The 144,179-nt window shown below is 45.4% G+C and overlaps 1 protein-coding gene across 5 annotated transcripts; it reads left to right on the top strand.

Annotated features, from left to right (window-relative positions):
• The first annotated feature begins 33,106 nt into the window (after positions 1-33,106).
• Positions 33,107-136,044, top strand: FAM120C (family with sequence similarity 120 member C). Of its 5 annotated transcripts, none has more exons than XM_077478888.1 (16): positions 33,107-33,985; positions 50,435-50,681; positions 56,932-57,014; positions 73,272-73,400; positions 73,611-73,713; positions 92,980-93,062; positions 95,104-95,384; positions 100,191-100,470; positions 100,885-101,056; positions 104,516-104,765; positions 104,855-104,969; positions 105,083-105,292; positions 120,250-120,451; positions 120,540-120,678; positions 125,651-125,711; positions 128,697-136,044. In XM_077478888.1, exons 1-16 carry the CDS (start codon positions 33,473-33,475, stop codon positions 128,919-128,921), a joined length of 3,093 nt encoding a protein of 1,030 aa, XP_077335014.1. In that variant the 5' UTR covers positions 33,107-33,472; the 3' UTR covers positions 128,922-136,044. The 5 variants fall into 5 exon arrangements, with proteins under 5 accessions (XP_077335014.1, XP_077335015.1, XP_077335017.1 ...); XM_077478889.1 differs by having other exon boundaries at positions 33,108-33,985; positions 125,651-125,699; XM_077478891.1 differs by lacking the exon at positions 33,107-33,985 and adding an exon at positions 34,194-34,293.
• The last annotated feature ends 8,135 nt before the right edge of the window (positions 136,045-144,179 follow it).

The raw sequence follows: 144,179 nt of genomic DNA, 5'->3' as shown, positions 1-144,179 counted from the left end.
ATGGTCGGTTTATTTTAACAGTGAGACAGAATAACAACAAAAATAACCTGGAAAACTAATTTTTAAAAAATTGATTTGCATTTTAATGGGTGAAATAAGTATTTGATCCCCTTTCAATCTGCAAGATTTCTGGCTCCCAGGTGTCTAGTATATGGGTAACGAGCTGAGATTAGGAGCACTCTCTTAAAGGGAGTGCTCCTAATCTCAGCTTGTTACCTGTATAAAAGACACCTATCCACAGAATCAATCAGATTCCAATCTCTCCCCCATGGCCAAGACCAAAGAGCTGGTCAAGGATGTCGGGGGAAAAGATTGTAGACCTACACAAGGCTGGCATGGGCTATAAGACCATCGCCAGGCAGCTTGGTGAAAGGGTGACAACAGTTGGTGCGATTATTTGCAAATGGAAGAAATACAAAATAACTGTCAATCTCCCTCGGTGTGGGGCTCCATGCAAGATCTTGTTGAGTTTTAATGATCATGAGAACGGTGAAAAATCAGCCCAGAACTACACGGGAGAATCTTGTCAATGGTCTCAAGGCAGCTGGGACCATAGTCACCAAGAAAACAATTGGTAACGCACTACTCTGGGAAGGACTGAAAATCCTGCAGCGCCCGCAAGGTGCCCTGCTCAAGAAAGCACATTTACAGGACTGTCTGAAGTTTGCTAATGAACATCTGAATGATTCAGAGGAGAACTAGGTGAAGTTGTTGTGGTCAGATGAGACCAAAATTGAGCTCTTTGGCATCAACTTACCTCACCCTGTTTGGAGGAAGAGGAATGCTGCCTATGACCCCAAGAACACCATCCCTACCGTCAAACACGGAGGTGGAAAATGCTCACATAGCATAAAACCTTTTGAAATTTATTTAAAAAACCGCAGGTATACACTCACATTATCTGGTTTTATGCTATGCGAGCATTTTTCTTTTTTATATATGAAATGGCATATTGCTACCTGATACCCCACTGCTGAGAGTGGGTGATCGCATCCCTGCCATCTTGTCCGACAATTCGTTGATTAACCATTGTGCTTCTGGGTCCCATTTAATAGGGACCTGAAGTGCTGGTAAGCGGCCAGAGATTATATTGGTGGCGGTACTGGCTATACTTCACAGCACTTTTCCGAATGGAGGTGGAAACATGCTTTTGGGGTGTTTTTCTGCTAAAGGTACAAGCTAACTTTGTGGCATTGAGGGGCCAATGGATGGTATTGTAAAATCTTGGATAAAACCTTTTTAAATTTATTTTAAAAAACGCAGGTATACACTCACATTATCTGGTTTTATGCTATGCGAGCATTTACTTTTTTTTTATATATGAAATGGCATATTGCTACCTGATACCCCACATCTGAAACCTTCTTCCCTCAGCCAGAACACTGAAGATGGGAAGAAGCACGTTAAGGTCCTGGAGTGGCGTAGCCAGTCTCCAGACCTTAATCCCATAGAAAATATGTGGAGGGAGCTCAAGGTTCAAGTTACCAAACTTCAGCCTCAAAATTTTAGTGAGTGGGACAAAATCCCTCCTGAGATGTGTACAAATTTGGTGGCAAACTACAAGAAATGATGATGACTTATAAGTCGAAACGCATCAGTGGGATATGCTGAGACCACTGTCTTCTTTTATACAAGCGCTTGATTTTACTGCTAAATACGTGAGTGTATTTCCTTTGCTTTTCATGTATTAAAATTTCCATACGGTGTTACGCTATATGCCTTCCTCTTTCTTTTAATGGTGGGGATGACTGCCTATATCTACTGAGTCCATCCATACCTTACACCTGTTCAGAGGTCCATCTGGAGGTCATATATGGATAGAGCATCTAATCCCCTTGGTATTTTATACCACAAAGCTTGATTTACTCACTAGGTGTACACCCTGGTAAGTAGCTTCTGGTGTCTTTGGTGGTGGATCTACTATCAACTGTTATTACATCATACATATTTGAAGTTAAAGACTGTCACTATATCATATCCACATGTGGTTGAGGATTATCATCACACATGACTGAAGTTTGTCACGGACTTTTTTTGGACATCAAGTTCCTCTATTTATAGACATTACAAGTCATAATAGAGGACTGCTTGTAATATTTTTGAGCACATCATTTATACGATTCATGTTTTTTGTGCTTATATCATTTGTTATGGTTTATATGATCCCATAAGCGCTGCACATTTCACCCAACTACAAGAAATATCGGACCTGCGATTGCCAACAAGGGTTTTGCCACCAAACACTAATGTTTTGCTCCTTGTTCTGGTATGAGCGAGCACTCATGCACAGCTTGGTGGTGATTTAACCACGGCTCAACCACTTTTTTTTTTTGTGTGTGTGAATAAGACAGACAGAAAACAGAGGATTTCTATGTGTCTCTGCAGTCAGCGTCAGCAGCCATAATGGTGAGGAAGTGATAGAGGTCTGAGGGTTGTTCACTGTGCTTACAGAAAGATGTGGTTTATAAAAGTGTTTATGTACGAATGATTTTTAATATGCTTTAAACAAGAAAAACTTTGTGCTTGTACTGTAACCAAAGGGAGATTATGTCAACACCTCAGCTAACTCATGAGAGAAAAATGAGCCCCATGTGTGAGTTCTTCTGTGTTCCTTCCCACTTTGGTTGGTAAAACACGCTCAACTGCGTTTTTTTTTCCCCCTCTCCAAATCAAGCTAAATGATGTTTTATGGAGCCAAGAATGCAGAGAGATAACAATGGTTTTCTATGTGTCTTTACATTGGCGGCCCTATTGGCGTGGGAGAGCCTATATCATTTCTGTGGGTCGGTCATTATAAATGTTCATATATCATTATTTATTTTTTATATAATAGTGTTTTGGGGTGATTTAAACAACAAACTTTATTTGTGCTTAAACAGTACTCGAGAGGGTGCTTATCCCAACACCTCAGCCACCTTCTGAGGTAAAAAAAAAAAAAAAAGCGCATGCTGAGTGTCCTGCCAAAAGCGCCAACCTGTCAAAGTCCGACCATCTCACACAAAGACCAAAGGAGATACATGGACAGTTAAGCAAAATTATACAGAGTTTTATCATATGCGATTCAAAGCAATGAACATGATGAACTGGGAAGATATATAATGTATGGAACAATGTATTTGTATAACTATGTTCATACTCGCATACATATCCACACATTGTTCTGTACGTTATCTTGCCAGTTTAGGGGTTGTGAGTCTTCCCGCGCAATCAATAGACCAACTGCTCTCACCACCGCAGCGTGCCTGCGCTTGCTGCAAATCCCACACTAAAGGAATGCCATCAAATACTCCAACTGCTGCCTTTTTTCTTCACTCTCCCTCTATCCGTTTGCTTCATGTGTGAAAAAGACGATCAGAAGATCAGACAGGGGATATCGGTCTTCCCACGCAGGTGCTCTGCTGCGATTTCAGTAGGAAATACTCTGGGCCTCCATCCCTTCTAATCTATCCCATGTATCCATGTAGGGGGAGCACACAGTGGGCTGAAGTGCTGATAATAGCGTTCACAGGAGGGCCCTTACACAGGACACATGGCAGGCAGGGCGATGAGGTTGGCACACTCGGGGTGATCAAGTTCCTGTTCTTAGGGCAGGTGTGGTCCTGGTCTCCAGTGAAGATGGGTTCCCTAGGTGAGATGTAGTCCCCATTGCCAAGGGAGATGGCAGAATTCCTGTCCCCAGGAGAGATGGGTGTGCCTGTCCCCAGGGGAGATGTAGTCCCCATTGCCAAGGGAGATGGGTGTGCCTGTCCCCAGGGGAGATAGGGTCTTGAGATGGGGGGTTCCCTGCCTCCAGGGAAAATGAGGGGGTCCCTGTCCCCAGAAGAGATGGGGGGGTCCCTGTCCTCAGGAGAGAAGGGGTCCCAGTCCCTAGGGGAGATGGTGTGGGATGGTCTCACTCACAATGACCAAATCTGCAGGTCCCTCATTCATGGTCGCCTGGGCTCCCTCCAGCAACAGCACAGATGGGCGATCGGCATATCCCCAGGGAGCACAGCTACGGCTTGACATGCTCTGTCTACAGGACACACTTAAAAATAACAGAGTGACAGAGATCAGAATAGACAGAGCTGTTCTTATATTAGCTACTAAACTGTAGGTCGTTGTCATAGATTGCAAGCTCTTGTCTCCATAGCTACCATTCATAGAAACTTCTGTGCAACAAGAATAGTGGCGTCTTTAGAGTTCAGTTATGTGGCGTGTTGTCATTAAGGCTGGGCTCACGCTAGCTGCAGCCACGGGTTACAGCAGGGGCTCCGATGCATCCCTGTTCTCCATTTCAGGGGCGAATTGGGTCCGAATTTTTGCCCGAATTCAAACCTGTAATGGAGCCAAAGATGGACAGGACCCTTCTGCAAACTGGATCGCTGCTGACACGGAGCTCCATTGAGAGCCGGCCACAGTCTCCTGTCATGCAAATTGGATGGGGAGAAACCCCCACATCCAATTCATATTAGTGTGAACCCAGCCTCAGAACTATGTTTGCAAGCTCGTTTCAGGTCAGCGATTTCTTCCTCTGCACTACAACCTCTCATGTCAATGGCATACTTTTTCTGGTCTGATGATGGCTGAAGCAGAAAGGGCAACTAACTTCTGTTCAGTAAAAGTGTCTTATTTGAGTGAACCCCCTCCCCCTCTCCTCCTACCTTCCTATATGGGACGCTGCACAGATTGCTGAATAGTGTTGGGACAGTTGACACTAGAATGCATTGCTGTAAAAGGGCTTTCAGGGCAAGCTTTCTGCACAAGTGAATGTGCTGCCCTTGAGAGATGCATGAGGAACCATTCATTTGTAATGGCACCCAAAACGCATCAATTGCAGCCACCAACGCTGCATGGTAACCGCAGTAGCATCCGGTTTGGTGCAGCACAATTTGAGGAAGTTGTGCTTGCGCTACTTTTTGCGGTTTCCCATGCATTCTTTCAAAACGGAAATGCATGTATTCCATTGTGAACCATTGCATTGTTGTAGTGCCACATTGTGCATTTTAGACACACTTTTCGTTCTGAGGTTTTTTTGTTTTGTTTTTTTGGGAGGAGGAGGCTGGATTTAAGTCCTCCTGATCCATTCCAGATAGATTTCTGCATGCACATTTTAGATGCTTTTCCAGATGCATTCCATATGATTTTTTTTCTCACTGTACTGGGGCACAGTACCTACAGTAGCCAATCCATATTTTATTTATCACAGTCAGATCAATGAAATATGCTTTATGTTATTATTGTTAAAGTTGTTGTCGTTAATATTTATCTTTTTGTAACTTAATTCTGCATAAAACATTTAACAATCATTTCATGATATAATTAGCGAGGGGCGTGTTTAGGGGCGGGGCAACTATTGACAAGTAACTCTTAAAGCGGATTCCACTCAAAAGTGGAAGCACCGCTTATCTGACTCCTCTCCCCCTCCAGTGTCTACATTTGGCACCTTTCAGGGGGAAGCAGGTACCTGTTATCGACAGGTACCCCCTCCCACTTCCAGTCTAGTTTGCTGTGGGCCCCTCCTCCTTCCCCTCCCACTGGGCCATTCAGAAAGCGCAGCAGGGAACTGGCTGTGAAGCCTTGAGGCTTCACTGGCGGTTTTCCTTAGGAGCAATGGCAGTAGCAGCACCCGAAATATCAAGTACATCCTAACACTGGTGTTCAGGGCATCTTAAAATGTTGGTATTCAGTAGGGAGTGTCCCCTTTAAAGGTGGTGGTTGGCCCTCAATAACTGAAAAGGTAGTGGGCAATACTCCTTACAATATTGGTGTTTGGCAGTCAGTGCCTTCTACAGCATTTATGATCAGTGGCCCCCTGCAGTATGGTGGTCAGTATTCTCTGCAGCATAGGTGATAAATGCCCCCTGCAAACATTGCTGTTCAGTGGTAATGGCCTCCTCCATCATTCATGCATGGCCAATGGTTGCTTAGAAAGACAAATCATTGGTGCTCATTGATAATTACATGAGAGCCTCCGAGTGCAGAAACTATGTGGGTGTCAGAAACCATGAAATCAGGCCGAAACAGAAGTACAGTTAAATCACACTTGTTTAACCACTTAATAACCGCCCTATAGCCGAATGACGGCTTTAGGGCGGTTTCTTAACTGTGGGAGGCCGTCATAAGACGTCCTCCCAGAATTCCCCTGGGGCGCGCACTCGAGAGCATCCGTGACCGCCGGGTCCACAGGACCACGTGATCGCTCCGTCAAATGACGCCGGTTCCTCCCTCCCCCTCTCTGTACCGATCGGAACAGCGGAGGGGGAGGAGATCGGTGTCAGCAGCGATGTGGGCTGCATCTGCAGTGCCCACATCGCTGCTCACCGAAAATTAACCCCTCAATTCCCTGCAAAAACTCTGCAATACCCTGCCATTACTCTGCATTACCCTGCATTACTCTGCATTACTCTGCATTACTCTGCATTACTCTGCATTACTCTGCATTACTCTGCATTACCCTGCATTACCCTGCATTACTCTGCAATACTCTGCAATACCCTGCCATTACTCTGCAATACCCTGCAACGCTCTGCAATGCTCTGCAACACCCTGCAACACTCTGCAATACCCTGCAACACTCTGCAATACCCTGCAACACTCTGCAATGCTCTGCAACACCCGCCAATACCGTGCAACACTCTGCAATGCTCTGCAACACCCTCCAATATCCTGCAATGCTCTGCAACGCTCTGCAACACCCGCCAATGCTCTGCAACACCCGCCAATACCGTGCAACACTCTGCAATGCTCTGCAACACCCTCCAATATCCTGCAATGCTCTGCAACGCAATACTCTGCAACGCCATACTCTGAGATACCCAGCCATACTCTGATATACCCAGCCATACCCAGCCATAGTCGGTGATACCCTGCAATACCCAGCCATAGACACCCCCCCCCCCCCTCCCGCCGCCCTCCGGTGCTTCTACCGACTCGCCAATACTATCAAATCCAGAATCTTTTTTTTTTTTTTTTCAGGCTTCCCAGCTTAGAGGTGAGATGCGGGGTCTTATTGACCCCACATCTCACTGTAAAGAGGACCTGTCATGCCATATTCCTATTACAAGGGATGTTTACATTCCTTGTAATAGGAATAAAAGTGATCAAAAAATTTATTTTTGGGGAAAAAAATGTCAAACTAAAATAAATAAAGTAAAATGAACAATAAAAATGTTTCTTTTTTTTTTAAAGCGCCCCTGTCCCCATGTGCTCGCATGCAGAAGCGAACGCATACGTAAGTCCCGCCCACATATGAAAACGGTGTTCAAACCACACATGTGAGGCATCGCTGCGTACGTTGGAGCGAGAGCAATAATTCTAGCCCTAGACCTCCTCTGTAACTCAAAACATATAACCAGTAAAAAAAAAAATTTAATCGTCGCCTATGGGGATTTTTAAGTAGCGACGTTTGGCGCCATTCCACGAGCCTGTGCAATTTTGAAGAGTGACATGTTAGGTATCGATTTACTCGGTGTAACTTCATCTTTCACATTATGCAAAAATTGGGCTAACTTTACTGTGTTTTTTTTTTTTTTTTTTAAGCACAAAACATTTTTTTTTCCAAAAAAAAGCATTCGAAAAATTGCTGCAATGACCACCATTGTATTCTCCAGGGTGTTTGCTAAAAAAACATATATAATGTTTTGGGATTCGATGTAATTTTCTAGCAAATAAATGATGATTTTTACATGTAGGAGAGAAATGTCAGAATTGTCCTGGGTGCTCCAGAACGCCTGATGGCGCTCCCTGCATGTTGGGCCTCTGTATGTGGCCGCACTGTGTAAAAGTCTCACACATGTGGTATCGCCGTACACGGAAGTAATAGCAGAATGTGTTTTGGGGTGTAATTTGTGGTATGCATATGCTGTGTGAGAAATAAACTGATAATATGACAATTTTGTGAAAAAAAAAAAAAAAAAGTAAAAAAAATCTTGATTTTGCAAAGAATTGTGGGTAAAAAATGACAACTTCAAAAAACTCATCATGCCTCTTACTAAATACCTTGGAATGTCTTCTTTCCAAAAAGGGGTCATTTGGGGGGTATTTGTACTTTTCTGGCATGTTAGGGTCTCAAGAATTGAAATAGGCCGTCAGTACTTCAGGTGTGATCAATTTTCAGATATTGGCACCATAGCTTGTGGACTCTATAACTTTCACAAAGACCAAATAATATCCACCAATTTGTACTTATTTTTACCAAAGATATGTAGTGGTATAAATTTTGGCCAAAATTTATGAAGAAAAAATTACTAATCTGCTAAATTTTATAACAGAAATGAAGAAAAATTCATTTTTTTACAGAATTTTCTGTATTTTTTCTTTTATAGCACAAAAAATTTAAAACCCAGCGGTGATTAAATACCACCAAAAGAAAGCTCCATTTGTGTGAAAAAAAGGACAAAAATTTCATATAGGTCCAGTGTTGCATGACTGAGTAATTGTCATTCAAAATGTGAGAGCACCGAAAGCTGAAAATTGGTCTGGTTATTAAGGGTGTTTAAGTGCCCAGTGGTCAAGTGGTTAATAATAAAAGTAAAAAGAACAAACGTCAAAATATAGCCAAAGTTTGGTAACCAAAACAGATAGTCAGCCAAGCCAGAAGTCAGAGATCAATGTAGTGGAACAGCAAGCAGGATCAGGAGCCAGAAGGAATGTCGGCAAAGCAAGTCTTGAACAGGATTGCAGGACATAGTTTCTGTGATGTGACCAAGGCAAAGGCAGAGCTCCTCTGGACTGGGACGGCTTAAGTAGGCAGAACTGATGAGCAGGATATCATCAACAGGTGAGTAACTGTGGAGAGATAGGAGCTGGCAATTAGCCGACAGCTGAGCGGCCAGCTCAGAGCAGGAAGGGCTGAGCCCAGCTCTGACAGTGGGTAGCATTGGGAAGAATATCACGCCACCTGGTGCTACCTGCGCATCTCTTTTGAATGTTCTGTGTTCATGGGACTAAATGACTCTCACTTTTTTTTTCCCCATGATGACTCTTTAAAGATTGTTTATAAACCAATCTGCAAAATACATTGTAATAAAGACACAGAATTATTCTAGGCAAAGAAAGGTGTTGCTAGACCCGGCACCAGGCAGTAAAGTTGGATCACGTGCCCCATGGGCCATGGTCTAGCAACATCTATGCAGTGTAGAGCTAGGGTTCTTAATATATTTTATAATTACAGACCTACAACAGACTTACCAAAATCTCCCCATACCACCTCTGCTAGACTGTCAAAATCATCTCCTTCAGTTTTATTAGGAACCTGTATGACTTTTAACCACTTCCGCTTTGCCCGCCGTCATTATACGTCGCTAATTTGAGGTTATGGCGGCAGCTAGCTGCCATAACCCCGGCAATTTGTGGGAGGGGCCCACGATAAAAGCCCCCACTCGGCTCCATAGCATTGGAGGTCGGGAGCAACTGCAAACTTCGCTTCCCTCCAACACTCTTAACCACTAGCCGGCCAGCGCACAACGATGTATGATGGCACAGCTGGACAAATGGGCATACAGCTATGTCTCCTTTTAAATCCTTTTTTTTTTTTTTTATTGAACAATTTTGACATACAGCACATATACATTTGGCACAACACCAAACTGAACCAAACTGAAAATTGATGGCACTACCTCGTCCACTAGCCCCAGGAGACACACCTCAATAGTCAAAGGTACCGGAGCTTGCAGCACCTCTGTTATACAGGAAGTGACCCCAGACCAGAATTGTTGGATCTGGGGACAGCTCCAGAACACATGATGTGTGTCCGCCGAAGCGGCCGAGCATCGCCAGAACTCTGAAGAAACAGATGTGTATATTGAGGCCAGTCTGGCTGGGGTATAGTATATCTTATGTAAAAATTTAAACTGAATAAGTCTATCCCTTGCTGCCACTAGATGCTGAAAAGGTTTTTCCCACATACAGTCCCAATCCTCACCCTGTATTCCAGGCACCTCTGTTTCCCATTGTTCTCTACATTTAATTAGTGCCTTGGGGCTAGTTTTGAACAAATCTTTATATGTCACTGATAAAGCCTTTGATAATTCCTCTGTCATTAGTGTGTCCTCTAGCCTAGAGGGGAATGATTCAACTTTCACCTCCTTGAATTGCGCCTGAAAGGCGTGCCTTAGTTGCAAGTATTGGGAGTTTGGGAGGTCATGTCTGGCCTTAAGGTCATTAAACATCAAAAGTTCACCATCCCGTGTAATATCTTTAAGTAGCTTAACTCCTTTGCTCACCCATCCCATTATGTCCTCCATGGTGTAAAAATGCTTCAACTTCGGGTTTATCCACAGGGGGGATGATGGGGAAATTCCCCGAAAACTAGGACAGGCCAATTTCACTGCCTCTTCCCATGCTCTAATAGTAGCTTTCATAGAGTTAGTGAGAGGGAGCTCACTCCTTGAGCCTCTGTGGATGGCTAAACAAAGGGATTCATAGGAACCCAAGTGAGCCGCTTCCAGAATTGTGGCCAAGTCTCCCGCATCTGAAACCAACCATCTGTTCAGAAAGACCATTTGTCCTGCCAAATAGTATTTGCGCCAATCCGGGAGAGCCAACCCTCCCTGTCCCCACGGCTCCTGCAGTACTTTCAGGCCTATTCTTGGCATTTTAGGGGCCCACAAAAATGAGCTGGTGATCCCATCCAGTTTCTTGAAAAAAGACCTTAGTATCCACACCGGAGCATTCCTCAAGAAATATAAGATAACCTGGAGAATTTTTATTTTTACAAGTTTAATCCTGCCTATCAGGGACAATGGGAGTTTTTTGCCATATCTGCGCCTTCTGTTTGAAGAAGGTTAAGAGTGGTTCCAAGTTCAGGGACATGAAATCCAGAACATTTGCCGTTACTTTGATTCCAAGATAGGTAATCTGGGAAACCCATTTCAATGGCAAATTTGGATTCGCTTTAGCTCTGGCTTCCGAATTCAAAGGCAAAATGGAGGACTTGGACCAATTGACCTTAAGACCTGAGTATATAGTAAAGGTGTTCATTATATCAAGGGCCACCACCAGTGAATCTTCCGGGTCTCGTAGAAATATTAAGAGATCATCCGCATACAGTGCCAATCCCTCATCTATATTGCCTACCCTGATTGCTTTAACCCTTGTCGATGCTCTCAACGCCACCACTAACGGCTCCATCACCAGTGCAAATAAGAAGGGCGATAGAGGACACCCCTGACGTGTACCTCAGCTCACTGAAAAATATTCAGATGTATGTGTACTCGTGCGGATAGCCGTCCGTGGCATACTATATAAGAGGGATATCAATTGCGAAAGCACAGGCCGAACCCCATGCGTTCTAAGACTGCCTGCATGAAATGCCAGTCAACTGAATCGAAAGCTTTCTCAATGTCGATTGAGACAATGATTCTAGAAAATGAGTCTAGGTTAGGTAGTTCCAGGTGGGTGAACAGTCTCCTCAAATTAGTGTCAGTTGACTTGCCTGGCATGAATCCCGTCTGGTCTACATCCACCAGAGATGAGACTACTGCTGCCAGCCTCGTTGCCAGGACCCTAGTTAAAATTTTAAGGTCCATGTTGAGCAAGGCAATGGGTCGGTAGGAGGAATATTCTACAGGGTCCTTACCAGGTTTAAGTAATAAAATCATGTAGGCATCTAACATAGAGTCCGGTAACTTTTTCTGTTGTAAACAGTATTCTAGCAGCGTCGTAAGTCTTGGGGCCAGCTGTTCAGCATAGGTCTTATAGAAGTCTGCTGGGCACCCGTCCGGCCCAGGTGCCTTATTGGGTGGGAATGCAAAAATCACCACCGTCACCTCCTTGTTCGTGATTTTGGCATCTAGTGCTAGTCTATCTTCATCAGATAACCTAGGAAGGGTCAGACCATCCACCATGTCTCCCAAGGCCACCACATCATATTGTCTACCGGGGCATACAGCGTGGAAAAGTATTTCTGAAATTCAGCTAAAATGTCTGTCGGGTCTTTAACCACTTGCCGGCCGTCAAAAGACGGCCAGGCGGCGCACCTATTGTGGCAGGAGGGCGTCATATGACGTCCTCCCATTTAAACAGGGAATCCCTGTTCCTTCGGTGGCGGCGTGTCACAGAGACACCACTCGCCACTGGGGGGGGGGGGTTTAACAGCCATTGGGTATGGCTGTTTACCACGTGATCGGCCGTGATGAAGTCACGGCCGATCACAGATGGTTACACCCCCACTGTGCACGACGGTGGCGGCGTGTTCCTGGGAACACTACTCGTCACTGGCGCTGGTAAGCAGCCATTGGCCGGCTGTTTACCCATGTGATTGGCTGTGATCGTTTCACAGCCGTTCACTAAATGTAAACAAACCGCGGTAATGAGATGTTACCGTGTTCTCCTCCTCACACACCGATCGTGTGTGAGGAGGACATTGCGGTAACATATCGTTACCGCTTACAGTGTACACCAATCACACTGATTCCCCCCCACCAATAAAGAGGACCTGTCACCACCCATCATAGTACCTGTCACTCACAGTCCATCAGAGTACCTGTCACAGCCCATCAAAGTACCCAAGTACCTGTCACAGCCCATCAAAGCACCCGAGTACCTGTCACAGCCCATCAAAGTACCCGAGTACCTGTCACAGCCCATCAGAGTACCCGAGTACCTGTCACAGTCCATCAAAGTACCCGAGTACCTGTCACAGTCCATCTGAGTACCTGTCACAGTTCATCAGAGTACCAGTGTACCTGTCACAGTCTATCAGAGTACCAGCGTACCTGTCGCAGCCCATCAGAGTACCCGAGTACCTGTCGCAGCCCATCAGAGTACCCGAGTACCTGTCGCAGCCCATCAGAGTACCCGAGTACCTGTCCCAGCCCATCAGAGTACCCAAGTACCTGTCTCAATCCATCCTGAGTACCTGAATACCTGTCACAGTTTACCCGAGTACCTGTCACAGTTCATCTGAGCACCCGAGTACCTGTCACAGTCCATATGAGTACCTGAGTGCCTATCACCGCCCTTCAGAGTACCCAAATACCAGTCAACAGGTCATCAGAGTACCTGTCACCAGGCCATCAGAGTACCTATCTGCAGCCCATCAGAGTACCCAAGTACCTATTTGCAGCCCATGCCTCATAGAATATACGTTGGAGTTTTTGCTTTCCAAAATGGGGTCATTTTGGGGGTAATTCCATTGTCCTGGTGCTCCAGGACCTTCAAAAGTGTGATAGGAGGGAATGAAATGAGATATGTCATTTATGCTCCTAGAATGCCTGAAGGTACTAGTTCAATGTTCGGCCTCTCTATGTGACCAGGCTGTGTAAAAGTCCTACACATGTGGTATTGCCATACTCGGGAAAAGTAGCAGAATGTGTTTTGGGGTGTAATTTTTGCTATATACATACTATGTGTTAGAAATATCTTATAAATTGACAACTTTGTGTAAAAAAAAAAAAAAATGCGTTCATTTTTTTCCACATTTTCCAAAAACTTCTGGAAAAAAACGAACTGTTCAAAACACTCATTATGCCTCACAGATTATACGTTGGGGGTGTTTGCTTTCCAAAATGGGGTCATTTTATGGGCAATTCCCCTGTCCTGATACTCCAGGGCCTTCAAAAGTGTAATAGGTGGCTGTGAAATGAGATGTCATTTTTGCTCATAGAACGTCGGAAGGTACTACTTCAATGTTGGTGTTCTGTATGTGGCCAGGCTGTGTAAAAGTCTCACACATGTGGTATCGCCATACTCTGGAAGAGTAGCAGAATGTATTTTGGAGTGTAATTTGTTGTATGCATATGCTGTGTGTGAGAAATAACCTGATAATATGACAACTTTGTAAAAAAAAATAAAAAAAAATAATCTTCATTTTGCAAAGAATTGTGGGGAAAAAATTACAACTTAAAAAAACTCACCATGCTACTTACTTAATACCTTGGAATGTCTACTTTCTAAAAAGGGGTCATTTGGGGGGTATCTGTACTTTCCTGACTTGTTAGTGTCTCAAGAAATGAGATACACCTGATATACTGAAGATACTGAAGATATGTAAGATAAGATATGTAGCAGTACAAATTTTGGCCCAAATTTATGAAGAAAAATTACTAATTAGCAAAATTTTATGACAGAAACAAAGAAAAGGCATTTTTTTCAAAAAATGTAAGTTTTTTTTTTCATTTATACCACCCCTACCCATCGGGTGGAGCAAAGAGACCTGAAGGGGGCTATGATCAGAGAGGCCCCCCGCCCAGGTACTCCACACCCTATACATAAGACAACATGGTCGGATTGCCAAATGCCAGGTCGATTCTGGCTGATGAGTGATGCCACTGAGATAAGTGCGGATAAAAAATTTGTGTCGGATTTTTCGATCTCCATATCTCGGTTAAATCAGCCATTGTGGCCCAGGACAGCAAGTCCACTGATCCCCCCCCCACCCCCCCAGGTTGGAGGAGTCCTTGGCCTCCAATGTGGCATTGAAATCGCCCATTAACAGAAGCGGGAGGTGTACATGCGGTGCCAGCTTCACCAGTAAATCATATAGTAATTGGATGGAAAAGGGAGGCGGGACATATACATTAACCAGAAGCATTTTACAATTGCATAAATCCAGAATCAGTGCCACATAACGTCCCCCTGGATCAGAGACCACCTGTTGGATCGTGCATGAAATCGCCCTACTAATTAATATTGAAACCCCCCCTAGCAAAGGTGGAATATGTGGCATGAAACGCCCTTTGTATCCATGATCTGCGTAAAGCTAAAATTCTACTACCATCCAGGTGGGTCTCCTGCAGGAAGATGATATGCGGCTTTGCAATTTTTAGATATTGAAACATCACAGCCCGTTTAAATTTGCCATTTAACCCTCTCACGTTCCAGGACATCAACTTAATTTTGTTAGCCATAATCCTGCAAAAAATGTATATATATGGTGCAATGTAGGTTTATGGTTAAACCAAAACCCTCTATGAATACATTCTCCACTAAGTGAATAGCAGCCTTCACTAGATGGGGAACGGGAACTGAGTAATAACTTTCCCCCTTAAAGATGTAACGAACACATACCCCCCCCTGCTGTTATACCAGAGCTAACTGGCAAAAAAACAAAAAAAGTTTAAAAAAACTCAAAAACTATCATTGTCCGGTATGCAGCTTATACTCTCAAACTTCTAAAACAATCAAAAAATTGTTGCTAGAAGATCTCCCTACATAGAATAGTCCGACAAGACTGTGTATATTGTTCTTGAAGTTTCCAGGGAGCTCCACTTAGTCAATTCAAATGGAGCATGCAGCAAACGGAAAATTGTATACTCACCTTCCGTAATTTTCCTTTCCTGTTGCATCTCATGGCAGCATACACCTATGGGGGCAGGGGGGGGGTGGCTCCGCCTCCGCAACCTGATAGGACTGCGTGACTATTAAATCTTGAGAGGGCCCCTGCCTCAGTATTCTCAGTATATAGATACCTCACCTCAGACAGGTGGGCATCTGTATGCTGCCATGAGATGCAACAGGAAAGGAAAATTACGGAAGGTGAGTATACAATTTTCAGTTTTCCTGTCGCATCATTGCAGCATACACCTATGGGGAATAACTCACAAAACTGGGTGAGTATGAGCAGAAAGAAGTTTATTTACAAGGAATCGAGGAATTGGACTGAATAATTGCTCTCCCGAATTCCACCGTGGACAGCCTAGCGGAGTCCACTTTGTAGTGAGATATAAAAGTGCTTTTTGAAGACCATGTGGCTGCTTTGCAGATGGTTTCTGAAGAGACCTTGCAGTAGGCCGTCCAGGAAGTCGCCATCGCCCTTGTAGAATGCGCCCTTAAGCCCTCAGTTACTTGAGGTTGGTTAGGGCGAGTAAGCTCTCTTTATGACTTTTACCAGCCATGCTGCGATAGTGAGAGAAGTTGCTGCCTGTCCTCTTCTAGAGCCGTGAGGGATAACTAGGAGATTTTCCGCTTCCCTGAGGTTACTGGTTCTTGAGAGGTAGGCCAGAATATTGGATTTGACATCAAGTGGATGTGGGTTCCCCTGTTCTGTGGAAAGATTGGGAAGGCATATTTCCTGATTAAAATGAAAGTAGGATGCCACTTTCGGGATGAAGCGATCCGAAAGGTTTCAGAACTACCTTGTCTGGGTAGATGGTTAGGTATGGTTCTTTTGCCATTAGTGCATGCATTTCCGAGACCCATTAGGCTGATGTAATCGCTATCAGGAAGGTGATTTTGAGGGTTAGATCCATACGAGAAGCTCCCTCAATTGGAAAGAATGGTTCACGGGATAGGAAATCCAGCACTACCGAAAGATCCCAAGTTGGAAAGGAGGGTTTTCTGGGAGGTCTTAATTTTAGACAGGCCTTCTGGAACTGAGAAATAAGAGGCTCCTGTGCCCACTTCACACCTGTTATAGCTGATAGAGCTGATACATGCACTTTCAGGGTATTTGACCCAAGACCTTTGTCGAGACCTAGCTGCAGGAACTCCAGGATCTGAGCAACTGTTCGGGATGAAGGGTCCCAGGCTTGTTGTGCGATTGAGAGGAACATGTCCCAGACTTTCTTGTAGGTGTTATTGGTGGTAGCCCTTCTGGCTTGAAGAAGAGTGTTTATCACTTTCTGGGAGCAGCCGTGAGCTATGAACCTAGCCCTTTTAGTATCCAGGCTGTCAGGTGTAATTTTTCCGGGTATGGATGGAGGAGTTGTCCCTGAGAAAGTAGATCCGCTGTCATGGGAAGCGCCAATGGTTCTGCTGTATTCAACTGAAGCGGGGTTGTAAACCATGGCCTCCTCAGCCAAAAGGGCAGGACTGCTATTACTGTAGACCTTGAGTTCTTGAGTCTGAGTAGAAGCCTCGGTATGATTGGTGTTGGTGGAAAAACATAGCCTAGGCGGAAGTTCTAGTTGTGTTGCAAACAGTCCATGTCTTCTGCCGAAGGAAAGGGAATTCTCGCCAGGTACCTCTGACACTTGACACTTGACACTGAACGTGTTGTTCGGTGTCGCTGCCAGATCAATATCTGGAACCCCCCAAGTTTTTGTTATCAGGGAAAAAGCTTGGTGGCTTAAGGCCCACTCGTGGTTGGATACGAATTCTCGGCTCAAGATGTCGGCTATTTGTTTCTGGACACCTGGAACATATGTTGCCCTCAGACTGGCTAGATTCAGCTGTGCCCATTCGAAGACTGGTCGGACTTCTTACAAAATGGAGCGGCTCCTGGTGCCTCCTTGCCTGTTGATATAGGCCACTGCCACTCGATTGTCCATTCTCAGTAGAACTTCCTTCCCTCCCAGGAAGGGGCTGAAAGCTAGTAGTGCTTTGAATGCCGCTCTCATCTCTAATATGTTGGAAACCTCATTGTGTGTTTTGAATGGCCAATGACCTTGGACTGCGTGGTGACAGTAGTGTGCTCCCCATCCCTCCATGCTGGCATCCGAGGTGATTACTTCTTGAGAAAGAAGGACTATGCGTTTGCACCTCTTTAGATTGTGTGATCTGGTCCACCACCAGAGTGTTTGCTTCACCTCCTTCCGAATCACTATTGGCTGGGTCATTGACACACCATTCCATTGTTTTAGAAAGAATGTTTGAAGAGGCCTGGTGTTCCATTGGACCCATTGGACCATCGGAATAGTTGCTGAGAATGACCCTTGAATACTGAGACATTCCCTGGTGGGAATTGTGATGGCCGTGAGCAGTCTCTTTGCTTTCTGGTTCAGGATGGGAATTTTCTCTTCCAGGAGTTCTACCGTGTTTGGGGTGGGTGTCCAGTTCTGTGCCCAAAAAGATCATTCTCTGCGTGGGACTTAGGCTGCTCTTCCCCCAGTTTATCAGCCACCTGAATTTCTGTAGGGTGGAGATTAGGATTGCTCGATGTAGTAGGAGGGAGTCTCGGCTGTCTGCAAGCAGAAGGATGTCATCTAGATAGTGGTGAACTCTTAGGCCTTGTTCCCTTAATAGGGCTATCACTGGGAGTAAGACTTTTGTAAATGTTCTCGGAGCGGTGGAGATTCCGAACGGGAGACTTTGAAAATGGAACTGTTGATGGCCTATTACAAAGTGGAGACATTTCTGAAATGAGGTGTGAATGGGAAAATGCAAGTATGCGTCTTGTAAATCAATGGAGAGCATCCAATCTCCTATGTTGATGGCCTGGAGAATTGTCTGCAGGCTCCCCATTTTGAATGCTTCTACTTGGATTAGGTGATTGAGTCTTTTTAAGTCCATGACAGGATGTAGGTCCCCTGTTTTTTTTCTTTACCAGGAATAGAGGGGAATAGAATCCTTTCCCTCTTGTGGTAGTGGAACTTTCATTATGGCTTGTTTCTGGATGAGACTTTGAACATATTCGTTCAGTAGCAACCTCTTTTCTATAGATGCCGGTTATTTTGTTACACGGAAATGGTCCATTGGTTGCTTTCGGAAACCTCCATTTGTGGCCGAATTGGACAGTCGCCACTGCCCATGGATCCTTTATTGCCTCCGCCCATACCTGCTTGAACCACCTGAGCCTGGCTCCTACTACAGCTGGTTGGGCAGGCGCACCTTCAAAAAGACTTTGATCCCCTGTGGTAGGGGTCTTAGCTTTCTGGAGCTTGAGGAAGGATGATTGAGGGTTCTTCCAGTTCCTCCTATACTCTCTGCCAGGTCTATAGGATCTTGCCTCCCTATATTTGTCTGGAAGGTTTCGCCTGGAGGCTGGCAGCCTTAGCTGTTTAGACCTTCTTTCCGAAGGGATAAGACCCGGTTTTCCACCGGTAACTTTTGAAATGGCAGAGTCTAGTTTTTCTCAGAAGAGATTCACCCCTTCAAAGGGAATCTTATACCAATTTGACTTCGAGGATGGATCTGCTGACCAGGGCTTCAGCCAAAGTTCCCTTCTGGCTATTACGGAGCTCAGCATTGCCCTTGATGTAGATTTTATTATGTCTACAGAGGCTTCTGCGACAAAATCGCCTGCGAGAGACAGTTCCTGGAGGGCTGGGATTACTTTCTCTTGCTCCACTCCTCCTGATACCAATGTCTCGGCATTGGAGGACCAGTTGGAAATAGCCCTACCGAGAGCTGCTAGTGCCACAGCTGGCCTACATGCACCCCCTGCCAATAGGTAGGATCTTTTAAGATCTAAGTCGATTTTTCTATCCAGCACATCTTTAAATGTAACTGCATCTTCAATTGGGAGTGTCACGTGTCTGGCAAGACGCATCAGAGAAGAGTCCACCACTGGCGGAGTCACCAATGAGGTGATGTTAGGCTCTTTCAGGGGGTAAAGCTTTGCTAACCTGTTAGACTGATCTTCTTTTCCGGTTTTTGCCATTCCTCTTTAATTAGAGCCTCAAGCTCATCAATAAATGGGAAGGTCTCTGGATCTTTTTTGAGGTTTGGAAAATATTTCCTCACTTTTTGAGGAGTTTCTTTTTCCTCCACCCAATCGATCCCTTCCTCCACTGATTTAATGAAGGGTTCGATCAGTGGGAAGTCGAAGCCAGTAGATGTGTCTATGTCATCGTTATCCGACAGAGGATCCGACACCTTTGATGAGGAAGGAGCAGCAGATGAGGTACCTTGCAAAGGTCTGCTAGTTTCTGGCCCTGCGATTTGGAGGGGTGATTCTTTGGCTGGATTGCTAGGTTCTAATTCCCTGTCTTTGGTTGCTTCATTGAAGCATGAACGACAGGCCAGCCTATCTGAAAGTGCTATTGCGCCACAAATCCAGCATGAATTCCCAGATGGACGGAGGCTCTGAGCACGAGAAGAATGCCTGTGCGTAGGGGATCTCCTGTGGTAGGAGTGGCCATGTCGAGTGTAGGATCTTGATCGACTCCTCCTGTGACCTCCACTCTCCCTGCACCTTGAACGGCTTCTGCCATGGTCTCGGTTTTGTCTGTGACTTGAGCAGCTCCTTCTTGAGCGTCTTGAGTGCGATGATCTGGATGACCTGATAGGGCTGTGCAATTTAGACAATGTTAGTGACAGGCTCTTTTTTTCCTCTTCGTACTTACCAAGTCGACCCCTCTTACCTATTAGGCTGGCGATGGTCTGCTGAGGCAGTGGCCTCCATGAGGAGTGATTCCTAAAAACGAACGGAAGTCAATGTGCAAAAAGGCAGGTAGGGAGATATGCAGAGTTGCAAGGGAAGAATACCCAAGAAACTAAGAAAAACTGACCTTATAGCTCTGAGGGAAACAAGGAAGAAGATGTAGCAATAAACGATCGAAAAAGTCTGAAAATGTTCTTATTTGAAATGCAGCAGCAGCCACAGTACACAGTGGAAAGTGCTATTTTTTAATTCACTGCCGCCCGCCGCCTGCAGCGCCGACGTAATCTTGCGCATTCACAGAAGTGCCCCGCGACGTCCGGCGCCATCTTGGAAGCTGGCAAACAGATGGAGAGGCAAGGTACTGGCCGCCCACGCATGCGCTGAAGTGCCTGAACGTTCGGCGCCCGGAGAGAGAGGAGAGAGGAACTACAGAGCTCAGCAAGTGGAAAGAACACAGATCCTTGGAAAAAAAACACAGATTAGAGGCCGCTGCATGATAAATCTATTTAAGATTTGTAAAATAAGAATGATACCCCTGAGACCATCAGAGTGGGGATTCCTCCGTCAAGCTCATTTAGAGGCTGTACAGGTAGGACTTCCACCCAGGAGAGGCTTGAACCTGGCTGGGGCGATAGCGGTAAGGGGTGATGTCCGGTCTTGTCAGGTGAGGAAAAAAAGGAGAATACTGAGGCAGGGGCCTTCTCAAGATTTAATAGTCACACGGTCCTATCAGGTTGCGGAGGTGGAGCCACCCCCCCATAGGTGTATGCTGCCATGATACGACAGGAAATATGCTTTGGGCCATAGAATTGTAAACACCTGTGTATAAGGCATATTGAATACTTTGACACCACCTAGTGGCGTAAGGTTGTAGCAGCCAAACATCTGTCTAATGTCGAAAAAAGAAAAGGTGACATAGATGCCAGCATTTCTGAAGCAGCAATCTACCGCAACTCAGGTCTGGCTTGTTACAGAGCAGTATCCAGCACTCTTCCCACATCGAGCCAATCAAAATGTAGGTATCTATCATAGTAAGGCACAACCGGTGCAACTGAAAAAACATTTGACTAAAATTTGCTAATTTCTCATGGATTCCTGTCCAGCCAGTCGCATGCGTCTTGTGGGTCAAAAAATTTCACTGTACCTTGGTGTTGAATATGCAGTTTTCTGGGGTTCAGCATACTATATTGGATGTTTTTCTCCCACAGTTTCCTCCGAACCTCAGTAAACAATCTCCGTTTGCGCTGTGTTTCAGCCGAGAAGTCAGGGAACAGCATCACTTTAGTGGTTCATATTTGAGCTCTTGGCTTTTCCTGGAGGCAGCCAGGATCATGTCTCGGTCCCTGAAATTTAGGAAATGTACCAGAAAAGGCCTGGGGTAGTCACCCGGGGGACACCTCCCCGTGGGAACCCTGTGTGCTCGCTCTACCACATATGTAGATGGCTGATCACCCAATGTCAGCAGCTGCTTAAAGAAATTTTCAGCAAAGGTGGTTGTGTGGGACCCTTCTACGCCCTCCGGAAGGCCCACCACCCGCACATTATTTCTCCTGTGTCTATCCTCCGCGTCGTCAGCGCGGCTTTGCAGTGATTTTACTATTGCGTGCAACTCGGATAGCTGATTGCCCTGTGTATGGGAAACATCCTCCACTTCTTATATTCTCTCTTCTGCCACAGTGAGCCGACCCCTGATCTTGTCTAAATCATGCCTGATTAAAGTACATTCGGTTGTCAAATGATCTATGCTCACCATTACTGCGGCCTTACTTGCAGCGATTGCTTCCAAGTTCGGGCGAGTGATCAAATCCTGTGCATCAGCCGGGACAGAAGAAGCTGGCCTGGCTCCACAGACATCCGCCTCGTGTGAGACGGTCTCACGAGCGTCTCTTGCTGCTGCAGCTATGCTCTGTGTTTGCTGTGTAGGCCTCAAGGAGGAAGGAGGGGAAGGCAAGATAGTGGCGGCCGTGTCTGGGCCTCGTAATGAACGGGTCTGCTGTCTCCGTGGAGTCTGATGACCGGCTTTCAAGGCCCCCTTTCTCATGACCGGGTGTTACCCTGCTCAGACCAGTGCCGCTGCACCCAAAATTCCAATTTTAAAGCTCCACAGAACGGATGATAAGCCGGAGTACAGCGGAGCTCCCTAGACACACGTCTAGTCTCCTCTACATCCGGACACGCCCCTCCTTTTAAATCCTTGCATTGTAGGTGCACGCCTACTGCGTAATCTGTGACAGTGCCCGCGTACTTTGTCCACCGGGGGGCGCGATCATGTCACGGATCGGAAGAACCATTTCCCCGTTCTGCCTAGTGACAGGACAGAGATCACTGCTTTCTGTCATCGGGAGCAGTGATCGCTGTCATGTCAGTTTTAGCCCATCCCCCCCCACAGTTAGAATCACTCCCTAGGACACACTTAACCCCCTTCACCGCCCCCTAGTGTTTAACCCCTTCCCTGCCAGTGTCATTTACACAGTAATCCGTGCATTTTTATAGTACTGATCGCTGTATGACAATGGTCCCAAAATGGTGTCAAAAGTGTCAGATCTATCCACCATAATGTTGCAGTCAAAATAAAAATTGCAGATCACTGCCATTACAAAAATAATAATAAAAATGCCATAAATCTATCCCGTATTTTGTAGACGCTATAAATTTTGCACAAACCAATCAATATATGCTTATTGCGATTTATTTTTATTTATTTTTTATGTAGAAGAATACATAAAGGCCTAAACTGAGAAAGAAATTTGTTTCTTTTATATATTTCTGGGGGATATTTATTATAGCAAAAAGTAAATATTGCTTTTTTTCAAAATTGTCGCTCTTTTGTCCAATCGTGTGTATGGGTCTTAAGAGATACTGGATTGAAGGCGCTACTTGGCTTAATTGGAGGCCGCTTTGGGTGGTGAGCGAATAGTGTGACTGGTGGAAGTAGTGCTGGGACAAGGCCATTTGGTGCCCAGAGCGAAGATGGCAAACTGCCCCCCCCCCCCCCCCCCAATTTTTAATACAGAATCAATGTCGTTTCAAAACAAGAATATATCGGTAGATTTTATAAAAATCTACCGATATATAGATCCAGTGAAAATTTAGTATTTAATATATTACTTGACACAAGACAAGGAATAAAAATGTTAAAAAAAAGGTTTATTTAAAAAATTACATGACAAAAAAAAATAAAACATCAAAGAAGTGAGTACCTATGGGCCGGAGTCCCGACTGTAGCAGTAGCACACTGTCGGCTGTTTCCTTCCAGAATCCAGCTAGTCAGGCGGGCGGCAGCAGCTCCTCGTTCCTCTAGGTCATAGTGCGCCTAGTCACAGCTCCCTGCGCTCCTCTGAGTCCTCCCACCTCACCTCGGGCCGTGAGTGACGTCACGCCGCTGGCAGGGACTACAAGACTCCTCCATAGGGGGGAGTAACACAACACTTGAAGCCAGCGGAGGGAAGGGAGGATGCAGGAGCAGCGGAGCGCACTCGGCAGGGCACACACAATCTGTCAGTGCCGCTGGGCGCTGACATAGTGACTGTCTGTGAGGGCGGCGGCCGTGGCAGAACTTTACCTGCAGCCTGCGCCCCCCCCTCCTATAACAAATGGTACCGCCCAGGGCACGTGCCCCTTCCGCCCCTGCCTTTTACCAGCCCTGGACGGAGGGTCTACTGGGTGTCAAGTCACTCATTTACTAGTATTCACCGCTGGATTGCATGAGGATAGCAATTTATTCACAGAAAGATATCACTGAATATATGGACTTTTTCTTGACACTTTCTTTTTCCTTTTGTCCACTAGAGGTCACTGGTTACACGCATTGGAGGTTATTTACTAAAGGCAAATCCACTTTGCACTGCAAGTGCACTTGAAATTGCACTGAAAGTAAAGTCTCTGTAGATCCGAGGGGGATATGCAAGGAAAATAAAAAACAGCAGTTTAGCTTACACATGATAAAATCAACAGAGCTTTCACTCATTTTAGATCTACCCCTTAGATTTAGAACAACTTCACTTTCAAGTGCACTTGCAGTGCAATTGTAATGCAACGTGGATTTGCCTTTCGTAAATAACCCCCTTTGTATTTGTGGTGTTTGTAATACCACTAGGTGCTATATTCAACACTCCCACTAGGGGCATTATTATTTATGATTATATGTTCATATTATTGAAGTAAGTTAAAGCGGAGCGAATTAAAGTCAGCAGCTACAAATACTGCAGCTGCTGACTTTTAATAATAGGACACTTACCTGTCCCAGGGTCAAGCGATGCAGGGGATCAAAGCCCCACTCATCTCCCCCTCTGCATTGTAACTGTGGGCGTCGGGCTGTGGCTTCACAGCCGGGCACCCACTGAGCATGCGCGAGCCGCGCCACAACTGGCCGCGCAATCATCTGGGATCTGTGACATGTCCCAGATTGCCTAGAGGGAGGGGGGAGGGGTGATCTTCCTTCTGGCGCCGAGGAGGGTGTGCCAGAAGGAAGTGGGAGCTGGGACCCTCTGTAAAGAGTGTATCTGCTCCCCCTCAAAAAATTACATGCCAAATGTGGCATGTCAGGGGGTTACCTTCTCTTAAAGCGGAAGTTCCATTTTTGGGTGGAACTCCACTTTTATCAAATTTAAAAGAGGTAGCGCTTCACCTTTTTTTTATTTTTATTTTTTTTTGCTTTGTTCATACTTTCCGTCTCTGTGATCCGGGGCTCTGGCTAGGTATTTGTCTTTTTTTTTTTTTGGTTGAATAATGATTTGATTTGGTATATTTTCTGTCTTTTTGGATGCATAGAATGCACTTTTTGGTTTTTTTTTTTCTATTGCTAGATGGCATGTTTAAATTTTTTTTTGTTAATACACACTAAAAAAAATTATGTACAATACCTGGCTATGTGTTTTACTTCAAATAACAGGTTGGGAGTAGGCAGTTTAAAAAATACAATGTAAAATTGACAAGGGACACCAACATAGTTGTATCTTTGATCTTATAAACTATGGAATAATGGTGCTTTGGTAACTTGCACAAATTAAGAAAAAAAAAAGCATAATAATATTATTCTTGATATCACTAGAATAAAAAAAAGCCTTTGATAATTTGTTTGCAATAACACCATCAGTATCACCAGCAAAGCGGCTTCATTATCATCCCATTAAAGAAGAAGAAGGAGGGTAAGTGCTGAAAAATGGTCTGGAGATGGCCTGACCCACATCCCAGTTAATGGTAGATGCGGAAAGGGTGCCTCAGCAGGACTTTAAAGGGGCAGGACAAATATTTAGTAGGCAATATCTTACTTTAAAACAAATATTTTTATTTTACTACAAGTAAAATCAAAGGGGTAGTTATATGGGCAAACTAGGAGCCCAAATGGTAGAAGGAATATAAATGAATGTGTGGATACAGAAAGCAAAAAACAGGATGCAAAATACAATAAACACAAAGAGCACAATACAGGTGAAAATTCCTATTCCTGGTCTTAGGGTCTGATTGACAATACCGAGATAATACATGTTTAATACATGCCAGGCCTTTGTCGTGTGGAATCGAGCTGTACAGGGCCTCGACATCTATAGCCACTAGTACAGACTCGGGGGGCACCCGTAATCCATCGAGATTTTGAAGTAGATGTGGGGTATCTCTAATATGACTGGGGAGTTTAGCTACATGTGGTCGTAGATATCCATCGATAAATTTGCTTAATTTTTCCATCAGAGAACCATTGCCTGAAATAATCGGTCTACCAGTGGGTTGTGTCATACTTTTGTGCAGTTTTGGTAGGGCATAGAAGGTGGGGGTGCGTGGGTATTGAGTTCTGATGTAGTCCCATTCTGCTTTATTTAGAATATTGGTACTGTATGCGTTGTCAATCAAGGCATAGAAATCACGTATGAAGCGTTCAGTATGTGAAGCTGAGATTTTACGATACCATTCTGGATTGTTTAGAATAGCTGTGCACATATTCACATAAAAGTCATTGTCCATGACTACAATATTACCTCCCTTGTCTGAGGGTTTAATGGTAATGGTGGGATGGTCCTTCAAGGACGCGAGAGCTTCTCTCCACTGGTAGACCGATTATTTCGGGCAATGGTTCTCTGACGAAAAATTAAGCAAATTTATCGATGGATATCTACGACCACATGTAGCTAAACTCCCCAGTCATATTAGAGATACCCCACATCTACTTCAAAATCTCGATGGATTACGGGTGCCCCCCGAGTCTGTACTAGTGGCTATAGATGTCGAGGCCCTGTACAGCTCGATTCCACACGACAAAGGCCTGGCATGTATTAAACATGTATTATCTCGGTATTGTCAATCAGACCCTAAGACCAGGAATAGGAATTTTCACCTGTATTGTGCTCTTTGTGTTTATTGTATTTTGCATCCTGTTTTTTGCTTTCTGTATCCACACATTCATTTATATTCCTTCTACCATTTGGGCTCCTAGTTTGCCCATATAACTACCCCTTTGATTTTACTTGTAGTAAAATAAAAATATTTGTTTTAAAGTAAGATATTGCATACTAAATATTTGTCCTGCCATTAAAGAAGAAGAGAATGTGCGCTGCATTTCGAGATTTCATAATTTGCCGCGTCAAGAATGTTAATTCTCCATTTCGAACGCTAGTTTACAAGACCGACCGCTTTCCGGCTCGTCCTTGCTTCCGAGCATGCGTGTTTGTATTTTGGGCTTTTGTCCGTCAGACTTGTGTACACACAATCGGAAAACCTGACAACAGACATTTGTCCGTGGAAAATTTTAAAACCTGCCATCCAACATTTGTCAACGAAAAATCCGGCAACAATTGTCCGATGGAGCGTACACTCGGTCGGATTTTCCGCTAACAGCCTGATATCACATTTGCCGTCGGAAAGTCTGATCGTGTGTATGAGCCTATACAGAAAACCAAAGGACAGATGGTCCCCGGCTATCTCTATGACTCTCTGAAGCCCAGGCGTGACGTTATGACATCACGTCCGGGCCGCCAGTAGTAAACAAAGCTCTGGTAGAAAGCATCAGATCATTAATTTTTTATCTGATTTCCTGCCTGGAGGAGAGATGTGGGGTTCTTATTGACCCCACATCTCTCCATATAGCGAACCTGTCACACACCATTCCTATTACAAGGGATGTTTACGTTACGGACGAAAAAAAATAAAAAAATGGAAAGTGTAAAAATAAAATTTAAATAAAAAATAAAAAAATTAAAGCGCCCCTGTCCCTGCATGCAAAAGAAAATGCATACGCATGTCGTGCCTCGCATATGTAGACTACGTTCAAACCAAACGTGAGGTATCACCACGATCATTAGAATGAGAGCAATAATTCTAGCCCTAGACCTCCTCTTTAACTCTAAACATGTAAAATAAAAATTAAGAGTTACCTATTTTTAAGTAGCGAAGTTTGGTGCCATTCCATGAGTGTTCGCAATTTTAAAGTGCAACGTGTGAGGTATCTATTTACAACTCGCAGCGTGGGAAGACTGAACTGGCAAGATAATGTGCAAAACAATGTGTGGCTATGTATGCGAGTGTGAACATAGTTCTGCCAATAGAAATAATGTTACGTATATTATATCTTCCCAGTTCATCTTGATCAATGCTTTGAATCTCGTATGATAAATCTATGTTTAACCACTTCCGAACGGCCGCATGCCGATATACATCCTAACTTTGAAGATAAATAGTGTTGTTATGGCAGGAGCTAGCTGCCATAACCCTGTTCTCCTCTTCTGTGGGCGGTCCGGCTTCCGATAATAGTGGGGTCACTTATTGGTGGGGTAAGAGGGGGGGCCCCTCCCACCGCTCTCCGGTGCCCTCCGCGCCTTACCGGAGCCGTCGGCAGTGGTTTAAGTGATTGGGTCCTTTTCCTTGCTGGGTATGGAGATGAGTCTCCGTCTCCATACCATTTTTTATTTTAAATTACATTTTTTTTTGTTATTGCATTTTATTGTAAATATGAGATCTGGGGTCTTTTTGACCCCAGATCTCATATTTAAGAGGTCCTGTCATGCTTTTTTTCTATTACATTGTAATAGAAATAAAAGTGACTTTTTTTTTTTAAAACAGTGTAAAAATAAAAAATAAAAGCTAAAATAAATAAGAAAAAAAAATTGCTCTTTCATTCATTGACGGACACAGCTCCTTTAATTCTTGACCTTAGGGTTACCACGCCACTTCAGGAGAGGACTAGGCAAAACATGTAACACAAGTAAAAACAGCAAGACTGCACAGTACCGCCCAGGTGGTGGTCCCTCTGGCTATAACCCCTCACCCTGCTTCTTGCAGCTCAGCTCAGTTTTTTTTCTGCCAAGTACAGTCAGCCCAGGGCCTTCAGTCGTGGGAAGAATCCCAACTGCCAATCAATGTGCTGGAGCTTTGGGAGATCAGGCTTTGTCTCTCCACATGGTCAATGAGGCTACAAGGGCGTCCGATCAGGATCCAGTCGGACAACGCCAAGCCGGTGGCATATGTCAACCATCAAGAAGGAACTAAGGAGCTCAGCTTCAGCACGGGAGGTCGCTCACATCCTCCAGTGGGCAGAGCAACATGTGCCGGCCCTGACTGCCATATACATCCCGTGCATAGAAAACTGGAAGGCGGACTATCTAAGTCGTCAGATGCTGGACCCAGGGGAATGGTCGTTACATCCGGAGGTATTCAGGCTCCTTTGCCTAAGATGGGGCACACAAGATGTGGACCTCTTGGCCTAATCGGAAGGTGCAGAGGTTTGTGTCCAGGACAAGAGACCCCAGGGCGGATGCGTCAGACACGGTGGCATTACTGGCTGCTTTATGCCTTCCCCCCCACTCAAACTTCTACCACGTCTGTTACACAGAGTGGAGGCTGAGAGAAATCCAATCGTTTTGATTTCCCCAGATTGGCCTCGTCCTTGGTATGCCGACCTAGTATGACTGGTGGTGGATGTTCCTTGACGGCTACCGCTGCGAGAGAACCTTCTATCGCAAGGTCTGATACTTCATCCTGCTTTACCGTTGCTGGTTTTAACGGCATGGCTGTTGAAAACCAGATGCTAAAGGGCCGAGGTCTGTCAGACTTGGTAATTTTCACTATGCTGAGGGCAAGGAATTTGTCTTCTCTGAAGATTTACCATCGTACATGGAAGGCTTACATCTCCATGTGTGAGGAGATGGGTTGGCGTCCGCGCACTTATTCAGTTTCCAGGATCCTGCTGTTTTTGCAGCGAGGAGTGGATCAGAAACTTGCCTTAAGCACCATCAAGGGACAGATATCAGTCTTGGCTGTCTTTTTCCAATGCCCCTTGGCGACTCACTCACTGGTGAGTACGTTTTGTGCAAGGGGTTCGACACGTAGTCCCTCCAGTTCGACCACTGATACCTCTGTGGGATCTGAATCTGGCGCTATAGGTGCTTCAGAAACCACCATTTGAGAACATCAGGGAGATTACCATGTTGACTCTCTCTCAGAAAGTGGTCTTTCTAGTTGCTATTACATCTGCCAGGAGGGTTTCTGAGTTGGCGGCCTTGTAATGCAAGTCTCCCTACCTGGTTCTCCACAAGGATAAGGCAGTACTTCGTCCGCAGGCTTCTATCCTTCAAAAGGTGGTTTCGGCACTCCATCTAAATGAGGACATCGCGTTACCATCCCTATGTCCTAAGCTGACACACCCAAAAGAGGTTGCCTTACATTCCCTGGACGTGGTCTGGGCTTTACAGGTGTACCTTGTCTACTACGGCTCCCTTCTGGAAGTCAGACTCTGTCTGTCTCTGTGTCTTGTCCGAAAAAAGGTCTGGCAGTCTCGTCGTCCACCATTTCTCGTTGGATCAGATAGATCCAGGTTCAGCCCTGTGCCTTAAAGGGGCGGGTGCCCCTTTTGCTTTAACGGCTCATTCCACCAGAGCAATTGGAACCTCCGGGGCTTTGCGACATCAAGCATCTGTTTCCCAGGTGTGTAAGGCGGCAACTTGGTCGTCCGTTCACACTTTCACTAAATTCTACAAAGTTGACATAAGCACATCTTCGGATGCTTGCTTTGGCCGCAAGGTTTTGCAGGCGACTGTGTAAGGTTGCAATTTACACTTTAAGTTACAAGTTTGTTGTAAACGCATCTTTTGATGCATAAGTTGGCCGCTGGTTTTGATGGCGACTCCTCTGTTGAGGTGTTCCCTTTGTTGTGGGTGAAGTTATGTTTTGCTGTTCCCACCCCTCTATTTATTGACACTGCTTGGGGACGTCCCTAAGCTTAAGAATTAAAAGTTCTGTGTCTGTCAATGAACTTCAGAGAAAAGGATTTTACGGCGAATACAAAAATCCCATTATTTATTTATTTTTTTAAACGTGCCCCATCCTGCCAAGCTCACGTGCAGAAGTGAACGCATATGAAAACTGTGTTCAAACCACACATGTAAGGTATCTCCGCGATCCGAGCGAGCACAATAATTCTAGCCCTAGACCTCCTCTGTAACTCAAAACATGCACCCTGTAGAATTGTTTACATGTCGTCTATGGAGATTTTTAAGGGCAAAAGTTTGTCGCCATTCCACGAGCAGGCGCAACTTTGAAGCGTGACATGTTGGGTATAATTTTACTCGGCGTAACGTTATCATTCACAATATGAAAAAAAAAAATGTGGCTAACTTTACTAGTGTCTTATTTTTTAATTCAAAAAATTGATTTTTTTTCCCCCCAAAAGTGCGCTTGTACGACCGCTGCGCAAATACGGTGTGACAGAAAATATTGCAACGACCACCATTTTATTCTCGAGGGCAGTGATGGCGAACCTTGGCATCCCAAATATTTTGGAACTACAATTCCCATGATGCTTCACTGCTCTGTAGAGTACACGTGCATCATGGAAAATGTAGTTCCAAAACATCAGGGGTGCCAGGATTCACCATCACTGCTCCTACGGTGTTAGAGGGTAAAAAAAATAAAATAAAATAAAATAAAATGTATAATGTTTAGATGTTCTAAGTAAAATACTTTTTTTAACTTGTAAACAACAAACCTCATGTTAATGGCCAATCACAGCAGCCATTTAGCACTCGATCACAGTGTCCAATGAGAGATGAGCTCATACCCTGTTTCCCTGAAAATAAGACCTAGCGTGATTGTCGGTAATGGCTGCAATATAAGCCCTACCCCCCAAATAAGCCCTACCCTGAAAATAAGACCTACAAGGACTTTAACTAGGGCTTATTTGGGGGGTAGGGCTTATATTGCAGCCATCACCGACAATCACGCTAGGTCTTATTTTCGGGGGGAAACAGGGTATGTAAACATATGAGCTCATCTCTCAGCCCCGGCTCTCCCTCCTCACACAGAGACAGCTTGTGAGGTGGGAGAGCTTCCATGCTGCAGCTTGAGTAAAAAAAGGGAAAATAAAGTGCCTACAGCACATGTCAGTGCCACGTATTAGTGCTACCTCAGTGCCACGTATTAGTGCTACCTCAGTGCCACGTGTCATTGTTCTGGTACTCCAGGGCCTTCAAAAGAGTAATAGGTAGACAAGAAGATAGATGTGTAATTTATGCTCCTAGAATACCTGAAGGTACTCCCTACATGTTGGGCCTCTATGTGGCCAGGCTCTGAAAAAGTCACACACATGGTATCGTAATACTCAGGAACAGTAGCAGATTGTGTTTTGGGGTGTCTTTTGTGGTATACACATGCCATGTGAGAGAAATAACCTATTACAATGACATTTTTGGGAAATAAAATAATAATCTTCATTTTGCAAAGAATTGTGGGAAAAAATGACATCAAAATCCTCACCATGCCTCTTACTAAATACCTTTGGATGTCTACTTTCCAAAAAGGGGTGATTTGGGGGTATTTGTACTTTCCTGGCTTCTTCGGGTTGCAAAAAAATGAGATAGGCCACCAGTACATCAGGTGTGATCAATTTTTTTTTTTTAGGATTTGCACCTCTACTTGTAAACTCTCTAACTTTCAAAGGACCAAATAATATCCACTAATTTGGGTTATTTTATTTATTTTTACCAAAGATATATAGAAGTTTAAATTGTAGCCAAAATTCATGAAAAAAAATAATTAGCAAAATTTGATCAAGGAAACTGAGAAAAATGGGTTTTTAATTTTTTATAAATTTTCATTTTCTTTTTCCATTTATAGCGCAAAAAATAAAACCCAGGAGGTGATCAAATACCACCCAAAGAAAGCTCTATTTGTATGAAAAAAAAAAAAAAAAAAAAAAAAAAAAGGACAAAACAATAATTTGGGTACAGTATTGCATGACTGAGTAATTGTGTTTCAAAGGGTGAGAGCGCCATAAGCTGAAAACTGGTCTTGTCACGAGGGGCGGCGGAGTGGGGGGTGGTTTAAGAGCCCAGTTGTCAAGTGGTTGAAAATCCCACACCTTATACAGTTTTTTTTTTTTTAATCTAACACCCTAGTGAATAAATAAAAAGGTGCTTAAGTGGTTAACAGTCCGGGTATCGCCTTTGGTTTATGTGTGAGAGACGAGGGCGGGTGTGTCAGTGTTACCGCGCATGCGCAGTGCAGCCATAACACTTGGATAATTTGATGGAATGATTTTTGTGCGAAGACCGCGCATGCGTGGCAGCAAGTAAGTAGTGGGCGGCTTTTACGCCACAAGCCGACGTGCAGAAGTAAGGCCAGTGTTCTGGCATATAGCGTCCGGCCATAGGATACTGTCCGCCCCGTACTGCGCAGGCACAGTACAGAGCAGAAGGAGCTCTGGAAAATCTCAGAAGATAAACGGCGCCTGCGCCATGAGTCGAGGTGGTAGCCCCACCATCCAAGTGCGCTCGGCTCTTTTATTCTAACTCTATGTCCATTTGGATGGTGGGGCTAGAACCTGGACTCAAGGCGCAGGCGCCGTTCATCTTCGGAATCTGTGTGCTGTGTACTGCACAGTACACCGCGGACACTATCCGATGGGGACACAATGTGATAAGACACCGGATCGTGCCCGCGCAATACAAGCGGTTGGAGTTTTCGACAGGTGGGAGATTATGACAGAAAACCTGTGACGAGTTCTCCCGCGCTCCCGTCAGCCATCATTCCCACAATGCCTCACGCCCGCCTCATTCCACACCGCCGCTGAAGTGGCCCTCTTTCGGGCGTTGGAGGGGGCGGGAGGGACGGAGCGCCCAGTCTATAGTTAATAATAATAATAATAATACTAAGTAGAATGGCGGTGTATGTCCGGCTGGGTGACGGCGCTCGCCTGGCTGTGGGAGGGCGGCTCAGGGCACGCCGGGAGTTGTAGTTCTCGGGCCTTGGCAGGGCCGTGTCCGCGGACGGGGGCTGGGACTCCATTTCCCGGGATGCACCGCGCCTCTCAGGGGCGTAGTAAGCCGAGCCGTGCTGAAGAAGAAGAAGGCGATTAAGATGGCGCTTGGTGGCGCGCAGGGACCGTCCCCCAGCAGCCAGGCTCTGTGAGGGAGGAAGCCGCCCGCCGTGTACCGCCAGCTCCGTCCGCTACCGAGCGCCCCCACCCATTCCGGGAACAGCCCCGGGCTCGGTTCCGCCGCTCCCCTCCCTCCCCCCGGACACACAATGGGGGTGCAGGGATTCCAGGAGTTCCTGGAGAAGCGCTGTCCGGGGGCCGTGGTGCCCGTAGACTTACTGAAGTTGGCCCGCACGGTGGCCCGACAACAACACCGGGCCGGTTATCCCCCTCCGCCCCCCACACAGCCCCCCGCCCCGGGGGCGCCCCCTCCCTGCCGGGTCCTGGTGGACGCCGACTCGGCCCTACAACGTCTGTACGGCGGATACCAGACCGACTGGGTGTGCGGGGGCCAATGGAACGCCATGCTGGGCTACCTGGCGGCCTTGTCCCAGGCCTGTCTATACCAGGGAGGCCTGGAGCTTGTGGCCATCTTCAACGGGACTCTGGCCAAGGAGAGACTCCCCGAGTGGGCGAGAAGGGCGCAGGGCGAGCGCCAGACGGCTCAGCTCATTGTCAGCCACATCGGCAACAAGGGAACCCCGCCCCCGCGGGCCTGGTTCTTACCACCCGCCTGCCTGGCACACTGCATCCGCCTGGCCATGATCCGCTTCAGAGTCAAGGTAACCGGGGACAACTACCTGTCTATACCCCCCCAATCTACTTACCTACACTCCTCCCCCATCTACTACATCCCACCCCCGCGGGCCTGGTTCTTACCACCCGCCTGCCTGGCACACTGCATCTGTCTGTCCACGATCTGCTTCAGAGTCAAGGTAACCGGGACACCTACCTGTTTGTACCCCTCCCGCCACCTACCCACTACACTCCTAAACCCACCTACTGCACCCCGCCCCCACGGACCTGGTTCTTGCCACCCGCCTGCCTGGCACACTGCACCTGCCTGGCCATGATCCGCTTCAGAGTCAAGGTAACTGGGGACACCTACCTGTTCAAACCCCCTCCCATCTACTCACTTGCACCCCTAACCTACATCACCCCGCCCCCGCGGGCCTGGTTCTTACCACCCACCTACCTGGCACACTGCATCCGCCTGGCCATGATCTACTTCAGAGTCAAGGTAACCGGGGACACCTGTCTGTCTGTACCCCCTCCCCCCATCTACTCACCTACACCCCCCCACCTACTACACTCCTCCCCCACCTACTACACCCCACGGGCCTGGCACACTGCATCCGCCTGGCCATGATCCGCTTCAGAGACAAGGTAACCGGGCACGCCTACCTGCCTATACCCCTCCCACCTACTACCTACCCACTACACCCCACCCACCTACTACACCCCGCCCCATCTACTACATCCCACCCCGCGGGCCTGGTTCTTACCACCTGCCTGGCACACTGCATCTGCCTGTCCATGATCTGCTTCAGAGTCAAGGTAACCGGGGACGCCTACCTGTCTATACCACTCCCCCCACCTACTACACCCGCTCCAACTACACCCCACCCTGTGGGCCTGGTTCTTACCGCCTGCCTGGCACACTGCATCCACCTGGCCATGATCCGCTTCAGAGTCAAGGAATCCAGGGACACCTACCTGTCTGTACCCCTCCCGCCACCTACCCACTACACTTCTAAACCCACCTACTACACCCCGCGGACCTGGTTCTTGCCACCCGCCTGGCACACTGCATCCACCTGGCCATGATCCGCTTCAGAGTCAAGGTAACCGGGGACACCTACCTGTCTATACCACCCCAATCTACTCACCTACACTCCACCTACTACACCCTGCCCCCATCTACTACATCCCACCCCCGCGGGCCTGGTTCTTACCGCCTGCCTGGCACACTGCATCTGCCTGTCCATGATCTGCTTCAGAGTCAAGGTAACCGGGTACACCTACCTGTCTATATACCCCCCACCTACATCACCCCACCCCCGCGGGCCTGGTTCTTACCAGCCGCCTGGCCATGATCTGCTTCAGAGTCAAGGTAACCGGGGACACCTACCTGTCTGTACCCCCTCCCCCCCATCTACTCACCTACACCCCCCACCCACCTACTACACTCCTCCCCCACCTACTACACCCCGCGGGCCTGGCACACTGCATTCGCCTGGCCATGATCCGCTTCAGAGTCAAGGTAACCGGGCACGCCTACCTGCCTATACCCCTCCCACCTACTACCTACCCACTACACCCCACCCACCTACTACACCCCGCCCCCATCTACCTACTACACCCCTCCTTAGGGTTGGCCACCTCATCCCTTTACACCCAAACGCATATGAATTACATGGGTTCTGAAGCTAATTTAATGCAGATAAGGCACCAAGTGAGTTTAATTACCACCTTAATCAGCCACATAACCTGTGTAATTTAATACGTGTTCTGGATTAAAGGGATGATGTGGCAACTCTACCACTCCCCTATCTACTACACTCCTCCCCTATCTACTACTTACCTACTACACCCTGCCCCCATCTTCTACCTGCCTACTACACCCCACCCCCGCAGGCCTGGTTCTTACCATCCGCCTTGCCATGATCCAGTTTAGAGTCAAGGTAACTGGGGACACCTACCTATCTACATATAACTCCTCCCCATCTACTACACCAGCCCATTTACTACACCCCACCTTCTACCTGCCTACTACACCCCGCCCTCGCAGGCCTGGTTCTTACCATCCGCCTGGCCATGATCTGCTTCAAAGTCAAGGTAACCGGGGACACCTATCTATACCCCCCCCCCCCCCCCAATCCATCTACCTGCCTACACCCCTCCCCATCTGCTTGGCTATGTTCTGGTTCAGACTCAAAGTAACTGGGCATCTCCTGATCTACCTAAACCTCTCCCTGCTCCAAATTGTGTACCTACCTACACCCCCCCCCCCCCCCCCCCCCCCTCCCCTATTCACTTGGCCATGATTTGTTTCAGAATCAAAGTAACCATGACCATCTACTAACACCCTGGACTGTGTACCTACCTACTTCACCCCTCCCCCATGCACTTGGCCATAATCTGGCTTAGAGTCAAGGTAATTGGGACCACCCCTCCCCCCACCTGCCTGGCCATGTTCTAGTTCAGAGTCAACGTACCAGGGGACACCTACTTACACTCCTCCCCCTGGGACAGTTTACCCACCCCCTCCGCCATCATGATCCAGTTCAGGGTCAAGGTTATAGTGCAGCTATCTACACCCCTCCCTTGGGACAGTGTACCTACCTGCTACACCTCCTCCCTCATACCCTGCTACCTACTGTGTACTTACCTTCCACCCTTCCCTCACACACCTACCTACACTACTTCCCTATCCTTCTGGCCATTTCATAGTCAAGGTAACCGGGGCCATGTACATACCACGTACCTTCATATCACCGTTCCCCCATATCCAACTACCCGCCTCCTCTATCCATCTGGCCATGATCCAGTTGATAGTCAAGGTAACCAGGGATCATGTACATACCTAAACCCCCCCCCCCCCCATCACAGTGTATCAAGGTAGCCCTACCCCCTCCATCTGCCTGACCATGATTTGTTCAGAGTCAAGGTAACCATGGACAGTGCACATACCTACCTCTATACCATACCACCCATACCCAACTACCCACAGGTCTATTCATCAGAACAGTGACCCCCCCCCCCAAATAAGTGTATGTAGGCAGCCTGTGTACCCCATCTCTCTGCTCCCCTGCCAAAAACAAACCTATTCAACAGGACATTGTTCCCATCCCAGAAGACAGTCCTATTTAACAGGGCAGTGTCTCTCACCCTCATCCATTAACCCTTCCCCACCCAGACCTTTGTACTTCCCTGCCCAGAGAAAGGCCTATTCAACAGGATTGTGTTACCCAAACCTTTACCCCTTCCCTTTTCTCCCATCCCCCTACCTAGATATGGGCCCCTAACCTGTACTCCAGTCCCAGCAACAGTTCCTATGTTATGCACAATCGCAGACATGGTTACATTGGCAACCCAAAACTGATTTTAAAGCTTTACATGTCCGTTCCCCAAAAGGTTGTTGTGCCAATTCCCCTTTCTTTTCCTTTTTTAGCTGACGTTGCAATCTAGTTGGGGTGCCTGTTTTGCTGTGCTGTTAATTGGTACTCCAATCATGTACTCCAGTCCCAGCAACAGTTCATGTTTCCTGCATACAGAACCTAGTTACGTTGTTTGGCAGCTCGGTACTGAATTACTCGAATTATTCGCTGATGTCCCTTATTTAAAAGATTGTGCTTTTTTTTTTTTTTGGCATTATTATTCTACAGGATTTATATAGCGCCAACGGTTTACGCAGTGCTTTGCAATATAAAAAGGAGACAATACGGTTATAATACAATAAAATAAGAGGATTAAGAGGGCCCTGCTCAGAGGAGCTTACAATCTAATAGACATTGCAGTCTTGTTAGGCCCCATTCGCACTTCGGTTTAGTAGAAACAAGCGGTGCCGATATTTCTTATTGGCACTCCAAACATAAGCAGAAGTCGTGCGCTTTGCTGCATGACGTAAAATGCAATTGGCAGATGTAAAAAAAAAAAATAAAATGGTACATAAAGTTCTTTTAATACTTTTTTTTTATTTCGGAGCAGAGGAAGGCCCATTCCAATGAATGGTGCAGCTTCAAAAAATAATGTGACCTAGTAGTGTTGCTCAAGTGTGACCTGGGCCTTAAGGTACCTGTTGGTACTTCTGTTTGCTATGTTGGTAATTTGGTATCCCAATGCTGTGCTCCAGTCCTGACAACATTTCATGTTTTGTGTCTACACCAGTGTTTATCAACTCCAGTCTTCAAGGTGCCCCCAACAGGTCATGTTTTCAGGATTTCCATCAGATGAAACGGCTGTGGTAATTACTAAGGCCAGTGAAACTGATCAAATCACCTGTGCAAAATAATGGTAAGCCAGAAAACATGACCTGTTGGGGGCGCCTTGAGGACTGGAGTTGAGAAACACTGGTGTAGACACAAACATCAGCTTGACCATGCCCCTTTTTTAAAGTGGAACTTTAACCATAACTTGATAGAAAAATGTTCTTAAGCAAGGAACATACATTCCACATTATTAATTATTCTACCAAAATCAGTGTCTGTTGTAAATTTACTTTAGCGTCGTTCCTGTTTCTTCTTGCTGGAGGTGGCCATTTTGCTGTAGCCCAGAGCCCCTGAGCAGCCATAAATCTTTAGGACATTGGCCTCAACTAATTTGGCACAGTGCCTAAAAATAAAGAGCAACTGAGCATGTGCAAAACAGGGTAAGACCGTGTATTTCTGATTTTAAACAGTATAGGCACTATATTTTTAATGTTTTACATAGCTATACCTGCAAAAGGGGCCAGCCTGACTTGATCTTTCGGGACTTAATTCTCTGAATAAAGTTCCACTTTAAAAGAGATATATAATCTCTATGAGAGAGATATCTGTATATTATTTATTTGTTAATTAACATTGCAGTCTTGCTAGGGCACATATTGATTAGACATGTGCAAGTCGTTTAGTTCCGAGTTAGTTGTTTTTTGTTTTTTAAATCAAATTTGGACAAATTTGTTCATTTGGAAACAGCCAGATTTGATAAAATTCGCAAATTATATTGGCAACCCATGAGCAGAAGTCGTGTATTTTGCTGCAAGACAAACCGCATGACGTAAAACGTGATTGGCTCATGTAAAAATATCCAAATATTTTGAAATCCCAAAAAAAGAATTAAAACCTGAAATAACTAGCTAAAACTTAACTATTATTAACTATTAAATGATAGGTATTGGAATTTTCTTTCAAATTTGGATGTTAGTGAACGTAATGAACACTAATTTATCTGAAGTTGTGTATTATTCGAAATAACAAATGCTGTATCTCAGGAATATTCAATTAGCGGACCTCCAGCTGTTACAAAACTACAAGTCCCATCATGCCTCTGCCTCTGGGTGTCATGCTTGTGGTTGTCAGAGTCTTGCTATGCCTCATGGGAATTGTAGTTCTGCAACAGCTGGAGGTCCGCTAATTGCATATCCCTGCTGTATCTAAACGAATGTAACCTAACAAATTAATAATAAAGAACAATAAAAACCTATTTATTTCCCTCCGTTCCATTTGTTTAGATGCGGCATTCTTTATTTTCTGATAATTTGTAACTTCTGATAAATTCCTATTTTTTCCGTTCACTAACAGCTAAATTTGAAAGGAAATTCCAATACCTATAGTTTAATAGTTATTCCAAATTTTTGGATTTTTGTTCGTTCCAATTTTTCTTATTTTCGCATTTCCGACATTCCAGATTTTTACATTTCCAAAAATAAAACGAATTAAACTAAAACTAACAAATTCTCTGTGCCTTTACATTGGTTAGACCTCCCCTTGGTACATGTGCGGTTTGCTTTGAAACATAAAGGTATAGAAAAACTGGAGATCTCAGAGTATAATGCTTAAATACAAAAGACTAATTTTTAATCTATGAAAAACAAATCTAAAAGTTAAAGAATCAAGACTGACAACATGCACTTTTATTTTTTTAAACGCCTAATAAAAACTATAGCCTTGGAAGCAAAGAAATTAAAGCTGGACACAAAAAAAGCCATGTAAATATATATTCTTCAGTAGCCTCAGAGCATATAAACCCACTTGTACACCAGTCACCAATCAGTTTGCAAGCCCAGATTGCCCTGTAACCTCATTATGGTGCTGTACATAGACTGAGCTGTGGGAGGGGCCAAGCAGGCTCCACCTGCTACAGGAAACTACAGGAGGGGGCGGAGACAAGACCAGTCACCCTGCACAAGGAGAGAGAGCAGCAGTGAGTGGTCTTTATTACTGGAAGGAAAAGTCTCACACTGGATTACTGCACAGATCTGCAAGAAATAAGCAAAAGAAACTGAGATTCTAGAGGAATAAACATGACAAATGTGTTTAGCCAATATTGTCTTATCCTAAAATTCATCTCTAATGCCTCATTTACATGAGCAGGGGAGGGGCGATAACAGTTCTACCACTCTCCAACCATCAAGCTACACAAGTTGACATGGCCAGTGGCTGGGGTTGCCACCTCCATCCCTTTAAACCTGAATACATTAATTACACACGTTCTGTGGCTGATTAAGGTGTGAATTTAACACGCTTGGTGCCTTATCTGCATTAAATTAGCCTCAGAACCTGTGTAATTCATATGTGTTCGGGGTTTAGAGGGATGAGGTGGCAACCATACCAGTGGCCAAGTTGGTACACGTTGACGCAGCAAGAGTTATAACACCTATTTCATTTGGTAGATGGTATCGCACCCAGGTCTGAATCATTCAGGTGCATGGATCTACCCTGGAAGTGCAAGGAATGATTCTCATTCAAAATCTTCCTTCTATTGCATTTCAGAGAGGGGATAGATACTGCCCCCTGACTAAACAAGCCGTAGATCATAATTGTCCTATATATGTAGCACTTATTTCTTTGATTTCCTTTTATTTTTTTAATGTAGTGTAGTTTTTTTATGCCTTGTTTCTGTAATTTTTTTTGAACATTTTATCATTATTATGATTACCTAATAAATATTTTGTATTTATGTACTGTGCTCAGAGATCTCCCTTATTCTATAATATTTCTACAGTGCAATTTTTTTGGGTTGGTGATCATTTCCTTTTTGTGTTTATTTTTTTTATATATATATAATTTGTATTCTAGATTGTAATCTCTAAGGATCCCTCCTGTATTGATTTGTATTGTAAGTGTACTGTCTTGCCCTCATGTTGTAAAGCGCTGCACAAACTATGGGCACTATATAAATCCTGTATAATAATATATAAGAAAAAACAAAGGAAATCAGCGTCCAGATTCTTTTTTGGTCAAAGCTTCATTGAACAAACTAGCATTGAGTGAATTGGCTACCATGCACAGCTGCATCAGATTTTGCCCTCTCCAGTTTTAATAAATCAACCTCAATATCTAAAGCGCTATACAAATTGTTGGCACCATATAATTACCAGTAAGATATAAAAAAAAAATCATTACATAGTTTCCCAGCTGTCCATAATTCAAAACAATGATAGAGTAAATTGTGTGTGTGTGTGTGTGTATATAAATATATATAATTATACACACACAATTCCTGTAGTTTTTATATATAAAAAAAAACTACAGGCATTGTATGTGTGATATATGTATGTAGTTACACAATTTAATCTATAATTGTAGGACAGCTGGGAAACTGTAATGATTTTTTTTTTTTCTTTTGAATTCTTATGCTGCGTAAACACGACCGGATTTTCCGGTAGAAACGGTCCAGCGGAATCATTTCATTGGATATTCTGATCGCGCGTGGGCTTTGTCTGACTTTTTTTTTTTTCCCCAAAAATTCTGACAGACCTAGAAATAGAACAGGTTTTAAAATCTTACCTTACCTTATCATTACCAACAGAATCAATTCCTATCGGGAAAACCATTCGTCTGTATGATATTCTGACGAACCAAAAACAACGCAAGGACAGCTATTGGCTACTGGCTATTGAACTTCCTTTTTTAGTCCCGTCGTACGTGATCACGTTCAAAACAAACAGACTTTGGTGAGATTGTGTGCAGACAAGTCAGTTTCAGCGGAACTCCGTTGGAAAGACCATTAGAGTTTATTCTGACGGAAAGTCCGGTCATGTGTACTTGGCATTACTGGTATTTATATGGTGCCAACAATTTATGTAGTGCTTTAGATATTGAGGTAAATCTATTAAAACTGGAGAGGGCAAAATCTGATCCAGCTGTGCATGGTAGCCAATCCACTCAATGCCAGTTTGTTCAATGAAGTTTTGACCCAAAAAAATAAATAAATCTGGAAGCTAATTGGTTTCTATGTAGAGCTGCACCAGAATTTACACTCACCAGTTTTAGAAAATAAACCCCTTTGAATATGTATATAAGTACCTAGTCATTTGCTAAAATCATTTATGTTCATGTTTTTCATCATTAATGTACACACAGCACCCCATATTGACAGAAAAACACAGAATTGTTGAAATTTTTGCAGATTTATTAAGAAAAGAAAACTGAAATATCACATGGTCCTAAGTATTCAGACCCTTTGCTATGACACTCATATATTTAACTCAGGTGCTGTCCATTTCTTCTGATCATTTTTGAGATAGTTCTATACTTTCATTTGAGTCCAGCTGTGTTTGATTAAACTGATTGGACTTGATTAGCAAAGCCACACACCTGTCTATATAAGACCTTACAGCTCACAGTGCATGTCAGAGAAAATGAGAATCATGGGGTCAAAGGAACTGCCTGAAGAGCTCAGAGACAGAATTGTGGCAAGGCACAGATCAGGCCAAGGTTACAAAAAACTTTCTGCTGCACTTAAGGTTCTTAAGAGCACAGTGACCTCCATAATCCTTAAGGCCGGGTTCACACTATAGCGATGCGGGAACGCTGCGAATCCGCGGCGTTTACCCGCATCGCACACCTCCCGCCGGCAGTTCACACTGCCCTATGCGGACGGCTGGGAGTGTCAATGTTATGTTAATGACACCCCCAGATCCGTCGGCATATCGCAGTGCGATCTGCCGACTCGCACAGGAATCGGATCGCATGGTGTGAACCCCCATGCGATCCGATTCTGTTGCGGACCCAAAAAAGGGTCCCGTGCGAGTTTGCTGCGGGAGTGCTGCGAATTCAGCCATACTATCTGTATGGCTGAACTCGCATCGCTACGGAGATCGGATGTGATTTGCTGTGCGAATCACATCCGGATCTCCCCCCGCAGCGGTGTGAACCGGGCCTAAATGGAAGACGTTTGGGACGACCTAAACCCTTCCTAGAGCTGGCCGTCCGGCCAAACTGAGCTATCGGGGGAGAAGAGCCTTGGTGAAAGGTAAAGAAGAACCCAAAGATCACTGTGGCTGAGCTCCATAGATGCAGTCAAGAGATGGTAGAAAGTCAACCATCACTGCAGCCCTCCACCAGTCAGGGCTTTATGGCAGAGTGGCCCAACGGAAGCCTCTCCTCAGTGCAAGACACATGAAAGCCCGCATGGAGTTAAAAAAAACAAAAAAAACACCCGAAGGACTCCAAGATGGTAAGAAATAATATTCTCTGGTCTAATGAGACCAAGACAGAACTTTTTGGCCTTAATTCTAAGCTGTATATGTGGAGAAAACCAGTCACTGCTCATCACCTGTCCAATACAGTCCGAACAGTGAAGTATGGTGGTGGTAGCATCATGCTGTGAGGGTGTTTTTTTAGCTGCGGGGACAGGGCGACTGGTTGCAATCGAGGGAAATATGAATGCGGCCAAGTACAGGGATATCCTGGATGAAAACTTTCTCCAGAGTGCTCAGGACCTCAGACTGGGCCTGAAGGTTAACCTTCCAACAAGACAATGACCCTAAGCACACAGCTAGAATATGAAGGTGTGGCTCCACAACAACTCCGTGACTGTTCTTCAATGGCCCAGCCAGGGCCCTGACTTAAACCCAATTGAGCATCTCTGGAGAGACCTAAAAATGGCTGTCCACCAACGTTTACCATCCAACCTGACAGAACCGTGGAGGATCTGCAAGGAGGAATGGCAGAGGATCCCCAAATCCAGGTGTGAAAAACTTGCATCTTTCCCTAAAAGATTTATGGCTGTATTTGATCAAAAGGGTGCTTCTACTAAATACAAAGGGTCGGAATACTTAGGACCCATGTGATATTTCACTTTTTCTTTTTTAATAAATCTGCAAAAAATTTCAACAATTCTGTGTTTTTCTGTCAATATGGGGTGCTGTGTCTACATTAATGAGGAAAAAATTAACTTAAATTATGTTAGCAAATGGCAGCAATATAACAAAGAGTGAAAAATTGAAGGGGGTCTGAATACTTTCCGTCCCCACTGTATATACACATACTAGGCCCAATTGACCTACCAGCATGTCTTTGGAGTGTGGGAGGAAATGCGCACAAGCCCAGGGAGAACGTGCACACACTCTATGTATATGTGTCGTGGTTTGTGTTCAGACTAATGACCTCTGTGCAGCAAGCCAGAAGTGCTAACCACTCTGCTGAAAAGAAAAAAAACCAGCATGATGTAACCCCTACTTAAAGCGGAAGTAAATCCATAGATTTTACAGTTTCAAAAAGCGGTTACGTTTCCATGCCAAGAATATAGCTCCCATTGGTTGTGCTTTCAACAAAACTGTCAAAGCATCCAATGGCTGATGTCCTAGCTGATCACATGTGCAGCTTCATGGCCGTTAAGGAGTAAAGAGGCTAAGCTGGCAGTGGCACCTTCCTTGGCTGAAAATGATAGGAGGGTTTACTTCCACTTTATAGTGTAACAAATAAAGGCCAAACTTTTTTTGCTTATTTATTGGTGTGGTGTTCCCTTTAAAATCCATACCAAACCTGAGGGGTCTGCACATGCTTCGTTGCTCTCCATCGAAAATCAGAGCCACTAGAGGCCTATCAGCTGCCAGTCTACATATTTACTGCTGCTCCTGTTTCTGCCTTCAACAAGCAGAAACAGGAGCAATGCTGCAGGCAATTTACAACACAGCCATTTTGATGGCATGTATATATGAATGTGTAATCCTTGCTAAAGAACATCATTTTTTTTATTAAGTTGTTATGGGTAAAGTCTTGTTTATATTGACTATCAGCTTTGTAGTGCAAAGGCCTTCCTGATTTTGATATAAAGGAGATTGTACAATGTGTGGCCAATTTATAGGCAATACCCGTCTGTTCCTGGGCTGGCTGGTTGATATCGTCTAGCCCAGATGCTGTTTGATTTTATATATTGTTTTGAGGGACTGCTTATAATGTGTCTGTATTCTTTGCTTCTTTGATGTTTTCTTTGTATGTACTCTACACTACGGACATGCAGTTAGCAGACCTCCAGCTATTGCAGAACTAGAAGTCTCATGAGGCATAGCAAGACTCTGACAGCCACAAGCATAACACGCAGAGGCAGAGGTAACAGCTGGAGGTCCACTAATTGCATGTTCCTGCTCTACACTTTGGTTTGGGACCCCCTAAAATGTGTGTTGGTCATGGTTAGAATATAGGGGCTTAAATGTCCAATGAATGTGTTGGATTTGTTTTGGGGAGGCTGCTCCTGAACAACAAGGCACCAAAAGCATAAGAGAGGGGCTCTGAAAGGCCCAAGTAGATGGGAAAACACTAGGACCTCATGCACACTGGCACATTTCTGTACCCTGGAGAGACAGATGCCTATAGTAATGAATCGCTGTACGCAGGTAAAATTACAAGCATAAATCTCAGAACGTGCAAAGGGCAGCAGTAGCCGCCTGCATCCTAGCAACCAACAGTGCAGGGTGACAATGACAATTCACAGGAATCTGTGAGTGAAAGTACTACAAGTCCTGTCTTTCACCGCGGCAGATGGACTATTTGTAATATCAATGAACTGCGAGCGTGCATGTAATTCACACTGCCTACAGCACAGCTCAGGAATTTTCTGCCCACACAGAGGTATAGACAGAGACCTCTATAAAGTGTGTGCTGGAGCCTGACATTGCACCCGTGATACTAAAATTCCCAGGTGCAAGGCTTTCGCAGGCCCCAGTCCAAAAAAATAAAAACAAATGCCCTATTTAAATTTCAGATGACCATTGACCCAGTCGTGTTCAGTCTTTACTGAGAATGAACCCTGTGATCCCTGGTCAGTGTATAACCGCTTCTTTTATCAGTGTGTGGTTTTGGGCTGTGAGCCAGAGCTTTCCAGCTCAGTCTCCAAGGGCCAAAGGCCTGCTAAGGATTTAGGCTGTTAAGCTAATTGCAAGATGCAATGCATTGGTCAGTAGAGCTCCTTAGCGTGCTTTCACACAGGCATGCAGTTTTTTAGTTCAGTTCAGTCACAAAGCAAAAACATATAGGGATGTCAATTTCTTCATCCGTTTTCATGTCCTCTGACTTCCATTTTTTACAACAACAAAAAAAAAGAACTGAACTTCAAACACTGTAGCTGGTTGCTAAGGAGGGGGCCAGGAAGCCAGCCGCCATGTCCTTAACAACCGTTGAGTCCATACCAGGCCACATGCCCTCAACATGGGGGGTGGGTGCTTTGGTGCAAGGGGGCTCTGCACCCACCACCCCAAAGCACCTTGTCCCCATGTTGATGGGGACAAGAGCCTCTTCTTGATAACCATGGGCTGTAGTTGTTGTTGTCGTCTGCTGGGGGGGGGGGCTTATTGGAATCTGGAAGCCCCCTTTAACAAGGGGACCCCCAGATCCTCCTCCCTCCCCTATGTGAATGGGTTTTGGGCACATCGTAGCGCTACCCATTCACCCCAGAAAGCAGTGAAAAGTAAAGAAAAACAAGCCAGTTTTTGACAAATCCTTTATTAAAAAAGAAGCCCCAAGCTGTCTTCTTCTGGTGCAGTCTTCTTGTGCCGTCTTGTCCCCCAGCTGTCCTCTTCCTCACCGCCAGTTACCCGCTAAAAACAAAAAAAGGCTGCTCTTCTCCTAAGGCTGTCCTCCGTTGTGTTGTCCTCTGCTGTCTGGCACTACTTATATAGCCAAAGGGGCGTGATCATCTGATGACGTCTCCCAGAGAGCTTGCCCCTTGTGATGTCATATGTTGTAGCATTGAAATTAGCATTGTTGTAGCATTGAAATTAGCATTGTTGTAGCATTGAAAGCACATTGAATTCACACCACAGGGAGTGTCAATATTAAAGGAGAACTCCGGGGCAAAAAAAATTATTTTACTATGCAGTGGGGCTGTGCTCATACTGCATGGGATAACTGCTAATTATCGTCTAGGGGATTGCAGAAATGAGAGATACTTACCCACCGACTGCAAGATCGGTCCCCGCCACTCCTGCCCCCCTCACACACTAGCGTTCTTGTGAATGGACTGTTCTGATGTCATCATGCCCATAGACCCATCCGCTGAACGGGGGGGGGGGGGGACAAAATGAGAAGTTAACCCATGCAGTGTGAGCAGAGCCCCAGTGCATGGTAGAATAATTTTTTTTCCATTAAGTTATTTAACTACTTCCCAACCACCCGCCGCAATTGTAGTTTGGCAAGGTGGCTGGATAGCACTAATCGCCATCATTGTACGTCAGTTTGTGCAATTGATCTAGTGGGTGCGCGTGCGACCCTTGATCGCTGTACACAGAGGCAGAACTGGGATCTTCCTTTGTAAACAAGGAGGATCCCTGTTCTGACAGGATATGTCAGAGATCTTCTGTTCCTAGTGATTGGGTACAGTGATCTATGTCATATCCCAGTGAGCCAATCCCCCTACAGTTAGAACATACCTAGGGAACACACTTAACCCCTTGATCTCCCCCTCGTGTTTACCCCTTCCCTGCCAGTGTGATTTTTACATTGATCACTGCATTTTTATAGCACTGATCACTGTAATAATGTCACTGGTCCCCAAAAAGTGTAATTTGCCAGATTTGTCCGCTGGAATATCGCAGTCCTGCTAAAAATCGCAGATCGCCACCATTACCAGTAAAAAACAATAAAAACATAAACAAAAGTCCCTGAATCTCTCCCATAGTTTGTAGACACAATACATTTTGCGCTAAAACAATCAATATATACGTCTATTGCGATTATTTTTGGTAAAAAATATAAAACAATATATATCGGCCTAAACTGATGAATGAATATATATATATATATATATATATATATATATATATATATAATATTATTATAGTGGAAAGTAAAAAATAAAGATATTTTTATTCAAAATTGACAGTCATTTTTTTGTTTATAGCACAAAAAATAAAACCCACAGAGGTGATCAAATACCACCAAAAGAAAGCTCTACTTGTGGGAAAAAAAGGATATCCATTTTGTTGGGGTACAACGTCGCACGACTGCACAATTGTCAGTTAAAGTGACGCAGTGCCGAATCGCAAAAAATGATCGTTAAGGAGGAAAATCTTCCGGTCCTTAAGCGGTTAAGTTAGTGACACCCCAAAACGGTTCATAAATTGCAGTGCAATGACAGAATTGGATCTCATAGCTGTGAACACCCCTGTGATCTGGTTCTAGTGCAGAAAGAAATAAGGTCCTTTTTTTTGTGCAGTTTGAGCCATACGAATGAATGGCTCAAATCGCCCCCGCACAGACATCGCATATGATTTGCACAGGAATGCAATGCGATTCCTATCCGACACGCATGTGGTGTGAACCCAGCCTCAGTGTTCTCTTCCAGATAGGGAACTGTGTGTGTTGAATACATTTCCACGGGTGTTTCCTTCAGTCTGTAAAAATAAAAGTTCACTAAGATACAAAAATAACCATAACAGACCTGGCAACCTTTTCCCATATCCTGTACACAACACACATTGGCCAAGTGACAGTGCAGCTTGTGCTGCTGCTTGTTATCTGATGGTGATGACAAGTGCTAGGACACACACACTTTAATTTGCAACCAGCTTGTCCTCCAGATTTAGCTGTGCTTTCCAATTTATAAAAAGAGGATGTCAATACCAGAAAGTCTTGCTGACTGTGCAACTTTTTTTTTTTTTTTTTTTTTTTTTTTTTTTTTAAGGTTTATAAATCATTGCAATTGCAGTGATAAATCCCCCCCAAAAAAGTAAAGTCTTAAAGAGGAAGTAAACCCTGATGGGTTTTACTTCATCTTTTGCTCCCTGCAAATTAAAAGCATAATGGGCTAGTATGCATTGAAAGTTGTGTCAAATGGCTTAAAATGTTACTAAACCCACAACAGTAAAATCACTCTGTATATGCAGTAAATAATGCTTGTTATAATCACTGTGGAACCTAAGGGGTTAATCCTCTGCATTGTGTTAAAAGGCTGTTTGACCCTGTCTTCACTGATCCTCCCCTTCTTCCACTGTCCCCTAAAAATTTCCTGAAGCTCTATGGAGTCAGGCTGCACATGCTCAGTTTGGTGTGTATTGCTAGAGAGGTTATTTTGGGAGAATACATGTGATCAACACAGGGCCAGTTGACACTGTCCAGACAAGAGGGTGAGAGGTCTCATAGTCTGGTAGGCTAGTCAGAGAATTCCTCCTACAAGCTTTAACCAGACACTGATAGAAGCCACAAGACTGCTATATACTGCTGATGAGAAAAGGTATTTAGCAGTTTATATTTACTTAGACCCCTTTCACATGGGGGCACTTTGCAGGCGCTACAGCGCTAAAAATATCGCCTGCAAAGCGCCCTGGAACAGCCGCTGCTGTGTCTCCAGTGTGAAAGCCCCGAGGGCTTTCACACATTGGAGCGGTGCACTGGCAGGACGGTAAAAAAAAAATCCTGCTAGCTGCATCTTTTGAAGCGGTTTATACACCGCTCCTGCCCATTGAAATCAGTGGGGCAGCACGGCTATACCGCTGGCAAAGCGCCGCCGCAGCAGCGCTTTGCAGTGGGTTTAACCCTTTCTTGGCCACTAGCAGAGGGGTAAAACCGCCTCACTAGCGTCCGAATGCCACCGCCAAAACTATGGTAAAGCGGCGCTAAAAGTAGCGCAATTTTTCCGCCGACATCGCTCCCGCCCCAGTGTGAAAGGGGCCTTAAATATTGCCTTTGCATATTCTGTGTACTCTGGAGAGACCAGATATAGTGAATGAGATCTTTTGTTGATGTGCAAAAGCATGAATGATTTCAGGCACTGGCAGCCTTCATTTTTTTTTTTAGATGCTTCTGAGATCCTTCAGAATTCGTTGCCAGGTACATTTGACCTCCTAAGGTTTGAGTTTCTTTTTTCTGCCCCTTTACTTGCATGGAAAGAGCAGCAATTCTTAAAGAGGAGTTCCCCTAAAAAAAAATTAAAAGTCAGCAGCTACAAATACTGCAGCTGCTAACTTTTAATAATCGGACACTTACCTGTTCCAGGGTCCAGTGATGCGGGGGAACGAAGCCCCGCTAGTTTTTTTATGAATTTTAAAGAATTTTTTTTATGTGCAACACCACTTTAAGTCAACAAAAGCCTGTTGAAAAAGACCCTTCTACTATATCATCAATCGATGACTTATTACTCTTAATAAAAACATTTCTGGTGCTATGTAAAAATCTTCCTCTTTTTTAAATGCTCGGTTTTGTATTCCTTTAGGAGCGTTACAACAATTAGCTCAGGGTGTTTTGTGATTAGTTTTTTAAACCTTGTGACATTTCCTGATTTTTTTTTTTTTTTTTTTTTTTTTTCAGGTGTTTCAGAGCTTGGAGGATCATCACCTGGAAGTGGTTTCTTTTTTTCGGGAGAATGGATTTCATGGCCTCATTGCCCACGACTCTGAATATGCTTTGTGTAACATCCCATCTTACTACAGCTCTCATACTCTCAAGCTCAGCTGGAATGGAAAGAATCTGACCACCAACCAATTTCTGATGCAGGAAGTTGCCAAGCAGCTTGGTCTGAAAATGAGCAATTTCCCCATCTTTGCTGCTCTCTTGGGTAAGGGGACAGCCAGCGAGTGATAACGCACTAGAATGAAAAACCTTTATTCCAGTAATTTTTTTTATAGCAATATTAATTATGGCACTAGCATCAGTAATGGGTTCTGTTATGATATGAGCCTCCTGTAATCCTCTGCACAGCAGTGGTCACACTGGAAGAGCAATGTGTGGTGATCTGAGATGACAGTCAGGTTCTGTTTACAAAAGGAGAGGTGACCTCATAGGTGTGCTGTTTATCCCTTGGACAGGTTGTTGAGAAAATTGTGATGCTTAAAAAGGAAGTAAGCCATGATGGGGTTTACATCCTCTTTATTGCCCTGCATTGCATACTAGCCCATTATGTGGCACTTACCTGCAAACGAATCCCCGCGATGTCCCCGCTGGTGGAAGCATCCATCTTCACCCCTCTTCCTTCTGGGACTGCGGACTCTGGCTCTGTGACCGGCCGCGTGACGTCTCTCCCGCCCAGCCAAGGCACATGCTGGGGAAGAATTGTCACAGAGGGCCGTTTCTGTACTGCTCATGTTCTGGTGACCTCATCAGAGCAGTACATGGTGTATATTTACTAAACGGCACACATTTAGGAGATATTTTCAGTACATATAGGTAAGTCTTATTATAGGCTTGTCTATAAGTAAAAATGTCTCAGTGGGCTTTACAACCACTTTAAAGCATATCCAAATCTAAGAATAACAATTTTGTAGTATGCATTTTATCTTATAGTTTCCTTTTTTTATACCTTCTATTTTAATCTGGTGAGCCTGCCAGTTACACACTTCCTGTCCTAGGGTGACAAGTTAAATAGACTCTGCCTCACCCAAGATGGCCACCAGAGTCATAACTGTATTTGTGCAGCATTGTCACTTTAGGATAAGACCACAGCTCAGATATGCGTCAGTTTTTAGCTAGTGTCATTAGGTGATGAATGTGCATGATGTATTCTGCACACCCCTGGTAGGGATGGGAAAGGCTTCATGTGGTTCAGTCATCTACAGCTCTGGGGCCAAGAAGGAGCAGTACCTGGACCCCACAGGCAAAAGCGGGTACAGTCTGTAAGATTGATGTTCGCCACTGGATCCTGTGGGCAGTAATCTTTGGGTTATCCTGTGACCTCACTGGCAGGGTACTGTACAGGGCAATGATCCATTTAGAAGGAGTTGAGTCCCTGACAGACCTGTAGGGAGCGCTGGCTGTGAGGGTTGAAAATGTAGTTGGAGGATGAGATGTCATAGGAACATTCTATACTCAGGAGGAGGAGGAAGCTGTTGAGGATCAGAAATCCTCTCCATATGAGTCTTTCCAGAAGGGCTCTCAAGGTCTGGGGGCAGTCTCGGATGCAGATGACCACAGTAAGCTTCAACAAATGCTATTGGTGCCTCTTATTTAGTGGCAATTATAATTAGAGGAGTTTTTCTCTGCCCCGTTGCTTTTTTCCCACCATTTCTTCCCATAGACATGATGTCATATAGATTGGGTCACTGTGATCTGATGTCTAAAAAGCAGCGTAACCCATTTCTGGCGATGTCAGGAGAAACCAGGAGGATTGGCTCCCGATCACTTGATTAGCCTGTGATTGGCTACCGCAGTGATATTTAGCTATAGAAACCTCTCCTGTACTCTCTCCAAAATACATTGGTGTTGATTTACTAAAAGTGGAGAGTGCAAAATCTGGTGCAGCTGTGCATAGCAACCAATCAGCTTCCAGGTTTTATTGTCAAAGCTTCATTGAACAAGCTGCAGCTATAATCTCTTTGGTTGCCAGAGCTGCACCGGATTTCACACTCTCCCATTTTAGTAAATCAACCCCTTTTATATATATTTTTTTTTAGAGAATAATGTAAACAAAAAAGGTCTGTGTTAAAAAAAAAAAAAAAAAAAAAAAAAAAAAAAAATGAAATGGTTGGATCAGCACCTTATCTAAACTAGTGTCTGATATACAGTATATATATTCACATATCAGCCTTAACATCATGACCACCCACCTAATATTTAGTAGTTCCCCTTTTGCCGCCAAACCAACCCCAATCCATCAAGGCATAGACTCCACTAGACAAAGCATCACACTGCCTCTGCAGGCTTGCCTTCTTGCCCTAATGCATCCTGATGCTATTTCTTCCCTGGGTAAGTGACACTCACACACCCGGCCATCCACATGATATAAAAGAATAAACCGTGATTCATCAGACCATGCTACCTGTTTTCATTGTGTCGCGGCCCAGTTCTGATGCTCACGTGCCCATAGCAGGAGCTTTTGGCCGTGGACACGGGTCATCATGGGAAACCTGACCGATCTGTGGCTACACAGCCCCATATACAACACACTGCAATGCTCTTTGTGTTCTGACACCTTTCTATCAGAACCAGCATTATCTTTTTCATCAGTTTGAGCTCCAGGAGCTCTTTAATGGATCGGAATACACAGGCCAGCCTTGGCTCCCCACGTGCATCAATGAGCCTTTCCTTCTCATGACCCTGACACCGGTTGTCCTTCATTGGATCTATTTTTGTTTGGTCCTGACTACTGCAGTCTGGGAACATCCCACAAGAGCTGCAGTTTTGGAGTTGCTCTGACCCAGTCGTCTCACCATTACAATTTGTCCCTTGTCATAGTCACTCAAATCCGTGCGCTTGCTACTGAAGTCAAGAAATACAACTTTGTCACAATCCTTTCCCCAGCTTGCTGATTGGACACAGTGAGCGAGCATTACTACAACGATGAAATCATGATTCTGCTTTATTCCTCCTGTATGCTTGTTCAAACTTTCAACTGACAGCGCTGTGCAAAGCAGTAGAGCCTTGACTATCTCAGAGTGCTGACCCTGCCCCTTTCTTCGTCTGTGTTTGTACGTAGGATTTCTGGAAACTGATAGAAGGATACATTCATATATTAAAAGGAGTTGTAAAGGCAGAAGTTTTTTTTTTTTTTTTTTTTTTTATCTTAATGCATTCTATGCATTAAGATAAAAAAACTTCTGTGTGCTGCAGCCACCCCAGCACCCCCCCTTATTACCTACCTGAGCCCCTTCTCTCTCCAGTGATGTACACTATCCCCTCAGCCATCCAGGACACTCCTCCTGATTGATTGAGACAGAACAGCGGCACCATTGGCTCCCGCAGCTGTCAATCAAAGACAGTCAGACAATCAGGGGAGAGAAGGGTCAGGGGTCTGTGTCTGAATAGATACATGGAGGTCTGACTGAGCTGGGGTGCCCCCTGTAGCAAGATGCTGGCTGAGGGGCACTGAAAGGAGGGAGGAGTAAGGAGCAGCAAAGAGGGACCCAAGAAGAGGAGGATCAGGGCTGCTCTGTGCAAAACCAACTGCACAGAGGAGGTAAGTATAACACGTTTGTTATTTAAAAAAAGAAACAAGCCTTTACAATCACTTTAACCACTTCGCATCCAGGCCAATTCTGACATTTCTCTCCAACATGTAAAATTCATATTTTTTTTTTTTTGCTAGAAAATTACATAGAACCCCCAAACATTATATAGAATGGCGCCAAACTTTGGTATTTAAAAATCCTCATAGGCGACGCTTTACATTTTTTTACTGGTTACATGTTTTGCGTTACAGAAGAGGTCTAGGGCTAGAATTATTGCTCTCGCTCTAACGTTTGCGGCAATACCTCACATGTGTGGTTTGCACACCGTTTTCATATGTGGGCCGGACTTACGTATGTGTTTGCTTCTGCGTACGAGCTCACGGGGACAAGGGCACTTTTTTTTTATTGTTAATTTTACTTTTATTTTTTTAGTTTGACACTTATAAAAAAATGTGATTACTTTTATTCCTATTGCAAGGAATGTAAACATCCCTTGTAATAGGAATATGGCACGATCGAACCTATTTACAGTGAGATATGGGGTCTGGGGTCAATAAGACCCCATATCGCACCTCTAGGCTGGGAAGCCTAAAATAAAAAAAATAAAAAAAACGATCACGGCTTCCCAGCCAAGGTGGCGCTGTTATTTTGAATGCAGAGGCCGGGCGTGACATCATAACATCGTGCCTGGCTTCCGAACGATTATAGAGACTCCAGGGACCATCTGGTCTGCCAGAAATCTCTATGGTATTATGCGGGGGCTGGTGGCTCCTGTGACCGACTCACCGATGGAATCGGCGAGTCGGTAGAAGCACGGGAGGGGGGAGACATCCCCTCCCGCCGTCCGTAAGAATGATCAAGCGGCGGAACAGCCGCTATGATTGTTCTTATGGTGCAGGGAATCGCCGGCTGAAAATGCCCATATCTGAATGATGTCTGTGGCCTTAGGCATCATTCAGATATAACCACCGAAAGTTGAGGCCGTCTCTGGACGTCCACCCGGCGCGAAGTGGTTAAAGCAGTATACAATCCATATATGACAATAGGCTTTGTTTCTGTCTTCTAAGTTTCAAGATGTACACGCCCCCATTCCAAAGCACAGCCCAGTCTCTGGCTGGCCAGGAGACCTATATTTATCATATTTATCTTTGCTATGGTTTGAATCTCAACCGGTCCAGCAGGAACCTGCCGAGATTCGAACCATTAAAGGGGTTGTAAACAGTGTCCGGCCCTGGAACTTGACCCACAGTGATGCGCAGTCTCTCTGCCTGTGGTTCTCGGCTCTTGATCGGATAGATTGATAGCAGCGCAGCCATTGACTCCTGCTGCTGTCAATTAAATCCAATGACCCAGGGGGCGGGGCTGAGTCCTTCATTTGGCCTCTATGGACGTTGAATGCTGGACTTGGGAGCGCACCCGCAAGGTAACCCCTCCCGGGAGAGTGCTTGTCCTAGTTCTCCTAGGGCAGTGATGGCGAACCTTGGCACTCCAGATGTTTTGGAACTACATTTCCCATGATGCTCAGGCACTCTACAGTGTAGTGGAGCATCATGGGAAATGTAGTTCCAAAACATCTGGGGTGCCAAGGCTCGCCATCACTGTCCTAGGGGGTTATCTGATGTGAGGAGGAGCCGCTGAGGGACCCCAGAAGAAGATGTTCGGGGCCACTCTGTGCAAAACGCGCTGCACAGTGGAGGCAAGTTTGATATGTTTGTTAATTTTATTTTTATTTTTTTTCAAAAACGAACCCTTACAATCACTTTAATGGGCAGGCTGAATGTACCAAGTTTATCAATTGATCAACTGGGGTACAATCAGCCGTGTCAGAATCGCTTCAAATTATCGCAAGCGGCTGCTATATCGCAAGCAAAAATCACTGTCTTATCCTGGTGGGGATGGCTTCCCCTGCCCGCTTTTGTGTCTCCGCTGATGGGGGAATCATGCAAATTTCTTTCCTGCAACTCATGGCTGGAAGAAAGACGTTTGCACCGCCTGTTGCCCGCCTAACACTTAGCCCTTGTACACACAGTCGGACATTCCAACGGAAAATGTCCGATCGGACCGTGTTGTCGGATAATCCGACCATGTGTGGGCTCCATCGGACTGTTTCCGTCTGAATATCCGACCGACAAAGTTTTAGAGCTGGGCTATAAAATTTCCCGACAACATGATCCAATCGGACTTTGTCTGATCGTTTGTAGAGAATTCCGATCGGGCAAAGTGCCACGCATGCTCAGATCAAATTCCTAGACCAAAGCTATTGGCTACTAGCCTGAACGTAGTCCCGTCGTAACGAAATAACGTCATTGCGTTACGAACGATCGGATTTTCCGACAACTTTGTCCGACTATGTGTACGCAACACCACTTTCGGACAAAATCCGACAGATTTTTGTTGTCTGAATGTCCGACCGTGTGTACAAGGGCTTACAGGTGTCTTGTCCTTCCTCCAGACTGTGACAGGGGTAGAAAGAAGCAGACCAATGAGCTCACCTCTCTTTCTTGTTAGTATTTTTTTCCTTGGGGATTTATTTGTCTTTATTTTATCTGCCTGGAGTTTAGCTTTGCAATAGTTCCATGTAAATATACATCTAAGGTTTTTAGTGAGTACTTAACTGGAATACATTCAATTCTTTATAGCTGTTTTATATCTGAATTGTGTTCAGCCAATCCATAGATTCCCACATTTCACAGTGTAATTAAGTAACAGCCCTGTATAGTTGTCAGTTGTCTCTCTTCCCCTGTTTTCTGTCTGGATGTGGCAGGTGACACAGAGAGAGGTAGCCGAGTGTCCCCTCACTGACCTGAGAGGTGCGTCAGTTTTTCTACTGTATATTGGTCACTAATGAATGTAGGTGTTTGCACTGTAACCAAAAAAAAAAAATCTATTTAATATATTTAAATTTGTAATATAATCTTGCTTTAGGTAATCATATTCTTCCTGACGAAGATTTAGCTGCGTTTCATTGGAGTTTGCTGGGACCAGATCATCCTCTTGCATCGTTGAAGGTGATAATCTTTAAATCAATTACATAAGTTCTCGTCATCTTCTGATGAGTTTGATTTTAAAACAAATCAGGAAACAAGTAAAATCATTTTGTGAGCTGGTGATGCAATCCAAAAAAAAAAAACTTTGCAGAAAGTTGGCTTCATTCAAACTCTTTATCTCATTTTCCTCTGCTTGTTTCAGTCATTCAGAACAGGGCTTTGAGGGTAAGATTGTGCAGCTACTTGATATTCTTTGCTGGGTAAACGGCTTTCATCTGGGAAACTAGCAGGGAAACAAAAGGTGTCTGAATGGCCTGGAGTTCACATAATTAACATAAAATAATCCTGCAACCTGCATACTTTTAGTGGACTTGCATATTACCCCACCACTTGTATTTAGTTGGCCACTAAGGGGGTGTATTTCAAAATCCATAACCTGAAAAGTCTCATACTGGCCTGGTGTTATATACGTTATACTGAGATAAGAAAGAACCTAAGACTAAATGTTATCTATCCTATCACGGGCATTCGCAGAACTTTTTTCAAGGGCGGGGGGCAATATTTTAAGGTCACCCATTCAATATAAAACAATGTACATTCTCTAAGCTAAATTTATATGGGCATGGTATGCCAGGCCTGAGTCATTTCCAATACAAAGTGACGCTGAATTATCTCTTATATAACACACACATCTTTCCGGTGGAAAGATATGTGTTATATAAGAGATAATTCAGCTTTACTTTTTATTGGAAGTTTCTCAGGCCAGGCGTACGCCCAGTCCATGTCCATATACATATAGCTTAGAGCAGGGATGGCCAACCTTTTGAAGAGCAAGGGCCACTTAAGTGACTTGGTAACCAGTCGTGGGCCACAATGAGGGGAGTTGGCTGATGACAGTTCCATGTACACTCTGCATATGCAGAGCGGACACAGCCCACTCTACTCTATGGGCCCTCCGATCCGTCCAGATGGAAGGGGACAGATCCCTTTCTGGTTTTTTTTCTTTTAGCGGATCGGATTGAAGGTATGCAAGTGTAAACAGACACAAGTCTGTTTACATTTTCCGCTCCATAGAGGTGAATGGAGGGGATTGGGTCGGGCCAATCATGTGAAAGGGGCCTAAGGCTGCTTTCACACTGATGTGCTGTGGTCTACCCAGAGCAGTGCACCTCTGGCTTTTCTTGGGGTTAGCTGCACTTTGCCGTAGAATTCTATTATATCCTGCAGGTGTTGTGCACTTTCTGAAAGCGCACCAAACCCGTAGGTAATGACAGAGGTCTATGGCTCAGTGCAGTTTGAAAGCAGCCAGGTAACCACTGCAGATTATAGTATTAAACATACCTTTAATAACAGTCTTCAATTCGGGTATCGCCAGCTGTTGCTGTTCCAGGCAGAGTGCATTCGGTATCACTCCGCCTGTGACAGGATGTGGCTCTATACAGGAAGCATCGTCTTATTTGGCTCTGCTACACAACCGCTTGCTTCCTCTACTGCTGGCTTTATTCACAACACTGATGCTCTGGGATGCCGGGTTGAGAACCTGGGATCTGGGCTTGCCAACCAGCCATCCCAGAGCAGGAGGTCATGGGCCACATCAGAGGGCTCCACGGGCCACTGGTTGGGCAACCCTGGCCTAGAGAATGTGTACATCTTTTTATATTGCAATAAATCTGTTGTGGCCATATTTTGATCTTGATGAAAACAGCCTATACAAAGTGAAGAAGACGAATTATCTCTTAGCATACACAGACATATCTTTTCAGAAATAGCTGTCCAACTTTTCAGCAATACCTGCTATTACCTGTGGTTCTTCTGTTGTTTGCAACTGTATATGTCACTCACTCCATTTTTTTTTTTTTTGAAAAAAGAACGTTTATTGAGCATACAAAATACATAGGATAGCAGTAACACATATGGGGTGCAACATGCACCAAATATACGGATAGAATACAGCTGCTAACAATACCACAGGCTGAAAAACACAAGGAGGGGGGGGTTCTTTGTTTACAGGTTGCACATTACATAAAAAGCAAGGGGCAATACAGTGTGTTCAGATATGGGGGGAAAGAGGAACTCAGAGGTTGGGAGTCATATGCCGAGCCATAGTACATCCTACTCAGAGTAATTCGCAGGGAGGAGCAGGAAACCATTATTATGAGGGCGGAAAGCCCACCTACAACCACGGAGACAGCTAGACTCGCCGGGCCAAACCCGGGTAGGTGTAAAAAGGCGTACAGACCACAAGCTACACTAGTCGGTACATGTATCTGAATCCCCCATCCATTTATCCCACAGCTTGGCAAACTTGCTCGGGCAGCCTCTATGCATATACAGCAGTTTTTTATAGGGGAGAGTGGCATTGACAGCCGACTTCCATTGTCGGGCGGTGGGGGGCGCTGAGCGCAACCAGGTGCAGGCTATCTGCAGTCTGGCTAGGTATAGGGTCTCCTGTAGGAAAACAGTCGGGATCCTTGCCTCCTCGGATACGAGGAGAATCCCCAGCAAACATTGGCGGGGGCATAGCGTCAGAGGGGAGCCCATTTGGTCGTGGAGGAAGTCAACAATTTGCTTCCAGTAAACCTGCAACTCAGGACAGGACCAAATGAGATGGTAGAACGTGGCCTGGGGATCACCACATTTAGGACATGTTGGATCATAGCCAGGTCTAAATTTGGACAGCCGCCCAGGGGTCAGGTATGACCTATGTAGCATGTAAAGGTGTGTAAGTCTGTCAGAAAGTTTAGGGGAGACCAGCTTAGGGGCGTCAAGTGCAGTTTCCCAGTCCGCGTCCTCGATAACCCCCACGTCGGTCTCCCATCTAGCCTTAAGTCGGTAGGCGCGGGCGGTCGCCCCAGGCGTGAGCAGGTTGGTGTAAAAAAAAGAAATCAGTTTCTTAGGGTCATCACCTAGCACGGCTGTTGCTATCGGAAGTGTTTCGAGCCTGGGGATATGGGAGCCAAACTGAGAGCTAAGGGCATGGCGAAGTTGAAGATACCTAAAAAACATTCTATTAGGGAGGTTGAAATCAGCTTTGAGGGCCTGGAAGGGTCTGACAGAGCCATTGGCAATAACCTGGGACAGAAAGATAACGCCCCCGGCCAGCCACACAGAGCGGTCGGGGATCGTAGAGAGCTCGGGAAGTAGGGGATTGTCCCAAAGGGGGGTGTGGGAGTGAAACCTAAGGGCCCCAGTAATGGACGTGGCCTGCTGCCAAATCAAACAATGGTGGGACAACATGTCTCTCGTCGGGACAGAAGGTCCCCCGGAGCCACGCATAAGGAGACGGAGTGGGTGTACGACCAGAGTGTAGTGTGGGGAGCATACCAGTGAGGCATAGCGATCTTTGTCAATCTGATTAAAATAGTAGAAATGGGACAGTTGAGAGGCCAGATAATAATAGTACAGGTCTGGTAGGGCGGTGCCGCCCAGGTGGGAAGGGCATTTCAGAACACTCCATGAGAGCTTGTGTCGAGATGAACCCCAAACAAACGTGTTTAAGATGGCCTCCAAGGATTTGAAGGTTCTGAGAGGGATGCGTAGGGGAGCGTGCCAAAACACATAGAGCAGCTTGGGGAGGAGAATCATTTTGACCAAGTTTACACGGCCCATCACCCCAAGGGGGAGACGGGACCAAGTCTGGGTTTTTTGCTTGAGCAGGGTGAATAAGGGTTCCACATTTAAAAGGGTGTAGTCAGTCAGCAATCGTGAACATTGCACTCCCAAATATTTCACCTGACTCGCCCTGACCAAGGGCATTGCCGCCTGATCAGCGGACGGGGCACCCAAGTCTAAAGGGAGGATCTGGGACTTGGACCAGTTAATACGTAGTCCAGAGTATTCCCCAAACTGCTCTATCAGTCGCAGGGCTGCTTGCAAAGAGGGACCCGAGTCTTCGAGGTATAATAACATATCGTCAGCGTATAAGCTGAGGGTTTCCGTCAAAAGGCCCGAACGCAGGCCCTTAATTTGCGGGTGAGCACGAATGGCAATGGCCAGCGGCTCAACCGCGAGGGCATACAGGAGGGGGGATAACGGGCAACCCTGGCGAGTACCCCTAGACAGAGGGAAAGGATCCGAGATCCTGCCATTAACCTGGATCCGGGCAGTGGGAGCGCTGTATAAAAGCTGAATCCACTTAATGAAGTTAGGGCCAAAGCCAAAGTTAGTCAGGCATTCCCATAGATAACTCCATTCAACGGAGTCAAACGCCTTCGCGGCATCTAGACTCACGACTACCCGGGAGCCGATGTTATCATGAGTGGCCTGCAGATTCATAAAGAGTCTGCGGAGATTGAAGGCAGTGTTTTTGTTAGGCATGAACCCCGTTTGATCTGGATGTATAAGGCTGAGGACAACTTTATTGAGTCGCAGGGCCAGAATTTTAGCCAGGATTTTTACATCCAGCTGCAGGAGGGAAATCGGGCGGTACGACTCTGGGTAGCAGGGGTCCTTACCGGGCTTGGGTATAAGGACAACAAGGGCCTCTCCCATGGAGGCGGGAAGGGACATTGTATCAAACATATGGGTGTATAATGTGTGCAGTTCTGGGATTAGCGTGTCTTGAAAATGAGAATAAAATTCTAGGGGCAGCCCGTCCGAGCCAGGCGCCTTGGAGGATGGGAGGGAGGCAAGTGCCTCGGCAATACAGTCAGGGGAGATGGGGGCTTCCAGGAGGGATCTCTGCTCTGGGCTGATAGAGGGGAAATCTATGGAGTGAAGAAATTGGGTGAGGTCAGCGTGCGTGTGTCGGGTTGTGGAGGTATATAGAGTGGAGTAGAACATTCTAAACTCACGTAGAATCAGGTCAGGGTCGGAGATCAGGTCGTAGGCGGCGCCACGGAGCTGAACCACCACCGGAGGGCTATGGTCAAGCCGGGCCATATAGGCTAGCAGTTTGCCCGCCCGCTCGCCGTGCTCAAACACACGCTGTCTACTAAAGAAAAGGCCCTGTTTCGCTTTCTCATAATGAAGGTGATCAGTCAGTCGGGACTGGAGGCGGAGCTGGGTGGCATGTTCCAGGGAAGGATCCGTCACAAACAGTTGCTCAAGGGATTGTAGGCGCTCCTCAGCCTGTGTCAATGCCTGTCTAGAATTAGCCTTGTACCTGTTAATACGAGTGATCAGGAGCAGCCTAGCATGAAGCTTAAATGATTCCCATATTGACCCAGGGGACGCAGATCCCGAGTTTGAACGGAGAAAAAAAACTAGTTCCCTCTGTAGGTCCTCCAGACCTGGGATAACCGTAAGCCAGAAGGGGTTCAGTCTCCACACACGGGAGGGGACAGTCGCAGGCAGCCTCAGCGTCAACCAGTATGGGGAGTGGTCCGACAGCACCCTGGCGTCAAAGCCGACCTCCAATAATTCGGGAAGCAGGGAGGGAGAGAGCAGGGCCATGTCTATACGAGACATAGCTCGGCGGGCGGGAGTGAAGCAAGAAAAGGCCTGTGCAGTTGGATACTTATGTCTCCAGGAGTCTGTCATGGCCAGTTCAGCTGCAAATCTACCGAACCTAGTGGTATGAGGGGGGGAAGACGTGCGGTCAGGTGCGCCAAGTCGGTCGAGGCCGGGGTTGATGGTCATGTTGAAATCACCTATCCAGATTACCGGGACTGTAGGGAATTTGGTCATAAAAGTGAGACCTTCGTGCAGGGCCTGAAACTGGAAGGGCGGTGGTATGTAAAACGCCATAATAAGCATCGTCAGGCCGCTCACAGTGGCATGTAAGAATAGAAATCTACCGCGAGGGTCTGAGCATAGGTCATGTAACTGCACAGTTTTAGCAATTAAAATGGCTACACCTCGGGAATGGGAAGTGTGAGGGGCGCTGTACATCCAGCCGACCCAAGGTTTTCTAAGCGCCCTTTGGGACTGGCCTGTAAGGTGAGTCTCGACGAGGATCGAGATGTCCACTTTCAGGCGTTTGAGGTGAGTAAGGACGGCTAATCTCTTGGGTTTAGCGCCAAGGCCCCTGACATTCCAGGTTGCAAATTTAAGCGCAGCCATGGAACATGTCGGCACAGATTAGACTAGTGTAGGCCCCCGGCCCAGGAAGTTCGGGCACGCAGGGCGCCTGGGCAACCCCTGGATCCTCCCTGGCTGGCAGCAACAAATACAAGAACACATTTGCAGTAAAATTACAGCTGTAAATAACACAATATAAAACACATACAACCAGTAAAACAGTCATAACAATGCCTACTCTGGACCAGCGGGGCAAAACAAAAAAACTGTCACTCGCCGCAGCCGCGGTAGTGACTGCTGGCCAGGGAAACAACACAAACATGGGCGCAATTATAACAAACTGCAGAGCAGACAGTGCAGCGGGTTGCAGGGGGTGTAATTTCCAGAGCAAGAGTCAGCAGGTCGTCTGAGAGACCAAATAAAAGCATAGCGCGTGGGGCAGACAGGGGAAAAAAAAAAAGGGGGGGGGGATAAAAAGGGGGGGGGGGGAACCCAGGCATGTGGAAAAATGGGCCAAATAGGGGAGACAAGGAGTTCAAGCAGTACATGGTTACCTCTGTGTGCATCAGTAGAAATAGGGAGGGAAGGGAGAGAGGGGAGGGTAAAAAAATGGAGCGAAACAAGGGCAAAGGTAGCACGTCCCAGAACATGTCCCCCCTCACGATCTGCGCCATCACACCGGTGTTCACCATAAAGAAAGCAATGAAGGGTGCACGGGAGGCTGGCAAAGGAGGGGAAGCAGGAACTGTAAGTCCAGGGCACAGAGAGAGATCAGCGGCGGCCACCGCAGAGGGCAATCAGCACAGCGTTCTCCAATACAGGGGGTGATAGCAGCAGAAATGGAGGCAGTCCATAGGGTCAAAGGAGAAAAAAGAGGGGGGGTATAGCAGAGGGAACAGGGGAGGGCAGGGATCACTCACGGTAGCCAAGGTGGATAGGTAGGCACTACTCAGGGGCTGTAGTGGTCAGCTTTCAAGCAGGGCCTTGCACCGCATCCCGTTCCAACCATGACGAGGCCGCAGCAGGATCTTCAAAGAAATAGGTCTTGCCCTCGCGGGTCACCCGGAGTCGAGCTGGAAACAACATTGCATATGGCAAATGGCGAACTCGCAGCTGGCGCTTGACCTCCGTAAATTGTGCTCGTTTTCGTTGGACCTCCGCCGAGAAATCTGGGAACACTGCCACCGTAACATTGTCAACCGGGATATTTCCACGTTCGCGGGTGAGACGAAGCACCGCATCCCGGTCTCTGTAGTTAAGTAGCTTGGCAATAAAAGTCCGCGGGGGTGCGCCGGCTGGAGGCGGACGAGCCGCCAGACGATGCGCTCGTTCGATCACGAACGTGGAGGAGAAGGATTCCCTGCCGAAGGTTTTAACGAGGAGGTTTTCCAGGTAGGTGGGAGGGTCGGAGCCCTCCGATCGTTCCGGGAGACCCACGAAACGAAGATTGCAACGTCGAAGTCTATTTTCCATGTCGTCCTGCTTGTGAAGGACGACACTAAGCTGGTGCTGCAAACGTTCGACCGAATGTTGTAGAGGAGGGATGTCCGTCTCCACGTGTTCCACTCTTCGTTCGGCCTCGGACACCCTGTCCCTCAGCTTCTGCAGGTCATGCCGAATATGGGAGATGTCCATCTTAACCTCCTCTATCTTGGTAGTGAGGGCGGTTTGGCAGGAGGAGACGGCCTCAAGGATCTTGGCGGTGTCGTTTGCAGGAGACTCCTCCGCGGTAGAAGCGGGGCCGGCGCCATCTTGCTCCGTCGCGCCCTGGCCCTCGTGGCGGAACTTAGCCAGCTTGGCGGCCGCCTCGGAGGGTCTTTTAGTCGGCGACATGAGGCACAAAGTGAGCACAAGGTTCCCGGGCGTCTGTACAGTAAATAACAAAGAAAAATCCCCAAAGGATAAGGTAAAAGGATGAGGTCTCAGACGGAGCTCTCACTCAGCACGTCCTACACCATGAAGCTCCAGGCCACGCCCCCCTCACTCACTCCATTTTAGGATTTCCTGTGATATGATGATGAGTAGGCACTGGCAGCATATCACTCAACGGCTCGGCCACTGACTGCACTGAGTGGGTGGCGCCAGCCGGATCTACACAACACGTACACAGGGAGGCAGCCAATCACTGAAGAGGAGCAGTGGAACGGCCAAGTCATCTCATCCAATGATTGGGCCAGTGGTGAGGGAGGGACATACATGTGCCCATGTATCCTATATGTATTTAAATCAGAACTAAAGTCTGTGATACTTACCTCCGCTCCAATGGTCTGATGCCCTCAAGGTCCGTTGTTGATGCTAACTTCTCCTTCTCCAGGCGCCAGTCTTCGGCCACCTTAATTGACAGATTGGCATAACTCTGGTGTATGCACAGGAGTTCAGTCATCCTGCCACGGTGCCAGAATGATGTAACTCCTGCACATGCACAGCTCAGTGTACATTTTAAGAAAGGCTGGATTTCATTGCATCTCTCTTCTACAATAAAGAGTGCGGCTGTTTGCAATTTTGTCATTGTATTTAGACTTAAAACGGAGTTTCACCCAGTTGAACTTCCACTGTCCGGATTACTCCCCTCCCCTCTGTCACCACCCCCATTCGTATAAAAAAAATCCAGTATGTGGCACTATAACTTCGATGTAAACCAATCAATATACACTTACTGGGATTTTGATTCGCAAAATAACCACTTCAGCTCTGGAAGGATTTGCCCCCTTAATGGCCAGGCTGTTTTTTGCGATATGGCACTTTATCGCTTTAATTGACAATTGTGTGGTCACGCAGCGCTGTACCCAAACAAAATTGACGTCCTTTTTTTTCCCCCACAGAGCTTTCTTTTGGAAGTATTTGATCATCTCTGTGGTTTTTATTTTTTGCGCTATAAACAAAAAAAACAGAATTAAAAAAAAAAAAAAGTTTTTTTTTTAACTTTCTGCTCTAATACATATCCCAAAATATATATAAAAACAAATTTATTCATCAATTTAGGCCGATATATATTCTTCTACATATTTTTGGTAAGATAATTCTCAATAGGGGTATATTGATTGGTTTACGAAAACGTTATCACATCTACCATCTATGGGATTGATTTAGGGACTTTTATTTTATTTTTTTATTGTTTTTACTGGTAATTATGGCGGGAGCGCGGCAGACAAATCTGACCCCAAATTACACTTTTTGGGGCCCAGTGATATTATTGCATTGATCAGTGCTATAAAAATGCACTGATCAATGACACTGGGAGGGAAGGGGTTAACACTTGGGCGATCAAGGGGATAAGTGTGTTCCCTGGGTGTGTTTTAACTGTAGAGGGGGGTGTGGGCTCACTGGGACATGACAGAGATCACTGGGAACAGATGATCTCTGACGTCATCTGGCAGAACAGAGAATCGATAGTTCCCTGTTCTGCCTCTGTACACCGCAATCGTGGGTCAGTGGCAGACTTCGAGGCCGCCGGATCGGCATGCATGCTCCTGTGATGGGAGCGTGCCCGCTTTCTCCTATGCAAAGACCAACGTACACCTACGATGGTTTGTGCAGGAGAGCCGACCTTCTGCAGTATAATGACGGAGGCTGGTTGGCAATCGGTTAAAGTAGCGCAAAGTCCAATAGCAAAAATTTGACTGGTCATTGAGGGGGCGGGGGGGTTGGGGGTTAAATCTTCCAGAGCTGAAGTGGTTAAATAATCCTGTGTTTACAGTAAAGCTTTTAGGGCACCTGCTGGGATTCTACACTTCTGAAAGGTTTGACCTCCTGGGTCCCCTGCAGCTCTCACTGGTTCCCCCCTGCTGAACTCAATGTCACTACAGGGGACAGCGGGAACGTGGAGGTCTCTAGGAGGAAATAGAGCAACCAATTGGTTTCCCAATGGACTTTGCGGGATGTTACCTCAGGGTTGGAGCAGCATGGGCAACCATAAAGGTGAGTATTTACGATCTTCTTTTATAGGTGTGTCTTACATTGAAAGTTTTAGTATAGAGACAAGGATGGGACATGTTGAAGTGAATTTGTGCCCAGATTATACACAGTAAAGTATTTACATGCTGTGAACAAGCAGTAAAGCATTCACCTCAGTAGCTAAAGACGTTGTGGAGAAATACTTTTCTCTTATATTCACTGACCGACACAGCTCCTCTCTGTAACTAAATGGGTTTGTTAGCCTGCCATTAGGAGAACTAGGCAAAAATTGTAACACAATACACAGAACTTTAGTCCCGCCCCGGGGGGCGGACCCTGTGCTACCAACCATCCCTGCTGCCCAAGTAGAACTCGGTTTTATTTTGCCTAGTGAAGGAGAATGACCTAGGAACCCTGTGGGCCCTTTGGTCCATTTTTTTGATGCAGGTTTGATGTTTTTGCGCAAGATGAAAGATTCTGGGATCTTCTATCAACTGCCGGCTGGGTGACAGGCTGGTTAAGTTATCCTTGTAGTCCCCCCAGTCCGGCCATCGAGCGTGTGCAGGCCGCAGCTAAGGCTCGGCAGGCCACGACATACCTCAGCTCCAGAGGTGGTTGGTGAGCTTCAATGCTCCGGGGTATACATATGACCGGGCTACTGATGTCTGGATCACAATATACCGGGCCAACAGCTACCCTGTAACTGCGCAGGAGTAAGGCTGTGATGGAATGTTTCTCAGCTCTTCAGGACTGGTAAGTACGGCTCTCCCTGCTTTGGTGGGGTGAGCAGCTGGGCATTCCCTGGGAGGTCGATTCAGGGGCCACCTCACCTCCTTCTCTTCTCTCCCACGTTCCTATCTCCCCTCCTTCCCTAGCTGCATGTGCTGCGGGCGGTGTGTGGGGTTCGCTGGGTCTCTCACCTGTAGGGGGCTCTGTCCGGCTGGTCCTGGTCCCAGTCTGGGGGGTCCCAAAAGGTGTCTGTGGAAGTGTTCTTGCTGAATGCAGGCAGCACTGTTCTGTGATTTTTCCTGTCACCTTATGGCGCTGTCCGGCAGCCATTTTGACTGTGGGCAAAGCAGGTTCCCCTTGTGAGCCTCAGCAGCCATTTTCTATAGGATTTTCCTATTAGTTGCATTGGCGGCCATTTTTTTTGAAGCCCGAACGCTCTTTTCACCGCAGTTCTCTTGTGACAGCATTACATGTGCTCTCACGTGCTGTTTCCTGTGTCCACTGTGTCTACAGGATGCTGGATGGCAATTCCCTGAACGCTGGTGCAAGCTCTGCAGATCGTTTCACCGCTATTTTCTACAGCTGCTGCCGGCACAGTTTCCTCACTCTGCACTTGGGTAACCTCCTGGGGACTACAGGCATGGCTAGTGACCATCACAGAATGCCCCAGGGTGGTGAGTCTGGCGCTAGGAACCCCCCCCCCCCCAGGCAGCGGCAGCAGCAGGAGGGTGGGACCTTCACTCTCCTAAGTCCCCTTGCAGGTGGCAGACAGGGTAGGGTCAGCATGGCTTCAGAAACTGGTGTTTCTTCTCCCGAAATCCAGGCTATTGCCACCGGGTCACCTGCGGATAGCGCTGTGCCCATGGACACCCTGATGGCGGTCCTTAACTCCTTTGTTGCTAAAATAGAGGTGGTGCGTGGAAGGAAAGGTGCGCCTAAAAGGCCCCCCCACCCCCCCGTCCTCTGGGGAGAGCTCTGATGCAGACTTGGGCCCTGCTGCGGCTGGTGACCCCTGCTCTGACCTATCAGACGAAGCTGACCTTTTGGATCCCGCAAGCCAGCACGTTCACCTAAGGTGTTTCCGTATTTGGCTTATTTTGACAAGTTCATCTACAAGGAATGAGGTCGGCCGCACAGGACCTTTTCGGTCCCCAAAAACATGGTGGTACGCTACCCCTTTGAGGAAAGCCTTCTCAAAAAATGGTCGGCTCCTCCGGTCGTGGACCCCACAGTATCTAGGTTAAATAAAGTAACCACGGTCCCGGTTGAGGGGACTCCTGCATTCAAGGACCCCACGGATAGGAAGGCCGAGGCGGTGGCTCGTTCCTTGTTTATGGTTGTGGGGTCAGCCGTGCGACCAGTACTGGCATCCGCACTGGTGTCGCAGACACTGACTGAATGGGTAAAACTTTTGCACCGCGAATTGGGAGAGCAAAACGCCTCCCCTGTCTGTATGGAACTAGCAGACCAACTAGTGCAAGGCCTTGTGACGCGGCCCTGGATACTCTCCCTCTGTTATCCAGTGCTTCAGTGTCAGCTGTGGTGCTGAGGCGCCTGTTTTGGCTTAAATGCTGGTCTGCTGACCAGGCATCCAAAAAAGCCCTGACGGATCTTCCCTTCCTTGGCGACCGGCTCTTTGGAGCTTCGTTGGATGACATTATTAAAAATGCGATGGGTGGTAAGCATACACTGCTTCCACAGGCCAGGAAGGCTAAGGAGCCACGCCACAGGCAAGGGCCCCCTTTTTCCGCTCACAATCGTCTTTTTTCGTCCGCTTTGTGTTTTTCGACAAAACATCCCCAGCCGGACAGGACATCCATGGACGGTCAAAAGCGTCCCTGGAACCGCAAGCCTAACAAGCCTGTGAACAAAAGTGCTACTGCATGAAGGTTTGCCCCCACCCGCGTATCAGGTGGGGGGTCGCCATCAGGAGTTTGCAGCCTGGTGGACCTCCCGGGTATCCGACCAATGGGTCTGCGACCTGATTTCCACAGGCTACAAGATAGATAAGAGTTTCTCTCTTGGCCGCCAAACAGATTTTTCCCCTCCAGCATACCATCATCCCCGGTTCGCCGGGAGGCCCTGCTAGGGGCAGTAAGGGACTTGCTGAATCAGGGGGTGAGTGTACCAGTTCCGGAATCGGAACGCTTACAGGGGTTCTACTCAAATCTGTTTGTGGTTCCCAAGAAAGAAGGGGTACGTCCAATCTTGGACTTTAAAAGCCCTCAATCACTTTGTAAAAGTGCAGAGGTTCAGAATGGAATCAGTTCGCTCAGTAGTCGCTGCACTCCATCAAGGGGACTCCCTGGTGTCTTTGGACATCCAGGATGCGTACTTGCACATACCCATATGCCCTCGGCATCAAAAATGTATGCGTTTGGCAGTCGGGGAAGCCCATTACCAGTTTGTGGCTCTTACCAAAGTACTGGCTCCAGTATTGGCGTTGCTGCGACAACGCGGGACCGCGATCGTGGGTCACCTAGACAATCTCCTCCTGAGAGCATCTTCCGCCTCAGAATTAGAGGAGGATGTGGCAATCACCATGCAGACTCTGTGAGAATTTGGGTGGCTGTTGAACCTAAAGAAGTCGGTGGTTGTGCCGACCCAGTGTCTGGAGTACCTGGGTTTCTATTGGACTCTAGGGAAGCGAGGGTCTTTCTCCCCTCTCAGATCTGCGGTCAAACTACTGATGAACTGCAAGTGGTCGTCGCACAGCTTTTGCATGCGAGTACTGGGGCTCATGGTAGCCTCCTTCGAGGCAGTACCTTATGCCCAATTCCACACCAGAGTCCTGCAGAAGGAGATTTTGACAAAATGGGACAAATCTCCGTATTGCCTGGATCGACAGGTCCAGGTGAGCCAGCCAGTCAGGGACTTTCTGATCTGGTGATTGAGGTCCCCGGTGATTCAGTCCGGAAAATCGTTCCTTCCTCTGAAATGGACGGTGATCACTACGGACGCCAGTCTCTCAGGGCCTCTGTTCGATGGACGAATCCAGGTTGCCGATCAATCTGCTCGAATTGAGAGCAATCAGGCTGTGCCTTCACATGTGGTCTACGTTTCCTCAAGGACGTCCGACCAGGATACAGTCAGACAACGCCACGGCTGTGGCGTATATAAATCACCAAGGGGGAACAAGAAGCTCAGCCGCTGCACGAGAGGTCGCTCACATACTTCGGTGGGCAGAGCAACACGTTCTGGCCCTGTCAGCCATTTACATCCCCGGGGTGGAAAATTGGCAGGCGGACTATCTGAGTCGTCAGATGCTGGACCCAGGAGAATGGGCGTTGCATCCGGAGATATTCAGGCTGCTGTGCCTGAAATGGGGCACACCAGATGTGGATCTACTGGCCTCCCGTCTCAATCGGAAGGTGCCGAGATTCGTGTCCAGGGCAAGAGATCTGCGGGCATATGCGTCAGACGCGCTGGTGGCTCCGTGGGATCAGTACCAGCTGATCTACGCCTTTCCTCCACTAAAACTGTTGCCACGTCTGCTGCGCAGAGTGGAAGCCGAGGGGATCCCAGTAATCCTGGTTGCCCCAGATTGGCCTCAGCAGCCCTGGTACGCAGACCTGGTTCGTCTGGTGGCAGACGCTCCCTGGCGACTGCGAGAGGACCTCCTATATCAAGGTCCAATCTTTCACCCTGCTTTACCATTGCTGGCTTTAACGGCATGGCTATTGAGAGCCAGGTGCTGAGGAACCGGGGTCTGTCTCAGTGATTCCAACTATGCTGAGGGCGCGGAAATCTTCTTCACGGAAGATATACCATCGTACCTGGAAGGCCTACAGCTCCATGTGTGAGGAGAAAGGGTGGCATCTGCGCTCCTTTTCTATATCCAGGATCCTGCTGTTTCTTCAGCAAGGAGTAGACCAGAAATTGGCGTTGAGCGCCGTTAAGGGGCAAATTTCAGCCCTGGCTGTCTTTTTTTAGCGACCCCTGGCGTCTCATTCATTAGTGAGTACCTTTTTTCAGGAGGTACGACATGTAGTCCCTCCGTTGCGTCCACCGTTACCCCCATGGGATTTGAACCTGGTGTTGTCGGCACTTCAGAAGTCGCCATTTGAGAATATCAGGGAGATTACCCTGTTGACCCTTTCACAGAAGGTGGTCTTTCTAGTGGCCATCACATCGGCCAGGAGGGTTTCGGAATTGGCGGCCTTGTCATGCAAGTCACCTTATCTGGTCATCCACAGGGATAAGGTGATGTTGCGTCCGCAACCGTCCTTTCTACCGAAGGTGGTTTAGGCTTTTCATATCAATGAAGACATTGTATTACCATCGTTGTGTCCTAAGCCGAAGCACCCCAAAGAGGTGGCCCTTCACGTTCTCGATGTGGTTAGGACTCTGAAGGTGTACTTGTCTGCCACGGCTCCCTTTCGGAAGTCAGACTCACTTTGTTTCGGTGGCTGGTCCAAAGAAGGGTATGGTGGTCTCGTCGGCCACCATTTCCAGGTGGATCAGACAGATTGTAGTCTAAGCCTATGCCTTGAAGGGACAGGTGCCCCCCTTTCCAGTCACGGCCCACTCTACAAGAGCAATCGGAACATCTTGGGCCTTCCGACGCCAAGCGTCTGTCGCTCAGGTGTGTAAAGCGGCGACCTGGTCGTCTGTCCATACGTTTACCAAATTCTACAATGTAGACATCAGTGCATCGGCTGCTGTCTGTTTTGGCCGCAAAGTTTTGCAGGCGGCCGTGTAATTGCAATTGATATTTTTTCCTGGTTTTTCAATAAAAACGCAGTACTGTTTGTTAATGCACTGTTGTATTACTTCCACAAAAAGGTTGCAGTGTTGGGGATCTCTCCTGTTGAGAATGCCCGGTTATATGGCGGTGTGTTTTTCCATACACTGCTGTTTTTTTGTGGGTTTAGTTTCACTAGTTCCCACTTGCCATGGGGATGAAGTTTTAATGCTGTTTTTTCCCACCCCTCGTTTGTAACTAAATGGGACGTCCCCAAGCAGTGCCAGAGAGGAGCTGTGTCAGTCGGTGAATATAAGAGAAAATAGGATTTTTGTACTCACCGTAAAATCCTTTTCTCTGTAATTCACTGACCGACACAGCACCCACCCCTCCTTTTCTCTACATTATACTGCTTGTTGACGTACTGAGTTCGGCCTGGGCAGCAGGGAGGTTTGTTAGCACAGGGGCCGCCCCCCGCAGCAGGTCTAAAGTTCTGTGTATTGTGTTACAATTTTTGCCTAGTTCTCCTAATGGCAGACTAACAAACTGATTTAGTTACAGAGAGGAGCTGTGTCGGTCGGTGAATTACAGAGAAAAGGATTTTACGGTGAGTACAAAAATCCTATTTTGTTTTTGTTTTGCTTTGCAACATTGTCCTTACTGCAGTCATACACTTAGGGCCGGTTCACACTGCAGGCGAGGCGAGGCGACTCCGACTTGCCTCGCCGCGACCTGCAGCGGCCTCGGCGGCGACTTGCAAATGACTTCTGTATAGAAGTCAATGCAAGTCGCCCCGAGGTCGCCCGAAAGTAGTACAGGAACCTTTTTTCTGAGTCGGAGCGACTCGAGTCGCTCCTCTCAGAACGGTTCCATTGTACAGAACGGGGGCGACTTGCGGGAGCGAGGCGAGTCCGGCCCTTAAGGAGCAAGGAAGTTACACATATATGTCAGAACTTTGGCTGTTCAGAAGAGCCTGACATTCAATCAAACCTATTCTCTGCTTCTTCCAGGTCCGTGCCCACCAGCTTGTCCTACCGCCTTGTGATGTAGTGATAAAAGCCGTTTCTGAGTATGTGGCAACAATCAAAGATGCTTCTAATTTGGACACAGTGGGGAAGGATATATTCAGACACTCTCAGGTGAGTTTTTTTAATGTTTTTTTTCTGTTTCTTTGTACATCAAGTGTCTGAATAAGTAAGCAGTGAAATGAGATTCAGCCTACATTTGTACTATGCAGTTGTTGCTCTTTAGCTGGGAACTTGAAAATCACAGGCCGCATGCAGCGTTGCCTTTGTTTTTTTACAATTCATTTAAAGATTTGAATGCTTTAAAACTGATTTGTTTCCCAGTCCAGGACAGAAGATAAGATTGAACGATTCAAAAAAGCTGTGGAATATTACTCTGTTGCAACCAAACAGCGTCCACCCCAAATGAACCCGTCACCTTTTGTTGGTGAGTATGTGATCATAATATACCTGGCTTTGTAGTTCTTAGACTTGTAGCACCACTCAAGGACCTGTGCCTCACTATCTTGTGAATGTCCGAGGTGATGGCTCATCATAGAATTTGTCTGCGCTTATCATCAAGGCATATCAGTTGATCAAAGGTGCACGTAAAATTCTCTCACCCTCCAAAGCTCTTTATTTTGCTGTTTAGTGATACAAAAGCATTCATGTTGTTCCTGCCCAGGGACCGCCCCCTCACCGCATTTCATTAATGAAGGCTCGATTGCAAGGATCCTTGCAATCAAGCCTTCATTGGTGAAGAGCATTAAGGAGGGCAAGTCACTGGACGGGGTCAACATGGATGCATTTGTGTCGTATAAAAAGTCTGGACAGCCGTACTCTGATAATTCTCACCTTTATTAAAGATTTGCCGACTGCGCACTGTACATTTACTGTGACAGCACGGGCCAGCTGCGCAGAATCATGTATAATATATGTGATTCTGCATTTCCAGGTAAGGAACGTGCACGTTGTTGTGCTTTGTTTTTGTCACAGCACATCCTAATCGGTGGGTTTCAGGCCAGTGATTGGCAGCCGGCGCCCAGCGATCGGCTCTGAGCTTGTAATAGATAAGAACTACAATCTAGTTCAAGGTTATCTGCTGCTGTTTCTAATTAAAAAGTGTGTACATGCATGCATTCTAGAAGCAAAACTCTCTGACACAGCTTTCAGATCAGGTTGCTTCTTACACTTTTGGTTTATTCCTGGGCGGTGTTAATGTTTTATACACCAAGATACGACATTGCTATGTCAGTCTAATAGGTACATCCCATTGGTTGAAATACAAGAGAAATGGAGAGACTTGATGCTTGAACTTTGGTTGAAGCTGGTTCTGTCGTCATGTCCGCATTCTTCTAATGTGTCTAAGGAAAGGGGTACCCGCCATCTTTAGTTCCAAACAGAACCAATCTGTATACTATATAATAAGTAAGGCGTTGCATAGAAACATGTATACACATAAGCAAATAGACATTTTCTGATTATCAGTATGTACATTACATTCCTTCACAAGCTTAACATCTTCCCGATCACCCACTACAGTTATACCACAGCAGGTTGGCTCTCCTGGGCGAACCGTTGTAGCTGTATGTCGATTCGCCTTTTGACCACTAGGGGGTGCGTGTACGCCGCCGAAGCTGATGCACGTGCGACCACCTGGCACCCGCGATCGCTCCGTACAGAGACAGAACAGAGATCTGTCAATGTAAATAAACAGATCTTTGTGCTTTCAGGGGTGATGAGAGCGATCTGATGTTCATACTAAGTATGGCCATTGATCGCTATCCTTGCCTAGGCAATCCCATTCTCCCACAGTTAGAATCACTACCTAAGTAACACAGTTATCCTCTTGATCGCTCCCTACTGTTAAACCCTTTCCTGCCAGTGACATTTACACAGTAATCGGTGCATTTTTGTAGCATGTATAATTGTCAATGGTTCCAAAAATGTGTCAAAAGTGTCCGATATATGTCCTCCATAATGTCGCAGTCCCAATCAAAATTGCGGATCACCGTAGCTATATGCTGGCTTGCGGAATTGGGATAGCAGGCGCATGCGCCCGCTGCACAGTGGGGGTGCTGACGCTCATGCCCGGCGGTCACGGGCACGAGAGGCAAAGCAGCGAAGTGTGTGTGTAAACAAACAAATCCCTGTTCTGTTCTGTGAGGCGTGACAAATCGTAAGTTCCTATAAGCTAGGAACCACGATCCGTCACTTCCTCTAGGTCAGTCCCCTCCCCCTTCAGTTAGAAACACACACACACCTAGGGAGCACAGTTAACCCCTTGATCACCCCCTATTGTTAACCCCTTCACTGCCAGCAAAATTTTTACAGTAATCGGTGCATTTTTATAGCACTGATTACTGTATAAATGCCAATGGTCCCAAAAAGGTGTCAAAATTCTCCTATGTGTCCACCATAATGTCGCAGTCCTGATAAAAATCGCAGATCGCTGCCATTACTAGTAAAAAATAATAATAATAATAATAAAAACAATGCCATAAAACTATCCCCTATTTTGTAGACGCTATAACTTTTGCGCAAAGTGATCAATATACGCTTGTTGCGATTTTATTATGATTTTTTTTATTTTTTTTTACCAAAAATATGTAGAAGAATACATATCGGCCTAAACTGAGGAAAAAAATTGCTTTTAAAAAAAAAAAATTGGGGATAGTTATTACAGTAAAAAGTACAAAATATGTGTTGTTTTTTTTTTGTTGTTTTTTTAACAGTTGTCTCTTTTTTTTGTTATAAAGCAAAAAATAAAAAACGCAGAGATGATAAAATACCACCAAAACAGCTCTATTTGTGGGAAAAAAAGGACATACATTTTGTTTGGGTACAACGTCGCACAACTGCGCAATTATCAGATAAAGCAACGCAGTGCCGAATCGCAAAAAAATGGCCTGGTCATTGAGCAGCCAAATCTTCCTGGGGCTGAAGTGATTAACGGAACACAGCTCTGTGAGAGTAAGGGCTAGTTTACATTAGCTTCAAAACATGGCTTCGGACAGGCTTTGTAAAAATCTCTCTGAACACCAGTCATAGCTCATGTCAGTAAATAAAATGGTTAGTTTACAATACTGTTTACAACTTGCTTTTGCTTGGTGCTTCGATGATGCTTCAGTGGGGCTTCGATGAGGCTTTGGTGGGGCTTCAAGTGAGCTTTGCAATAGACTTCTATTGAGGCTTTGTAGATGCTTTGAAGCACCACTAAAGCTACATGGGGTATAATTTTTGAAGCAAAGCAAAAGAAAGTGTAAACAGGACTGTAAGCTAACCATTTTATTTAGTGACAGGAGCCGAAGCCTTGTTTTGAAGCAAGTGTAAACTAGCCGTTAATATGTGCCGAAGCAAGTGTAAATGAGCCCTTAACAGCACAGAGAATACACACACAAACACTTTTTAGGCACATATTTAACCCCTTGATCACCCTAGATGTTAACCTCTTCCTGCACAGTGTTCTTAGTACAGTGACAGCGCATAGTGTTAGCAATAATCACTAATAATGCCACTGGTAGTTAGTTCCCACAAAGTGTCAGTTAATGTCAGATTGCCTGCCGCACATCCCCGTTAGAAGTCGCTGAAACAAGGTATACCTGTGCTTAGATCCCAATAGCTTGTACATGCATAATCTACCAGGTGCTAAAAGTATGGGACACATAATAACACTGAAATTACTGGAGGAACCCTCTGCACACTGCTATACCCTTTCAAACAAACTTTGAAATAAACAGTAGGGACCTTTGGTTCACACATATTGCAATAACTGCATCAAATTAATTCCTCTTTAGTCAAGTCCTAATCTGGGGGAAACAGACACAACATGGGGGAGAGCTACAAGGTTTAGATCTTTAGGGCAACGGGGTATCGGCAACTTTAAAAAAATGTTTTTTATATATTTTATTATTCTATTTTGTTTTTTGTTTTTTTGTTTTTTTCTTTTCTTTTTATTTATTTTTACTTGATTGCTATCACAAAGGGTTATTAAACCCTTATGTGATAGCATTGGGCAGGGAACAGGTACTCTTTATAGAGACCTTAGGGGTCTAATAGACCCCAATGTCTCTCCTGGCCTTCACACCATTTAACCAATCACAGATCGGCTTGGTTAGATGTGTCCCCTGGCTGTGCTGGCCAGGAAAGGGTGCATCTGAAACAGGAAGTGACATCCCTTCCTATTTCATTGTTTGCATGTGAGATCGAGGCATGGAATTGTCTCGGTCTCTCAGCAATCTCTCTCCCCCCGCCGGCTGTGTTCCCGGGTCCCGGTAAGCGCGGGAGAGCCCGGGAGGCACCACTCTGCTGGCTCTGTGAAAGTGACGAATAGCAAAAAAAAAAAAATGGCCTGGTCATGAAGGGCGTAAAACCTGGAGCTAAAGTGGTTATATATATAATGTAAAAGTTACTTTCAGCACCTATACAGGCACTGTGGGGACTGACACGTTTTGCACTTTCTCATAACTCATGATTAAGTGGTGAGATAGCTTGAAACTGTTGACTTTTTTTGGTCCCCACAGTGACTGTATAGGTGCTGGAAGTTGCTGTCGCATTATATATAACCACTTTAGCTCCGGAAGTTTCTTTTACATTATTTCTATTAGAAGTGAAGATTTTTGGAGTGCGGCTGTCTGGATTGTTTATTCTATATGGCTTCAGCGGAGTGAGCTGAGCCTGCACCTGAGTGAAAGTTATGTGTAGGGTAATGGTGGTAAGCTTACTTGGAGAGTTGTTACACTGTCTGCTATAATTGAAGCATTTGTATTACTTACAGCAAAATAAAGAGCTTCGGAGTAAAAAAATTATTTCTCTTATATTCACTGACTGACACAGCTCCTCTCTTAGCCATTGGGTTGTATGCCTTCCCTCTGGGAGAATACTAGGCAAAGTTGTAATACAACATTCAGAACTCTCATTTCCGCCCATGGGGGCGGTCCCTTAGGTATCAATCCTCCTGCCTGCTAGCAGAACTCTGTTTTATTTTGCCTAGTGAAGGAGAAAGACCTAGAAACCCTGCGGGCCCATAGGTTCGTGTTTTTTTTTAGGCAGAAGCTTGGCTTTTTGCGCAAGATGAGTGATCCTGTGATCTTCTATCAACAGCCGGCTGGGTGATTGGCTGGTTCACTTATCCTTGTAGTCTCCCCAGTCAGGCCATCGAGCGCGTGCAGGTCGCAGCTACGGCTCGGCAGGCCATGACATACCTCAGCTCCAGCGGTGGTCGTTGAGCTTTTATGCTCCGGGGCGTACATATGATCGGGCTACTGATGTCTGCGTCACAGTATGCAGAGGCCAGTAGCTACCCTGTACTGATCAGGAGTATACAATGGAATGTCTCCCAGCTCTTCAGGACTGGTAAGTACAGCTCTCCATGTTCTGACGGGGCTGAGCAGCTGGGCATTCCCTGGGAGGTCGATTCGGGGGCCCCCTCACCTCCCTATCTTCTCTTCCCTGTCCCTATCTTCCCTCCCTCCCCCCTTCGGGGGGAATGCTGCATGTGGCTGCTGAGCGGTGTGTGTGTGCGTGCCTATATAGGGGCTCTCTCTGTGCTCTCACCTGACATGGGGGGACTGGCTGAATGGTGGTGGTCCTGGGACCTGTATGGTATGCCCCTGGATGGTGCCTGTGAGGGTCTGCTGGGAATGGTGCAGTGCTGTGGCTTTGCAGGGTTTTTTTTTTTTATCTACCTCATGGCGATGTTTGGCGGACATTTTAGGTGTGGGCAGAGCAGGCTGACTGTCTGGGCTTCAGCAGCCATTTTCTATGTGATTCCTATTCAAGGCACTGGCGGCCATTTTCTGGAAGCCTGAACATATTTCAGTGTTCCCTGACAGCAGCATGACTCATGTGCTCTCACAGCCTTTTTTCCCTGTGTTTCCCGTCTGTGTACTGGACGCTGATCGGCAATTTATGGAAGCCTGAGCATTTTTTTTTTTTTATCGTTTTAGCGATTGTTGCAGCGGTTATCACCAACTCAGTTTTTGGTTTCCTCTGCACCTGGGCACACTCAGGGACTACAGGCACCACTTGTGGACAGTGCAGAACTCCCCAGGGTTGTGAGTCTGGCAGGAGTGAGCCCCCGTCCGGGTCCGGGCACAAAAAAAGCGCTTGTTGGAGCACTTATCACAGCTGTGCGTGATACCCTGAAGATTCAGGAGCCAGCAGGTCCCCCTGCTGAGGTACCGGTCCCCTTTGGGTCCCACAAGCCAGCATGTTCACCTATGGTGTTCCCGTATCTGACTTGTATGACAAATTCACCTAAGGAAATGGGGTCGCAGGCAATGGACCTTTTTGGTCCCCAAACACAGGGCGGTGCGTTACCCCTTTGAGGAATGCGTTCTCACAAAGTGGTCGGCTCCTCCGGTCCTGGACCCTCCAGTATTCAGGTTAAATAAGTAACCAGGATCCCGGTAGTGGGAACTCCTGCATTTAAGAATCCTGCGGACAGGAAGGCCGAGGCAGTGGCTTGTTCCTTGTTTACGGTTGTATGGTCCGCTGTGCGACCCGTACTGGCATCCGCACTTGTGTCGCAGACACAGTCTGAGTGAGCAAAACTTTTGCACCACGAATTGAGAGAGTGTCAGGCTTTTCCTGTCTGCGTGAAACTTGCAGACCAACTAGTGCAAGGCCTTATAGTAAGTTTGTGACACAGCCCTGGATACCTCCCTCTGGTTCTAGGGCTTCGGTGTCTGCTGTGGTGCTGAGGCACCTGATTGCCTGAAATGCTGGTCTGTTGACCAGGCATCTAAAAAAAATAAAAAAAAATAAAAAAAGCCCTGACGGATTTTCCCTTCCTTGGTGAACGGCTCTTGGGAGCCTCTTTGGATGGCATTAATAAGCATGCCACCGTTGGTAACAGTGTATTACTCCCACAGGCCAGGAAAGCCAAGGAGCCACGCTGTAGGCAAGGGCCCTCTTGTTTCCGTTCACTAACGGCTTTTCCGTCTGCCTGGAGCTTCGGTATAATGTCCCCAGCCCGACAGGACGACCACGGATGGACAAAAAGCATCCTTGGAACTGCAAGCCTAACAAGCCTGCGAGTATAAGGCTACCGCATGAAGGTTTGTCCCCAACCATGTCTTGGGTGGGGGGTCTCCTTTGGGAGTTTGCAGCCCGGTGGTCCCCTCGGTTTTCGACCAATGGACCTGCGACCTGATTTCCTCAGGCTACAAGATAAAGTTGCTCTCTTGGTCGCCAAACAGATTCTTCCCTTCCAGCATACCCGTATCCCGGGCTCACCGGGAGGCCCTCTTGGGGGCAGTAAGGGACCTGCTGAGTAGCAGGGTGGTTGTACCGGTTCCGGAATCGGAACGTTTTCAAGGATTCTACTCAAATATGTTTTGTAGTTTGCAAGAAGGTAGGGGTACGTCCAATCTTGGACCCAAAAGCCCTCTATCACTTTGTTAAGGTGTAGAGGTTCAGAATGGAATCAGTTGCCCAGTAGCTGCACTCCATCAAGGGTACTCCCTGGTGCCCTTAGACATCCAGGATGCATACCTGCACATACCCATATGTCTGTGGCAGCAGAAGTTTCTGCGATTTGCAGTCGGGGAAGCCCACTACCAGTTTGTGGTTCTTCCTTCAGTCTGACATCAACCCCCGAGTCTTTACCAAGGTTTTGACTCCGGTTTTGACGTTGCTACGGCAACGTGGGATCGCGATCATGAGATATCTAGACAATCTCCTGAGACCACCTTCCGCCTCAGAGTTGAAGGAGAATGTAGCGATCACTATGCAGACTCTGCAAGAATTTTAGTGGCTGTTGAACCTAAAGAACTCGGTGATTGTACCGACTCAGGGTTTGGAGTACCTAGGCTTGCTGCTAGACTCCATGGAAGCGAGAGTTTTCTCCCTTCAGACAAGCTGCAGACCTTCAGATCTGCGGTAAGACTGCTGATGTACCGCAGGTGGTCGTCGCTTCGCTTTTGAATGCGAGTCCTGGGGCTCATGGTGGCCTCCTTTGAGGCTGTACCGTTTGCCCAGTTCTACACCAGAGTCCTGCAGTAGGACATCTTGTCTAAATGGGACAAATCTAAGTTGTCCCTGGATCGTCAGATTCAGGTGAGCCAATCAGTCAGAGAATCACTGATCTGGTGGCTGAGGTCCCTGGTGATTCAGGCCAGAAAGTCGTTCCTACCTCTTTCGGGCTGGGTTGGAATAATGGGGGTTAAGTCGGCTCAGGGCCTCTGGTCGACGAAAGACTCTGAGTTGCGATCAATCTGCTCGAACTGAGAGCGATCAGGCCGTGCTTCTCTACGTGGTCAATGAGACTGCAAGCACGTCCGTTCAGGGTCCAGTCAGACAACGCCACTGCAGTGGCATACGTCCATCACCAAGGGGGGGGGGGCAAGAAGCTCAGCTGCAGCACGGGAGGTCGCTCACATACTTCGGTGGGTAGAGCGTCATTTACCGGTTTTGTCCGCCATTTACATTCCTGGAGTGGAGAACTGGCGGACTATCTGAGTCGCCAGATGCTGGACCCAGGAGAATGGGGGTTGGATCCAGAGGTATTCAGGTTACTGTGCCTAAGGTGTGGCACACCAGACGTGGATCTTCTGGCCTCCCGTCTCAATCAAAGGGGGCCAAGATTCGGGTCCAGGACAAGGGATCCACGGACGGACGCGTCAGACGTGCTGGTGGCTCCGTGGGATCAGCACCAGCTGATCTAGGCCTTTCTTCCACTGAAGCTGTTACCACTTCTGATTTGCAGAGTGGAAGCCGAGGGGATCCCAGCAATACTGGTGGTCCCAGATTGGCCTTAGCGCCCATGGTACACAGACCTGGAGCATCTGGTGGCAGACGCTCCTTGGCGACTGCCATTACGAGAGGGCCTTCTGTCTCAGGGTCCGAGTCTCCATCCTGCTTTACCATCGCCGGCTTTAACGGCATGGCTATTGAGAGCCAGGTGTTGAGGAACCGGGGTCTGTCGGACTCGTGATCCCAACTATGTTGAGAGCACGGAAATCTTCTAGAAAGATATATCATCGTACCTGGACAGCCTACATCTTCATATGTGAGGAGAAGGGTTGGCATCCGCGCTCTTTTTCCATATCCAGGATCCTGCTGTTTCTTCAACAGGAGTAGACCAAAAATTGGCGTTAAGCACTATTCAGCTTTGACTGTCTTTTTCAGCGACACCTGGCATCTCACTCATAGTGAGTACCTTTGTTCAGGGGGTCTGTCATGTAGTCCCTCTGGTGCATCCACCGTTACCCCCATGGGATTTGAACCTGGTGTTATCGGTGCTTCAAAACCCGCCGCTTAAAAATATCATGGTGTTCCCATGTTGATGCTTTTTCAAAAAGTGGTCTTTCTAGTGGCCATCACATCGGCCAGGAGGGTCTTGGAACTGACGACCTTGTCTTGCAAGTCGCCTTATCTGGTTATCCATGAGGATAAGGTGACGTTCACAAAGGTCCTTTCTACCGAAGATGGTCGTGGCTTTTCACATTAATGAGGACATGGTGTTACCATCTCTCTGTCCTAGGACAAAAACACCCTAAGGAGGTGGCCCTTCACGCTTTGGGCGTGGTTTAGGCTCTAAAAGTGTATTTTGTCTACCACTGCTCCCTTTCAGAAGTCAGTCTCTGTTTGTTTCGGTAGCTGGTTCCAAGAAAGGCATGGCGGTCTCATCAGCCACCGTTTCCAGGAGGATCAGACAGATTGTAGTACAAGCCTATGCCTTAAAGGGGCAGGTGCCCCTCTTTCTGGTTACGGCCCACTCCACAAGGGCAATCGGAATGTCTTGGGCTTTCCGACACCAAGCGTCTATCGCTCAGGTGTGTAGGGTGGCGACCTGGTCGTCTGTCTACACGTTTACCAAGTTCTACAAGGTAGACGTCAGTGCATCGGCTGATGCCTGATTTTGGCCGCAAAGTTTTCAGGCGGCTGTATAGTTGCAATTGAATATGCAATATTTTACCCTTTTTTTTTCATGTTTTTTTTATTAAAAAACACAATGCCTTTAAGTTAATGCACTGTTGCATTACATTCCTCAGTTTTTTATGCAGTTGTAGGTAGTCACTCCTGTTGAGGGTACCCTGATTTTGTGGTGGATTTCTCCACGCACTGTTCTTTTTTGTGGGTAAAGTTTCACTTGTTCCCACTTGCCACGGTGGATGAAGTGTTTATGCTGTTTTTCCCACCCCTCGTTTTGGCACTGCTTGGTGACGTCCCAATGGCTAAGAGAGGAGCTGTGTCGGTCAGTGAATATAAGAGAAAATAGGATTTTTTTTTGTACTCACCGTAAAATCCTTTTCTCTGTAATTCACCGACCGACACAGCACCTGCCCCTCCTTTTTTCTTTATGTTATACTGCTTGTTAATGTACTGAGTTCTGCTAGCAGGCAGGAGGGTTGATACCTAAGGGACCGCCCCCCATGGACGGAACTGAGTGTTGTATTACAACTTTGCCTAGTATTCTCCTAGAGGTAAAGTATACAACCCAATGGCTAAGAGAGGAGCTGTGTCGGTCGGTGAATTACAGTGAAAAGGATTTTACGGGGAGTACAAACAATCCTATTTTTGCATGTGTCTCCAATTTACTAATATGCCCATACCTGGCTGTGTTTTTCTGTTGTATAATAGTATGTTTAACCACTTCAGCACCGGAAGGTTTTACTCCTTCCTGGCCAGGCCATTTTTTTTGTGAAACAGCATTGCGTTGCTTTACCACTTAAGGACTGCCGGTCGTTACAATACTTTGTCACACCGTATTTGCGCAACGGTCTTACAAGCGCAATGTTTTTGGACAAAAATACCCCTTTTTTGACTTAAAAAATAAGAAAACTGTAAAGTTAGCTTAATTTTTAGTTTTTTTATAATTTGAAAGATCATGTTAAATAGTAAATTGATACTTAACATGTCATGTTTCAAAATTGCGCCAGCGCATGTAATGGCATCAAACTTTTACCCTTAAAAATCTCCGTAGGCGACATTTAAAAATTTCTACAGGATGCCAGTTTTGAGTTACAGAGGAGATCTAGTGCCAGAATTATTGCTATCGCTCTAAAGATCGCGGCGATACCTCACATGTGTTTCATATGCGGTTGCGACTTACGTAGGCGCTTGTTTCTGCGTGCGTGTGTGCAGGATGGTGTGCTTTAAATTATTATTTTTTTTTCCTATTTATTTTACTTTTTATTTTTACACTGTTTGTTGTTTTTTTTTTTTTTATTAAAAATTGTGTCACTTTTATTCCTATTACAAGGAATGTAAACATCCCTGGCAATAGAAAAAAGCAAGACAGGACCTCTTAAATATGAGATCTGGGGTCGAAAAGACCTCAGATCCCATATTTACCCTAAAATGCAATAAAAAAATAAATTAACTTTTAAGAGCATTGGGTGGAAGTGGCGTTTGACGTCGCTTCAGTCATCCAATGCTATGAAGTTGAGCTTGGGCCATCTTTCCCTCACTCTGCATCTAGCCTGTAAGGGAAGAGGACCCAGATCATCTTCGCTGCTACTGACGGCTCCGGTAAGTGGCGGAGGTGACCGGAGCGCAGCAGGAGGGGCCCCTCTCCTTTCTCTGATAAAAGTGATAATGCTGCGAATCCGCTGTGTAGACCACTTTTATCTCAAAGAGGACCGTCCGCTCTTGGAAGAGCTAGCTGCTGCCATAACCCCGGTATTCCTCTTCAAACAGCCGATGTACAAATGTGTTTGGTGTTCCTTAACCACTTCAGCCCCGGAAGGATTTACCCCCTTCCTGACCAAGCCATTTTTTTGCGATACAGCACTGCGTCATTTTAATTGCGTGGTTGTGTGATGCTGTACCCATAGAAAATTAACGTCCTTTTTTCCCCACAAATAGAGCTTTCTTTTGGTGGTATTTGATCACCTTTGTGGTTTTTATCTTTTGCGCTATAAACAAAAAAGAGCAACTATTTAAAAAAAACGATATATTTTTTTACTTTTTGCTATAATATCCCAAATTAAAAAAATAATAATAATTTCTTCAGCAGTTTATTCTTCTACATATTTTTGTTAAAAAATTGCAATAAGCGTATATTGATTGGTTTGCGCAAAAGTTACAGCATCTACAAAATAGGGGATATATTGATAGCATTTTAATTTTTTTTAACTAGTAATGGCGGCGATCAGCGTTTTTTTTTTTTTTAGCAGGACTGCTACATTTTGGCGGACAGATTGGACACTTTAGACTTTTTTGGGACCGGTGACATTATTACGGTGATCAGTGATAAAAATATGCACTGATTACTGTATTACTGGCAGGGAAGAGGTTAACACTAGGGGGCGATCAAGGGATTAAGTGTGTCCTGGGGAGGTGCTTTCTAACTTGTGTGTGGGGGGGAATGGGACTCACTGGTGGAGGAGAGAAATTGTTGTTCTTGATCACTAGGAACAGACGATCACACTGTACTCCCCTGACAGAACAGGGATCTGCCTTGTTTACAGTTTCCCAATCTGCCTCTCTGAGGATCGATCGTGGGTGGCCGCAGGACTGGTGTATCGGCTCCCCCACCGAGCAGCAGGCACACGCACCCGCAGTGTCTCCTGCATGAAATGACGTACAGGTATGTCCTTTCGTGCAATAAGGCCACCCGCTGCAGTATATATGTGGTCCTTACGTGGTTAAAGGTATTTATTTTTAGGTCTTTGCAAGTTTTAACAAAAAGTACAAAAACAGAGTATCATGAGGCACGGAATAATAACCATACTGTTCCAGGCTACGCAGAGCTCACAGTACACAAAAATGCAGACATTGTTACAGAGGCCAGTCACGTGTACAATCTGAGGAGTATAAAGATCTGCATGTGTAATGTGTTTAAGGACTGGAAGTATGAGTGACAGTAAAGAGCCTGGAGCTCAGCACAAATGAATTAAACTCTGTAATCAGTAAATTTGTTTTCTCTTTCGTTCATTGATGGACACAGCACCTCTAATCTTGACCTTGGGGTTATATCGCCACCTTCAGGAGAGGACTAGGCAAAACATGTAAAAACAGCAAAACTGCACAGTACCACCCAGGGGGCGGTCCTACTGGCTATAACCCCTCACACGGGGTAAAGGACCACGGAAAGCCGCAGATGGACTCTGGTGGCAAGAAAGCGACCTGAGGCGATTCAGTTCGCATAGGTAGCGCTATACAAGTCACTCACTCACTCACTGCATCCAGCAGCTCAGTTTTTTTTCTGCCTAGTGTAGGAGAAGGACCTGGCTCCCTGTGGGGACCATTTGCCCTTGGAATTTTTTCTTTTCTCTGCTGGGTCGGCCACGACTTGCCCCGTCTGGTCTACTGCTTTCTGTGTCACAGTGTGCCGTGGCCGACAGCCACTCCGTACTGCTCGGGTGATGGGTCTGTCCGTGGATTGGGTCCAGCAGTCCCTGCAGGAGAGGTAAGTATGGTCCCACCTGTCTTGGCAGGATGGAGCAGCTGGGCATTCCCTGGGAGGTCGACTAAGGGGTCTTTCTATCTCCCTTTCTTCTCTCCCTGTCCCTTTTTCCTCCTCCCCATGCTGAGGGGCTGCTCTGTGACTGGAAATAAGGAGTGCGGTGCACGTACCTGGCCAGGGGTCCTCTGGGTGGGGTCTCTGGGTCCTGGCAGGGGTCTTCGCTGGGCTGTTGGTGGTCCCCTTGTTTTCTCCCTGTTTTTAGGCCGTTTTTAGAGTGTCTGTGTGATGCCATGTGTGGACTGGCCGTCGCGTGAACTGTGGCCATTTTCCGATGGCCGCAGCCATTTTCTTGTTGCAGCAGCCAGTTTCTCATCCACGCTCATTTTCTTGAAGAGTTTTGCTGAGGCGGCCGGTGGCCATATTCTAGTAGCCTCAGGTTTGTTTTACTCTAGCGCTGGGCAGCTGGTTTAGCCTGGAACAGCATGAAACTGACACAGAATACCTTGTGGCTGGCACAGGGGAGAGCTGACAGCGGAGCAATACCTGGCTCAGGGTGGTGAGTCCTGCGGGGGGCCACTCAGTCTGTGGCAGCTAGGAGGGTGGGCATTTTTTGTGGCTTGCCTTAGGTCCCTAGTGGTGACAGGCAAGTGTGGGTCAGCATGGCGTCAGAAGCAGGCGCTTCTTCCCCAGACATCCCTGTTATTGGTGGTGGCCGTCTGGTGGTGAAGAATCTCCCCAGCACAAGAGCAGACGAGCCCCCCTGGACCTCCAAGTGCTATAGCGCGCCCCAGCCGAAGCTGACGGGACTATTATCCACCCCCCCCCCAATACACAGTGCCAGAGAAGAGGAGGAGCCGCCGGTCCGCCCCCTGCCACACGCCATTACCAGCCCAACACTGGAGAGAGAGCGGCGCGCGGACGTTCTGAGGAGGGGATATACAGATTGGAGGTATCAGCTGTGTTTCTTAAAGGTCCGGATTGGTGGTTAAAATTACAGGCATGTGTGATCTCCCTAAAAAGGGATCTGGCTAGCTGGTAAGCCTCACTGGATCTAGTGGTGGAGGACTCTTTTTCTGGGTGCACTTGCTTCATACTCTGAGGGTGTTGTGTGCGGAGTCACCTATGTGGATTGAAGTTTCATCTCCTCATCCTCCTACTTTTATATTTAATATTATTTTTGGACTATTCACATTTCATTTTTTATTACTGTTTTTCACCTTTTTTTGTGTTTATATCAATAATTTGTACACAAAGTGGAAAATAAGTTTTTGTTATGGTGGTAATGATATAATTTAGCACTATTTATGGTATATGCGTTTCAGCGCAGCTTTCTTTTTTAAATCCCTGTTATTGCAACCGGTTCCCCTGCACCTGCGTTGCCTATGTACGCTCTGTCGGCGGTCCTGGAGTCCTTTGTTGCCAGGGTGAAAGTGGCGTGCTGGTGCAAGGCAGTTAAAAAACGCCCCCCCCCCACCATGTTCTGGGGACAGCTCTGACTCAGACTCGGGTCCTGCTGGGACAAGTGGCCCCTGTTCTGACATTTCAGAGGATGCGGACGAGGACCATTCGGACAGTGAGGATGACTCCGGGTCAGCACAGGAAAAGGCGATTGTAGGAGAACTTATCACAGTGGTGCGGGATACCCTAAAGATGGAGGATACGGCGGGGGCATCTGCAGAGGTGTTGGTCCTTTTTGGGTCCCACAACCCCGCCCGCACTGCTAAGGTGTTTCCGTATTTAACTTATTTTGATAAGTTTATTTACAAAGAGTGGGCAAGCCCGCAGCGGTCCTTTTCAGTCCCAAAACCTATGGTGGTGCGATACCCCTTTGAGGAGAGTTTCCTGAAAAAATGGACATCTCCTCCGGTTGTTGACCCCCCGGTATCCAGGTTAAATAAAGTAACCACGATTCCGGCGGAAGGGTCCCCTACTTTCAAGGACCCTGCAGATCGAAGGTTTGAGGCGGTTGCCCGGTCCATGTTTACAGTGGTGGGGTCAGCCTTGCGGCGAGTGTTAGCCACAGCCCTGGTGTCACAAACACTTACTGAATGGGCTAAGTTGTTGCTCCGTGTGTTGGAGAAGGAACAGGTTTCCGCCGGTCTGCGTGGAACTGGCAGACCAGTTGGTGCAGGGCCTGAAGTATGTCTGTGATGCAGCCCTGGATAGGGCCCCTTTGCTTTCTAAAGCCTCAGTATCAGCTGTGGGGCTGCGTCGTCTGATTTGGCTGAAATGCTGGTCTGCGGACCAGGCTTCTAAGAAAATGCTGGTGGATTTGCCTTTGCAAGGGGAGAGGCTATTTGGAGCCTCGCTGGATGACATTATTAAGAATGTTACTGGGGGAAAGAGTACTTTGCACCCACAGTCCAGAAAGGGTAAGGAGCCACGCCATAGGCAGGGGCCCTCCTTTTGCACTCAGAAGTGGATTTTTTTGTCTGCCCGGGTCGGCAGGTAAGCGTTCCCAGTCCAACGAGGTGCCCGTTGAGGGACAAAAGCGTCCCTGGTTTTACAAGCTGAACAAGCCTGCAAGCAAATATGTTGCCGCATGAAGGTTTGCCCCCGCCCGACTTTCGGGTGGGCGATCGCCTTCGAGAGTTTGCAGTACGGTGGATCTCCCTCCTTTCCAACAAGTGGGTCTGCAAACTGGTTTAGTCAGGCTACAAGATAAAGTTTCTTTCTTGTCCACCAAACAGATTTTTTTCCCTCCAACCTTCATCTTCTTCCGGCTCGTCAGGGAGGCCCTGTTTGGGGCAGTACAGGGCCTGCTGCTGCGTGGGGTGATAGTACCTGTACCGACACCGGAAAGCTTTCAGGGATTTTACTCCAATCTTTTTTTAGTCCCAAAGAAGGAAGGGGTCCGTCCGTTTCTGGATCTCAAGGCTCTCAATGGCTTCGTGAAAGTGCAAAGGTTCAGGATGGAATCAGTTCGTTCCATGGTCGCTACACTCCATCAGGGGGATTTCTTGGTGTCCTTGGACATACTTGCACGTCCCCATATGCGTCAAGCATCAGAGGTTTCTACGATTTGCGGTCGGGGACAAGCAATACCAATTTGTAGCTCTCCCTTTTGGCCTAGCGACGGTGCCAAGAGTCTTCACCAATGTGGTAGCCCTAATTCTGGCATTGCTAAGATGAGGGATCGCAATCGTAGGTTACCTGGACGACCTCCTGAGTGCAGCTTCTGCCTCAGAATTAAGGGAGGATGTGGCGATCACTATACAGACTCTCCGGGAGTTTGGTTGGGTGTTGATCTCCAGAAGTCAGTGTTGGTGCCGACTCACCGACTCAACGCCTGGAGTACCTGGGCTTGATTATGGACTCCTCAGAGACGAGAGTCTTTCTCCCTTTGGACAAGCTGCAGACTCTTCAATCTGCATTGAAGTTATTGATGTCCCGCAGGTGGTCGTCGCTTCGTTTTTGCATGTGAGTTCTGGGTCTCATAGTAGCCACTTTCGAGGCGGTACCGTATGCTCAATTCCACACTCGAGTCTTGCAGAAAGAGATCCTGTCCAAATGGGACAAATTTCCGACATCCCTGGATTGTCAAATTTGGGTGATCCAGCTCAGGCATTCCCTTCTCTGGTGGCTGAGGTCTTCGGTCCGGGAAGTTGTTCCTTCCTCTTCATTGAACGGTGATCACAACGGACGCCAGCCTGACAGACTGGGGGGGATGGATTTTGGGGTGTACAGCCGGCCCAGGATCGCTGGACACAGGAAGAATCCCACCTGCCGATCAATGTGCTGGAGCTTCGGGCTGTCAGGCGGTGCTGCTCCACGTGGTCACAGAGGTTACAGGGTTATCTGGTCAGGATCCAGTCGGACAAAGCCATGGCGCTGGTATATGTCAACCATCAAGGAGGGACAAGGAGCTTGGCTACAGTGCTGGAGGTCGCTCACTTTCTGCAGTAGGCAGAGCGGTGTGTGCTGGCTCTGTCAGCCGTATACATTCCGGCCGTAGAAAACTTGCTCAATAGGAAGGTACAGAGGTTTGTGGCTAGAAAAAGAGATGCATTGGTGGCTCCATGGGGGCATTATTGCCTGGTTTATGCCTCCCCCCCACTCAGACTCCTGCCCTGTCTGTTACGCAGAGTGAAGGCCGAGGGGATTCCGGTGATTCTGATTGCACCAGATTGGCCTCGATGTCCTTGGTACGCCGACAGCCAGTAGCCAGTCAGAATAGTGGCAGATGTTCCTTGGCGGCTGCCGATGCGGGAAGACCTTCTGCTTTGCCGTCGTTGGTTTTAACGGCATGGCTAATGAAAGCTAGGTGCTAAGGGACCGAGGTCTGTCGGATTTGGTAATCTCCACTATGCTGAGGGCACAGAAGTCCTCTTCTCGGAAGATTTATCATCGTACGTGGAAGGCCTACATCTCCATGTGTGAGGAGATGGGGTGGCGTCCACGTACATATTCAGTTTCCAGGATCCTGCTGTTTTTGCAGCGAGGAGTGGATCAGAAATTTGCATTAAGCACCATTAAGGGGCAGATATCTGCTTTGGCTGTCCTTTCAGCGACCTTTGGCGACCCATTCATTGGTGAGTACGTTTGTTCAGGGGGTTCGACATGTGGCCCCTCCGATTTGACCACCGCTGCCTCCATGGGATTTGAATCTGGTCCTCTCGGTGCTTCAGAAACCGCCATTTGAAAACATTAGGGAGATCCCCTTATTGACTCTCTCTCAGAAAGTAGTCTTTCTAGTAGCTATTACATCTGCAAGGAAGGTTTCAGAGTTGGCGGCCTTGTCTTGCAAGTCTCCCTACTTGGTCCTCCACAAGGATAAGGCGGCACTGCGCCCGCAGCCTTCGTTTCTTCCAAAGGTTGTTTCGGCCCTTCATCTAAATGAGGACATTGTGCTTCCGTCCTTATGTTCTCGGCCGTCACATCCCAAAGAGGTTGCTTTGCATTGTTTAGACATGGTCCAGGCTCTGCGGGTGTATCTGTCTGCTACGGCTCCTTTCAGGAGGTTGGACTCATTGTTTGTATCGGTGGCTAGTCCGAAGAAGGGACTGGCAGTCTTGTTGGCCATTATTTATAGGTGGATCAGACAGATCGTGATTCAGGCTTATGCAATAAGGGGGCAGGCGCCCCCCTTTCCTGTCACGGCACATTGTACCAGGACAATTGATACCTCCTGGGCTTTTTGACATCAAGGGTCTGTTTCCCAGGTGTGTAAGGCGGTGACATGGTCATCTGTTCACACTTTCACTAAATTTTACAAGGTTGATGTGGGCGCATCTTCAGATGCGTGCTTCGGCCGCAAGGTTTTGCAGGTGGCTGTTTAAGGTTGCAACTCCTCTGTTGAGGAGTTCTTTTTTTTTTTTTTATGGGTGGAGTTTATTTTCTTTCTGTTCCCACCGCTCGTTTTTTGACACTGCTTGGGGACATCCCTAAGGTCAAGATTAGAGGTGCTGTGTCCGTCAATGAATGAAAGAGAAAATAGGATTTATGGATTCACCGTAAAATCCTTTTCTCTGAAGTTCATTGACGGACACAGCACCCACCCCTCCTATTTATGTTTGTACTGCTTTTTGATAAACTGCGCTGCTGGATACAGTGTGAGGAGTTATAGCCAGTAGGACAGCCCTCTGGGCGGTACTGTGCAGTTTTGCTGTTTTTACATATTTTGCCTAGTCCTCTCCTGAATGTGGTGATGTAACCCTAAGGTCAAGAATAAAGGAGCTGTGTCCGTCAATGAACTTCAAAGAAAAGGATTTTACGGAGAGTACAAAAATCCTATTTTTTAACTGCAAGCAGTTTTGTTATTACCTGAATTTCAACTGATATTACAGTCCCTATAGCAAAAAAAAACAAGCTTTTATATTGCTTTAAATAATGCTGACTATCAGACTGAGGATACCTGATGGGTTTTACTTCCTCTTTGTTTCCCCGCAAAGATAAAGCATAATGGGCTACCATGCATCGCATAGTAGCCCATTATGTGTCACTTACCTTACACAGGAGCCTGCGATGTCACCCACGTCCATCTTCCTTCTGGGTATCGTGGCTCCGGCGCTGTGATTGGCTGGAAGGCAGCAGTGGGAGCCATTGGCCACAGGCCAGCCAGTGAGCCACTCAGGAGACGGAGGGGGCGCCAAGGCGCAGCTCTTTGTTTGAATGGATACACAGAGAGCTGTGGCTTGGGAGCACACCTGCTTGCTGTGTGGGGCACCCAGCAGGAGGGAGTAGCCAGGAGCAGCGGTGGGAGACCCGAGAAGAGGAACACCCGGGCTGCTCTGTGCAAAACCATTACACAGAGCAGGTAAGTATAACATGTTTGGTAATAAAACATGCTTTAAATAATGCTGACTATCAGGCTGAGGTTACCTGGCAGCAATAATAAAAATGTATGTTTTCCTTTAGTTGCAGGATACCCTCACAATCAGTTTGGAGTTCCACCTATTCATCATAATCATATGGGAGGAATGCCTGTTGGGAAGCCCATGGTGAGTTTTGCATAAAATGTATGTAGACATATGATAATATATGTAATGTAGTGTAACTGCTTACCAGTCCTTAGATGTGGTGACTGCGTTTTTGTTTTGTGTTTTATTATAAAGGATTGTTTGTTTAATTCCTTTTTTCTATTTGTAACTGGTAATTCTTCAAGCATTATCTGTCCTATGTTTGCTGTATGCCTTGACTGCTGTAAGCTGCCATGACCCCCTATATAAATAAATGGGGCTGCCATGTAAGTCTATATTTGCTTATGGTGTTCTAATTAACTTTTCACTCTCTAACCCACTCCAGTAAGTTGTGTCATAGCTGCTGATCAAGTATGTAAAGTGCTCTTAAAACATTTGAAGAGGTTTTGCGTTTGATTTTTGATATCAATCATTCTGGCGTGCACTGGATATTACACTGTTTTCTTCTTTAAAGGCAATGTCTGGTATTTTTCCTTTATATTTTCTTATGTTATCAACCTCAAAAAAATAAAATTTTCACATGTATTTGTGTAGTTAAAGTATTTGTAAACCCTCGCCTTGTAAAACGACCCATTCAGTTTAACCACTTCAGCCCCGGAAGATTTGACTTCTGAATAACTGGGCTTTTTTTGCAATTCGGCACTGCGTCAGCTTAAAGAGGGAGTCTACCCGAAAAAAAATATTAAAAGCCAGCAGCTACAAATAGTACAGCTGCTGACTTTTAATAAATGGACACTTACCTTTCCTGGGGTCCAGCGATGTCAACAGCCGAGGCCGATCGCTCTCGGCTGCTGCCGCTGCCATTCTCGGTGAGGGAATCAGGAAGTGAAGCGTTGCGGCTTCACTTCCCGGTTCCCTACTGCGCAGTGCAATGGGAATGGTCAGCGCTGTCTTTGGAACCCATGTGTGTCCCAGCAGACAGCGCGCGGGACAGGAAGAGGCATAGACTCGGGAGTCTATGCCCGGAAGTGGGTGCAAATACCTGTCTTAGACAGTTATCTGCACCCCGCTCCCCCCTGAAAGGTGCCAACTGTGGCACCGGAGGGGGAAGGGTTCCGATGAGCGGAAGTTCCACTTTAGGGTGGAACTCCTCTTTAACTGACAATTTCATGGTCGTGCGAAGTTGCACACAAACAAAATTGATGCCCTTTTTTTCACCACAAATATAGCTTTCTTTTGGTGGTATTTGATCACCTCTGGGGTTTTTATCTTTTGCACTATAAACAAAAAAAGGGCGACAATTTTGAGGGGGGGAAAAAACACAATATGTTTTACTTTTTGCTATAATAAATACCCCCATTTTTTTTTTAAGTAATGGCGGCGACATTATGGCGGACTCACGGACACTTTTGACACCTTTTTGGGACCATTGGCATTTATACAGCGATTAGTGCTATAAAAATGCACTAATCACTGTAAAAATGTCACTGGCAGGGGGTGATCAAGGGGTTAATCGTGTTCCCTGTGTGTGTTTCTAACTAAAGGGGGAGGGGACTGACCTAGAGGAAGTGACGGATCGTGGTTCCTAGCTAATAGGAACTCAGATCTGTCACACCTCACAGAACAGGGATTTATGTGTTTACACACACACACTTCCCTGCTCCACCTCTGAAGCCCGCGATCTGCTAGTGGCCAGCAGTCATTGCGACCGTTGGCCACAAGTATCAGCAACCCCCGCTGTGCAGTGGGCGCATGCACCTGCTATCCCGATCCCACGAGCCGGGATCGTGCCGACCTGCCGCAGTAAAATTATGGTGGCTGGTCGACAAGGGGTTAAAATAGAAATGAAAGGCAAAGTGTGTGTATGTGATCTCATACCCTCTTCCCAGCTGCATAAGGAGCTCAGAGCTGGGGAAGGGAAACAGCAGGACAATGGTCTTCCCAGTGAATGCCTGTCCTGAGTTTGTGCTTCCGATATATTTGAAATGGGAAGTGGTTATTGGCATTTGGAGAGGTTGGACATATGGCTAACTTAAAACAGATGCACCTTGTAGGACTGGACAAATCAAGGTGTACATTGATTTAGGAATAATCTTGTGTTTTTTTTTATTATTTTATATAGTTTAGCCATCATATGCCTCCAAAGCTACCCTATCAGCATCACCCGTTTCCTCCAGGACCCAACTCTGGATTTGTGTTTCCTCCTCACCCCATGGGTGACCTATCTCATTTTCACGATGACAACTTTCTGAAGGCGGGACCATTCTCAAACTGGTCCATACCATACGACACGACTGCTGCCAAGTTCCCCAATCACTTGACTTTGAAGCCTTCTCCTTCATCTGGCCATAATTCATCCCCGTCCTCTTCTTCTGACGAAGATCAGAATAGTGCAGCATCAAAGTAAGCATATGAAGTGGTAGCATCAAGGATTTTCTTAGACTGTTTTATTTTTTGTATGATGTTTCTGCAATTACCAGCTTGTTTTGTGTGTTTTATTTTTTAATATAGGTGTGTAAAATGAATTTGGCAAGGTTACATAGTAGGTGAGGTCGAAAAAATACCATCAAGTCCAACCAATGTGTGTGATTATATGTCAGTATTACATTGTATATCCCTGTATGTTGCGATCGTTCAGGTGCTTATCTAATAGTTTTTTGAAACTATCGAAGCTCCTCGCTGAGACCACCGCCTGTGGAAGGGAATTCCACATCCTTGCAGTAAAGCACCCTCTACATAGCTTAAGGTTAACCCTCTTTTCTTCTAATTTATTGATTGGCCACGTGTCTTGTTAAACTGCCTTCCTCGAAAAAGTTTTATCCCTATTGTGGGGTCACCAGTACGGTATTTGTCAATTGAAATCATATCCCCTCTCAAGCATCTCTTCTCCAGAGAGAATAAATTCAGTACTCGCAACCTTTCCTCATAATGAATATCCTCCAGACCCTTTATTAGCATAGTTGCCCTTCTTTGTACTCGCTCCATTTCCAGTACATCCTTCCTAGAACTGGTGCCCAGAACTGGACAGCATACTCCAGGTGCGGCTGGACCAGAGTCTTGTAGAGCTGGAGAATTATTGTTTTATCTCTGGAGTTGATCCCCTTTTTAATGCATGCCAATATTCTGTTTGCTTTGTTAGCAGCAGCTTGGCATTGCATGCCATTGCTGAGTCTGTCATCTACTAGGACCCCCAGGTCCTTTTCCATCCTAGATTGTACCCCTTAAACTCCCTGACCCTCTTACTGGCCAGAACAAACACAAAGTGTATGATTCCTCACACCTGTATTGCCTCTAAATGTAAGGTTATAGCAAATGCTGCAGCCAGGAAACTTATTACAGACAAGTTCCAATCAACCAGCATATCCACTGAGGTGATGGGGGACTGCTTTGAAAATGTATTGGCATGCTGCTTGTGTAAGGGCCTTCCATTATGTCTTGGCCATCGCCCTGGTTCCTTCCCCCCAGCTGTTTGGTATTTTGACTGCTGAATGGAGATCCGATTCTAGGCAAGCTGCACATCCAATAGTCATGTAGTTAAATAGTAGCCTTTTGATCCCTCTTGTACTGAATTTCATTGTAATTATATCATCTACTTTTCTTTTGTTAAACCCCTCCGCAAACTTGAGCCACTATATTATTATACAGGATTTATATAGTGCAAACAGTTTACGCAGAGCTTTACAATCTAAAGGGGAGACAGTACAGTTACAATACAATAAAATACAAGAGGGCCCAGCTCATAAGAGCTTACAATCTAATAGGGTGGGGAAAGTGCTAAAAAAGTTTGAGGGATTAGCTGATGGAAGAGTTAAAAGTTCAGTTTATATAAATCCTGTATAATAATAAAATATGCTTATTGGGGACCAGAAGAAGGGCAAGCCAGCTGCTAAGGGGGGCACTTGTGCTAGCACACTCCCGAGCCAAGCTGTATGCGTCTGTAGACACATATGATAAGGCTCGGCCATGCCCCCCCGCTCCTTCCTTGCAGGATTTGATTGAAAGCAGCAAGAGCCTATTACTCTTGCTGCTGTCTGTGATTCCTTCGAGGCCAGGAAGAGCAGGAGCGGTGTGCTGCATCAGTGTGAGGAAGGTTTTAGGGATGGGTGGAGGGAAAACAGATAGAAGTTTTTAACCTAAAAGTGGAACTTAAGTCAGAGATTTACCATATAACACGCACTTTTTCCCCCGGAAAATCAGGGGTGTGTGTTATATGCCGATAACGTACCTTGGAGAAGGAGGGGGGATGAGCGCCGGCAGAATAACTGAATAACTGCGCCGCCATGTCTAGTTCACCAGCGCCGCCAGAATCACTGAGCAGTCATCTTCTACTCAGCTCTCTCTCTCTCTCTCTCTCTCTCTCTCTCTCTCTCTCTCTCACACACACACACACACACACACACACACACACACACACACACACACACACACACACACACACACACACACACACACACACACACACACACACTGTTCTGTCAATCACAGGAGCTGGTCCAATGATGATGGCGGAGGCAGGACGTGTGTGTGAGAGCCGATTACTGTAAAAAGAAGATGACGGCTCTGTGATTCCGGGCGGCGCTCGCCCCCCTCCTGATTTCCTACACTGTATGAGAAATGGTGAGGCTGCAGATAGGCATCAGGCTGCATTGGATGGGCACAAATCAGGCTGCAGATGGGCACAGAGGCTGCATTGTGGCTGCAGATAGGCATCAGGCTGCATTGGATGGGCATAGATCAGGCTGCAGATGGGCACAGAGGCTGCAGATGGGCATCAGGCTGCAGATGGGCACTAATCAGGGTACATTGGTTGGCACTGACCATTATTTTGCTTCAAAGTGGATTATTTGAAAAAAAAGCTTTTTTCCTGAATCTTCCCTCTTAAATTGGGGTGCGTGTTATACTCCGATAAATATGGTAAGCCCCTTCGAACACTTCAGATTGGCCCCTTCCTTTGTGCAGGTTTAGCTATGTAAAACATTAAAAATAAGTGTATACCCTATACTGTTTAAAGTCCAGGAATATACTGTCTCATCCTTCTCTGCGCATGCTCGGTTGCGCTTTATTTATTGTTATTGTGCCGAAAATCAGAGCCACTAGAAGCTGATCTGCTGACAGCCTATAGAATTACTGATGTTTAGGGGCTCTGGGCTTCAGCAAAATGGCAGCACCCGGAAGAAGAAACAGGAGCAATGCTGGAGGCAATTTACAGAACACAACAATTTTGGTGGCATAATTATTAGTGTAGACTGTTCCTTGCTAAAGAATAATATTTGTTATCAAGTTGTTATGGATATAGTTCCGCTTTTGCTGCAAGGAATGCATTAAAACATTTCGCCTTTAGAAACACTTTAAGCTTGTCAATGTACAGTATTATTCAGACATCTCAAGCCTGTAGAAATTGGCTTAACCTCTTTATATAGAGGGGAATTAGAGTGTCACATATAATAGTACCTTAGCTTATAGCTAAAGTGGCCTTAATTCAGGCAGAATTAACAATACTATCCTTTCCCCTTAAGCCGGCCATAGACAGTTCGAATACTGGCCCTTTCAGCAGGAACCAGCCGAGATTTGAACAATGTATGAGCAGGATGAATGATCAATCAACTTGGGTACAGCCACCCTGCTGTATTTTTTTACATGTGATTATCACTAGTGGCTGTTATAGCCGCTAGCGATAATCGTTATGGTCCCCCAGTGGGGGAAGCTGTCAGCGGAAGGGATTCCCCCACCAGCACTGTCTGTGTTGATGGGTGAATCTAGCGAATTTCTTTCCTGCAACCAAGTGTCTATGGCCAACCTTAACCAAAAGTACCATATAAAGAATACAAGTGCATATGCTGCCCCTATAACGATAACAGGCTATGGTTTTTGCTGCATCCAGTTTGAAGGTTCTTTCCATTGTGAAGGAAATATATGGATTTGCTAAAAGATTGTGTGATTGCTAACCGGCTAAAATTATTTTTGGTGGCAGGGCCGTTTATACGTGGGTACCACCAGGCCTCCTGTTCTGGTCCCAGGCAGCTGGGTGAATCAGATGTGGGCAGGGAGAGTGATCAGCATGGGGGGGGGGGGGGATTACTGGAGCCGATCCCATGTATGGCTCTCTCTCCAGTGGCTGAAAGCTGGCATCTTCTCCTCTCCCTCCAACCAGCTTTTACCTGCTGCAGAGAGAGCCATACAGGGGATCAGTTCCAGTTATTCCCCCCCCCCCCCCCCGTGCTGATCACTCTCCCTGCCCACATCTGATTCACCCAGCTGCCTGGGACCAGAACAGGAGGCCTGGTGGTACCCACGTATAAACGGCCCTGCCACCAAAAATAATTTTAGCCGGTTAGCAATCACACAATCTTTTAGCAAATCCATATATTTCCTTCCCCCCCCCCCACCAGTCACCCTTCCTGTGCACCATAAGATTCCTGTTGCTGCCCAGGGCCCTCCTGTGTGTGTATCCCCCCCCCCTTCCACCGTGCTTCCGGCTTTTCTCCTCTCCTTTTCACCTGTGGCTTCAATAAATATGCCACATTTACCAGCCCTTCCTTTCCTGAATGAACACAATGACTGTAGCAAACATTCTTTGTGTTCATTCAAAACTTAAAGCATAACTAAAGGTTGTTTTATTTTATTTTTTAAACAAACATGTCATACTTAACTCCTCTGTGCAGTTGGTTTTGCACAGAGTGGCCCCGAACATCCTCTTCTGGGGTCGCTTCTGGCTCCTCTTCTCGAGTGCCGCTCTCCCTCGGGGCACTCATGCAGGCACGCTCCTGTCAAATCCAATGACATGGGGGGGGGGGGGGTCCTGCTGTCTGTGTCAATGGACGCAGCAGCAGGACTCCCTCCCACCCCCCATGTCAATGGATTTCATTGACAGCAGCAGGAGCGAATGGCTGTGCTGCTATCAATCTATCCAATCAGGACCCAAGACACCGGCTGGAGCTAGTGTGCTCATCCCTGTCGCTGGAATGACCGGGTTCAGGTAAGTAAAACAGGGGATCTGGGGGGCCGCTGCATCCCAGGTAATTTTTCTCCCTGATGCATAGAATGTGTTAAGGTGAAAAACCTTGTGGGTTTACAACCCCTTGAAGCATAGTAAATTGTGTTATGGGGGGGAGGGGGGGCTGTCAGGTTGGCTGTATGGGGCCCCATGTTTTCTAACAGCGGCCCAGCTTGGTGGTATTTGACGTTTTTTCTTTACTCTCCATCATACAGTCATGTCACAGAGGCAAGACAGCACAAGACTAATTGGGAGGAATCTTCTGGAGAGAAAATGACACAGAACTGGGGCCACCAGTCAGGATCTGGAGAATCCCAACAAAATATAGGACAAAATGAATCACAGATTCCATCCCTGCTATCCATGGCGACCAGAAACCACATGGATATCACCACGCCACCTTTACCTCCTGTGGCTCCTGAAGTATTACGAGTAGCAGAGCACAGACATCGACGGGGTCTAATGTACCCCTACATCTACCATGTCCTCACAAAGGTTTGTGCTGTGCAAAATGCTAGCATAAAAAAAACCTCTACTATAGCCTATATACTATATATTCCACCTCTCATTAATACCAGTGCAAATTTGCACATTAAATAAAGGACAATCCAGCCCTTTTCAGGAGTATACTGTATATTTAGGTTTTCTTTTGCAGTCACTAAGGTAAAGCAATTGATATTTGTGAACAATGCAACCAGTTTAATTGCATCAAGTTTGATTTTTAAGCAATAATATTCATTTCCAATAATTACACGGAGTCCATAGAAGGTCCCATTGTTTGTTAGGCTGAAGACGAGCAGATCTCTTGCTGTCTAATTTCTGATGAGAAATCTGCACGTCTATGGCAGTCCTGTTACTGAAGGTGGTCTACACAGCTTACCTTTATCTGGCTTTCTCTTCTTCCCATAGGGTGAGATTAAATTGCCAGTGTGCATAGAGGATGAATGCAACACTGATCTCCCCCCTGCCACCATTCTTTTCCGCCCAGCACGCCAATATGTATACGGAGTCTTATTCAGCCTGGCTGAGACTCAGAGGCGGCTTGAGCGGCTAGCCATGCGCAGGCGTCTGCCAGTGGATGGTAAGGGAATTGTTATGTTTTTTTGTTTTTTTTAATTGATGTAGTTGTTTTGGTATGTTCTTTATGTGTTGTGTGTATTCTGCGATTACACCGTTCTGAGCACATTAAAACAGTTGTGTCAAAAAAATACAGAATTTTTGTTTCCTGTCCTCAGCTAGTTTCCTTTTCTCTTAGTTCCTATAAGTCCTTTTGTTCTTCTAAGCAGACTTATCTGAAACCTAATCTTCCTAAGGATATTTGTGTCTGTTTTTCTGTCAGTCTTTCTGCTTAGTTGCTGAGTTGTCTTAAATTGTTTGTCGTTGCCAATCTACAGGACAACCGTCATGGTTGGGGAGGGGCTCTCTTTGAACTGTAGAAATGCAATGTCACAATAAACCCCAAACAAAAGTCAGTCTTATTAAATTACATATTATTCACACTTCTGTATTTAAATGTACCTGAAATGCTTCCTAAATTTAGATATTTGATTGCTTTCATTCTTATGCCCGTACACGCGATCTGAAAGTCCGATGAGAGCTTTTGGTCGGAAATTTCGACCATGTGTATGCTCCATCGGACTTTTGCTTGGCGGATTTCCCGCCAGCAAAAGATTGAGAGCAAGTTCTCTATTTTTCGGTCGCAAAAATTCAGATCATCTGTACCAATTTCGACGCGCAAAATTCCTACGCTTGCTCTGAAACAATTCGAAGCATGCTCTGAAGCACTGAACTTCATTTTCTCGGCTCGTCGTAGTGTTGTACGTCACCACGTTCTTGGTGGTCGAAAATTCAGAGAACTTTTGTGTGACTGTGTGCATGCAAGCCAAGCTTGAGCGGAATTCCATTGGAAAAACCATCTGAGTTTTTTCAGACTGAAAATCCGCTCGTGTGTATGGGGCATTAGAAAGTGCTCTTAATCAGAACATTGGAAACTGAAGATGCTGGGATGTAAGCTCCACTCCTAAAAGTCATGGCATTGGGAAACTAAAAACCTCCAGGAGTCCTAGCATTATTTATCTTTTTCCTTTTTCCTGTAGCAAGAAATATCTTTTATTGCTTCCTGTGACATCAACATTCTTGTATTGCAGCTGATGGGAGGTCAGTTCCTACTGGTGCAGACATGCCCCCCAAATCTCCAAAAAAAACTATTCCCACATTGTGTGGACAGGCTCTTGGGAATTAAGGCATCAGTATTATATGGATGTGGAAGGGATTGAAGGGTTGGGGGATAAGTGTAGTCCAGGAGGAAGGGCAGACTATTCTGGTAGGGATTGTGTTCCGTCAGATTTTGTAATGGAAGTGACGTTCCATCGTGGCCATCTTGGTACACCCTGCACTCGCCCACACTAAGACTACAGTCTGAAGTTGCCAAGTGGACATCTTTTTACACCCACCGAAGTCTTGCATCTATTTTATGTGCAGACACATACCCGTTGTTCTAGCACTGCAGGTGTTCCATCAGATTAGGCGACCCGTCAGAACTTGTAATGAAAGTGAGGTTCCGTCACGGCCATCTTGGTACACCCCGCACTCAGCTGCAGTAAGCCTACAGTCTGAAGTCGCCAAGCGGACATCTTTTACACCCACTAAAGTCTTGCATTTCACACTTATTTTTTACCACTTTAAAATTCAACATCAAAACAGTGTCACAGACTTCTAAATACTGTATTTCACGATATAAGCTCAGTTTTGTAGTAAAAGTAAGTGTGAAATGTAAGACTTCGGTGGATGTAAAAAGATGTCCGCTTGGCGACTTCAGACTGTAGGCTGAGTGCGGGGGGGAAACAAGATGGCCGTGATAGAACATCACTTCCGTTAAAAGTTCTGATGGGTCGCCTAATCTGAAGGAAAACCTGCAGTGCGGAGGCCCAAACAGGAAGTTATGGGCACACTGGATCTCTGCCAGATCAACGGGTATGTGTCTGCACATAAAATACATAAAGGTCCAGCAACAAGGCAAAATGCAGTTAAAAATCCATAGAATCTTTATTAAACATCCATCAAGATATAAAAGGGATAATACAATATACACAGCAGCATTTTTAAAGGGATAAAACATGGAGGTATTTGTATGTATTGAAGACTTTTCATACAGAGGGAGCTGCTTCTCTGTTTTACTTGATATTTTACCAGCTCTCCTGTACTGCTAAACAAACTTTGGCCATCACATTCACAGTAATCTTTCTTTTGTTTAGTTACTCCTCTTGACTTCATAATATTCTTTTTGTTTACCAAAATGATGTCGCTTCCCCTACTTAATTGCCTATCTAATATACCTATTTAACCACTTTAAGACCAGGCTTTTTCTGACACTTTTTGTTCACAAGTTTAAATCAGGGTTTTTTTTTGCTAGAAAATTACTTTTAACCCCCAAAAATTATACCCTTTTGTTTAAGCAGAGACCCTAAGGAATAATATTACAAGTGGATAGATACCTTACATGTCACTCTTTAAAATTGCGTGGAATGGCAACAAACTACCGTGCTTAAAAATATTCATAGCCAACGTTTTAAATGCCTTTACAGGTTACCAATTTAGAGTTACGGAGGAGGTCTGGCGCTAGAATTATTGCTATCCCTCTAATGTTTGCAGCAATAATTTACATGTGTGGTGCAAACACTGTTCACATATACGGGTGCGACTTGCGTATGTTTTTGCTTCTGCGTGTGAGCATGGAGGGGGATGGGGCACTTTATCATTTTTTTATTTTTGCAGTTGACCTTATATATATATATATATATATATATATATATATATATATATATATATATATATTTTTTTTTTATCACTTTCATTCTTTTTACAAGGATTTAAAACATCCCTTGCAATAGAAATATGGATGGCGGGTCCTCTTTATGAAGAGATCTGGGGTCAAAAAGACTCCAAACCTCTTTACCTTTTTAAAAAGTAAAAGATCAAAGTAGTGGTGGGAGGGGGCGACTTCACTCCCCATCCCTGCTCTTCAGATAGCGCTCCAGCGGCTCGTGAGACACTCAAAACACTTTTAAGAGAAAACAATATCGGGGTTATGGCTATCTTCAGCTATAATCCCGGTAAACCACAACGTCTATATACGTATTGCAGTCGGCAAGTGATTAATAATCAAAATGTTGGTTTGTATTTCAAACTTTTTTCTGGCATGTTTTTTAAAAAACTTTCTTTGGCAAGCAAAATAAGGATTCAGCTTTCAAATGTGCCTAGATTTTGGTTATTTCGATTAGTTTAGTCTGGAAGGTTTTCCTGCTGACCGTTAGAAAATGTTCACAGTTTCCCAGATATTGGTGTATGGAGATTCCTGAAAATGTTGGAGTTGCGTACATCTTCTTGTATTGCATCTGAAGTAATACAATCTCATGCGGACAATTGGGGCCATTCCACCAGCTGTCTGCACTGACATGGAGGACTGCAAAACGTGTTTTTCTCCCTTTATTGAAAGACGACAATCTAATTTCTCTGTGATTTTTTTTTTTTTCCTTTGTAGTTCCGCCAGTGATAATTAAAGAGTGGTCTGCCTATAAAGGGAAGTCACCTCAGACTCCAGAGCTGGTATCGGCCCTGACCTTCAGAGAATGGACTTGTCCAAATTTGAAGAAACTGTGGCTTGGCAAAGCTGTAGAAGACAAAAACCGCCGAATGAGAGCGTTCCTGGCCTGTATGAAGTCAGACACACCCAGCATGTTGAACCCAGCTAATGTGCCCACACATCTCCTCCTCATGTGCTGTGTGCTTCGGTGAGAAGAGTCAGCAAGTCTACAGGTTAAATGTCCATTCTTCTTTCTGAGGGAGGGCGAGAAGTCACAATCTGTTCTTTTATTTGCAGGTATATGATGCAGTGGCCTGGAGGGAGAATATTATTTAGGCATGAGTTGGATTCATTTCTAGCACAGGCTGTATCTGCACAACTTTATGAGCCCGACCAGCTACAGGAGCTCAAGGTAGAGTCACTTTGTAGAGTTTTACTTTTATAATATCTTCTATGTTAAAGATTGTGCTACAAATATATTGTGTGAGTGGCCTTATGAATCCTTGACTTGTTTTCACTGGCCAGATTGAGAAACTGGATGCTCGAGGTGTGCAGCTGGCAGCGCTCTTCATGAGTGGAGTGGATACTGCACTATTCGCCAACGATGCCTGCGGCCAGCCTGTTCCTTGGGAGCACTGCTGTCCATGGATTTACTTTGATGGGAAGCTGTTCCAGAGCAAGCTGAACCGAGCAGGAAGGGAAAAAGCACCTTTAATCGATCTTTGTGATGGTCAGGTAAGAAATCGAAAAGTCTTTATAGAATGCACAGACTATACAGATCATTCCAGTTTGCACTAGTCTTTATTAGTAGTAGAGTTCACCCCATGAAAGGGTATGTGTAGACCTTCAAATGATCAAATATGAAAGACACATATAAATAGACATAAATTGATGCAGTTTTATACATCATTTAATGCATTATTATTTTTTGTTTAAATGACAGCAGTGTAAGTACTGCGATATGACTTAGGCTGGCCTTACACAGTTCGAATCTCGGCCAGTTGAGCAGGAACCGGCCAAGATCCAAACCGTTTTTGGGCAAGGCTGATTGTACCAAGTTGATTGGTTGATCAGTGTGGTTTCAACCAGCCTGCCAGATTCTCTTTCGATTTTCGTTAGCGGCTGCTATAGCCACTAGTGATAATCACTGGGTTCCCCCTGCGGGAGCAGACAGTGCAGGAGGGAATCCCCTGTCAGCACTATCTGTGTTGATAGGGGGAATAATGCAAATTCCTTCCCTGCAAGCCGTGGTTGCAGGAAAGAAATTTGCACCATGCGTGGGCCTGCCTTAGTGTCAGCCTCTTGCAGTCCCCCTCTGTACAGAAGAGTTTGGATTAGGAGATGGAGGAATTTGAACCAGGAGAAGATCAGTTGTGCTGTAATTTTCTTGTGCTAGGGAGGAGGATCAGTGGGCTGTCCTTCCTTTCATGGTCAGGGGTCAAGACCCATAAAGCTTGGCCATTCAGCAGGGACCCAGTGAGATTCGAACCATATATGGGCAGGCTGATTGTACCCAAGTCAATCTATTGATCGGCGTGAGTACAACCAGCATGTTGAAGCTGTTGCCGCTAGCACTAATCACGGTGTTCTCCCAGTGGGGAGGACCCCACACGCTTTGCAGGAGGGATTCCTCCAACAACACTAACTATCTTGATGAGGGAATCAAGTGATTTTGCTTGCAGGAAAGAAAATCGTATCATCTATGGCCTGAATAAGTGAAATGAAAACCGAAGCCACAAATAATCAGGCCCCCGTCCCTTGTCAGACAGGGCTGTGGTGTGTGGCAGAGCGGTAAAAAAAAATCTTAGAATTGGAGGAACAGAAGTAAAATGTCTTTGGCAGGTAAAAGAGTTACAAGTGAAAACTGTAGGATCTGCTTGGTTTCTAATTACATAAAACACCCATATTGCTCCTTGACAAGGTGGTCTTTGGCACAGGTTAGACTGTGTGGAAGCAATGTATTCTTACTCGTTACAAGAGAGGCATTTTTTGTCAATGTATATTCAAACCTAAAACCAAAATGTAATATATTTCAGGTTGCCAGCAAATACTCTATTGCAGCTTTATTGCTACAGGGTGGCTGCTCTCTGCAGAATTGCATATATATATATATATATATATATATGTATATATATATATATATATATATATATATATATATATATATATATATATATATATTCGGCACTTCCTGGTAGGGGGGTGCCCACATCACAGCAGAAGGCTGTAAACAATGCAAAGCTCCATCCTGTCAGTGGTGATGTGCTGGATTTTTTTTCCCTGCGAAGCAGAGGAATAAAATCCAGCACATCCCTTTGTGAAAGCAGCATACAGTACACACAAAAACATTGGTTAGGCACACATTTAACCCTTTGATTTCCCTAGATGTTTGCCCAATTCAATACAGGACACTTTTACCCCCTCCCTGCCCGGGCCAATTTTCAGCTTTCAGTGCTCACACTTTGAATAACAATTGCGCGATCGTGCTACACTGTATCCAAACAAAATTTTGATAATTTTGTTCACACAAGTAGTGTTTTATTTTGGTAGTATATAATCGCCACTGGTGTTTTATTTTTTGCTAAATAAACAAAAAAAGACCGAACATTTTGAAAAAAATAAAAAGTTTCTCTTATATTCACCGACCGACACAGCTCCTCTCTGTACAAAGTGGGTTTGTTAGCCTGCCACTAGGAGAAACTAGGCAAAATGCTAACAACCCTCCCTGCTGCCACAGCAGCTTCAGTTTTAATTTGCCTAGTGAAGGAGAATGACCTAGGAACCCTGCGGGCCCTTTGGTCCATTTTTTTGATGCAGGACTTATGCTTTTGCGCAAGATGGATGATTCTTTGATCTTCCATCAACTGCCGGCTGGTTGACAGGCTGGTTAAGTTATTCTTGTAGTCCCCCCAGTCCAGCCATCGAGCGTGTGCAGGTCGCAGCTACGGCTCGGCAGGCCACGACATACCTCGGCTCCAGAGGTGGTTGGTGAGCTTCAATGCTCCGGGGTATACATATGACCGGGCAACTGATGTGTGGATCACAGTTTACCGAGGCCAGCAGCCACCCTGTAACTGCGCAGGAGTGGGTCTGTGATGGAATGTCTCCCAGCTCTTCAGGACTGGTCAGTACGGCTCTCCCTGCTTCGGTGGGGTTGAGCAGCTGGGCATTCCCTGGGAGGTCGATTCAGGGGCCACCTCACCTCCTTCTCTTCTCTCCCACGTCCCTATCGCGAATTGGGGGAGCAGAAGGCTTCGCCTGTCTGTGTGGTGAACCAACTAGTGCATGGCCTAAAGTACGTTTGTGATGCGTCCCTGGATACTCTCCCCTTATTATCCAGGGCTTCGGTGTCAGCTGTGGTACTGCGGCGCCTGATTTGGTTAAAATGCTGGTCTGCTGACCAGGCATCTAAGAAAGCCCTGACGGATCTCCCCTTCCTTGGCGACCGGCTCTTTGGAGCCTCATTGGATGACATTATTAAAAATGCCACCGGGGGTAAGAGTACCCTACTCCCACAAGCCAGGAAGCCTAGGAAGCCACACTGCAGGCAAGGGCCCTCTTTTTCTACTCACAAGCGGCTTTTTTGTCCGACCGGGGCTTCGGCGAAGCATCCCCAGCCCGACAGGACGGACACGGACGGACAAAAGTGTCCCTGGCATCACAAGCCTGCGACAAAAAGTGTTACCGCATGAAGGTTTGCCCCCACCCCTGTCTCGGGTGGGGGGTCGTCTTCGGGAGTTTGCAGCCAGGTGGTCTTCCCGACTGTCCAACCGATGGGTTTGCGATTTGATTTCCTCAGGCTACAAGATAGAGTTCCTCTCTTGGCCACAGACAAGATTCTTCCCCTCCAGCATACCCGTAGCCCCAGCTTGCCGGGAGGCCCTCTTGGGGGCTGTAAGGGACTTGCTGAGTCGCGGGGTGGTGGTACCAGTTCCGGATTTGGAACGCTTCCGGGGGTTCTATTCGAATCTATTTGTAGTTCCCAAGAAGGAAGGGGTACGTCCAATTTTGGACCTAAAAGCCCTCAATCACTTTGTAAAAGTGCAGAGGTTCAGAATGGAATCAGTTTGCTCGGTAGTCGCTGCACTCCATCGTGAGGACTTCCTGGCGTCTTTGGACATGCAGGATGCGTACCTGCACATTCCCATATGTCTGCGGCATCAAAAGTTTCTGTGATTTGCAGTTGAGGAATCCCAATATCAGTTTGTGGCTCTATCTTTTGGCCTGGCATCAGCCCCCCCGAGTCTTTACCGAGGTATTGGCTCCAGTTTTGACATTGCTGCTACAACGCGGGATCGCGATCGTAGGATATCTAGACGATCTCCTCCTGAGAGCATCTTCCGCCTCAGAGTTAGAAGAGGATGTTGCGATCACAATGCAGACTTTGCAAGAATTTGGATGGCTTTTGAACCTAAAGAAGTCGGTGGTTGTACCGACCCAGCGCCTGGAGTAGCTAGGCTTGCTGCTGGACTCCAAGGAAGGGAGAGTCTTTCTCCCTTCAGACAAAGTGCAGACTCTCAGGTCCGCAATAAAACCGCGGTCGTCGCTTCGCTTTTGCATGCGAGTCCTGGGGCTCATGGTGGCCACCTTCGAGGCCATGCTGTATGCTCAGTTCCACACCAGAGTCTTGCAGAAAGAGATTTTGTCAAAATGCGACAAATCTCCATTGTCCCTGGATCGTTCGATCCAGGTGAGCCAGTCAGTCAGAGACTCCCTGATATGGTGGCTGAGATCCCTGGTGATTCAGTCAGGAAAGTCATTCCTACCTCTACGATGGACGGTGATTACAACGGACGCCAGCCTATCCGGCTGGGGTGGAGTGATGGGCGTTCAGTAGGCTCAGGGTCTCTGGTCGGCGTAAGAATCCAGGTTGCCGATCAGTCTGCTCGAATTGAGATCGATCAAGCTGTGCCTCTCCACTTGGTCCATAAGACTAAAAGGACGTCCGATCAGGATCCAGTCATACAACACCACCGCGGTGGCATATGTCAATCACCAAGGGGGGATAAGAAGCTCAGCTGCAGCTCGGGAGGTCGCTCACATACTTCGGTGGGCAGAGCGACACGTACCGGGCCCTGTCAGCCATTTACATTCCCAGAATGGAGAACTGGCAGGCGGACTATTTGAGTCGCCAGATGCTGAACCCAGGAGAATGGGAGTTGCATCCGGAGGTGTTCAGGTTACTGTGCCTGAGGTGGGGCACACCAGATGTGGATCTTCTGGCCTCCCGTCTCAATCGGAACTTCCCAAGATTCGTCTCCAGGACAAGAGATCCGTGGGCAGATGCGTGAGACGCGCTGGTGGCTCCGTGGAATCAGTACCAGCTGATATATGCCTTTCCTCCGCTAAAACTATTACCACGTCTGCTTCGCAGAGTGGAAGCCGAAGGGATCCCGGTGATATTGGTTGCTCCATATTGGCCTCAGCATCCTAGGTACGTGGATCTGGTGCGCCTGGTGGCAGACGCTCCGTAAGCACCATTAAAGGGCAAATTTCGGCTTTGGCTGTCCTTTTTCAGCGGCCCCTGGCATCTCGCTCGCTGGTGAGTACCTTTGTTCAGGGGGTTCGTCATGTAGTCCTTCCAGTGCGTCCACCGTTACCCCCCTGGGATTTGAACCTGGTGTTGTCGGCGCTTCAGAAACCGCCGTTTGAAAATATCCAGGAGATTCCCCTGTTGACTCTTTCTCAGAAAGTAGTTTTTCTTGTGGCCATCACATCGGCCAGGAGGATTTCGGAGCTGGTGGCCTTGTCTTGCAAGTCGCCCTATCTGGTTATCCACAAGGATAAGATGGTGTTGCGTCTGCAACCGTCTTTTCTACCAAAGGTAGTATCGGCTTTTCATATCAATGAGGACATTGTGGTACCTTAGTACCCTAAGGAGGTGGCCCTTCACGCTTTGGACGTGCTTCGGGCTCTGAAGTTGTATTTGTCTGTCACTGCTCCTTTTCGGAAGTCAGACTCGCTGTTTGTCTCGGTGGCTGGTCCAAAAAAAGGCATGGCGGTTTCGTCGACCACCATTTCTAGGTGGATCAGACAGATTGTTGTACAAGCCTAGGCTTTGAAGGGGAAGGTGGTCCCCTTTTTAGTCACGGCCCAATCCACAAGGGCAATTGGCACGTCTTGGGCCTTCCAACACCAAGCGTCTGTCGCTCAGGTGTGTAAGGCGGCGACCTGGTCGCCTGTCCACGCGTTTACCAAGTTTTACAAGGTAGATGTCGGTGCATCGGCTGATGCCTGTTTTGGCCGCAAAGTCTTGCAGTGTAGTTGTGTTGGAATATGCAAATGGCCTTTTTTTCAGTTTTTTCAGTAAAAACACAGTACTGTTATGCTAAGTACACTGTTGCATTACTTCCGCAGTTTGAAACGGTTTTGGGTAATTACTCCGGTTGAGGGTACCCTGATTTTTGTGGTGGGTTTTCCACGCACTGTTGTTTTTGTGGGTAAAGTTTCACTAGTTCCCACTTGCCATGGTGGATGAAGTTTTTATGCTGTTCTTCCCACCCCTTGTTTGGCACTGTTTGGGGACGTCCCACTTTGTACAGAGATGAGCTGTGTCGGTCGGTGAATATAAGAGAAAACAGGATTTTTTGTACTCACCGTAAAATCCTTTTCTCTGTAATTCACTGACCAACACAGCACCCACCCCTTATTTTCTCTATGTTATACTGCTTGTTGACGTACTGTAGCTGCTGTGGCAGCAGGGAGGGTTGTTAGCACAGGGTCCGCCCCCCCCCCCCCCCCGGGCGGAACTGACAATTCTGTGTATTGTGTTACAATTTTGCCTAGTTTCTCCTAGTGGCAGGCTAACAAACCCACTTTGTACAGAGAGGAGCTGTGTCGGTCGGTGAATTACAGAGAAAAGGATTTTACGGTGAGTACAAAAAATCCTGTTTTTTCTTTGTTATAAAAATTGTTCTTGATACATTAAGGCCAAAATCTATTCTGCTCCATTTCTGTGCTGAAAAAACCCAAATCGGTGTATATTATTAAGTCTGTAGGAAAGTTATAGAATTCACAAACTATGGGATATATCTGAGAATCGATCAATCCTGATGTATTGAAGGCCAATCTCATTTCTTGAGGCCTGAAAATGTCAGGACAGTACAGATATCACCAATATTACCTCTTTTTGGAAAGTAGACAGTCCAGGGTATTTATTAGGAGGCATAACAAGTTTTTTGAAGTTGTAATTTTTTCTACTGCATGAATCGCTGTATGTAATAGATACAGCGGGAGCCCATGGCTCTGGAGCTCATGTGCGTGGCCTGCGGCTGCGATGTTCCCCTGCCACCTGCGATTGCTCCACAGAGAGGCAGAACGGCCAATGTAAAACAAATCAGGTTCCTGTTCTGTCGGGAGTACAGTGTTATAGTCTGTTCCCAGTGATCAGGAACAGCAATCTCTCTGTACTCCCAGTCAGTCCCTCCCTGCACAGTTAGAAACACCTCCCTAGGACACACTTATCTGCTTGATTGCCCCCTTGTGTTAACTCCTTTTTATAGTACTGATCGCTGTATAAATGTCAGTGGTCCCAAAAAATTGTCCAATCTGTCCGCCACAGTCCTGCTAAAAATCGATGATCACTGCCATTACTAGTAAAAAATAATAATAATAATGCCATAAATCCCATAGTTTGTAGATGCAATAACTTTTGCGCAAACCAATCAATATACGCTTATTGCATTTATTTTTTTTATTTTATTTTTTTAACCAAACATATGTAGAAGCATACATATTGGCCTAAACTGTGGAAGAATTTTTTTTTGGGGGGATGTTTATTATAGCGGAAAGTAAAAAAATATTTTTTTTTTTTTTAATTTGCACTCTTTTATTTTTGTTTATAGCGCACAAAATAAAAACCGCAGAGGTGATCTAATTCCACCGAAATAAATCTCTATTTGTGGGGAAAAAAAGAACATAAATTTAGTTTTTGTACAACGTCGAGCGACCGTGCAATAGTTAAAGCGACGCAGGGCCGTATTGCAAAAAATGGCCTGGTCATTAAGGGGATAAATCCTTCCGGGGCTGAAGTGGTTAAAGTGGATGTAAACCCAATTCATGAAATTTGAGCTGGACACATATATCTGTAGTGTTTTCTTACCTTCCTCCAAAGCACTATCTCCCTGTGTTTCTTCTCATAGCTCTCCAACATGGAGATAAAAGCAGACAGAAGTTTGTGTGGTTGCTATAAATTAGATTAGCATAGTGCTGCACTATTCACATCAGAGCTTTGCACATTCCTTCCTTTGCCAATGTGGCCTTCCCTCCAATCAGCTGTCTTGGCTGTATCCCAGTAATTCACTCCTAGGGCTGAACAGGAAGATAAAAATCTGTAACACGTTGTGCACGTCCTAAAGAATATATAAATATGAAGACAGCAGACATAGATGTAAAACTTATGTAGGGTGATTTGTTCAATCTCTGTGTATTATCTGAGGCTGTTCACATCACTGGATATATGTGAGGGTTTACATCCACTTTAACCGCTTCCCGATCACCTCATGCAGATATACTGCGGCAGAAGGGCACATGCAGGCACGTGCAGCAAGCTCCGTGAGTCAGGTCGTGGGTTTCGCGGAGAGGAAAAACGCTCTGCCTGACAGTGTTACTGATCTCTGCTCCCTGTGATCAGGAGTCATGTAGCCACGCAACCCCCCCCCACAGTTAGAATCACTCCCCAGGACATACTTAACCCCTACATTGCCCCCTAGAGGTTAACCCCTTCACTGTCAGTGTCATTTACACAGGAATTGGTGCATTTGTATAGCACTAATCGCTGTATAAATGCCAATGGTCCCAGAAATGTGTCAAAAATGTCCGATGTGTCCGCCATAATGTCGCACTCATGATAAAAATCGCTGATCACCACCGTTACAGGTAAAAATAAAATTATTGGTGAAAATGCCATAAAACTATCACTTGTTTTGTAAATGCTATAATGTTTGCGCAAACCAATAAACACTTATTTCGATTTTTTTTTTTTACCAAAAATATGTAGAAGAATACGTATCTGCCTAAACTGAGGGAAAACATTTTTTATATATATTTTTGTGGGATATTATAGCAAAATGTAAAAAATTATGAATTTTTTTCAAAATTGTCACTTTTTTTTGTTTAGAGCGCAAAAAATAAAACTGCAGGGGTGATCAAATACCACCAAAAGAAAGATCTATTTGTGGGAAAAAAAGGATGTCAATTTTGTTTGGGAGCCACGTTGCACGACCGCGCAATTGTCAGTTAAAGTGACGCAGTGCCGAATCACAAAACGTGCTCTGGTGTTTGGCCAGCAAGATGGTTCGGGAGCTCAAGTGGTTAATGCATGCCAATAATCTGTTTGCTTTGTTAGCAGCAGCTTGGCATTGCATGCCATTGCTGAGCCTATCATCTACTAGGACCCCCAGGTCCTTTTCCATACCAAATTCCCCCAGAGCTTCTCCCCCCCCCCCCCCCCCCCCCCCCAGCGTATAGATTGCATTCATATTTTTGCCACCCAAATGCATTATTTTACATTTTTCTATATTGAACCATTGAACATAAGTTGGGTAATACTTCTATAAGATGGATGTATCAGCCAACTTCATGCTAAAAGCCATTTTTACTGCCAATGCAGACTGTCCATAATGTTGTGTGTTCGTGTCACTGCCTGACAGATTGCTGTTCTGTTGTAATAAAGTATTTTTAGGCTGTGTGATAACATGACTTAAGCAGTATACTTTAAAAGTACAACTGCCTTTGTAAAAGTCTGTAGGTCAGTGTGAGGTAAGTGTAATTATGTTTTCACTACAGTTACCACCTTTGCCCGATTCAGACATCCTCATTTGTAATGCCACAAATGTCATCCCCCAGAACTCTGTTCTGCAGGCATCAAAATATCATCTGTTTGGGGCTGACAACTATTTTGGTAGTGGTATGCTGGGAGACCATCTCTAAACATGCAAGAAAACAGAGGTAAACATAGTTATACCTCACCCCAACTTATAGCTCTTTAACACTGAGTTTTTTTTAACATGGATTATATTCACGTTCTAAGATTGTATTATATGGTTTTGCCATTTAATTAGAAAGTGAACTTCCAGACACCCATGGTAACACAGAGAGAACCTGTCTGTGTTGTTAAAAAAGAGAGGTTTCAAAGCAAGTTCTGCTTTTTTTTTTTTTTCTTCTTTCGTAAAGTTTTATATACATACATAGACAAAAATGTAATGTTAACACAATAAACAAGAGATGAAAGGGGCGATCATCCCTGACAGATGAATAGACTGTCAGCAAGGTTCCATAAGCATTTCAGTATATAAGTTTTGCTCATAAGTTTACATACCCTGGCAGCATTTATGATTTCTTGGCAATTTTTCTGAGGATATGAATAACACAAAAACTTTTCTGAAGCCATTTATTATCAATGAACTGTGCTTACTCTTTTTTAAAACATAATGACAACAGAAACTACCCAAATGATCCTTATCAAAAGTTAAGTTTACATACCCTGATGATTTTGGCCTGATAACATGCATACAAGTTGACACAAATGGGTTTGAATGTGTTTATAAAAGGTCAATGAGTTTCTGGACTCCTGACAGACCCTTGCATCTTTCATCCAGTGCTGCACTGACATTTCTGGATTCTGAGTCATGGGGAAAGCAAAATAATTTTCAAAGGATCTGCAGGAAAAGGTAGTTGAACTGTATAAAACAGGAAAGGGATATAAAAAGATATCCAAGGAATTGAGAATGCCAATCAGCACTGTTCAAACTCTAATTGAGAAGTGGAAAATGAGGGGTTCTGTTAAAAAAAAAAACCACGGTAAGGTAGACCAACTAAGATTTCAGCCACAACTGCCAGGAAATTTGTTTGGGATGCAAAGAAAAACCCACAAATAACTTCAGATGAAATACAGGACTCTCTGAAAACATGTGGTGTGGCTGTTTCAAGATGCACAATAAGGAGGCACTTGAAGAAAGATGGGCTGCATGGTCGAGTCGCCAGAAGGAAGCCATTACTACGCAAATGCCACAAAGTATCCCGCTTACAATACGCCAAACAGCACAGAGAGGAGCCTCAAACCTTCTGGCACAAAGTCATTTGGAGTGATGAGACCAAAATGTTGCTTTTTGGCCACAACCATCAACACTACATTTGGAGAGAAGTCAACAAGGCCTATGATGAAAGGTACACCATTCCTACTGTGAAACACGGAGGTGGATCGCTGATGTTTTGGGGATGTGAGAGCTACAAAGGCACAAGAAATTTGGTCACAATTGATGACAAGACAAATGCAGTATGTTATCAATAAATACTGGAGCAACATTTGCATTCATCAGCCAGGAAGCTGCGCATGGGACGTACTTGGACATTCCAATATGACAATGATCCAAAACACAAGGCCAAGTTGACCTGTCATTGCCTACAGCAGAATAAAGTGAAGGTTCTGGAGTGGCCATCTCAGTCTCCTGACCTCAATATCATTGAGCCACTCCGGGGAGATCTCAAACGTGCAGTTCATGCAACACAGCCCAAGAATTTACAGGAACTGGAGGCTTTTTGCCAAGAGGAATGGGCAGCTTTATCATCTGAGAAGATAAAGAGCTTCATCCACAAATACCACAAAAGACTTCAAGCTGTCATTGATGTTAAAGGGGGCAATACACGGTATTAAGAACTGAGGTGTGTAAACTTTTGGGTAGTTTCTGTTCTCATTATGATGTAAAAGAGTAAGCACAGTTAATTGATAATAAATGGCTTCAGCCAAACAAAACCATGAGTGAAAGAAAAAATTTTTGTATTATCATTCATATTCTCTGAAAAATGGCCAAGAAATCATAAATTCTGCCAGGGTGTGTAAACTTATGAGCACAACTGTATATAGAAGGTAAACTCAAATGACAACCCAGAATGAATAATCATGTTCTGTTTAAATCCAAAATAGAAATGTACTTTAACCACTTCCCGACCAGCGCACGACGATGTACGTCGACAGCATGGCACGGGCAGGCATATTGGCGTACATGTACGTCCAATATTCGTTGCCGCCGTGCCATCGGGAGCGCGCCGCCGGCGGCGCGCTCCCGCGCTGGTCGGGACCCCCGTGAGTCCGGTCGCGGGACCCGCGGACTCGATCGCCGCGGGCATCCCCGCGATCATCTCACGGAGCGGCGGAATGGAGGAAATGCTGTATAAACAACATTTTCTCATTCTGCCTAGCAACTAGTGACGCTGATCTCTGCTCCATGTGATTGGAGCAGAGATCAGTGTACACTAAATGAAAGCCCAACCCCCCCACAGTTAGTAACACACCCCTAGGAACACTTAACCCCTACACTGCCACCCACTGGTTAACCCTTTCACTGCCAGTGTCATTTACACAGGAATCACTGCATTTATATAGCAGTGATTACTGTATAAATGACAATGGTCCCAAAAATGTCCGATGGGTCCCCGACAATGTCGCAGTCACAATAAAAATCGCAGATCGCCGCCATTACTAGTAAAAAAAAAAATAATAAAAAATTATTAATAAAAATGCTATAAAACTATCCCTATTTTGTAAACGCTATAACTTTTGCGCAAACCAATCAATAATCGCTTATTGCGATTTTTTTTACCAAAAATATGTAGAAGAATACGTATCGGCCTAAATTGAGGGAAAAAAATGTTTTTTTATATATTTTTGGGGGATATTTATTATAACAAAAAGTAAAAAATAATGCGTTTTTTTCAAAATTGTCGCTCTATTTTTGTTTATAGCGCAAAAAATAAAAACCGCAGGGGTGATCAAATACCACCAAAAGAAAGCTCTATTTGTGGGAAAAAAAGGACGTCAATTTTGTTTGGGAGCCACGTCGCACGACCGCGCAATTGTCAGTTAAAGCGACGCAGTGCCGAATCGCAAAAAGTGGTCTGGTCTTTGACCAGCAAATTGGTCCGGTCTGAAAGTGGTTAAAGTGATTGAAAAGTCTAGTTTTAAATATGTTATATTTGCCTGCTCTGTTGTAGTGGATTTGCACAGGGCAGCCCAGATCCTCCTCTTCTCGGGTCCCTCTTTCACGCTCCTGGCCCTTCCCTCCTGTTCAGTGCCCCCGCAGTAAGCAGCTTGCTATGGGGGCACCCGAGCCGAGTCACAGCTCTCTGTGTCCATTCAGACACAGTGCTCCAGCCCTGCCCCCTTTCTATTCTCATTGGCTGATTGACTTTGACAACATTGGGAGCCAATGATGCTGCACTGCTGTCTCAGCCAATGAGGAGGGGAGTACCAGACAGCCGAGACATTCCTACAACATTGCTGAAACTAGAGGGACCTCAGGTAAATATGAGGGGGGCTGCTGCACACAGAAGGCTTTTTATCTTAATGCATAGAATGCATTAAGATAAAAAAAAAATTCTGACTTTAAAGTTGTCTTTGCCAGGTTGGGTTGCACCGATATCGGTGCTGAACCATTTTGCACAAGTTTCGGTACTCGCGCAAATGTTCCGGTACTGGAAACGGATACCTTCTGGCTCGGTTCTTTCAGCCGTCAGTCGGGATTCCCTAACCCCCCTGCTAACTGCTAAAATGTAAAGAAAAGAATGCCGGCAATTAATGTTTGTTAAGGAATGGGGTGTCTGGAATGGGGTGAATGATGTGTCTTTAACAACTGAAGACATTTCAACTGTTAGCAGAATTCCCCTTCCCGCCAGCACATGGCACTCCACACAATTACATTATTACATTATAGGCCGGCCTCTTCTATATCAATACACTGGGGCTGGTTGGGAGCAATGCTGTGGATTAATCCACCTAAACCCGAAAAGTGATTAAATGGTCCTCTTTCTGTCCCCCGACACCCACTGAACACAGAGGACCCAGAGAAGTTTTTTTTTATTATTATTTTTTTTTTTTTAATAACTGCACAGTGGAGGATTAGCTCATTGGTGCACATTATTTTGGAGTCCCCGCCTGCTCTACATCTGCCCATCCACTAATTTCGCCCTTGCCCCAGTTGCCCAGCTCGGTGCCCAGGAGGAAGGGATAGGATTCCAATGTATCAGCAGTACTCAGCTGATCCCAGACTTCCAGCTCCAGAGGATCCACCTGCAGGAGAAGCTGCATCCCAACCATCCTACCCTCAACCCCTATCCCATCAACTACCCTGCCCCCCACTTACCCCTCTTACTCCCAGCCTCACCTCCCCTCCCAAACCACCCCTCTACCCACTCTTCCTAGGCAATAGGTATCGGTAATTGGTATCAGCGAGTTGTGTTAAAAAAAAGTATTGGTAAATACCGATACATTGAAACAGCCTTTGAGGAGTCGTTGTCCTAGTCTGGCAGACCAGAGCACTCGCTATCTCAGATATATCAGATTCTAGTTCAGAACTCTTATCCAGATCCACCACCATTCCTTTCAAAACGGGAAAGGAAAATTAATGTATCCCTTGATGATATGGAATGGGGCAAAACACTGGCACTTTCATTTAAATTGTCTATCTCATCTCATGTCCAAGAATAAAATTGCCGAATTGTGTCTAGGTGGTATCGCCGCCCTACTATTCTACATAAATTTGATCCTAACGTACCAGACATGTGCTGGAGATACTTACAGGCCCCTCTCACCATGACACATATTTGGGGCACGTGCCCATGTATTGCCTCCTTTGGGGATAAAATTTTTTATCCCTATGATAAACTTGTGGGGGGACAAATTTCCAAATGAACCCCACATAACTGTACTGTCTGTGTTACCGGGCTCCTATAAGCAAATTAAGAGCTTAATTTTGTCATTTTTGGACAGCTGCCTCTCTGTTATTGCTAGATCTTGGTGCCAACCAGCGGTCCCCTATTTAGCAGATTGGGCTAGTGAAGTGGACAGGCTCAAACTCATAGAATTGGTAGCATGGGATGCTGTTCAGAATGAATCTCACACCATTATGTGGACTGTTTGGCTTGACCGCGCAGTTGTCAGTTAAAGTGACACAGTGCTGTATCGCAAAAAATGGCCCTCGTGGTTTTTCACCTCAATGCATTCTATGATTCTCTCATAGCCAACCAGAGCCCCCCTTTTACTTACCTGAGCCCGATCGTTCTTGCGCCAGGGGTGAGCACATCCGCTCCAGCCGGTGTCTCGGGTCCTGATTGGATAGATTGATAGCAGTGCAGCCAGTGGCTCCCGCTGCTGTCGATCAAATCCAGTGATGCGGGGGGTGGAGCCGAGTCCTGCTGTCTGTGTCAACAGACGCAAGCAGCAGGACACGGGAGCGTGTCCACACTGGCGCCCTGAGGTAGAGTGCTTCTCTGACGGGGAACTTGAGAAGGGGAGGAGCCAGGAGCGCCACTGAGGGACCCTGGAAGAGGCAGATCGGGGGCCAATCTGTGCAAAACTAACTGCACAAAGGATGTGTTTGTTTTTTGTTTTTTTTTTTAAACTGAACCTTTTAGTTATCCTTTAAGGGGGTAAATCCTTCCGGGACTGAAGTGGTTAAATCTTGATAAAACAGAACCTGAAAAAAAAGTATCAATACTCTTACTCAGTTTTAAAAAATATGGTGCATCCCTATCTAGCACATGAACCCATGAATGTAAATAAAGAAAATGTACACCTAAGGGTAGGACTTGTACCCAGAGGTCTTCTGTGCCCCTCAAAAGCTTGGAGAGAAGTATGTTGCATAAACCCCTGATTGGTCTTTGCATTCGTTTATTTTCATGTATTTCTTTTACTCCAGGCAGAACAGGCAGCCAAAGTGGAGAAGATGAGACAAAGCATCTTAGAGGGGATCAATTTTAATCGCCAGCCTCCTCCACCACTTCTGCCTCCACCACCTTTCATGCCCCCCATGATGCCACCCTTTTACCCTGTTCCACTGTACCCCAGAGCCATGGGCTCCATGCCCCCACCTCCTCCTGGAAGAAACAGAGGTTTTTCAGGTGTGTATTTGTACATTTTGGATGTATGTCTGTATAGTATGATTACGTACATTGTAAGCACCTGGTTAACTGTTTGCATTTCACTCAGGAGTTCATCCTATTCCACCACAAGGGGGCAAGCTGGAGATTGCTGGTATGGTGGTTGGTCAGTGGGCAGGCAGTAAACCTTCCCGTGGCCGGGGCGCTTTTGGGATGCAGGTGGTCTCGGTTGGGGGTCCAGGAAAAGGGTAAGCATGTAGATTCTATATATAATTTTTTTTTTATGCATTGATGCTACTACAATAATGTGAGCATTTGAAAACAAATTTTCCCACTCTATATGATATATGAGCTGCTAGTGTTTCTTTTCTGCTCTATAAACATTTTTCTTTGACTGTGCCAGTTGTTTTATGGAGCCGGCCGTATTTATTTATTCTTGGATTACATAGAGAAATTCACTTGTGATTCTTCAGACAGGAGGGAGAGAGACTGCTGATAGCATACAATCCATAAGCTGTACCTGAAGAGGGGTACGTTTGTATCACTTCAGTGTTACATGGTGTTTATTTGCAGTGTATAATGGGGGGGGGGGGACTCTTTTAATCAGAAACAAAAGGCAGGTATTAATTTTATACCTAATTTAGTTTACCATTATGGGCAATTTAGGTTACTGTTTTTTTGTTTTTCTTCCAGGGTTCTGCATTGATGTACCCATAATAATAGAAGCAGAATAAAAGCTGTTCCTTATTTAGTATATCAGATCACTAGTTTCTAGTTATATTGCAGTTCCCCTGCCTTCCAAGCCCTCCTGATCACAGTACGGTATAAGCAAACATAACTCCTATGTACCCTTATTGCTAGTTTCTCCAGGATGGACAGTGTGAACAGGCCAGCCTTTGGCGTACTCTGTATGACTTACCTTAACCTGCTGCCTGTATATGGGAACTTAGGCATGTATTTGGTACTGCCATAGAAGTTTATGGGTATACCTTGCACATGTGTGACTCCCTATGGCAGTGATGGCGAACCTTGGCAACCCAGATGTTTTGGAACTACATTTCCCATGATGCTCCACTACAATGCAGAGTGCCAGAGCATCATGGGAAATGTAGTTCCAAAACATCTGGGGTGCCAAGGTTCACCATCCTTGCCCTATGGCATCCTAATCTGTGTACACAATAGTGCCACAGGAACGCACTCCACACACGTCAGGTTTGTTTTTGTTTTTTCGAGAATATTTTTTGTCAATCTGTACAAGGCCCCTTTCACACGTGTGTGACTTGGGACTGCAAAGTCACATGATTTCCAATGCGTACCATTCATAGCTGTGCGACTTCAAGACATAGCAACTTCAAAGTAATCCCCGCACCACTTTGGTCTGACTTTCATGCGACTTGAGGTCCAAAGGCCTCAAGCTTACACAGACATTGCTTCAAGTTGCGGCAAAGTCGCACAACTTTAAGGATGTGAAAGGGGCCTTAACCCCTTCCAGCTGCCACCTCCTGGCACTTTAACTGGATCAAAATGTCAGGAAGTGGGCATTTCAAACATGTGACCATTGTGATTGGCTGTCACAGGGGTCACATGACTGTAAGTATGCATTAGGAGATTTCTGTAGCACTTCAGTTACTGTTTATAGATAGACACATATATATGCGGTCGCTTGGCATTAAAGCCCATCCGCCTAGAGGCCACATATCTGTGTGTGGCTGGCAGGAAGAGGATATGTGGGTTATGAGTGTGGTGTGTATTACATTTTGACATAAAGTGATTGTAAGGGTTCTTTTTATTTTATTTTAAAATAACAAACATGTCATACTTACCTCCACTGAGCACTTTTGCACAGAGTGGCTCCGAATCTGGTCTTCAGGGGTCCCCCAGCGGCTCTCGCGGCTCCTCCCCACATCTGATAACTCCCTCGGAGGGGTTATAGTAAGTAAAACCGGGGGGGGGGGGGGCTAGGGGGCTGGTGACTGCCAGGTGTAGGTGCATTAAGGTGAAAAAACAAACCTTTACAACCACTTTAAACATGAGAGCTTTCTATTGGCAGCATCATAATTCTGTCACCTTCTGGTGCCTGCTTACACCCTTTTACTTGGCGTGTCAGTACCCCAAAAATGTAGTTTGTTCTGTTTCAGGAACATCTACCACAACTCTCATGACTGCTTTTCACCTGCTCCTTTCTATACTTCTTATATCTGTATGGGCTAGTAAGGGAGCCCCTAAACCTTTTGGTAGATATGAGCTCCATCTTTAACATCTTTACCATGGTGATCTGACAAAAATTCACACATCACATGGATTATGTAAACTAGAACAGCGTGTTTGGAGGGAGGGGCGGGGTATATGAAAAGTGTACATACACTTTAAAGCACTGCAGTATAACTAGAAACGAGTGATCCAATAATAAGGATTCATTTTTAATCTGCCCCCATTACTTATGGATACATCAAAGCAGACAAAATAAAATAAAAAAACATAAAATACTGCAATCTAAATTGTATAATAAAAATGGTTACACCTATGGACAATCGGCATGTCTGCCTTGACACGCTGCACATCATAGCACATCCCACCATCACATCATAGACATAAGATTAAAGCATATATCAAGAAAAAACAAAAACATTTTTATGACATCTCAACAGTATTTGCACTATACCCATTGTTTTATTATTTTAAACCTGCTGTACAAAAAACTAACTGTTGATGTGCAAAAAATATTTCCGTCTGGCAGAAAAGGCGCTCGTTGCTTGTAAATGCGTGTAAACACATTTAGCTGCCTCAAGCAATTGAGAGTTAATTTAATTGGCCAGAATAATAGTCTATTCTAGTCATTATAATTAATTAACATTTAAGCGCCAAATGCCTTTAGGCTCATTTACACAGGCCAAGGATTTTTCTACCAAAACACTGCCGCTTCTGGACGCGCTGGAAGTGTTGTTTTAAAAAAAAAAAAAAAATTCTTGCCTCTAAATGCCAATGTGTACATTGACAAAGGCTAACATTTAGGGGCGAACAACAAGACAAAAACACAATGACGCACAAGAGGGTACAGAAACACGCTGATAAAACAACTAAAAGTCTATAAAGTTCAAGAAGTATACGTAATATACCCTTGAGAGCGAAGCAGTTTCTGGAAGAAGAATGGGAGAAAAACAAGGTGCGCCAAAAACTAAGTGCAGCATAAGATGCAACGAATGGTATATATAATTAAAATCAGCCAAATGGCTACTCACACTTTTATAAAGATCAATGGTCATATAACCGTATAATACTGGGGTCACTCAGGGGGTCCAAGGTGGATGGTGGTGTGTAGATGTTAACACAAGAGGAGAGGAACAACCAGCCGGGCATCCATCTCATTGTCTCGGAACCAGCATGGAACACACTTAGAGTCGCATCAGATCTAGATGGCTATTGATCCTGCTTCTGGAATGGCTATTGATCCCAGTAGCAATTTAGTTCTGACAAAGAAGAAGCGATGCAACTCAAAGTGTGTTCCATGCTGGTTCAGAGACAACGAGATGGATGTCCGGTTAGGACTATTGATCTTTATAAAAGTGTTAGTTGCTATTTGGCTGATTTTAATTAAATATACCATTCGTTGCATCTTCTGCTGCACTTAGTTTTTGGCGCACCTTGCTTTTCTCCCACTAACACAGAAGGTGTTTAAAGGTAGAAAAGAAACACCAGACAGCCACGTTAAAAATGTCTAGTATGCATGAAGCCTTAGAACTAAGAAAATGGAGTGATGTTACAGAGCAGGTTCAGTTGATAACAACTATGTATACTTGTACTATGATCTGTATAACTGAAAACCTCCACTGACAAAGTCTAAATTTTTTTTTTTTTTAAAGGAATAATAGCCATTTGTATCATTGGTTATGTATTGTTTACATTTTAAATCAATTGAAAACACATTTGGCAATTTTCAGGATTTTATTCTTAAAGGATTAATTCACCTTTACCAAACCTGCCTATGCAGAAATTGGGTGTCTGTAGATAAAGACAAACTCTGTAGCTCTGATTCAATTTGAGCAATGCCTTTTTATGTGTAGGCCATTTACTTATCTTCTGAAGCCTGGAATACTCCTGGGACATTGCTAAGTGAGGCCTACTGCTCACCTCCACCATCACAAGAGTGAGCTCCTTTCTCTGATTCAGACCCCCTCACATACTCTTTTGCTCCCCAGATGCAGTAGCTCTGAGCTCAGAGTTTGAGTGCTCGCCCCTGTTGTGGTGAGGGTGAGCAGTGATGACCAGGCTTCAGGAGTATTCCAGTTAGTCTTCATGTGGATTTCCTCTCACTTCATATTTGGCTATGGGGCAGGAAGTGAAGGTAAATCTCCCCAATGGGACACAGATGGCAAAAAAAAAACAACAATTGTTAAAGTGGTTGTAAACCCTCCCCTACAACTTTGTCCCATGTGAATCAGCATAAAAACCCCTAATGAACACTGCTTGTAGATATCTCCTTACTTGCTTAGTATTGTTGTAATCCTTTTTGTTCTTTAGAATGATGTCACTGAGCATGCCCAGATCTCCCATGATTTACGGCACACTCTCTATGTCTTATCTATCTGTTATCAAGACTTCCTACAGCACACAGCTCTGAACTCTCAGCAGGCTGCTAATCACTCAGAGCTTCCTTCTACACACCATGTGACCTCACATACAGTGTAAACCAGGGAATGGGACAGCAGTACTGCAGTCTTATCAGCTGAAGCTGATAGGACTTATACAGGCAAACACTAGGTAATCAGCCCAAGTAAATACTATGAAATAAACAAGTCAGCTATGAACAGGGAAGCAGAGTTGCCATAGAAACGTTGGATTGAGAAGGAGGCTTGGTTAACAGTACAGGAAGTGCTCAATGTAAGGGCAGAGAAAAACTCCAGTGTGGACTCAGAAAACAATACTTAAGGTGGCGCTGCCTTACCCCTGGAAACAAGTTTTTTAAAGTTTCTTTAAACCGTAAGTAATATGCGATTTGGGCTGGATTACAGTGGCTAAGTTTGATAATTACTTATTATAATGGACTAAATGAAAAGAAGCATCAGAGTGGGAGAGTTTACTTTCTCTTTAAAACTGTCCCATACTCCATCCAAAATGAAAAAATATAGCAATAGTTATACTTTAACAAATACAGCCAAGAATTTTGTGGTAAATGGTTATTGGCAATCATAATCAGATCTGTTTCCCCTCTCCTTCTCCTAGGCGTGGAAGAGATCCTGCTGCTAACAAAATGGCAAAACCAAACAAAAAAGTGAGCAAGCAGGTTTGTAGTAACATACCATAGCTGCGTGCAATGGTGATAGATGTGGTTTGTATATTGGGGCAGTTCCAAAGTGACTTGCAGCTGGCACCCAACTTTTAAAGATAGCTGTACACGGATAGCATTGCAGCCGATTCCAGTTGAATAAGCTGGAAATTTGAGCCGTGGGGGGGCCCTCTCCGCACCACACGTTGATTTAACTATTAATTGGGCCAGGTGGAAAATTGTCGGCTGAACAGGGGCTGAATCCTGCTAGATGCATTCACTGTTCAGGTATTCAGGCAGTTGTCTGTGCACAATAGCCGTCAGTGCAGTTTCCTCCATTCACGCTGTTTAGTGTGGATTGTGGAATGCAGTGGAACCTTGGTTTACGAGTAATGCGGTTAACCAGCATTTTGAAAGACAGGCAACTTTTTAAAAACAATTCAGACTCGGTTTGCGAGTGTTGTCTCGCAGAACAAGAAGAATTCAAGTTAATGGTGTGTGCAGTACTGCATTTGGCCAGAGGTGGGTGGGGGGCGCCGGTGACAATCGGAACAGTTCGGAAATACTTGGAAACACTCAGAAATACTCTGTGTGTTTTCTGAGTTCAGCTGAGCTGTCCCCGAGTATTTCTGCCCCACCACCACATGCGGTATTGCATGTAATAGAAGTCAATGCGCAACAAATTATCTTTGTTTCCATTGACTTCTATGGGGGAAACTCGCTTTGATATTTGAGTACCAGATAAACTCTCATTTAGTTCATTGGGTGCTGTTCTTGTTTGATTCATTACAAATCTATAGGTCAGTAACAACTTACATGTCTAGATCCCAAATGTGGAATTATTTGTATGGCCTATCTTGAATCAACAACTTGTAACCTTAAAGAGGAAATAAACCCTGATGAGTTTACTTCCTCTTTCATTCCCTGCAAAGGCAAAGCATAATGGACTACAGTGCATCGCATAGTAGTCCATTATGTGTCACTTACCTGACACAGGAGCCAGCGAAGTCACCGTTGTCCCCTGTAGTCCGGCGCATCCATCTTCTCGTGGGGTCTCGCAGCTCCACCGCTGTCATTTGGCGAAGCCGCGATGACGTCACTCCCGCGCATGCGCACGGAAGCCGAGACGCGCGGCAGCTCCGTCGCTGAAAATGCCGCGCTCAGTGCGCCTGCGCGCCGCTGTCTACGGCGCATGCAGCGTAGACAGCGGTGCCTGTATTCGGGCAAATATCTCCTAAACCGTATAGGTTTAGGAGATATTTCTTGGACCTACAGTTAAGCCTTAATCTAGGCTTACCTTTAGGTCAAAGTGTGTTGTAAGGGTTTACAACCACTTTAAAGAACAGCCTGGTGAAATTTTTTTTTAAAAGTCAGCAGCTACAAATACTGTAGCTGCTGACTTTAAATATTAGGGCACTTACCTGTCCAGGGAGCCCGCAATGTCAGCACCCCAGCCGATCTTTGGATCGACTCCTGGGTTCTGCCACCACCATTCCTGTGAGAAACTACAATTAGCCCCGGTTTACACTGAGCTGCGGGAATGAAGCCAATTTCACTCCCACATGTCAGTCCCGATTTGACATGTCAAAGCGCTCCTGTGTGAACCAAGGCTTACCAACAGAACAAACGCGGTGCTGTTGAGTGCTCTAAGTAGTTCAATGATGCTTCCTGTCATATGGGGTACAAGTCAGCAGGAGCCCTGCATTGCACCCACAATCTGCTGATCGAAGGTGCAATGCTTGTGGAGGGCTGCTAGTAAAAAAAAAAAGTTATTCTTTTTACCTGATGTGCATTTTATTTTTATTTTTTACAAAGGTGAACATATTTTTATTTTATTTCTTTCTAATTTCTTTTTTTATGGGAACTTATTCTTTAAATGAGTATGTAAATGTCTGGCTTCCTTATTTCTATTTTTGTCTCAGGTCAGCTGTTTAGGTATAATGAAAGCCAAACGGCAACATGACTGCCTGGAAAATCACTATTCCCAAAGTAGAGTTCATCAATGAAGGCCTCCATGATCCTCTTATGACACTGTCCCTTCAACTGTACCTGGTCTAGGTCTTGCTAGGCTTTATTCTTTGTTATGCATTTTACTGCCAGTTATTCTTAACTGTAAGAATGTATCTAAACTGTATATCAGCTGGAATTTATAAATGACCCTTTGGGTAAATAAAACCGTCCACAAAGACCCCTTTCACGCTGTGACGGTGTCAGCGTTAACGTGGCGCTATTTTTAACGCTGCTTTAGCGGCGCTATTCGGCCGATAGCGGGGGTTAAATCCACCTGCAAAATGCCGCAAGAGTGGCGTTTTTCCGGCGATATCACAGCACTGCCCCATTGATTTCAGTAGGGAGCAGCGGTGAGTTGACGCCCTGCCAGCACACCACTCCAGTGTGAAAGCCCTCGGGCTTTCACACTGGAGTGAATGGAACAGCTGTTTTAGGGTGGTTTGCAGGCGCTATTTTTAACGTTATAGCGCCTGCAAAATGCTCCAGTGTGAAAGGGGTCTTAGTTGTTACTTAGGCTCTCTGTCCCGTGATGTACTCCAAGAAAAGGATTTTTACAGGTAAGCTGTTATAAAAATCCTATTATTGGAGCTTCATATGACAAGTGGTTGACATATGGAGCAGGGGACAAAAAGGTAGGTGCGTTTCATGCCTACCTTTTTGTCCCCTGCTCCATCTGTCAACAACTTGTCATATGAGGCTTCAATAAAACGATTTTTGGAAGTGCAGCCGTCCTAAGTGACCAAGTAGTGCCATGGAGGGCAGCAGAATGAACCAGCAGGTGCTGTGGATGTTGGCATTCCAAGAAGTGTCAGCCTCAAAAAAAGACTTTGGGGAACAATTCTTCTTGATCAGAGTGGCAACAGAAAATACTTATTTTATTATGCTCTTCTTTTACAGGTAACAGATGTTTACTAATGTTTGCAGCAGGATTGCCTTAACATTAAAAAAATTAAATTCCTAGAACCCCCAACTGTTTCTTATTTTATTTTCCAGGGGTCAACAGAGAGCCGCAGCCCTTCTCAAGTCAATGGGACCAGTGGAAATCCTGTTACAGAAGAAGAATCCAGCTCACAAACTATAGCATGTGCCTTATCCAGAGATTGCAGTGACCCTTGCAGCAATGGCAATGCCTCTCACTTTACTGGGATAAGTAGTGAAGGCGTAGACAACTGCCGCGATGACAAACTGGGTCCAACTGCCCTCCAAAAGGAGGAGTGAGCAGTAACAGGGCAAACGCTGGAGGAGGAGAGTGCTTGAGGGAGGTACCGCTCAACCCCAAAAACAAAAACACCCCCAACAAAACAAGAAAACAAATTATATTTATATTTGAATTTACTTTTTCTATTGCCGTATTGAAATTAAACCTTTAGGTAAAGAGCTGTTATATGGCACCTGTTATTATCTGCCCCATGCTTAGATTTAGTACAATACCTTACTTGACACAAGCTTCTGCTTTGTGTCTCCTCCATTACAGATCAGCATAGTGCAGAGAAGTGGATTGCATTATGGCTTTATCTTTATCATAGAGCTTCTATCCCCTCCCATGGGGAAGAATAAGCTATATGATTGCGATAACTGATCTTTGTCATTGTTAAAATGAATGACATAATAGATGGTGAAGTTTGTATTTTCTAGGAAGCTGTAGAAGGATCCTGTCCTATGAAAGACTTTCATTGGCTCTCTCAGTATTACATATTACTGAGTGGATTTTTTTCAGCAGTATTGCTGTACCTCCCTCCCTCTCTCTCTCCGTCCTCCATCCTCCTATGAGGAAACCTCCTGCCAGACTACCGGAACCTGTAGATAATGTTGGGCTTTTTGTCTGAATTTTATTAATATTATTTTTTATATGTACATATATATATGTATAAATATATATATATAAATATGGCCTTTGTACAAAAAGGGGGATTTCAGGAAAGAAGCTGTTTTTTTTTTTTTGTTTTTTTTGGGCAGATTTTTCCTGCCTTAAAGTTAAGGTCAAGCCTGTGTCATGCTGGGTCATGTCATTTGATACAGTAAGCCACCTCCATCTGCGTCATAAAATCTTGAGCACCTTTAATCGTGTTGCTGCTGCTAAGATGCACCTTGTAATTGATTTCACCCACAGAGAAGGCCAAAGCAGTCACAATCAGTACAATTGTATTTGCCTTAGCTCTTCTTTAAAGTTCCTAAAAAAAAAAAAAAATATGAGCAGGACAGGGTTTTATTTTTTTACATCTGTCCGATGATCATTAACCATTGCCATGGAGCCTTCTAAGGAATCTTAGAGGATACCTAAGCCATTTCCAAAGCGATATTTTACATTCTGACATTGCGGTTTTTATATAATAGGCCCCCACAAAGCGCAGGGACCCATGGCAACCAAACAATATTTTTTTTTTTTTCAGAAATCTGATTGCACTAAGCCACTGAAATCGGGTTGCTATGGGTAACTGCATTTAGGAAAAAAAAGGCCTCTGTTGGAATTTTATAATGGAGGAGGTGGTAGTGTAAAAAAAAAATTAGCACGATCGCTTCTTTTTTACAGCAGTTACTGTTTGCAAATGAGATCACCCATTGCAGGAGTGGAGAGCGCGCCACACATTGCTTGACGCCAAAGAGGGTGACACCTGTCTCACTGAAGGTGTAATGTGAATGATTGTATGGGCGTAATGTTATCTGCCGGCAACCGGCTGCAGATGGGATACGTGCAGCGTACGCAATTTAGGACTTGTCTGACAAGGCTCACTGTGTATATTGTGAATATGCATATGTTTGTGCACAGACCTAATGTACAGAGAGAGGCAAAGAGAGATCTATTTATGTAATCTATAAATATATATTTAGGTAAAAGCCACATTTGCATCCTGAGCAGAACCAGTATTCCTTCGAGAACGCTGCCGCCTGCTGGGGGGAGGTTTGTGGTGAAATCGGAACTTGTACTCCGGACGTGTAACTCCAAAATGAACCAGGAGAGGGCGAACTTAGCTCTCGTGTCCAGAGCTCCCGCTGGAAACTTCACTTGATGCCCAACTCTCTGAAACTTTAACGGAAACGAAAAAACGTTGTTTTTTTTTTTACGGTATTTGTTTTTGGAAAAAAAAAATACCCCAACGCCCGTCAATGTTTTTCGCTGGTTGAAGGGCTTACGATGTTTTGCTCTGCACCTGTTGTTAGAGATTTTTAAAAAGAAATAACCCTTTTTTTCATGTATTCCAACTCTAGAAACCGTAGAAAAGAAACCCAGTTATGGAACATGATAAAGCAACCCCCCACCCCCTTTTTCCATATCACATTTGTTTTCATTTGGACATTCTAGCTTGAATGAATTTGTAGTAGATAAGGTATAAACTGTGTTTTTTCGCTTACTCCTGGCTGACTAGTTTCTCTACCAAAACTGCAGTTTACTTTCTTCCAAGCTCAGTTGTCTCTTAGAGCCGGTTCTCCCTTTTGCTAGTTTTCTTGCAGGAAAACTGGTGTGTGGGAACGCATTTCAAATAGAAATCCTTTTCATCCCTTGTGTGGCTAGCTGCTGCCTCATGCATTTAAAAAAATAGAGTTTGTAGCATTTATTGCGTTAATGCTTGTTAAGCAGGGCAATTAATGTTTATTGCAAATAATAAAAAAAAAATCTGAATGCTTCTCCCTTGCTTTGCATGTTGCATGAAGAAAAGAAAATGCACCTATATGTGCATTACACGAGCACACAGTAATCATGTCATGAATGCATGGCTGATACTTACTGCTTAAAGGTGGACGGGCCCTTAGGGATAGGTACAAGACTCTCTCCAACCAACTTTTCATGGTATAGTTGGTAAAAAAAAGTTGTATGCCAGATGGGGCAACCAGTTACTATATTGGAAATGTGCAGTTCTGTCCGTTTCTAGTGTTTTTTTTCCCCATTTCACATTGTGAGAATGAAGCTGGACTCCTATAAATAAAGAAACCCTTTAGTTGACGATAGCTGTACAAGGACCATATAACATTTGATCATACCTGTACAAGGAGGCTATAATGATTGATCATAACCATACAAGGAGACTATAATGATTTGATCATACCTGTACAAGGAGACTATAATGATTGATCATACCCGTACAAGGAGACTATAATGATTGATCATACCCGTACAAGGAGACTATAATGATTGATCATACCTGTACAAGAACCCTATAATGATTGATCACACCTGTACAAGAACCCCTATAACGTTAACAATTGTCAGTGTTTCTTACATAACTGTAAAGTGGAATGGGTGTTAGAATTGACCCAGCTTACTTTCTGCATGTATTTGGTATGGCACAAACTTTTCTTTTATTAAATCTGTAATCTATAGGGAAGAATTTCCAGTCCCATTGCTTTTCAGAAGTACTACTGAAGTATCTCCTATACCCCCCTATATAATGATGTGGTGTAGAACACTTTGAATTCAGGACCTATAGGTGTGAGTGTGTGTAAAAGCCCCCCAGTGCTGTACAGGTAATATTGTTATAATAAAAGGCTCTCTGTTTTTCCTAGTACATTGAATATAATTGGCAGATTCATTTGAAGGCTTCAGATGATGGCAGGAGTTAAGCCGGGTACCCACAGGCCAAATGTAAGGAGATGTTTGCCGGTTCAAAATAAACGTCCGACATTCAGCCACGTGTATGATGGTCTGTCCAACACAAGCCAGCATGCTAGAAAACCAACAGTCGTCTGAGATCAATGCTCTCGGCCAATAGCAGAGAGCTCTGATCAGAGTGTTCTGGTGGGGGGCGTCCCCTTGTCAGAACAGCTCAGTGAGGGAGATTGCTGTACCTAATGTTGGATGTTTCAGTGGTCCGAGCTGTCAGGTCTTTTTTTTTTTTGTGCAACTGACTGGGTTTCACGGAACAAAAAAATAGTATGCCAAAAACAAATTGCGTTATAGACGAAGGCAGCCATGGGCGTTTCTACCTCATATCTGCAGGACTTCCTATAGACGGTTCATCAGTGGGGCTGATCGAAAAGAAACAAACTGTTTCCTCCATCCACACAAGCGAGGTGGATGAAGGAATTCTCCCTGCTGTACCAGTGTATTCTGATCGGGACTCCAATGTTATAATACATCAAAGTTTTCAAACATGCCTGCCATTAGATTGACTTCTGTCCATGGATTTAAATTCAGCTGGTCCTTGCTGAATCGGACAAATTGTAATCCATTTATGACCAGTTTGAGGTGAAAGTGAGATAGTGGAACTTCTGGTAATGGCCTTGGGTGGGTCAGTGGAAGTGGGAAGTTCAGGGGGTTTAGATCTTTCTGGTGGAGTCCTACAAGCTGGTGATTCAACAAGTCATATTCAAAAAAATAAACAGTCACAATATATATATATATATATATGTCTTCTTGTCGAAAGCATTGCTATAAATCGCATATATCCATTAAGCCAATCCTAGCATTATTGCCTTTTGTAGAAAGCTACGCAGCCTTGCTGTATTCATCACATGCTATGCGTTATTAGTGTGCTATAAGTTCAGATCTAGATTGTCTGCCATAATGAAAACAAGTGATTTAGTAAACCTATAGATACCAGTTACTGATTTTAGACACAAAAAATATATATATTTTTTTGGTTTTTTCCTTTTGCCATGATATTTTCCCTCCAACCCTTCATGACTTTAATATTAAGCAACCAGTCTGTTCACAGAAGAGCGAAGCTGTTTTCCAGTGCAGAGCTGGTGAACATGTTACTGCAGTGTTATGGCTCTAAGAACAGCCCTTACATTGCATTTTGTTATTTTTTTCCAAGATATTTAAATAAAAAAAAACAAAAAAAGAAGGGAGGTATCTTTCCAAATGGTTTTTCAGACCTCAGAGATACAATTCCAGCAGTGTAATCGTCTTGTCGCCAAACTTCCTGTATAGGACAAACAAAAAAAAAAAGAGAATAACCGTGGCCGTGATGACAAACTGTTCTCTTTCCGACGCTGACATCGATTGATACGCTGCTGATGCTCGGAACTCTTCTTTTAGACATGCTCAATCGTGCCCTGGGAACATAAAAACCCAGGAATTGTGACGAAAATTCCCCTCTGTTTACGATGGCCACCATATGGACTTCAATTCTACTTGGAGAATTCCTTTTTTTTTTCTCAAACAGTGGCCTCAGAAGTTGTCCATAATTTTCATTTTTTTTTTTCTTTTTTTGCAATAGCCAAGAAGGCTAACAAAGGGCAACACAACTATAAAAGGGGGGAACTTGTTATTTCACAGGGGGAAACCAACAGCCAGTTCCCACCCGAGGTGTCAACTTGTGATATATTGAATCTTTTAATTTTGTAAGCCGTTACAACTTAATACATTTTTGTGTTTTTTTTTTTCTTTTTTTACTGCATTTCACAATAACCAATTTTAATCACACATGAACATCCACTTAATGATCCACCATTAATTGCCGTTATTGATTTAGACTTTTTGGGTTTTATTGCAAAATACACCTTCTATGTGTCATTTTAAAATTTTTTGTTATCTGAATTAGTGTTTTATAACACACTATTTAGCTGGTGAGCAACTCAAATGTTTTAGTCACCAGGGCTTGTTTAAATGTTTATCACTAACCATATTCTCTGATATTGAATTATTAGTGATTGCTAATCTCATTGATATCACGTGATAGTTATAAAGCTGCACTTTCCCTGGCTACCTTTCAGCCATTGAGCACACACTTTTTTTTTTTTCTTGGGTCATCCTATGTTGATCAAGATCACAGATAATGATAACAATGTAGATGTTTTCTTTATTAAATTAAACGTTTTTGTACTGAAAGGCCTAGTTTGATTTCAGAAAGGTAACTTGAATATATATTGCTGGTTTGAATATATTAAATGCAAGTTACAAAGATTTGTCAGTGCTCCAGTACTCTGTTAGGATCTGCCCTGATGTTTAAAAGGGAGGGGGGTGGGTGACTACTTTCTTTGATATAATACTCTTCTTTATTTCTGCATTAAGATTATGGTAGGTTCCCAAGAACGCCTGAAGAAGCCAAATTAGCTTTCTTCATTAACTTGAGGGCACTGCAAAGGGTAGTTCGTATGTTTGGGGGGGCATGTTGTTTGCTTTGTTCCTTCTTGATTTGACCGTTTAGCAGCTGATGCTACACATCAATGCAGCACCTGTCAAAGATGAGCACCCACCACCAGTATTCGGGGTATATACAAATACGTTGTCCATAGGCCTTTCAGTTTGAGCGAACTGTTCACATTTAACTCTGTTCCTTTGCCTTAGTTTTTAGTGCTTTTTGTAGTTTGATCATCTAAAAAAAAAAAAAATCTTAGATTATGTTGTGTGGGGAAGATTATGGGTAGTATTGCTGTCTGCTTTTATTTTGCATTTTTTTTTTCTTTTAACAACCAGATATCATATTTTTGATGTCTTAAAAAAAAAGGGCCAGCCTACCCATTTTCTCCTATTTTTTATTTTTTGTTTTATTTACTCTCTCATATTTTATTTCTTTAAAATTTTCAAGGATGCGACACATCCTAGGGGATAAATCTAACATATTTGCTGAATTAATGTCTTTTAAATGTTCTTCTTTTAGATGTTCTACGAAACTAACAGATCATTTTTCTTGTTAAGGTTTAAATGTAAGAAACCGTTTAAAAAAAAAAAGAAAAAAAAAGTAAGAATAAAAAAAAATCCTTGCACCTAATTCCTTTGGGTGTAACTTTAACCCATCTGTATCTGCTGAACATGTACTTTGTGATATACTGCTTCTTTTATTCCTGGTTTAGTGGTAACTAATTGCTGATCCTTTTTTTTTCTTTTTTTTTTTCCCTCAAGAAGAAACAGAGCCTTTGAAAGTGACTATTGCTGACTTTCAAAGTGTTACGTATATATTTTGTAAGCCCCGCTCCCTGTTGACCCCCAATTAATATAAACTTCTGCTTTTCTCTTTTTGAAGTTTCTTTATTGAATTATTTTTTTTTTTAGCTAGGTGAATCCTTCACTGCAATGAATCTTTGGTAGTAATTCATGATGTTTAACGGATTCTGTCTGTGTTAATTACAATGGAAAAAAATAAATAAAATAAACCATGGCTTCTGGATTATATTTTCTCCCCTGTTAATAAACGCCCCTTTATGCTAGTCACCTGTTTAGTGGATGGGTAATGTGTAACTATCTCCCACTTCCCAAAATCTTCCTGTCCTGTAATTCCCCCACCCCCAGCATCTCCATAGTTTATCAATGTAAGTTAGAGCGGCTAAACTCTGGGAATGTCTGTCGTTACTGAGATGGTGAACTTATGATGCAGAATGTTTAGGAATGCTTCATGGAGGAGCTTGGTTTTCCAGTTAGAAAGACTTACAATGCTTAATAAAGTCTATTCTTTTAGTAAAATCTATGGCTCTGGTCCTTCTTTTAGTGTCTTTACTTTGATATGTTTCTGTTGTAGGTCATATTACAGCTGTCTGTATCTCTTATATAAAAGACAAATGGAAGTGGCCCCAGCTTAGGCCTTAACCACTTGCTGACCCCAAGCCTTTTTCTGATTTTGTTGCTTACAAGTTAAAAATCAGTATTTTTTGCTAGACAATTATTAAGAACAACCCCTCACCCCAACATTATATATATATATATATAATTGTTTTTAGCAGAGACCCTAGAGAATAAAATGGCCGTAATTGAATTTTTCAAACGCAGTTTTTTGGGGGGGAAAAACACTTTAACCACTTCAGCCCCGGAAGATTTGGTTGCTGAATGACCAGGCCATTGTTTGCGATTTGGCACTGCATCATTTTAACTGACAATTGCGTGGTCGTGCGACGCTGCACCCAAACAAAATTGACGTCCTCTTTTTTTTCCTACAAATAGAGCTTTCTTTTGGTGTTATTTGATCGCCTCTGAGGTTTTTATTTTTTGTGCTATAAACAAAAATAAGCGACAATTTTGAAAAAAAAGCACAATATTTTGTACTTTTTGCTATAATAAATATTTAAATTTTATTTTATTTTTTTTAAAAAAAAGCTAATTTTTCTCTTGCGTTCACTGACTGACACAGCTCCTTTACTTAGACCATCGGTTGTTATGCCACCTTCAGGAGAGGACTAGGCAGAACATGTTAACATGTACAAAAAAACAGAACTTCCTAGTTCCGCCCAAGGGGCGGTCCCTTCAGTAACAACCCCCCAGCCTGCATCCTACAACCTCAGATTTTTTCTGGCTAGTGAAGGAGAAGGACCTAGGAACCCTACGGGCCCATCGGTCCATGGATTTTTTTCTGCAGAAGTTTGCCTTTTTCGATTCAGGGGTCCCTCTTTTCTCTCCCTTTCCCTATCTCTCCCCCCCCCCCCCCCCCCCGAGGATGCTGCATGGGCTGCTGAGCAGTGTGTGTGTCACATAAACAGGGGCCCCCTGGGGGGCTCTCAACTTGGGTGTGTCCTGGATGACTGTTGTCACTCCCCTGGAGGTCTGTGTCTGCTGATCGCTGTAGCTCTGTTTGCCACCATTTCTCTGCCCCTCTCTATGTACAGTGCTCGTCAGCCATTTATGGTGTGACCAGGGATAAGCATGGTCAGAAACCATTTTTTTTTGTAGTTCGGCAGCCATTTTCCCTGTGATTATGTCCTTTATACTGGATGCTTGGTGGCCATTTTGTTGTAGCCTAACATGTTTTCCATCCCCAGCACTGATCCCTGAGGCTCGGGTACAGCGCGTTTTTTTTCTCACAAGCACCTGGGAGCTGACACAGGCACACCTAGCTGGACTGCGCAGAACTCGAGTCAGGGTGGTGAGTCCTGCGGTGGGGGCCCCTCGGCCTGCAGCAGTTAGGAGGGTGGGACCATCACTGTCTTAAGTCCCCAACAGGTGGCAGATAGGGTAGGGTCAACATGGCTTCAGAAACTGGTGTTTCTTCCTCCGAAATCCAGGCAATTGCAACCAGTTCGCCTGCAGACAGTGCAGTGCCTCTGGACAATTTGTCGGCGTTCCTTAACACATTCGTTGTCAAGATGGAGGAGGTGCGTGGTCACAAAGGTAGTAAAAAGCACCACGAATTGGGGGAGCAACAGGCTTCTCCTGTCTGCGTGGAACTAGCAGACCAGTTAGTGCAAGGCCTTAAGTATGTTTGTGACGCGGCCCTGGATACCCTCCCTCTGTTATCCAGGGCTTCAGTGTCAGCAGTGGTGCTGAGGCGCCTGATCTGGTTAAAATGCTGACCAGGCATCTAAAAAAGCCCTGAAGGATGTACCCTTCCTTGGCGAGCGGCTCTTTGGAGTCTCATTGGATGACATCATTAAGAATGCCACAGGTGGGAAGAGTACCTTACTCCCACAGGCCAGGAAGACCAAGGAGCCACACCGTAGGCAAGGGCCCTCTTTTTCCGCTCACAACTGGCTTTTTCGTCCAATCCGGGGCTTCGGCTAAACATCCCCAGCCTGACAGGACGGCTTCTGAAGGACAAAATCGTCCCTGGAACCGTAAGCCTGTGAGCAAGAGTACTACCGCATGAAGGTTTGCCCCGCCTGTCTCACAGGTGGGGGGTCACCTTCGGGAGTTTGCAGCCTGGTGGGCCTCTCGGCTATCCGACCAATGGGTCTGCAAACAGATTTCCTCTGGCTACAAGATAGAGTTCCTCTCTTGGCCACCAGATTCTTCCCCCCCCCAGCATACCCTTACTCCCAGCTCGCCGGGAGGCCCTAATGGGGGCGGTAAGGGACCTGCTGTGTCGCGGGGTGATAGTACCAGTTCCGGAGCCGGAAAGGTTCCAGGAGTTGTACTCCAATCTGTTTGTAGTCCCCAAGAAGGAAGGGGTACGTCCAATCTTGGACCTAAAAGCCCTCAACTGCTTCATGAAAGTACAGAGGTTCAGAGTGGTATCACTTTGCTCAGCAGTCGCTGCACTCCATCAAGGGGACTTCCTGTCATCCTTGGACATCCTGGATGCGTACCTGCACATACCCATATGCCTACGGCATCAGAAGTTTCTGCGATTTGCAGTTGGGGACGCCCACTACCAGTTTGTGGCTCTCCCCTTTGGCATGGCATCAGGCCCCTTAGTCTTTACCAAGGTATTGGCTCCAATTTTGGCGTTGCTGCGTGATCGCGATTGTAGGTTAACTAGGCGATCTCCTCCTGAGAGCATCTTCCGCCTCAGAATTAAAGAAGGATCACCATGCAGACCCTGCAGGAATTTGGGTGGCTGTTGAACCTAAAAAAGTCGGTGCTCATACCGACTCAGCATTTCGAGTACCTAGGCTTACTGCTGGACTCCGTGGAAGTGAGAGTGTTTCTCCCTCCAGACAAGCTGCAGACTCTCAGAGCCGTGGTAAAACTGATGAACCCCAGGTGGTCATCGCTACGCTTCTGCATGCGAGTCCTGGGGTGGCCTCCCTCTAGGCGGTGCCGTACGCCCAGTTTCACACCAGAGTCTTGCAGAAGGAGATCTTGACGAAATGTGACAAATCTCCGTTATCCCTGGATCGGCAGATTCAGGTGAGCCAGTCAGTCAGGGACTCACTACTCTGGTGGCTGAGATCCCGGCACTTCGGTCTGGGAAGTCGTTCCTACTTCTGCATTGGACAGTGATCACAACGGACACCAGCCTGACCGGCTGGAGTGGAGTACTGTGGGTACAGTCGACCCAGGGCCTCTGGTCAGAGGAGGAATTCAAGTTGCCGATCAATGTGCGAGCGATCAGGCTATGCCTCTCCACATGGTCAATGAGACTTCAAGGGCATCTGATCAGGATCCAGTCAGACAACGCCACGGCAGTGGCATACGTCAATCATCAAGGAGGAACAAGAAGCTTGGCTGCAGTATGGGAGGTCGCTCACATCCTTCAGTGGGCAGTGCGACATGTACCGGCCCTATTAGCCATTTACATCCCGGGAGTGGAAAACTGGCAGGCGGACTACTTAAGTCACCAGATGCTGACCCAGGAGAGTGGTCATTGCATCCGGAGGTGTTCAGGCTTCTATGCCTACGATGGGGCACACCAGATGTGGATCTACTGGCTTCCCGTCTCAATTGGAAGGTGCCGAGATTCATATCCAGGACAAGAGATCCTTGGGCAGACGAGCTGGTGGCTCGGTGGGGTCAGTACCAACTGATCTACGCCTTTCCTCCAAGCTACTACCACGTGTGCTCTGCAGAGTGGAGAACGAGGGGATTCCAGTAATTCTGATGCCCCAGATTGGCCTCAGCGTCCCTGGTACGCCGACCTAGTACACCTGGTTGCGGACGCTCCCTGGCGACTACTGATGAGAGAAGACCTTCTGTCTCAAGGTCAGATTCTCCATCCTGCTTTACCATTGCTGTTTTTAACGGCATGGCTATTGAGAGCCAGGTGGTAAGGAACCAAGGCCTATCGGACTCTGTGATTTCAACTATGTTGAGAGCTCAGAAATCTTCTTCTCGGAAGATATATCATCGTACCTGGAAGGCGTGCATTGCTATGTTTGAGGATAAAGGATGGCATCCACGCTCCTATTCCATTTCCAAGATCCTGCTGTTTCTACAGCGTGGTGTAGACCAGAAATTGACTTTAAGCACCATAAAAGGACAAATATCAGCCTTGGCTGTCTTTTTTCAGCGACCCCTGGCATCTCACTCTCTAGGAAGCACTTTTGTTCAGAGGGTTTGATGCGTCCACCACTACCCCGTGAGATCTGAACCTGGTGTTATCGGCGCTTCAGAAACCGCAGTTTCAGACTATCAGAGAGATTCCCCTGTTGACTCTTTCCCAGAAAGTGGTCTTTCAAGTGGCCATTACATCGGCCAGGAGGGTTTCGGAACTGGCGGCCTTGTTCTGCAAGTTGCCTTATCTGGTTATCCATAAGGATAAGGTGGTGTTGTGTCCGCAACCTTCTTTTCTGCCAAAGATGGTTTCAGCGTTCCACATCAATGAAGACATTGTGTTACCATCTTTGTGTCCTAAACCGACATCCTAAGGAGGTGGCCCTCCATTCCCTGGACGTGTTCCGGGCTCTAAGGGCTACCACGGCTCCCTTTCGGAAGTCAGACTCTGTTTATTTCGGTAGCTGGTCAGAAAAAAGGCATGGCAGTTTTGTCGGCCACCATTTCCAGGTGGATCAGACAAATTGTGGTTCAGCCCTACGCCTTGAAGGGGCAGGTGCCCCCCTTTCCGGTCACGGCCCATTCCACCAGGGCAATTGGAACCTCTTGGGCCTTCCGACATCAGGAGTCTGTAGCTCAAGTGTGTAAAGCGGCGACTTGGTCGTCTGTTCACACCTTTACACAATTCTACAAGGTAGATGTCAGTACATTTTGCAGGTGGCTGTGTAATTTGCAATTGCACTTACATTTTTTCAGTTTTTTTGTCAAGAAACACAGTTACCTTAAGTAAATGCACTGTTGCATTGTTACCGCAAGTTCTGATGCGGTTAGATAAGGTGGTGACTCCCCGGTTAGGGAGCACTCTGTTTTATGGGTGAAGTTTTTATACTGTTTCCCACACTCGGTTTGGCTGGGTGAAGTTTTTTTTAATGCTGTTTCCCACCCCCCTTTTTGACACTGTTTGGGGACATCCCGATGGTCTACTGTGTCAGTCAGGAGCTGCGTCAGTCAGTGAACGTAAGATTTAATAGGATTTTTGTACTCAACGTAAAATCCTTTTCTCTGTAGTTCACTGACTGACACAGCACTCTCCCCTCCTTTTTTTTTACGTTATACTGCTTGTTGATGTACTAAGGATGAAGGCTGGGGGGGGTTGTTATTGAAGGGACCGCCCCTTGGGTGGAACTAGGAAGTTCTGTTTTTTTGTACATGTTAACATGTTCTGCCTGGTCCTCTCCTGAAGGTGGAGTAACAACCCCAAGGTGTAAGTAAAGGTGCTGTGTCAGTCAGTGATCTACAGAGAAAAGGATTTTACGGTGAGTACAAAAATCCTATTTTTTCTCAGTTTAGGTCAATATGTATTCTTCTACATATTTTTGGTAACAAAAAAATCACAATAATTGATTGATATTGATTGGTTTGCGTAAAAGTTATATCTACAAAATAGGTAGTCAGTCAGTGATCTACAGAGAAAAGGATTTTACGGTGAGTACAAAAATCCTATTTTTTCTCAGTTTAGGTCAATATGTATTCTTCTACATATTTTTGGTAACAAAAAAATCACAATAATTGATTGATATTGATTGGTTTGCGTAAAAGTTATATCTACAAAATAGGGGATAGATTTATAGCATTTTTGATTTTTTTTTTTACTAGTAATGGTGGCCATCTGCTTTTTATCGGGATTGCGACATTACGGCGGACACATCAGACACATTTTTGGGATTATTGGCATTTATACAGCGATCAGTGCTATAAAAACGCACCGATTACTGGAAAAATGTCACTGGCAGGGAAGGGGTTCACAATAGGGAGCGATCAAGGGGTTAAATGTGTTCCCTGGGAGGTGTTTCTAACTGTAGGGGGAGGGGACTGACTAGAGAAAATGATAGATTGCGGTTCCTAGCTATTAGGAGTTCACGATCTGTCACTCCTCACAGAACAGTTGTTTACACACATATGTCCCTGTTCTGGCTCTCGTGGCGGGCGGTCATCAGAACCCCCGCAGTGCTGCGAGAGTGTGCCTGCTATCCCGATCCCACAAGCCGATGTATAGCTACAACAGCTCACGTTATCGTGCTGACCTGCCGCAGTATAATGACGGCGTCTGGTCGGCAAGCGGTTAATGAATTTTAAAAAAGTTAGCACAATTTTTTTTTTTGTATAATGTGAAAGATGATGTTACGCCAAGTAAATAGATATCCCACATGTCATGCTTTAAAATAGCATGCGCTCGTGGAATGGCGGCAAACTACAGTACTTTAAAATGGTAACCTGTAGAAATGTTTAAAACTTCAACTATGGAGATTTTTGAGTTACAGAGGAGGTCATGTGCTAGAATTATTGCTCTTTCTCGGGCGTTCGCAGTGATACCTTACAGGTGTGGGCATGACCTATGTATGCGTTCACAGGGGCAATTTAAAAAATTTATTTATTTTTACACTGTCGATTTAAAAAAAATTATTATCACTTTTATTGCTATTGCAAGGAATATAAATGTCCCTTGCGATAACAATACAGCATGACAGGTGCTCTTTATGGAGAGATCTGGGGTCTAAAAGACCCCAAATCTCTCCTCTACCCTTAAAGGGGTTGTAAAGTCAGAAGGTATTTCATCTTTATGCATTAAGACAAAAAGCCTTCTGTGTGCATCAGCCCTGCAATGAAGACACAGATAACACCACTCCAGGTTAGAATGGTATCCTCCTCAATGATCAGGTGCTGGTCCGGTCTGTGTGCATCAGCCCCTTAACACTTGCCTGAGCCCCATCTCTAGCCCGCGATGTCCACGAGTGTCTCAGCCGTCCGGGATCTTCCCTGCTAATTGGCTGAGATACAACAGCAGCAGGAGAGAAAAGGGGGCCGGGTTGGAATGATGTTGTCGTCACTACGGTCCTCCCAAGGGCAAAGAGATGAGCGGTGGCCATCTAGCCAGCAGTTATCTCTATGCTAAACCACAGCCAACGCTGGTTCCTGGGATTGCGGATCAGTAACCTTAGCCCGGGAAATACTGGGAAGTGATGGGAGGACCTCTGTCTGTCTGTGCCTCCATTAAGAAGATTCACCCTCTCTATCAATCAAGCACCTGCACCCCACAAACCCAAAAGGAAGACAGGGTGAAGATGAAAGCCTCTGCAGCGGTGACAGCGTGCCTCCGGAAGGCTTTGTTTTAAGGTAAGCCCCCTTATAATGTGCTAGCCCCTTTATACGACTCCTCCCATTCCCAGCTAGCCCTAATTTTTTGCTTGTGTGCTTAGGCTCCGTTTCCACTATTGCAATTTGTCATGCGACTTTGGACACAAGGCACAGCTCATGATTTCAATAGCACCCATTCCCATCTATGCAACTTAACCACTTTCAGACCGGACCATTTTGCTGGTCAATGACCAGAGGTCTTTTTACAATTTGGCACTGTGCTGCTTTAACTGGTAATTGCACGGTCATGCAATGTTGTACCCAAACAAAATTTTTGTCCTTTTCTTCCCACAAATAGAGCTTTCTTTTGATGGTATTTGATTGCCTCTGCGATTTTTATTTTTTGCGATATAAACGTAAAAAGACCGCAAATTTTGAAAAAAAATGATATTTTCTACTTTTTGTGATTAGAAAAATCCAATAAACTCAATTTTAGTCATACATTTAGGCCAAAATGTATTCATCCACATGTCTTTGGTAAAAAAAAAGTCAATAACTGTATATTTATTGGTTTGCGCAAAAGTTGTCACATCTACAAACTAAGGTACGTTTTCTGGAATTTACGCAGCTTTTAGTTTACGACTGCCTATCTCATTTCTTGAGGTGCTAAAATGGCAGGGCAGTACAAACCCCCCCCCCTAAATGACCCCATTTTGGAAAGTAGACCCCCCTAAGGAAATTGATAAGAGGCATGTTGAGCCCATTGAATATTTTATTTTTTTGCCTCAAGCGATTGAATAATGACAAAAAAAAATTTTTTTTTT

This window comes from Lithobates pipiens, unplaced genomic scaffold (assembly GCF_037356315.1).
Source record: "Lithobates pipiens isolate NorthernLeopardFrog02 unplaced genomic scaffold, aLitPip1_a1.2 Scaffold_1, whole genome shotgun sequence".
NCBI classification, from domain to species: domain Eukaryota; kingdom Metazoa; phylum Chordata; class Amphibia; order Anura; family Ranidae; genus Lithobates; species Lithobates pipiens.
This window is presented reverse-complemented; position numbering and strand designations above follow the sequence as displayed.

What these genes read in the sequence shown, in the direction of transcription:
- FAM120C (XM_077478888.1), top strand. Translation starts at nt 33,473, where the DNA reads ATGGGGGTGCAGGGATTCCAGGAGTTCCTGGAGAAGCGCTGTCCGGGG. An exon ending in TGCCTGTTGGGAAGCCCATG is followed by an intron (nt 93,063 to 95,103) that starts GTGAGTTTTGCA and finishes TATTTTATATAG; the next exon opens with TTTAGCCATCATATGCCTCC. An exon ending in TCTACCATGTCCTCACAAAG is followed by an intron (nt 100,471 to 100,884) that starts GTTTGTGCTGTG and finishes TTCTTCCCATAG; the next exon opens with GGTGAGATTAAATTGCCAGT.